We start from the raw sequence: 144,179 nt of genomic DNA on the forward strand, positions 1-144,179 counted from the left end.
TTCAGATTTCGCCGGTGATTCGGTGACCCTGGTGCATTCTGAATATTAGTTACACTAAAGAAGAAATTCCAGCCTGGCGCCAGCTTGCATGTAAACACTTAGCAAAACAAACTTCACACTCACTCATTCATTGCACAGGTGGAATTCACATGCCACATTTCTCAACAGTCGGTTTTTTGTATGAGCACGCATTAAACAACCTCTAGTGGGCGCATATGCATCTGCAACATTCTAAGGCTCAAGACCGCAATCTAACCTGCGTTTTGGATGTGGGTTTCACACCTGTGCAAGGTAGATGATTTTAAAACTATTTTATGCCATGTCTTTCCCATCTTTACAAATGCAGCTCGTCTCAGCACTCCTCTGGCTCTGCTGAGTGACAGTCACTGCGTCATAACAAAGCCATCATAATCAGGTACTTCGAGGATCTTCTGGAAAGCAGTGGAGTAGAGAAGTGTTTCAAACTCTTCATTCAGGAAATTTCTAGAAGCATCAGTCAATGGCATCCAAGATCTTCAGCGGGCTGGAGTGGATAAATGCTTCGCAAACAATGCCCAATACAAGGAACAAGCAATGCTTAATACAAGTATCCGAGGTGCTCAACACACAGTTCTTGAAGGGTATGTCCCCCCCGCCCCCCACGCAACCCAAAATATCCCAGAGGAAGTGAGGAAATGACGTCCTAGATCTGCAGCTCAACGAAGATATGTTTTCCAGCAACTCCTGAAAAGCATAGTGCATGATCTCTGGGATTTTCGGCATGTGTCGGCTGAGATCTCAGATGCCATGGCTAGCATAGTGGCGTCAGTTGAGGGACAGTGCTGCTTCCATTCTATGAGGATTGAGGAGGAGCATAAAGTCGAGGTGCATTTGTCAATATGGGCGTCTTTACCTACTGTTCGAACTGACAGCTTTCAAAAGGCATGTGCTGCTCTGACAGTGTCTGGTGTGAAGGCTACGACAGCATACGGATTCACACAATCTCATAGATGTGAAAAACTGTGGCATGAGCTTCTCGTAAATGAACCATATCATACTCGGCTTTCTAGATGCTAAATGTGTCCACCTTTGCTACAACTTACTTAGGGGCACCTCATCTTCAACCGAAGTCTACTTACCACAAGGATGGAACAGTTTGTTACAACACAGTCCACCAATGCGTCGCACGCTTGTGTTGTTCTCGTAGACAAAACACAATAAAGTGTCCAAAGTGGCGTGAAGTAAAATGAGGGCATGAGCTAATTTCAGACAAGCATGAAATATGAAAGTCATACCAATCAGAGCACAGCGAAGAAATACAGTATTACGCCTCTTCTGGCTCAGTACATTCTTTATTCTCAAGCAGCATCTGTCAGCTATTTTTTTCTGCAAATCATCACAGCAGTGGAATAGCTTGCCAAATCAGTTGGCTCTGTTATTGTTTTTGCTGAACTTGGGCAGCATGTGCCAACAGTTTATGGCATGACCTAAATGTAAGGGTACTTTGCCTAATACTGAAATATATTAATGCAGGCATTCTATGAGGACATTCACGAGACTTCAAGACAGAGCTATCTGCAAATAATCAACACTAAGGTCACATGCAGGACAACTCCTGGATTGTAACCAAAAGAGGGCTAAGGGGTTGGAACACGTCCAGAAATCATTTTCTGCACTAACTGTTCTGGCTTCAGGGACATTCGAGTAAGGCTTTCATATTATGATCTAAATTCTAAATAATTAGGACACATAATTAATTGTCAACATTGTCCCTAATCTACGCTTTAAATCCTTAAAGGGGCCCTGAAACACTTTTTGAACATAGTAAGAAAACATTGCTGATCTATCATAAAGGCTGCTACGAACATATGAGCCAAATATTATTTCACTGCATACAGCAGAAAATTTACAGTCTCGTGCCAAAAACACCAAGTCACTTGCTCTCACTTCCACATTGTTATGTGCTGTCATTGAAAGCAGCTGATAGACCAATGCTATTGGTTGATTTTCTGGTCGGATTGCAAGAACATTCTCAGAAACATATAATTGCTAATTTTGAGTTAAATAAATGAAGCATATGTCTGCAATATGAAAAACACAGAAAAATTTTTCCATCTTTGCAGTGCCAGCCGCACCTGCTGCGTAGCTTAGTCTACCGCCGCAGCCTAGGGGTGCGGAGACGAGCCCTTCCACTATATTTCGCTGTAGGGTGCCTGAACGATTTCCTCCTGGCCCCTGCTCCATTAAGGAGCAGGGGAGTGGGAGAACCCTCTTGGCTTCTCCCCTGTAGAGCTTCCATTGCGTAAGCAGAGACGAAAAGAAAGAGAGAAAGCCATGTATTGGTGCAATAATTCCACTAATACTCGAAGGATTCGAAAAATTTTCGTGGCATGAGGTTCATGATGCGACATACTTTAATACTGAGGTCATTCTATGATTGTTAAAAAAGTGTTTCAGGGCTTATTTAAATGCATATAGGACAACCTTCTAACACCCTTGTATGCATCAAGCCTAAAAAAAAAATTATGTCCACAGCCCCCAGCATGCGTTTAACTGTGGCCTCCAAAGACAGATGACCCCAACTTATATGCTGCATGTTTCCTGTACATGTTAAAGCCACTCAATTCAAATGCAGCTTCTGGTTACATAACATGCAGATTAGTATACATGTATATAATTTGGGTCCTGTCGCTAAAAGCAAATTAAACATACAAGAAATTAACAAGTTTATGAAGCAATTATTCAAACTGTGACTCAATATTTAAACATAATTTTCACAGACCGTGTAAACAGCTAAAGGCAAATTAATTAAGAAAAGCTGATTACTAGCTTTAGCAGAACTTCCATTACTCTTATCAGCACGAATCCAATTTACTCTGCATTTCACTGTTAAAACAGGCTATGTGTATGCATAATAGTTTGTGCAACAGTATCACAGTTTTGTCTTGGCTCATTTTATGTTCAATTTCATATATTCCCAAACCACAAAAACATAACAAAAGCACAAAAGTTAACATGAATCGGCTATATCTCGAGGCAAATACAGACTATTTTTCCTGCAATGTCAACATTTCTCTCTTCGACAAATAAGATGCATAATAACAGATTGCAAAGAAATGACTATGTTAGCACATGCAATGCAAGTACTTAATCATAGCAACCTAAGAACCTGTACTTTACTCTTCAACCTTACTGACTTTGCCTTTTGGAAAGCAGCTGGCGACTTGGCTTTAGTGTTCCTTGTAAAGCTTGCATGCACTTGTTGAAACATGCTTGAAAACATTGCTGTGATGTTAGCAAGTGAAGTCAAAGGGGAGTGCACTAGCTAAATGGGTGGGCGGGCGGATGTTGTTGACCGAATGGTTGGTTGTAGCCTTTGTAGGAATGCAGGCATTGCTCTGCCTTCGCACTAGTTTTTTTTTTTTTTTCTTGGACGCCTCACATTCACGTTCCCATCCATTGGCTCGGTGTTCGGAAAGGACCTCAACACCTGAGGTGACATGTTACAGGGAGTACGAACATTTGAATGTGTGTGTGTGGCAACAATGATGATATATGTGCTAAGTATGATAAAAAGAAGGATGTCTTCATTCTTTAATAAAAGTATTATTATCAACATTCATAGCAGTCAAATTTCTTTGCAACACATCCACGAACAAAGGTGTTTGTATTTTCTATTGAAGCCTAAGAATGCACCTACAATAGCATTGAGAAGACGCCAAGCATCTTTTACAAGCAAAATCTGCAGCACGGGAGTGAAAAACGGAAAAGAAGAAGGACCAGTGTATAGAGAGGACATTCATTACCACCTCTGCTGTGTTACAGCTATGGACCCGATGACACCCAAAGAAATTTCAAATAAAAGCTTGCAGCAGAAGCTTCTCAACAGAATAAATTGCCTGCCTGTCATTGTGAAGGTCATTGAAAATTTATTCACCTCCCACATTACAGATCGGGACAGATCACATTGACCACTGCACTGTTTGCAATGCCCATGTGTCAGCTTCTCCGTCAAAAAAAATTTCCGAGGTCATCCTAGTTCGGCTAAAAAGAAAAAAAAAAGAAAAGCATTGATAGTGATGCAACGTATTAGACAACTCCACGAAATAACGTTCCTAGTTTTATCGGTCACATAAACTGCAGCACAAATTCACTTTGTAATTAAATTAACAAGGATGGCATCCTGTGTGAACAGGCAAACATGAATAAATCTCACTTGATGAGCCCGAACATTCGCTGTAAGAATTCTGGCAAAATGAAGAGTGCCAGCCTCAGGGACCAGATGCTTCAGCCTGCCTCTTGCTTTATCGTGTGTACGACACTTGGGATTCTGTGACCTCCAACATTAATTACTTGGAAAGACCGTGCATGTGAAGTGACCAGCCATTTTGGCACGCCCGGCCTTTGCACACACTATAGATGACCTCCCAAATACGGCGCATGGCCCGCATATGCACTCAGCCACATGGACAACTGTGCGCAATCATGGCCGATGTAGGAGATGCGTGCTCACCTGCTGCCCCCTGCCCATTTGATCACGTGATCTCCAACACTGGACACGCAGGAGGATGGCGTGCATTAAGCCACCATCCTTCTTGGTAACTATTACATTGTGTTCTCAGCTCACCCTCGCTCACTTGCCCTCGCACCCACAGTAAAGGGCACATCATGTTATTGCAATTAAGCTTTTGTACCGAACTTTTCGCCGACGGCAAACATTGATTGCCTGGAGTGTCCATACAATTGCTACTGCAATAAAAGAATGGAGACAAAGGTTACATGCAGCACTGGCTTCTTAGTACGAAGGTTGGTCAGGGTGCATACTATGTTATCTCTAAATTTCCAGATTTTTCCTGGTCTTCCTTAATTACTTTTATGAACCGGCAGTACACCTTGGAAGTTCAGGTGCAAGGAAAAATTTGTAGTTTATAGCTTGCCAAGCTACCATTCCTGCCCATATTTTCCAACAAGTCCCACGAGTAAGGTATAAGTCAGCTCGAATGCACTATCAGATTTGACTCGTGTTTAACAATATTGCAAGCATCCAGCCGAGCTAACAATCACAAAACCAGTAAACAATACCATTATTTGCAGATTGCGTAGGTTCAGTTGAAAACTTTGCTTCCTCCTGGCATACCTCTAGCTTCACAATAAACAGTGTGATCCCAGTTTCCCCCGATTCAAAAAGCAACCAGGATGAAAACCAGAATGAAAATTTCTTGTTTACCCTCCAAGTTTTCTGTACTGACAAATCCCCTCAACATTCCAGGTTTTCCCTGATAGTAGATGCTCTGTAGGTGCACAGTGGGCTCCACATACATCTGGTGTGCACTGACATACCACCACTACAATGACTCCTTTCCCCTCCCCATGAAAGCTAGCAAGGCAGCCCCATACACTTCCACTATGATCAATCTCCCTAAATATCTCTAAATGCAGAGGAATAGAAAACATCTCCCTATGCCTATTTGTGCATTGGTATCACTTGGTGGCACTGTTTCAAGTGCTATATATATGTATATAAAGAGTATCTACTGCAGGCAAGAACTGCTTGCCTTTTGCAAACACTTTATTTTTCCCTGTCTATCCGCGATACAGTGCTCAGAGACAAGTGATGTACAGAGTACTGGACCAGTTGGACAATCGTCCACTTTCAGAACTAAAAGCTTTAGGCCAATGCTCCGAAAGAACATCCGCGTTGAAGGCCTTACTCGCGCCATTAAGGTTCTTGCGGTCTACGGGGCTTCACGACAGACTCTAAGAATGCCGCCCCCTACCGCTCTGTAGTTTACGCGCTTTGTTCGTACTTGTCTCCCTTTCTTTCATCTCCCCCTTCCACTCCGTTTCTCTTTTTATCCCCCTTAACCCCTCCCCCTGCGCAGGGGGAGGGGTTAGCAGTCTTAACACGTAAGCAGTCTTAAGTGCCTCTGCCGAATTTATGTATGTCCTGCACCAATAAACATTACTAAATATACACAGCAGCAGAATATACTGGTTCCAGAATGTTTCTTAAGAGCTTTGTTGCTTAAACAAGTGTGGACTCCACGTAGCAAACAACCGACGGGGATTAGACCAGGACGTCAGCCTCGTTCGTCATCATGGCAGCAACTACGCAAGCAGCACCCTCGGCCACTGCTCGTGCTCGGCGCACCTTCTTCTTCATTTGCAAAACACTCCAGCGGCCGACTGGACTCTTACAGTACAGGAACAAAATTAACTATCTTGAACCTAGTGTATTTGGAAAACGCCAAGGCATTTCAGAAAGTTGCTGGATATAAATCATTGCTGTCAAAAAAATCATTTAAAAAAAAACGTACTTGAACTTCTTAAAAAGGTACACATCTGAACCTTTTTCTCAAACACTAATTCAGACATATTCAGTCTGGCAGGAAAGCTGCTATCAGAAAAGTCTTGAGATCTATGCAACATGCCCGAGACAAGATTACTTTCATTAGTGATACGAATTTTCAAAGTGTTACTTCTGTGTATACAGTTGCACTTACATATGCAGCACCTGCAAGGGTTAGCAAGGGTTTCTATCTATTCTATTCCTGTATGACATATCATTCTTTTACAGGGTGCATTTAAATGACTGCTGTGAACAATTTAATTTGCTCACTTGGTCTTGGCAGATACCCCTTTTATGATCGTACAAAACTGACACACACTACTTTGTAGTGCACCTAAGATTAAGACATTTCCTGTCACTCAGCATCGAGCAAGTAGAGAAGAATTAGTCCACACAGTAATGGTGCTATGCACATCACTGCTTCATCAGCTACTCAAAGCTCGCCCAGCAATCACTACTACAAGCAGCTAAGTGAAAAATAGACAGCATCCCCTTGCACCCCAAGAGCGAGAAAGGGGCCAAGTTGTTTGTCAATATACAGCTGAACATTTATTTGATGCCAAGTGGAACATGATGTATGACACAAACTGACTGAGTTCCTTCTGGCACGCTAGAAGAAATCTGATGCACTGGGACGTTTTTTTGGGAACAATTGATTAGCATTAGACTGAAACACATCAGACATCCTGACACGCCTCTTTGCAGACAACGTGACAGGAGTGCTAGATGGGAGTGAGAGCCGGGCCTTGAGTACTCCCTGTGCTGGCTTCTTAGACGCATCAAATGGTATCTCAGGGCTGTTCTTCAATGTCTCAAAATACTCCCTTGGATCTGTGCAAAATAACAAGAATGCAGTGTCAGTGCAAAGAAAGAATTAGAAAGTTCCATGTTTAGCACAGAGGAAACTTAATTATGGATACATAGCTTCAGCGATGTGCTGCATTTTATCACTTAAAGGCCAACTGCAACAAAATTTTCAACTGCGTAGAAAGCTCAGTTTCAGGTAATTTAGACATGTGTTCGTCTCTGTACAAAATCTTACGCTTGAAATAAAGGTCAATGCGTCACAAAGAGCTCGTAAAAATAATCGTTTTTCATACTGAAACTGGAACAAAAAAAAGCCATTACTGCCCCCTGGAAGTGACGTACAGTGGAGAATGCCGTGGACCAGTGCCCACGCTGTCTGCTTTCCCAACGCCTTCTCGAGCGGAGGCTACGGCTTTTCTTGTATTACTCCATTCCGGTGTATCAGCGAAACAGGTCCCACACGTCTGCATGACCACAACATTCTTTTAATGAAAAATATTCTTCAAATCCAGCTGGTTTTCTCTATCTGGTTGTCTACATTCAACAGCACGGCCTTGATGCATTTTACCTCCGCCCAAAGAAGAGCGCATTGGGGTGGCCAAGCTAAAGGTGCGGTGTAGTATGGCTTAATGTGGACACAATCCATGCATGGCACAGTTATGCTAAATCTGCAAAAATTAGATGCTCTTCAGTCTAGTGTGGCTGGCGCGGTAATATAACTAGTCCCATTGCAGGCCAGAGCAGCTGGAACAGTGTGCATTGCGGGCTAGCTTGGTTGACCAGCAACATGCTGTTCGGGCTGCCTAAAACGAGCATGTTGTGTTTGCGCTTTCGACAAGCAACGAAACACTCGCTTGCCGCACACTTGTCCGCTAACGCTGCAGCAACAACTGACTGCCACATTGCTGTGGGTCACACTTAAAGTGCCGGGTAAAATTTCAGAGATCTTAGCCTCTCAGGCACGGCGTATCCAACTTCACCAGTCGCTGTCTGGCACGCTGGAAGAGCTGGACTCGTCGAATGATTAGATAACTACTGCCATCTGCAGTAAAGGATGATAAGTAGCTGCGGCTTGGCACGGCCCGGCTAGAGGGGCTCGGTGCTAAGTGCGCATAAACTCACGGCCAGACAGGCTGGACTGCTGACATGATAAAGCTTTGCCCATTTCGGTCTGGCAGCATTGCATTCCTGCCCGGCTTGCCGCCGCATTAACACCATGGCCGCCACGTCACATTCTCCTTCGTGACAAGTGCAGCATGTGGTTCCTACTCTTTTCTGATGCAGTGTCAGAAAAGATTTCGTTCGTCTACTTTGATGCATCTAATGTAGAGACGCACAAAATATCTTGAAGATGATACACTACCGGAAATGATCGCTCGATAATATCACCCTTGAATACAGCTTACCTTTGAACATTACCTCTGGTTTTCGTGTGCCATCGTGGCATATATATAGTACTTATAGTCAACGTGAGAAAGCGTTTGCCAAGCAGATCTTGATGGATAAGCAACTGGGCTGTTGAAATGTAGCTTGTACAGCTTTGCCAACTGCAGTTTACATGCTTTGTGCACATTGGTTGGTCCACATTGCACTTGCCTGCTCCGCAGTGGTGCAGGCTCTCACTCTGAAAGCTGGGACAGGAAAGATGTGTTCGGCCTTCCTCTACTCAGCGTTGCTTAGTGCGCAGCCATTGCTCATGTTCGAGTACGTATTCGAGCACCCGACGGCCATGCAACGCATCGGTATTCTTGCAACAGCTCAAATCACGAGTGCAACAGGGAGAATGCACACGACGCACGCCAAGAGATAAGCCCGTCAACTAACAAATGAGCGAGCCTTTGCCAAGGTTACTTTGAGAGTATACACTCGACATTTATAGTCAATTGAGCCCAAGTGAAATCTCGTTGCAGTTGGCCTTTAAGTGTGGGTATGAATTTTTATATATTGAAATAATGCATCACAGAGCCCATGACACCAAATTTTTGAAGTTGAATTACACATTGCATGTTCAACCATAGGCTTGTCACACCAAGCTGGTGAAAACTGAGCGCATTCAACGTCGTTAAAATTTGTATTTGAATATTTTTTTATACCACAGTTATAATGTACAGCAGTCTGGTAACACTAATGGATGATGAAATTAAATTGCACCACCTGCAAAGTAACAAACAAAGTAACCTCCAAGTATCGGAAACTGACTTCTCAAAGGTCATGCTTTTTTATCTGCCGGTGCCGGAAGCATATCAGGGTTGCCATGGATGGTTTTGTATTTGCATGTACATTTTGACTGTTAGCCCGAGATGGTTTTCAGGTATTCTTTGATGTGTGCCGTTTTTATCGCGCTCGCACGTTGCAGGCACGTCTTTGCAGTGTCACTGGGTGCCACAGCATGCAAAGCAAGTCGTTCAATGAGGTTTCAGACTGTTCGGAAGCACACTACACTGCAGCGGCCCTACAAATTCTGACGTCATACAATTTATGACAAAATGGCTGTCACTGTTGGTATGAGGGGCTTAGAAATGGAAATTTCAAAGCGAAATTCCTCTTGTCTGTGCTCGCTGCACAGCATGCAGGCACAAGTGGTACAAATGTGCCTTGGCTTGCCACGGTTCTTTATGTGTAACCTATTGTCCTTTGCACTCTCGGTTACAATGAGAAACTGAGAATAGTTGTACCACAGGTCCCTTTAAGGGAATCTGTGCAAAAGGGTGAGAACTCAGCAGTGTACTAAAGAGACATTAAAGAGAGAAACAGTACGCTAACCTAAAGTGGTAGATTACAGAATCAAAACTCTATTCATATCTCTTCAGTAGAAAAAGGTTGGTTATCAGAGAAGATGAAGTTTACATTTTCTAATGTTGCACCGATGCTTCAGCACCAGTGACACCAAGCCGACAGCACTGACATCAGTCTTTTCACATGTCTAGGCCAATTCTATAAATGAAAACTTTCCATAATTTGTCAGGTTAAACATCTGCTTGCTCTCGAATATCACATACAGTTGTCTTTTGTCACTAAACAATTAAAAGTGAGCAGATGCCCCCGAAACATCTGGCATCCTAAGAATTAAGCTGGTGCATTAATTGCAAAGGAGCATCATGCTCCACATTTTTGTTTTTCCATTATTCTTACCAAGTTCTTGCTCAGGCTAAGAACAGTCCATTCACAATTCCAGAAGTGTTACCCATCAATCTATGTCAGCTATTTCTTTTTGGCGCTCTTCTAAAAAATATTTACCTCATTTTACATGTACAGTGGGCTCTCTGAACCTCAAGGAACCAGAAAAACTTGTTTCGTTCAGCAGTTCCATTTACTGAGAGACAAAGCTGAATACAATTCCATGAATACAAAACCAGCCAACCATGAGGAGGGGGTTCTGTTCAAGAGGCAGTTCCGTTTAAGCGATTTCCATTTATTGAGGTTCCACAGTATGACCAGCACCAAAATTTGAGATATTTAAACATGAGCTAAAGATACAGGTTGCGACATCATACACACAGCCACATAACCAGAAAACCAGCTGCTGACGACATAGGCTGATGTTTTTGTTGCCGTTCCGATTCCAAAGCTCCACCCTGTCAGGAAACTCTCAAGCGCTGCCTATTCTCGTCTAGAGCCCCAGCATCATCCTTGCACTCCTCCAAGGACTCTTGTGCACTAGATACAAATCAACATTACAGAAATTACTTTCACTCAAAGAGAGTGAATCTTTAGTGGCACATATGTATCATTATTCATGTTGCAGGATAAGAATCGTCACAGTAATTTTTCACAGTTTATTTCACATTTCATTCGCACATTTCGCAGTTTATTGGCGATATTTGATAGATTACTACACCATACTGATTGGTTTCAGTCGAAACAAGGTTCAGTTGATCAAAACTGCAGCATCCTGTGCCGCTTGTTTGAACATTGCTTCGTCAAGCCTCCGGCACATTTTTCATTCTATGCTTGTGGCAGAGTCTACAACAGCTGTGTAAATGACGTGTAGTGTAAATACATCAACTTCACCTTGCGAAGCGGCTTTATCGAACCTTCGTTGCATTGTCATGACACTTTTAAGCCATAGCCAATGCTGGCAAAGCTGCACTACACCTTTATTATTGAGCAGCAGTGATAGCACCAACAAATGGAAAGGCAGAACAATACTGCTTACACAATTTTGCTTTGTATCGATGAAGCTTTGAACACTGCCTTTTGTGGTTATTTGCATGGATGTCTCATTTCCTTTTGCGAGAGTTGTAGTATGATAGGGGGGCACTTACTACAAGCAGGGCAGGTTATGGCAGGAAAAATATGGTAAAGAAAAGCAGACACCGACCATAGTATTCAAAATTAAAAGAAAACACACCTCTTGTTTGTTTTCTTTTGATGTTTTAATTCTATGGTTGGTGCCCCACTTTACTTTATTATGAACAACTTCGATCAGACAAGTTTTCGTCAAAACCTCAATTTCAGAAAAAATATGCTCACAAGAAGAAAAAAAATAAAAAATGAAGAAAAGCTAGCACAGTGAACATTTCAAAAGAGAGAGTCCTTGGTGTAGCTGAATTAGAACCATATTATTGTAACTTGAGCGAATGAAAAAGGATAATCAGGTATGTTTCCCACAATGACTGTAACTGCATGGTAAATTAATAAAATACTATCTCAAGAGACACTCACCTTGTGCTTTGTTTTTTGATAATGCGAAGATCACTTTCTTTTCTTCCTGAGGAATTGAAGACAGCTTTACAGGTGGTGTTGAAGAAAATTTTGTAAGCTGAAAGCAGTGTTTAGAGATCAGTGTCTAACAACAGCAGACATACAATCTCATTGTTTGGCATTGCTGCATGCTCAGTACCCTAGAAAACTTACCACAAATTTTGAAGTTTATAGCAGTTAGATTCGACATGGTGCACTGGACCAAGGGCTATGATAACACATACTTTTGCCACTTAATTTAAGACAAAACGAACTATGATCTGCTACATATCTATAACAAGCGTCTTGCTACTCCAAGCAAAGGACATACAAGAGAAAAAAATAAAGGAATAAAGAAATAGAACCATCAAAATACCTTGAATGTCTCAGGTTTTCTTGCAGTAAAGCACTTGCGAAGGGCAGGTATCACTGGATTGCTTGCTTTAGGGGTGCAGGGCAACATTGCGACTGGTGTGTTGTCACTTGATGCCTTCGCTTCTTCTATGCCATCTAGCGATGCTGACAGGGTTGACGTGAACATTCCTTTGCTAGATGCCTGCAGACCTTTCAGCAGCGCTACTGAACCACTATTATTCTGTACAGGTGTATGAGGCGACTTCACTGCTCTAAGGTGGTTCTTCAGTGGCGAATGAGGTGCCTTTGTTACTCCAGTACTCTTTTTTCCAGCTGAGTGAGGTCCCGTTGATGCTCCCTTGTTACCCTGTAATGGTGAGATTGTTTGCCTGATCGTTCCTCCACGGGCTTGTAGTGTTGTAGGAGTCGATATTGAACTGCCTGCTTTGACCTCACCTGCGACCACAATTTCGTGACTTTTGAATGATGTGTCAGGTGATTTTTCAGTTTTTGTGATGACACGTTCACTTGGTGCAGATGCTGAGCTGTTTTGTTGTAGCAGTGATGAATGAGGCAACTTTGTTGACTCTGTTGTCTTGTCAGCGCAGGTTGCCACACTCACAGGTGTAACTGGCACGTCTGACTGCTTAGCTTTGTTGGCACTTGAAGGGAGTGGTGTCACTTGCCAACCTCTAGTAGGCGCAGCAAGTCCACGCTCCTTCTTCCCCTTTCTTGCTTGCCGCTGCCGAAGCAGCTTCTTGACCGTCCTCTGTTGCTTTCCTTCCAGAGAAACAAGAGCAGGACCTTCAGTTGATGATTCTCTGTTCAAAATAGGCTTTGAAACCTGCTGCTGCACTATGACACCCATGCCGCCCGCCTTTTTCTTTGCACTTAGCAACTTTTTTTGTGGTGTTTTTCCCAGTATCGGCCGGTCGGCCTTCTTGGCAGTGAAGAGACCTTTCTTTTCTTCTACAATGGGAACTTTTTCAACAGAGTTTGAGCCTTTCTGAAATTCTCTTTCTGTCACACTTGTATCCTTATCGAAGCCATTCAATTTCCTTGTTTTCTGCATTATCCCAGCTGCATCGTCGACTGAACTGTCTTTGGGCTTTTTAGGCTTCCGTCTTCGTTGTTTCTTCTTTGGAGGCACACCATCTTCAGCTCCATCAAAAGCACCTTCAGCCTTTGGGACTTCTTCAGCTTTTTGAGACAGCACTGCACAACGCTTTTGTTTTTTGCTTGCAGCTTTTACATCAAAAACTTCATCTTCAGAATCTTCAAGATCACTTAATGTATCCGTTGCCTCCTCATCAGACAGGGCTTGCACTTTTTTTTTCAGTTGCTTTGCCTTCGATTGCTTTTTATTTCGAGCTGTTCCATTTTCTAACCCCTCATCCTCTTCGGAGTCACCATCGCCACTGACAATGTACTCATATGCACCACTGGTGGTGTCAAAGCCAAATTTAGGTTTTACCTTCTGCTTCTTCTCTTTGAGCTTAAGCACTTCATCACGGTCCTCCTCTAGCTCTTCCTCAAGCTCTTCCTCCAGCTTGTTGGCAGCAGCCTCGATTTCATCCTCTGTGATGGGCTCCTCAACACCAGGTTCCACCACTTTAGGCCTAACCAAACCTTCCTCGAGAACAGCACGGAACCTAATGTAGAACAGTGCATGTTAGGAGGGATGTACAGATGTGACACAACAGAGAATCAAGCAAGTACAGCATAGAGAAAGAAGTGAACACAAAGTAACAATGAAAGAAACAAACACTAATAAAAGACTCAGAGATATCAACACACGTTATAGCTAAAAGGCTATCTCTTATGCATTAGGCATAATCTTCTGCTACGTAATGAAAAACTTCCATAATCCTGTGAAATCAGGAATTGGGAGCTGAAGTGCCCTACTTCAGCATGCTACAACAATGCTATTGTTGCTATAGATTCTCACATACAATTGCAAAGTGTATTTCCCGATACTTATGATCAGCTTAAACTGTGCAAAATTCATTAAAGAATTCCGCTGGCAGCAAACATCCAAAATTTAATGTTCTTTCTAGGCTACACTTGCAGGCAGTGCAGCAGGCAACTGAAAACAGCGATATTTGTTATGGGCTAGTAGAGAACACACACACAAAAAGTTGCAGTTTTGCTTGAAAGGCGAAGCATCCATTGCGATAGTAAATTATCATACAGCTATAAGAAGTACGGCAGTAAGCAGTTTTATTGGATGCATGAACTTGTAAACATTCGCTTACTAACTAAATTAAGAAGCATGGTGTCAGACATGGACAGGCATACATAAACACCTCTCACTCGACATGCGCGGGCACTCGCTGCCAAAATTCTGGCGTGAGGAAGAGCAGCAGCAGCAGCGAGCTAATTTATGTTCATGCCGTCTCTCGTTTCAATGCAAACTAAGCGGTGAGAACACAGCGCACACGAAGCTATGAGCCCTCGGCGCACCTTGACTCTCTACTCGTCGCAGATTGCTTTCGAGATAAAGCCTGCGTGGCTGGGCACGGTCACGCCATATGCAGCCACCCCCAAGGTGAACCCCCCCTCTTCCTTCGACCACTTGCACGCAGTGGAAGATGGTACGCTCCCTCGCCACCTGCCTCCCTTGCATGAGAAATAACAAGCCACCAACCTCGGCTCACCCTCATTTGCTTTCATTCGCATCTACAGCATACAGAGCATGGCCCTGGTGTTACCATACATCATGGCAACGTCAATAGCGGAGATGCGACTGGAGTGTCCATAAAATTGAACAAAATATACAGCAGAATTAGAGAAAACGGCACAGTACTGATCTCAGATCTGATATCAGCATAATAAATTACATTCACACACCGAAGTTGATCAAGTTAGTTCCATAAATAACAAACATAGTTTTCTCTTCATCTCTTCAGGATGAAGGATGAAGAGTAATATTATTGCAGCCTACATGCTGGTATCAAACCTGCTGGCTATGTTGCAATGGTGTTGCCGACCAGTTTACAGTTGAAAAAACAATCAGAATGTGTGCATGGTAGTGAAAGGCACCTTTCAAATGAAGAAGCACGTCTTGGGCTACGGTCTCATTGTGGCCTTCGCCGCTGCGAGCGCTAATCAGCCACAAGATGACGAGCACTGCAGCTTCTACGCTCCTTTTGTGAATGACAGAAACAGGATTTGCCTATTCATTCAGTAAATGAACATGTTGATGCAGTAGCATATGTTTATTGTTATTTCGGCACCCTCTATAATTCGACATTTGCTTATACAAAACTTTTTTTTTTAAGTCCCGTGAAAGCTGAATGATTGAGGTTTCACTGTACAAACAGGTTTTGGAATTACCCTCTGCCAGAGTGCCACCACCAACTGAAGCTACATATGCCACAAAGAAAACGTGGTCTCTGAACCACAGTAAGATTTATCCCAGTGAAACTGTAGAATTAGGTTCCAGCAAATATGGTTGAGAATGGACAACAGTGAACCTGCACAGGCTTCTTTTTCAGGCTCAGAACCTTCTCTGTCACGAGCAAAGCCATAACTAGCTGGTAAAGTGGTGGCTATAGAGGTGAAATGACCAGCCTCCGAGTCTATCAAGCAAGAAACCGAGCACCCAGCAGCCACGCCAAACACCCCAGGAAAGTAGGCAAAAAAAAAAAAAAGATTAGCAGAGTACCATTTTTGGCTAGCTGGCCCATAGCTTTAAGAAGGATGTGTGGCACAAGGTCAAAATCAACAGTAGAAGTAAGAGGAGGAGATGGAAAAAGCGGCAATCTTTCTTCAGGCAAAGAAAGTCTCACCTAAAGAAATTGTTACAATATATTTTGTTGCCGTGAGCTTACAGCACAGTATGTGAGCAAAAAGAATACTGCAATGAATATTACGAAATCATAAATCAAGAATGTACTCACTTTTTCACCATTCTGGTGATCAGGGCACGGTTGAATGGCTTCAATGTGGTGGCTTTGAGCATGTCGAAAAGCCTGTCTGCAATAACGCTGTAATCAAACTGCAGAAAAATAAAAATAAAGCAGAGTTATAGCGAAGCTTTATTACATAAAAACAAAAAATCAAGACAAAAAGCTTCACCTTGCTGAGCTACTGAACTTCTCAGTTAGGCTTCCTATATCTGAGACGGCTTGAAAGGGACAATTAAGCCTGGTCGATGGTTGATACTGCTGTAATGTTGTTGATATAGTTTTATTAGTTAACATGAAGTGCAAGGCAGTGAGAAATAATGGCTTGGAGATGTGCAAAAATAAAACTGCAAGCAAATCCTCTGCATCAGCCAGGAGGAGTTGCTGGACCCAGTCCTCTGCTTATTTACCGTATTTACTTGAATATAATGCACACGTTTTTTCCAATAAAACGGGTCCAAAAATTGCATGCGTGTTAGAATCGAGTATGAACTTAAATCCACATTACCATATCGCCATCTGCATTTGAAAAATGACCGTCTTGTATGCACTTCTAGCCTAGCTACCGTAGCTTCATCCATGTGCATACCTCCATGTTGTACGTGTAACCAGGCGTTGGTCTAATCTAGTCTACCGCCTGTCTTCCCGTTTTCTGCATTTATTCAATCATCATGGAAGCGCCGACTGCAAAGACACGCCGAGTCCACCATGATGCCACATTTAAAAGGAAAGTTATCATGTGCACGGAGACAGACGGAAATCGGGTCGCATCACGGGCATTCGGAGTTCCCGAAACTTGCGTGCAGGACTGGCCCAAACAGAAGGAGAATATTTTCATCAGCAAAGCAAAACGAAGGGTTTCAGTGGACCGAAGCAAGGCTGCTTTGCCGAAATAGAAGAGCTGCTCGCGGAATACGTGCAAGAGCAGTGAATGGCACAGCGACCAGTGACGACCAATGTGCTCAAAGTACGGGCGATGCAGTTAGCCCTACAGAAAGGGATAATGCGGAGTGACTTCAAAGCAAGCAGCTGCTGGCTATCAAGTTTTATGAAAAGAAAAGGCTTTTCTCTTTGAAGGCGGACAGGGATATGCCAAAAATTGCCTGAAGAATATGAAAAATTGCACAGTTTTCAGCGGTACGTATTGAAGTTGTGCCATAGAAAAGGCTACCACTTCGGACAGATTGGAAATGCTAATCAGACGCTGCTCTACTTTGACATACCTGCCACCACAACCGTTGAAAAGAAGGAGGCGAAGCAAGGCACATTTTTTCTTGCGGCCACAAAAAAGCTAGAGACACCACAATGCTTTGTTGCACTGCAGATGGGCACAAGCTGCCCCCGTATCTTATCTCCAGATGGAAGATGCTCCCGAAAAGAATTGTGTTTCTGAGTGGCGTGATTGTGCGCACAAATGAAACAGTTTGGATGACCACGGATTTGGTTGCTGACTGGATTGATAACGTTGGGTGGAAGAGACCCAGCGCCAGTTTGGGTCTGTGGGGGATGCTTGTGCTCGACGCATTCAGGTGCCACCTTGACTAGCGCATCAAGGACAAGCTGGCTGCATGCGACGCCGACCATGTTGTGATACCCGGCGGCATGACATCACAGCTCCAGCCGCTCCACGTTTGAACAAGCCAGTGAAAGATAGAATTCGAGCACTCTACACCGAATGGCTTGTCAGTGGCTGCCATGAAATAACGCCTGCCAATGAAACGAAGCATGCTTTGCTGCAGGACTTTGCAGGATGGGTGAAAGGTGCATGGTGCATGATCCCGTCTGTCATGGTCAACAAGGCCTTTAAAAAGTGCAGTATTTTGAATGCCATGGACGGCACCGAGGATGAAATGCTTTGGTCTGTTGATAGCGATAAGGAGTTGTCTGATAGCGACGAGTGATATTTACTGCCCCACGCGACTCGTACCAGTGTAGCGAAACTCTTCGCGGCAAGGTACGCCGCTCCCATATATGTTTTTATTCATCGCAAATTTAGTGTATTGGAAATAAATCTGTTTTTTCCAAATGACAGAAAATAGTATTTCTATATGGAAGCGTGAGGTGTGCAGTATTGTACGCTTTCTTTGGGGGGGGGGGGGGGGACGGAAAACGGGCGCGCGTTACAATCGAGGGTGCGTTAGAATTTAGTAAACGCAGTAGTCACGACATCACCACACTGACTGCTAAGCCTAATCAGTGCTGCTTTTCCAAGTGTTGGCCACGGAAGTTACAGTTTTCTAACTTTTGTATCAAGCCAACGAAAACCTAACTGCAGCGGCTGTACAGCCTGCAAGGCTTCTGGAAAACCAGGAAACCATGACTCCAACAAAAGCAAGAATTATGGGAGAAAACAGGATGTTGCTATTTTCCGACTCACGGGAATGGCAGGAAGGTCTTGGCAGGACTCTCCTTTCTCAAGCACCCTTCCGTGCTCGTCATACATGTCCTCCTCCTCCGCCTCATCATCTCCTGCAGAGTCACCATCCCCGGTAGTCCCATTGCTGCCTTTGAGTTTCACAGTGCTGGGATCCACACCCAGCTCGGCAGCTTCCCGATCCAAGTCCAACAGCAGGAAAAAGATGTTCTTCCGCACTGCATCCAGGAGGGTTCGACTGCAGACATGACAGAAAGAAGAAAAAAAGGGTTACTTGACCACTCAATAAAATCAAAAATGCTGAACAAGGTTTTTTTAGCAGCTATGGGATCATACTGCTGAGCGAAGAGCGGCAGATAACATTTATGAAAGGAGCTGCAATGCAATGGCAGTGCTATGTAAAGATGTTTTTGTACAGTGGCGCTACGTGGCACTCAGTGAGCGGCGAGTGTCAGTATTGCAATCAGTATACCTTGCACCCCATCATGGCTATATAGTACCAAAACCACAAGCCAGTCACAGGCATACAGAGACTTCTAAGCCACACTTGAACCGAATCATTGTTGCTCTGTTTGAACACCTTCACTCTCACATAGCAACATGTGCAGCGTGTTCGTGATATTCTTTTACTTTTTCTTTCTTTGTTAAATTATGTAAGGAGGTCTAGGCACCTTGTGGCGGCACCAGAAACTCCTCTAGAAGCAGCTGAATGGAGACTAGCAGGGCACAAAGTCCAGCGAGCAGTTCCACAAGAGCAACTGTGCTTAGTCCATTGTTCAGCAATCGTGTTGTGGCTGAGCTGTTGCCCATTTTATCCCACTTTCTACAATTTTCCCTTTATGCAGGTAGTGTATGTGGCTATAATGTATTATAGTAAAACTTTGTTAAACCATACCCGTTTAAACAGTGGTTTCATTTCAAAAGTAGTAAAGTCAAATCCATGACTCAGCAGCCGCTTAACATAATGCATTTTGTATCCGCATAAATTGCACTAGCTTATTGCGTACGTATCGGCTAACATGTAGTGTTTCCACTTTTTGTTGGGCAATCATGGTGGTAGGTCGGCCCAGCAGAACAACTAACCTTAGATCATAACAGTTTCCAAGCACAAATGCAGAGGGCGCTTGGAAGGGTAAAGCCACATAAACATCAAAATCATTTCGGTGTTATGCCAGAAAAGGTTGTGGCCTGTGTTACAGCATCGTACAAGCTAGGACTTGCATCATGCCGAAGCTTGGAAAAAACCTGGGTGCTCTGCATAGAAGAAAACTTGAACACTGCTCGTGATACCGAACATGGCACAAAGAAGTTGGCGCTGGCATGTGAGACGGGATCAACTGTTGACTACGGTGCATGACATTTGGAATGCGAAGGAGAAGTTGCTCGGAAGTGCTGCTGTGACTGCAAAAAGTTGTCAGCTACGAGGTTCAACTTTTCACCATCGTCGCCTCTGTTATTGCGAAAGTGTCGCCTAACGGCAGTGATAAGGACAACACAGAAAGCGAAAGCACAGGCGATTCAAGTCCGACAGCGGCAGAGGCCCGACAGTGGCAGAAGCTGCGCGTTATGTCAGCCTCAACCGGGTGTTTGCTGAGAAAAGGGGGCTGGTGGAAGAGCTGGCTCTCAGCATGAGTTTGAGGTCACTGTCTTCGGTGCTACGCTGCCCGATCAAACAAAAATAACAGACTTTTGTCGCGCAAAGTGAATAAATACTGCATGTTTTTTGCCCTTTCATCGTACTCTCTCCAAGTTCCGTTTTGGCAGGTAAGTGGGTGATCTCAAGCTATTTCGGCTAGGCAGTACAGTTAAACCTCAATATAACGAAGTACCTAAAATCAGCAGTTTGCTTCGTTATATCAAAATTTCGTTGTATTGAAATTCAACCTTTTATGCAAATAAGTACAGTCGCCGATCGATTTTTCTTACATGGAAAGGGGCCGCAGAATTTTCCAAATCATCGAACAATCGAAAATAGCAAATCTGAATGAGAAAACAATTTATTTTGATAAATTTGGGAGTCAGGGATGAATGATACAGTTTCAAGCCACGTCGACGATACGTTCACATAGGCAGTACGAATTAAGCGAAGCCAGCCACTCTTTCACGTGCCCTCCGCCCCCGAGGCTGATAGCGCACCTGCACTGGGACGACGCTATCATGAAAAGCACCCGCAGCAAGGAGCAAATCCTTTGCCTCTCACTTTAGCAGGTTACCGAAATTCTAGATTACACAACCTCTAATACGAAACGTGCGGCAAGACAGGTCGCATGATGCCACGCCGTCTCAGTCCGCCCTCTCTTTGCACATGCGGCAGATTACCTCTAAAGCAGGGTGCGCAGTTGCGTATGAGCTCAGCCACGCTTACAGCCATCCGCAGCCACGGCCGATATGCGCACCAGGAATCGCGATGAGTGCTAGCTTACACACTTCCTTTGGGCTGTCCAGCACGCTCAAGAGGCGGCGACGAGGCAAGGCCTCGAAGTCCCCTCATAGGAGACCTGAGCCCAGGTCTTCAAATTTGCCGGATTCAAAATAAAGTTGTTTCCATCCATCCACACTTCCCCTTCCTCCGCCCTTTGCGTGCACTTGATTGCTTTATCACGAGCTCGCTCCCCTCCTCCTCTTTCCCTGAGCTCGTGCGGGGAGGAGGCACTTGTTCGTGAAGCCGCCGTCTTTCTTTCTCACCATCGCATACTTTCACTCGCACCTTATCGCACTTGGACTTTATACTCAACATGATGAGGTTGCGGTAGCTCTTGTTGCACTGCGCGCGATTTGAGAGCTGCATTTTCAAACAGCTGCTTGTAATTCAATCATTTGACCATCTGCGTCAGCGAAGTTTCCATTTATTGTCTCGGCATTCCTTTTCTGCGGAAGCGAAATTTTGTTATATTGAAATCGCGTACGAACACACCTCATTATATTGAGGCTCTAATTACATGGTTTTCTATGGACAAGAGGTCATGAAACACAATGAATGACCTTGAGAGACGTGGCGTAGTAGAGCTTTCACTCTAAAATTGTGTCTAAGGTACTGTCACCCCCCCTCCCCTCTTCCTCCCCCCCCCCCCAAAAATATGCTGCAAAGCAGTAGCAGCTTGAGCTTGACTTACTCATTTGAGTGCATCAGAATGTCGAAGAAAGGTTGCAGGAACAGTATGGCTTGTTCTGGTGTCAACTGTAAGCGGAAAAAAACTTTAAAATTTCACAAGGATCATAACATTACTTTGCGCAGAGAGAAGCTTCATGCATTGAAGTCAAAGCATTTCAGTACACTAAGGTGAGGCTAAATGGGATGAAACGACCGTTTTCATCAGAGCAGTCATAAAGCTTAAAGATTATTTGCACTGTTTGCAAATGTGCTTCTTTAGGCACACATCAAGAAATGTATTTTAATTTCTACACTTTGCCTACATTGTTGCAAACAAGTTGTCCCAGGACGTGAAGAAGGTGCTGCACCACTCAACATTTAAGATGTTCACCCTGATAATGATAAATGAGCATTACTGACAGAAGGATAATTAGTTTTGCAAGCAACGTGAACCTTTGACATGATAGCTGGCAAAATACTATAATGCGCAGCAAGCCTTAGACTGTTTCATGTGACTGATGATGTGCACACACCGTGGCTGATAAAACACGCTACATTTTTGCGCCCCCAAGACATATTTCCACTTAGTGTAGTTGCACCGATGCACTGAAAGGCTTCCCTGACAACCTTATATGAACGGACATGGCTTAAATTTCACAAAGTACAATCTAAAACATTCCTAAATTGTTCTGCAGCACAAGACAGCAATACTTTCAAGCAGCGCAGCGCCAGATCACTAAAGCCAGAGAGGAGGAAAAGCTCGCCACGCACGCTATTCTCCTTGCCCGATGAGAGGTCTACGCAGCAGTCAGAAGCTGAGAAATAATGCTGCCAATGAATGCTAGGGTATGGGCAACAACTCTAATGGCAGCAACTTTGTTCACCATGTTTGTGGCATTGCAAGACAGCTTCTGTCTCAAATCGATCAAGACATGGTATGGCACCCACTATTAGTTGTTGACACTGGTCCTAGGAAGTAGTTGCAAAGAACTGGTCTGCGATTAACTCAGTTTAATGTGGTAAGCAACTGCAATGAGCATAGATCACTGAATTTCCACTATCACGTTTGTTGGCTTCCTCAAAAATTAACCAGATTCCATGCATTGCTGGAATCGATGCTGTGCGAAGCATTTTGCAGGTAGCTGGCTGCGAAGCATTACTGAGGGTTCTGTGAAATGTTTCCAAATGGCCTGTATGACCATGTAGGGCAAGCAAATCTCATGTGTAATGACAACGGCAAGGTGATGGCATGATGACGAAGACAACGATGGCATGGCTGATTTATTGTATTTTGGCCAAGAAACATTACAACCTGTTCAATTACAACCTAGGCCCATCCTGAAGGCAGTGCAATGTCGCATAACATCTCAGTGCTAGTTGCCATGAGGGAAAAATGGGGCAACTGGCACTCTCTTGCTTGAGGGTACTAATTGTTGCTATGCTACACTTGAGTAGACCGTATCAAAGCGCTAGCTTGCCCATAGGAAGCAGTGTGGTAAGGTTATTAAGCTCTTGAGCTAAGAACAAACAAGGCTTACAGTAGCCTGCCTACGTGCCTGGTAAAAGGCTACGAATGCTTCATACTGAAAGACAAAACTGGCAAGACTTTCTCACCTCTCCACCATGCATTCTGGCAAGCTCCTGGAGGAACACATCAACCACATGCAACCTGAAGCCAAGGGGAATTGCTTCGCTGTTTGGGCACAGGGCTGTTATCTTAAGAGTGTTGCAGAAGGCAGTGATGTTCTCATCATTCCATGTGTCTCCGTAGGCAAAGGCAACGCCTTGGCGGAAGCATCGCCGCACCAGCTGGTCATAAATGAAAGCAAAAATACAACATGAAAACTTTGATCCTTCTAGGAGAGGGTGAACAGGGAGCACACTGATACACTAGTAAGCTAATTGAATATGTCCCAAGTAATGTGACTATTTAAAATAGGCAATCAATATAACTGGGCTAGTGGGTGCATTTTCTAAGGTTGAGACAAAATTAAGCATGCCACATTAAAAGGAAACAGACAAAGCAGACACAAAGTAGTACTCTGTCTTGTTTCAATTCATCTGTTGTCTGTTCTTGCACTGAATTTTGCTTCAGCTTTCTAAAAATTCCCAAAAATCCTACACCCACGTGCACACTCAGCAGTTTCAGTTGGAAAGGCATGAATGATTTGCATGCGGTGCATTAAAAACCAAATGGTCTTGGAATAGATATATTTAACAGAATATATCAAAGAAACTTCACAGAAATAATTATTCATGACTGTACCACAGCATCATTGTCTTTTTTCTGAAAAGACTTCAATTAAAATGACATTTACAGATGCACATGGATACACTGTGTTGACAGGCGAATACCTTGTAAGCATTAAAGTCAACCTGCAACAATTTTTACTGAAGTTTAGAAATGCATTTGATGTTAAAATACACTATTTCAGAATTACTTAGCAGTAAAAAGTACTTGAATGCATTCAGCAGAAGAGGAGTTTTGGCTACAACACTTTCAGTTTCATTCCTATGTGGTAGACATGAGCGTGAACAGACGACAGAGTCAGATTACGGAAATACGTAATTATTAGCACAACTCAAAACAGCGAATCTCGCTTAATTCAGCCTGCTTAATAAACTGCATCAAACCATATGCACAAAACGGTAGGAAGAAGCCCAACTTTATGATCTACTCTTCCTGGTTGGTGCCAGCCGTCCATAGTAATTTTGCATATGATGAGAAATGCAAGGTGCGGGCAGCTTCAAAATGGATAAGGAGAAAAAAGCTTTGTTTGAAAAGAGTGTGTTTGAGAAAAATGTGACTTCGGTCTCCACTTGTGAGCTCCATGCACCGTTCATGACTGCAAAATTTGGCTGAGATACTCACAGAAGTGTATGCTGGACGTGGACTGTATTTTTTTCACCAAGCTCGAGGGTTGGTTCGGGACGCCTTTAAGGGCAAAGTCTAACAGCTACATGTAGGCAACAGAATACACAAATTTAAAAGTGTCCATGTACCTTCTGATCACAGTGGCATCGCTTTATGTGTTTCAGCTGCCTCTGTCTATCTTACATTGAAATGGTGGGTTACACCATATGGCAGGTTGTTGCAACATCTTCAAATGTTTCAAGTAATTTGCTATACTTTTAACATGTCAATACGGTAAACATTTCTTTAATGGCAGTTGCATCAATTGTTTGCCTATCAAAAGGTTAGCCACAACTTGACACTTCATTTACTGATATCTAATACCCGTGTCACACGGGCGTTTGGAAGGCCTTCCAACCGATAGTCAGTTGACTCAAAGGTCAAGTTCGAGCTGCTACACGGGCGGTTTCGACGGCCGCCGAGTCAATTCTCTATCGAGTCAACGGAGCACCTTACAACTCTATCGAAATCTCGATGGCCTTTGAGCAACGGAAACGGAAACAGTGCGAACATGCCCTCTCGTTCAGAGTGGGCTCGTACTATCGGTTGGAAAGAACAAATCAAACCAAAATGCTCTAAAAATACTATATATGAGTGTTATTAATTATTCAATAAGTATTTTTGCTACTTGATATGCGCGATCTGCACATACTCTCGACAACAGCGACATGCAGCGATGCAAACGTTGCCGCAGTTTCGCTACTCAACAACTTAAAAGCTAAACATATATGTATGGCAATGTATAAACATTTCTTTAAATGCATAAATAAACATAAAAGAAATTATAGTGCTCTTAAGTGGTTTTAATGTTGCTTAACTTTTCGGTACATGAAAACTAAAGTAACGATCCGCAGCGCCACACAATTTTACGACAAACGCCTGAGCCACTCAAAGACATTTCGAAAGTGCCGTGTAGCAGCGCAACAACTCCTTTGATTCGATAGAGTTGTGGCATTTCGAAGGCCGTCGACTGGAAGGCCTTCCAAATGTGCCCGTGTGACACAGGTATAAATACCCTGGTCACGCGGGGTATTATACCTGTGTCACACGGGCGCATTTGGAAGGCCTTCCAGTCGACGGCCTTCGAAGTGCCACAACTCTATCGACTCAAAGGAGTTGTCGCGCTGCTACACGGCACTTTCGAAAGGCCGTTGAGTGGTTCAGGCGTTTCTCGTAAAATTGTGTGGCGCTGCGGATCCTTACTTTCATTTTCATGTCACGAAAAGTTAAGCAACATTAAAACCACTTAAAAGCACTATAATTTCTTTTATGTTTGTTTATACATTTAAAGAAATGTTTATACATTGCCATACATGTATTTTTAGTTTTTAAGTTGTTAAGTAACGAAACTGCGGCAACGTTTGCGCCACTGCATGTCGCTGTTGTCGAGAGTATGAGCAGTTCGCAATATCAAGTGGCAAAAATACTTTATGGAATAATTAATCACACTCATATATAGTATTTTTAGAGCATTTTGGTTTGATTTGTTATTTCTAAGCGTGAGTACGAGCACACTGTGAACGAGATGGCATGTTCGCGCTGTTTCCGTTTCCGTTGCTCAAAGGCCATCGAGATTTCGATAGAGTTGTAAGGTGCTCCGTTGACTCGATAGACTATTGACTCAGCGGCCTTCGAAACCGCCCGTGTAGCAGCTCGAACTTGACCTTTGAGTCAACTGACTATCGGTTGGAAGGCCTTCCAAACGCCCGTGTGACACGGGTATTAGATATTGCGATCGAGCTCGACCGGGATCTCAGTACTCAATCGCGATAGGATCCTTTGCACAAGCTGCGAAAGGGAGCCAATCGAAATCAAGAAATTCGATCCCAATCGGGCTCGGCTGCGATCGAAAAGGAAGTGTGACACCTGTATAAAATAGTTCTTGAGTCACGGAAGTTGAGAATTATTTCTATGTTGAAAGCCCTGCTGAAAACAACGGCTGCATCAGCCATCAATTGTGACAAGCAGTTGAAATCGCTTTATGCCTGTCATTTTACTTCTGACAGATAGCGAAGTCTGCCAGCACATCCGAGCAGATTTTCACATATTCAAGTCATAACCGACGATGCGAAAACGTATGTGTCATCACTACAGCCGCCACAGGGAAAAAAAACAAAACCTTCAATAACACGTCATTTTGATGTAGCTTACCATCATGAACTTCTCCAGGCGAAACCTGTCGATCGCAAACCATTCGCGGGCCATGGTCTTGAAGAACGCTTCCAGGAACAGCAACGACTGGTCCCGACGGGCGAAGCAATGCACCAGGCCAGCTATGCTGTTCGCCAGCTCTTGCTGTGAACACAACGCAGTGAGAACATAACGCAATAAACACCAAGACATGCACCTGTAGAAGAGTTCCTTTGGAGGCTGCAAGTAAAAAAGTAGTGCGTTAAATTTACCTGAACAAACGGCTTGTCGGACATCCACATGCAGAAGAACAAGCCCTTCCAAAGCTTCATTAATGCCTCCTCGGTGAATTCTAAAGAGGCGAGAAAAGACCTTTGTAGCGCAACTTACCGCTGGAGATGTGGCAAGTGGCAGAATTAACCGCAAACATTTTACACAGTATTCCAGCACTACGACTCCTTACCCATGCCTTGGCGGCCAGATTTTGCGCGTATCCATCTTGTCAACTTTCGTAGTGCCCGGTCTCTGGTAACTTTCTCGTTCGCTGCCAAGTGATGAGCGAAATGAACTTCCTGAGACACCGGCATTTCACGAAACTACATTAAGCATGTGCACGTCAACACCACACAAAAATTCACACGCACTGTGCGCTGCCATGTGCGTACAAACAAAACCGCAATAAAACAGAAAAGTGCTTAAGTCGATGTCACTTTGATTCCCCGTGAAGATCATTCTTTGAAAGAACAAGAAACGAACTCTTGTAATAATAAATAACTTCATTGTATGTGTTTTCATAACTTCCCTTTAAGTATTTTAGATTATCTTCAACACTAAATGAGTTGTTCAAAATTTACCTAGAAGGCGCAATGAAGGCGCTGGCTGCGGTAATGGAGGCCGGCGCTTATTCACTTTCGTAGAAACTACTTCGGCGGGTGTTCGTTGTGTAATGTAATCTTATACCAACATGTTCATCGTTTGGGGCTGCTTGTTTACAAAGTTACTAGCGCTTATTCTGTTGTGCTCGTTTCTCGATGTCGCCAGCTGTGACCCTGCCAATCCGGTGTTTTGCAACCAGAGCATCGTCTCTCTGCAAACGGATTGCTCATTCATGGTAAACATATTCATTATCAGTTGGTCTACCGTGGCAATCCGTATGACCCGTTTAAAGGCAACTACACGTGCACAGAAGCCATTTTCCATTTTGTGCTGTTACTTCGCCATCTTCCCGTTGATACTTGCTCTCGTGCTCGTGTTATCCGAAACGTACCAATGACAGTTGTTGCTTCCTGTCGAACTTGATAACTACGTTGATCTCATAGAAACTTTACCTTTACTAAACCTCTGCAAATAACTGTTTGCCATTCAATTTTATTTCCTCTCTTTTTCCAGCTACATGAGCCACTTGGATCATGCATCCTACATCATACAAACAGTGAGTGACGCAGTTAATCCTTGTCATATGTTATCAGTTTCTCGTGAAAACACTTGCTTAGAGGCGTTTGATCAAAACTTTCCTCTATCCTGCAAAACTGTATAGCCGATTGACTGATAGATGTCACTCGTTTTAAAATTGTGTGATGTCTCTGAAAACGAATATGTGCGATCGTGCTCTTCACGAGCTCCAAGGTTGGTAAAATAATTTGTGTTTATGTCTGAGGCACAAAAAATAATAATTTTCCCAAAAGTGCCCACAGATGTCAGAACTCATTCAACATGCGCATTCCCGCCTCCTTACGCTGGTAACTGCTGTCATACTTTCTGTTCTACGCCGTCGGCCTTGTTGACATCCATGTTTGCAGCTGTGTTCGCGGAAGAACAGGACTACGTACTATACATCCGTCGTCAGTTCAGAGCACACCTTTCTATTTGCTCTCATTTTGTATTCCTGTTCCTGCGCTTTGTTTTCTGAAAGTATAGTTATGAATGTTTGCTGCACAAGGTCGCTCGACTCCCGGCCGCGGTAACCGCATCCTAATTCAGCTGAAATATTGATTGACTTGAAAAAAAGTATATATATATATATATATATATATATATATATATATATATATATATATATATATATATATATATATGTGTGTGTGTGTGTGTGTGTGTGTGTGTGTGTGTGTGTGTGTGTGTGTGTGTGTGTGTGTGCTTTACACGGACACGCATATTACGCCATAACGCTTTTCATAACCTCAATCCAAGCTAAGTGGCCAGCCACATGCAAAATGCTTTGCACACACACACACATGTGTGTGTGTGTTTACGTGTGTCTGTGTGTGTTTGTATGTTTGTGACTAGAGATTGAACTGAAGCTGTGCTAATCTAATGAACAGTGAACAAATGTGCAGCAGCTTGTTTTGTGTCAAACAAACTCTTTTACATCAGGAAGAGGCATCAACAACAACAAAACAAAATGAAGGTAATTTAGTGCCCTGAAATGGGTGTGTACAACATTTTTCAATGAGTGCGCAAGCGTGCACTATCGCAATTCATCGTGCCAACTGAGTGAAAATAGGTGCGTTTTATAAACCAGTGGCACTTGTATACTAATGTTTTCTTTGAAATTTGCGTCAAGTGAGGAGGTGCAACTTATAGAACGGTTTGACTAATGGTCCAGAAAATATGGTAATCACTGCTCTTGACTTGGGCGGAACTGTGGGGCCAATACCTTGGAAGCCCAAGCTGAAAATTGCAACAAATACCTAAAGAATTCCACTACTCCTCCAGCAATAATGGCAAGCCTAGCTGAATTCAATACCATCAATAATTGGAAGTGGTCATGTGGGCAGCTGCACAAATAGAAAAATGTTGGCGCATATTAGGAAGACGTTCATAAGCCATCAATGGCAGTTTACTGATGTTGTTGTAAAGAACACCATATGATCACTGTTCCCTGCTCTGACAAAACATTGGGGCCAACACTTAGAGGCTAACAAGGAAGTACAAGAGGGAGTTAAGGGCTGTGCTACAAACGGTGATAGAAAGCAAGACAGTAGTCAGAAAATTGAGAGATAGATGGGTGGCAGTATGGATATGAGATCAGATGCACCTTGAAGTCATGTAAAGTGTAGAACAAATAACTGGTGATCTGTTAAAGTAACTGGAGGTGTAGCCAAGGGATTGAAAATAAAGTCAATTCGCAGAGAACTGAGATGAAAGATGAAATTAATTCATTTGCATGCGCAGGATGGGCTCGTCTGATAAAGGACCGGTGTAATGTGCATCTCAGGGAGAGGCCGCCAATTGGCAGAATTCTATATTCTTGAAGACAAGGTCTTCTTAGTTAACTTCATATGGGGTTGGCATATCTTGGATCTGGCTATTTTGTAACCACTTCCAGAAGAATATGGTCAGTTAGGTGACTTGTAGATGTATGAACTTGAAACGGGCATCAAATGACACCTCTTCATGTCAAGAACACAGCAATAGTCAGCAACTAAGGATGTAATCAAAAAAGGAGTATAATTAGCTGCATGCATGTTATCGATGGGGTGGGATATGGGGGTCTGTGTCGCGGCCGCCCTTCACCAGAGGCCACAAATGCCCGATTTCAGGACGGTGGCGAGTTGGGTGAAAGAATCAGGGCAAGCGGAGAGCCTCTGGCTGCACGACAGCATCACCCGAGCCTTAGGCATGTGTTTTGCAGATGCCGTAAACACTCGGGGCGAATAGACCCTGTACCTCACGGTTGCATTAAAGAGCAACACGAAAACCAAGGTGAGGGGCGTTGCAGAGTGTCAAATGCTGAAGAAAGAAATCGTCGACCAATTGTCGGCACTAAGCAAGACAAGGTCGACGTAATTGTGCATGAAATAATAAACATAAAAAAGATAAGAAAAGAGACGTTAAATGAACATTTAATCATTTGAATCGCCGTGTAGCTTGACCTTGTCTTCTTTAGTATCAAAACTTGGTTGACCCTTCTTTTCTTTAACTGCCAATGTAACCACTTACCAATTTATCATGGACAGCTTACAACATCCCGTAACATTACTCTTGGCTTGCCAAAAAGAAAAAAAAAAATAGAAAACACTCTGAAGATACTGGCCATCAACACAACTAGATGACTTGGTAACTTACTCTGAAAAGATTGGCGATCAACATAACTAGATGACTTAGTAACCTACTCTGAAGAGATTTGCCATCAGCACAACTAGCTGACTTAGTAACTTGCTATGAGCAAGGCAGTTGTTTTTAACTCTTTCCCTACCATGGGGAATATAGTTCTTTTTGGTAGGTTATGCCAGATCTTTCTTCTGAAGGAACTACTGCACTCAATATTTTATGTAATACATAAACAAAAAGCACAATGAATGCACTTTTCATGCATAAAAGTTTTATTAACGAGATATATGTCGTAAAAAAAAGATCTATATTGCAAGAATCAAGATTGTGGGATAAAATTTAGCAAAGTTTGTAAAGACCTGCTTGTATCTACTCAGAAAAAAATTTAACAAAATTATGAGGTATACAAAATGTACTGCGGTCTGATAGGCACTATCTCTGAAAAAATCAAAATTTTTTAATTGAGCAGGTATTTCACTACAAAAATTTAAGTGTAAACGCTACTGTTTTGCATGCAGGCGGCGACCACCGATGTTCCGGGCTGGCTTGCGTCATCATTGCTCTCAGAGTCAAACTCAGACGAAAAGAGGGCACCCTCAGACTTGCTGGGGCTCGATCCATCGATAAAATTAGCCGCAAACGCAGCGTAATCACGAGATATGCAGTCTTTTGAAGCGTGCGCGCCGCGTCACTCTCGGAGGCAGTCATTTTGCTTTCAACTTTGATGATCACGAAACTTTGGAGTGCATTACAAAAATTAATGCCTTGTGACGAAAAAGCGAACTGCATAGAAAACAAAAATATAGTTCTCCCCCCTCACTTCCTATGGCGCAGAGTGTCTGTGAGCGGCGTGGAAGGTCTCGAAAGCGGCGTTTCAAGCCATTGATAGCGGGCAGGCAGTTTTGCTTTCTACTTTGACAATTGTTAAAATTTCAGAGCGTGCTCAAACATCGCCACCTGGGGGGAGAAAGTGAACTGCTTAGGAAACATGAGAATATCTCTCCTCCTTTGTGTCTGATGGGCAGTGTCTCCGTGGGTGGTGTGGAAAGTCTTGAAACCAGCGTTTCAAACCATCGTTAGCAGTCTAACGATACCCAATGGGCGCAGTACAAAAAGATTTAAAGGGCTGTGGATTTCACGAATGCAGGAAATATCAACTGTAGTGTAGATTAGAATGTTCACTACCATTTTATTATTGGTAAGCTTACCTTCATTTTGTTTTGTTGTTGTTGGTGCCTCTTCCTGATGTAAAAGAGTTTGTTTGACACGAAACAAGCTGCTGCACATTTGTTCACTGCTCATTACATTAGCGCACCTTCAGTTGAGTCTCTATGTATAGTGTGCTAGCACCACTTATGGAACTGTTTTGCATATTTTTGCCGTTTCCAGGTTGTCGGACTTATGATTATTCTTCCTGGAACCTGAATGAAGATCAAGTAGTCACTTCATTAGAGGACCTGGACTACCACATTTACCTGTCAACATACTCCTATTCCAAAGAAGTTGCACTAAATGTTTCCTTTGAGACCACATCGAAAGGTATGCTCAATTCATTTGGCAAGCAGGGCTGCGGGATTTTGCAACTTTGTATACATTGTGGTGCCAAGCACAAAAGTTACAATTAAATATTGTATAACAGAGGTTATAAAGCTCATCAGTGGTTACAAAGTAGTGACCTCTGGCGCCATCTGGTTTGGCTAGAAAAAAATGTTTATTGACCTGTACTCATGCATATAGTAATGGCATCTATTAGGAAAATTACAGTGATTATGTTGTATTGCATACAATGCATCACACTCGACATGAACAAAGCTGCGGAAACCAACAGAACAAGAAATGATACTGCTTTGATAAGTCAACGCTGACAAGTGTTGGTTCAACAGCACTACCACAGTGTACATACGAAAAAGTTGCAGTCACCCTCGGATTCACACGACATTGAGAAAGGACCCAAATGCAGTCTTAACTGACGTAAATGAAAGTTGTTGCACAACACTTTAGTCACAGAAGGCACCCCATAGTTCTAGCGGTGAACGTCGCTTCACCCAATTGACGGGGGAAATGGGAATTGAGGCCTTCTTTAAAGCCGCTTTTACCAAATTTAATGAAACTGCACAACTTCATTATGTCTTTGTGCAGATTTTAAATGTGCAATCATTCTTATAGTTGGCCAATTAGTTCCAAGGATAACTAATATAAATTACAGTTACTGGGAACAATGGAGCAATGACTACTCACCAAAATGTTGGTTAAGGCACATAATTAAATACTAGGAAGCAAAAAGTTGACAAACAATGATAGGGATATTTTTTTTTGTATGACAGGTATTAAGAATTACACAGCACTTCAAAGTGTTGCACACACTGTGGTGGCGTAACAGCTATGCTGTTGTGCTGCTAAGCCCAAGGGTGCGGGACCAAATCCCCGCTGCAGCACCTGCGACCCACCACTGTAAACACAACACTTGTTTCTGTTTACAATGGCCGGCTGAAGTGGCAACATAGGGCAATTGGCCACACTGCTGGCTATGGCAGCGGAGGCTCAAGTGACCGTACCTGGTAATCTGGACCCAAGTAGAGCAACAGAGTGACTCATGCAAGCGGAACACCTACACCTGCCAAGCAGTACGCTTCATATATAGAGCTAAAGAAAGAGTCTACAAAAGACATAACAATGGCACAGAGGGCAGTCACATGGAGATGACATCAAGTGCTCCGTGTTGGTGCAGGCGGTTCAAATAGAGGAGCAGCAGTGCCTTTGATGGCGATTTCCTTGACAAAAAATTTATATATTGTCATTCAGAAAGCAATGGTACACTTCTAGGCAAATACTTTGTCAATCTAGCTTGACTTTCCTTTAGTGTCCCTCTAACAGCCCCTCACCAGGTCTGGCCATTTTGACCTGACAAGTGCAAAGCATACAATGCGCGATAACAATTGTGTCTGCAAAGTATTACATCGCTACGCGCCAAGGAAAGATCTGAAATTTCAAACAGAATGCCATTTGCTTTTTTCCTCGCGACCGCTGCCCTCCAAGCTGGAGGATGACCTACACGTGCTAGTGCACCTACGTACATGTGTTTGTGCTGTGATGTCGCCTGTGGTGACACATGACTTCGAGAATTATTCAAGGCAACATCTGTTGTTTGTGTAGTACAGGGTGACTCCGGAAAGTAACGCAATTATTTTTTTTTTCTGGCGCTGCTGTTGGACATACCACGATCAGATTGGTTGGGTTAGGTGGGGTAACTCTTAGCCTTTCATCATTGCCTAGAGCAGTCTGCTCCAAGCTCTGGGAGCATCAGGATCGCTGTTTTCGTGAACTTCCTGATAGTGCGCTGTCACTACGTGTGATGCCATCTGCACGCGAACAGGGGTACGCGATCAAGTTCTATGCTAAACTTGATAAGAGTCTTGCCGATACCTACCAAATGATTCAGCAAGCCTATGAGAATTCTGCTTTGTCATATTCTCAAGTTTCAAGGTGGTTGAAGGCATTTAAAGGAGGCCAAGAAGGCGTGGATGATGAATCCCGCTCTGGACAGCCATCAACGAGCAAAAGTGACGAAAATGTGTCTCGTGTTCATGATCTTTTAAACACCAACCGTTGAATGAGTGTGCGGATGATAGCACAGACTCTTAGTATTCCGAAAACCACCGTGCACAACATCGTAAGCGACAATTTGAACATGCAGAAAGTGTGCGCCAAGCTGGTCACCAAACTATTCACTGATGACCACAAGAACAACCGAGTAATGATCGTCAGCGAAGTTTTGGAATGCGTGCAAATTGAACCTTATTTTTTTAGTGTCATTACTGGCAACAAAACACGGGTATTTGAGTAAAATCCTGAGACGAAGTGCCAAAGTTCCGAATGGCACACCTCGGAGTCCCCTCTCCCCAAGAAGGCAAGAATGAGCAAGTTGAAACTGAAAACAATGCTAATTGTCTTTTTTTACACCAAGGGTGGGGTTCTCAAAGAATTTGTACCCCTAGGGCAGACAGTCAACGCTGCCTACTATGTGGATGTGCGCGAGAGATTGAGAAAAAGGGTCCTCCGAGCGCGAAAGGATATCTCTGATACCTGGCAGTTGCACCATGAGAACGCTCCCAGCCACACGTCTCTGCGCGTACGGTAGTTCCTGGCCAAGCACAACTTGGTGACACTGCCCCAGCCCCCTTATAACCCTGACCTGGCTCCGACGGACTTGTTTCTCTTCCCAAGAAATCAAGAGCGCCTTGAAAGGAGTCCGTTTTGGGACCATAAAAGCCATCCAAACCGCCGTGACAAAGGCTCTAAAAGAGGTTCCCATCTACGCCTTCCAGGATGCGTACAGTGCATGGCAGAGTTGCTGGCAAAAATGTGCAGATGCCAGAGGAGACTACTTCGAAGAATTCTGAATGTTTGTAATGATATCTTGAATAAATGTTTTTCTACGGTTAAAGTTACATTACTTTCCGGACACACCCTGTATGTTGCTTTAATAGACAAACTAAAGTTTAGAGAAATAATAAAACACACAAACCGACTGTTTGCGCGTTTTTTGTTTTTCTTCGCACCGCAACAAGAGAGATGTACTGCCGTTTCGTCTGCTTGTTCCTGCGTTGTGCAGTCGCACGCGCAGACACCAAAACTATCTCATTTTCTACCGTGTTTCAGCGCGGGATTGTGCTCTATGATCCGCTTGTGTCTGCCTCAGTGTTTGTGTAGCACTGACTTATACTATTAGTAAGGTACCCTCGTGCACAACGTGCAAAATCGTGCGCTGCGCGAAACAAGACAATCACGACAGCTCGCGTGCTATGCCGCCAGCAGAAGTGCACCACACTGCAAAAAAGCAAGGAGCAAGAAAAATAAAAATTAAGGCGGGGCCTGTGACATATGTGTTAACGCGATCCTCGAGCTCAGGAATGGGAGAACACAGGAAGGAAGGCTAGACGGGCCAAGTGGAGAGAGGGTCTATGTTTGCGGTGAAGCTGGCCTCTTGAAATCATGGGTTCACACTATGTAATATTTTTGTCTTGGCTATTAATGAGCCAATTTGAAAATATTTTGCAACAGAGCGCTCTCTAGAGGATACGTAACAACTTCCAGTATATAACCGAAATTTGCTATGTGGCTTAGTGAAGGGCCTTTTAAGGAAACCCAGTTAGTCAAAATTAATCTGGAGTCCTCCACTAGCATGGCTCATAATCGTCTTGTGGTTTTGGCATGTGAAACCCCAGAATTTAATTAGTTAAATTCAAAAAATTCAAAGTGTTGTGTTCAAAATGTGGTAAATTCATTATTTAATATACAGCTAAACAAAAAATTTGGACCGATATTTTAGAATCTCCTCCTACCATTGTTTGCATTATGCATTTAGCTTCATGCCATAACAAAAAGCATGATTCTGGGTGTCCTGATGGCTGACACATTGCTCCCAAGAGATTGCAAGGAGCCTAAAATTTGTGTTTTGAGGAAATGCAGAATGGAACAAGGAAATAACATTTTTAATTGAATGCAGCAAGAAATTTAGAGATGTTTGCATTGCTAGATGGTTAGTAGCCACCAGGGATATAATCAGTTTTCTTAGAGCTACCCAAATACCATTTTCAAAGAATCATTTTTTTTTTTTCAGTTGTTTGGTCCCGAAAACCCATGTCCTTCCCTTAAAGCAGCTGGCCCCCCATGCTATCACCTGCTCCCAGAAACCCGTTAAATTTAGCAGGCAAGAAACCGTGTGGGAGGCCCCATTAGCTGGCTGAACTACAATTCTCCAGCTGCAACTACTTTCGCACTGCAGCCTATCATAGTTGTACAAATCAATAACACTGCAGAGTGCACAAGAGAGGGTTTCATACATGAGCTTGAGGCATGAGGAATGTTGCTTATATTTGAGTGCACCGAAACCTTTCCCTATAACTGGGTATAGGTAGCAAATGCATTCGTTTATCAGCCAAATCAGTTGCATACAACATGTGACTGAAGTTTCCAGTGATTAACTGGCACACCACTGTCACAATCCAGATGGGAGCATACATATTCTTCGCGGAGGGACAAAACTTGAATTTTGGTTCTTTTGTAACGCTGCTTTTGTACTATAAAAATTACACTTTTTTTTAAGAAATAAAGTGTGACAGCGTCTGTTCTAAAATTCGTTGGACGGTAAGGAAAAGTGGGTGAATTAGGTGTGAAGAGCTTTAGCTGCACGTCATCTAAATAGGTTTTAGCAAATTCACTATGATAGTCTTGCACAGCCATTCTTGGGGGTGATGTCCTCTGCAAGCATTTTGTCTGGACAGTGGGATGGTGAGCAAGGGACTGTTGCCCATGACCTCAGCGTCCCATCGGCCAATCACTTCTGATGCCCCTTGCAAGCATGCGCACCCATGAATTTGAAAACGCTGCTGTTGCCACGTCAAATATTTCTCTGACCATTTTTATTGGATCACTGTTCACCTGAGTTTCTGTCACTGTTATTTGAGTGCACTTGGTTGTTTAACAGAAAACAAGGGCGAAAGCTGGACAGCATGCATTTAAGGTCAATGACACATGCACAGTCTTTGTCTTCCACCTTTCTTTTGCATTATTCCATTTTTGAGACCTTTGCTGCTATTTCAGGATAACAACTAGCCTTATTAAGGCTATTTTTCACTCATTTGCAGTGCTTAGCTAACAGGACATATAAATTTATTTAAGTTGAAAAAGCATGGAAATCCATTTTGACGAGAGTTTAACTTTAAAATGATACTCTGGCTATTTGAGGCAGGCTATCTACCTACCCTAATATGGCTAAAGGAGCAGGGCAGTGAGGTGTTATCCAATGTACAAGTGATAAAAACATCATTTCTTGTTTTTTTGAAAAGGGGAGATGTGCAAATAGTAACTTTTGCAACCAAATCAAATACAAATTGAATAGTGTAAAAAGCGAATCAAAAATAGAATATTTTTCTAATATTTTTCATATCATAAGTACCCATTTATTGAACTTATATATAACAATGTTCACATTCTAGTATTCATAACATCAGCAAGTTTCTGTCACCAGAATTGATATTACCTGCAACGCTTTTGAGTTGAGCATGTTCACTGGTGTGGCTACTAAGTGCATAGACTTTCTTTGAAGGGGGGTTGAGGGTGGGGGGAGAATGTCCATGTCAACACCCTTTGAATTAACACGTTGCTTCCTGTGTCGGCCATCTTCAAATAACCTTTCTTTTTAAATATTGGTGTTTCAGATGTGCATGGCTTCGACTTTTCATTGGTCGAGTACAGGTTTCCTGGCGCTGCAGGAAAGTATGAGACTTGCCGCTTGTTTGACTTGAGGAAGTCCCTGCAGCAGTCGGTGAGTGCACCTCTCTACTGCATTCACCAGCAACTCTCTTAGAGTTGTAATTTCCCCATCTTAACAGTCAAGATGATTAAGTTCTCAGTGACCATATAGTCACAAAGGAGCACAGAAGGTGTAAATTAAAGGGACACTAAAGCGAAACAATAAATCTGTTTAGACTAAGGAAGCGTTGTTTGAGAACCCTGCAGGCAGTCATTTCAAAAAAATGGTTTTATAAATAGATGAGAAAATGAAGGTCCAAGGATCAGTATTTTAATTTCGCGCCGAAACCCCAGTGCCGATACGTCAGCGTGACGTCAAGGATTCCAAAGTATGTTTTCGCATTTGGGCCGCATTGGCTCAATAAAGGTTCCCGAAACTTGCCATGTTTAATGTTCGGTTCTTTTAGAACACAATGTAGTCAATCTGTACCATTATATGTAATTAGTAGGCCCTAGAAGATGCCATCAAAATCCAAGAGGTCACAACCCCCAGGTGCAGGAACTTAAGTAGGCGTCGCCACCCGTATTTCGTTCTTGCGCTTTTTCTGGCGTACCAAACGGCTTATCATTGTAAGAGTGGTGTTTTTGGTGTTGTAGAATGGTAATTTACTGATGCAGAAGAAATAATTTTTCACTTTAGTGTCCCTTTAAGTTGGTTAATGAAGTTCAATCTAAAAACTTATTTAGCAAACTAATGCAATGTTCATTTCATCACATTGTTTATTGGTGGTTAAAAAGTTATGGTCTGGTTCACTGAGTGTTGCAAACTATACCCAGCAGGTATTACTTTTTTTTTCCATTTATGCATTTCAGTGCCTTAAGCCTCATAATGTTTATAGAGTGATGTTGACAATAACAGGTAACTTTAACAATTTGTCTGGTTGGGTCATAGTCTTGTTGTACTGATCGCATGCTTGATCTGCTGTGTCTCCCCATGGGTGCATGAAAGTTGCATTTGCATGCACAGCTCTGAAGATGCTGCGTATTCAATATTCGTAACATCTTCTGGCTTCTGCTTTGTGTTGGAAGATTCCATCAAAATGAAGCCATGGGACCAGTGGTGCATGCTGTAAGGATGAATAAGTTAATGTAGAAAAATAATCTTGACAGCTGATTGTGAAGGAATATACTTGACACATTCACTATCACTCGCCCTCCCCCTTCTATTCTAACCATGGTGTGTCTCATCACTTACCAGTGGGTCACAAGCAACATACCTCAAACACGTGGTGATAAACACGGCACTCACATACTTTAGGCCTTTCCCGCAGCCCTAACCCTTTGTATGCCAACTTTTCTTTTTTCAAAAACGTTAGAATTTCCAGAATTTTTTTATGACTGATTAATATTGAGTTGAGTACAACTTGTTGCTGGGCGGGTGGGTTGAGATGTTATAAATACATAGTTGCGCTAACAGGATAATAAAAACTTGGGAAGAAAAGTAGGAAACGAAAGTTCGAGCTCTGAACTTCAACTGGTTTTATTCTTACAGCAGAGCAGGGAGAATCAACAAATGTGCATGTGTACATCAGTATCATCTAGAGTGATTAAAGTGACGTTTTTAACAACAACATTTGTCGTCAAACAGGAAAACAAATTCAACTCGTGACTCTCCCTTTCGTGTGATATGCCTCCAAAAGTTCTCTTGCTAACAGATCACTACTACTGCCAATTACCTTTGTTCATTGTAGACAATTCATGTTCCTGTGCCCAGTCATTGCCACATCTCCCCGTTCGGCCCATGTACGACTTCCCACATTTCAGCAGTATCTCAAGACCCTCGTATAATAACGCCGTCGCTCATTGCACATATGGTCTGGTGTGATTTTTCTGGCATCCTGACTTTTTGTCAGTGCGGCTTATGCGTGGGCACATGCACACCAAACCTGTTTGCGACTTTCTTCAAATTGTGGGAAAGTTTCCGGATGTATGGTACGACTGCGGGTTTGCATTCTTTTTGTCAAGGCAAGGCATATGCTTTTTTCCCTTCACCTTCTGGAGCAATGTTTTTGAGACTGCCCCAACAACCGAGCTCAGGTAGCTGGCTGTGTGTAGCCTCAGCAATTGGTTGTCAAAGAGTTGTTATTGTTCTTTTAACCAACTTTGAATGTGCCGAATCATATAGCGGCAATTCCTTCTGGGCACCTGGGCTATACTGCCAACAGATGTGGTTGTTTCAAAAACTAAAGACAGATCTAGAAACTGAAGAGTACAATGGGAAGGGATGTGATGTGTAAATAGCATGCCCTTCCCATGTAGCCTCAAATTGTGTAAGACCTTGTTAATGCACTGGTCAACAGTAAAATCATGGCTACATTAAAAAAAAAATTAAATATCATCAACGTATCTAAAAGCCTTAAGGAAGACCCTATCATCAAAGGAACCATGCAGATCACGGTCAATTGACACCAAGAAAATGTCACAGAGTACAGGAGCAGAGTCCGGCAAGTCCAGAGATCCCACATGGATCGTCAAAACTTTTTTTAAAGAAAATTACCTTCAACTTCTTCAGTCTGGCAAGGAGGACGTTTTGCGGTTTTCTCAGGAGGTGTGTTTAACAACAAGGCACAATAAGCTCTAGCAAAGAACTGTTTCCCATTCAAAGAAAAGGCAACAAGAAATAATCAATAGCACTCTGCAGAGAGCTTAACCTTTTGAAGTTTGTCAAGGAACTAAGTGAACGTAAAGGTGTTTCATTAAAAGTGTTTTTAAGAGCAAAATTTCACAAGGAAGGAATTCCATTCCGTGCCATCATAAGCAAGAAAGGTTCTTGGCAGCAGTTAGTTAGCCAGTGTCTTTTAAAGAATTTGAAATTATTGCAAGTGGATGCTCTTTTTATGACTAAAAGTTCTAGAGATGTAATTCAGTTCTTGAAAGTAAATGCTCGATCACATATATTTTTTCTTTAGGCGTGATTGATTTGTTTTTCTCAGTGCCTCAACAGGAAATGTGTACCTCTGTTAGGGATTGCATAGACCGTAACAGCATAGACCGTAACAGCCCAGTAGATCTTCAGAATCTAGTGGGCATGTCCAATGACAATATTGTGGTTTTGTTGAAATTTATTATAAAATCTACTTTTCTGTCTTTTTAACAAGGACGATGTGTGTGTTCAACGGCAGGGGATATGCATTGGTTCCTGCATTGCTCCTGTGCTCTGCGACAGTTAGTTCACATCAGTTCACCGTGACCTGCACAGTTACTTTGACTATAGGCCCTTCCTTAAAGATTTTAGATACGTAAATGACTTTTAAATTTAAAAAAAAGTGATCATATATTTACCATTGGCCAGCGCATTAACAAAGTGATTTTAGTCTACATGGGAAGTGCATGCTATTTACACATGAAATCCCGTCCCATGGTACTCTTCAGTTTTCAGATTTTTCTTTAATTTTTGACAAAAACCATGTATCTTGGCAGTATAGCCCACGTGTCCAGAAGGAATTGCTGCCATACGATTTGGCACATCCAGATTTGGTTAAAAGAGCAATAGCAACTCTTTGCCTTGTGTCTGCTCTCATGAAGTCGTGCCCTCACGCGATGCAGGTCAGCTTTGACAACCAATTAGCGAGGCTACACACAGCCGGCTACCTGAACTTAGTCATAGGGGCGGTCTCAGAAACATTGCTCCAGAAGGTGAAGAGAAAAAAACACATGCCTTGCCCTGACCAAAAAGGATGCGAACCCGCAGTGGTGCCATATTTCCACAAACTTTCCCACAATTTGAAGTCACAAATAGGTTTGGTGTGCCTGTTGCTTTCTCAGCGCCACGGAAGTTGACTGGACTGTGTTAACGCATTAACAAAAAGTCAGAATGCCAGAAAATTCACACCAGACCATACGTGAAACGTGCAACGGACATTACAGACGAGATAACGCTGAAATGTGAGAAGTCGTACGTGGGCCAAACGGGGAGATGCAGCAATGACCGGGCACAGGAGCAAGAATTGTCTACAATGAACAAAGGTAATGCGCACTTACCTGCACATTGCATGGCTTGCTTGGCAGTAGTGGTGATCCGTTAGCAAGATAACTTTTGGAGGCATATCGCACAAAAGAGAGAGTCACGAGTTGCATTAGTGATACGTCTGTTTTCCAGTTTGACAACGAGATTCAGGTGTTAAAAACTTCACTGTAATTTCTCTAGACCATATTTATGTACGCATGCACATTTGTTGATTCTCCTTGCTCTGCTGTAAGAATAAAAACAGTTGAAGTTCAGTGCTCGAACTTTCATTTCCTACTTTTGTTCCTAAGTCTTTATTTTCCTACCAGTGCAACTATGTATTCATTTATATTGAATTGCTTTCATAATTTAGTCATCAGAAATTCATTTATTTTCTGTTGGCGGTTACTATAAATTTAAAAAATTCTTTAAGCTGCAGATAGGCACACAGCCTACGCAGCTTGACATTTCTTGGAAGTTGCGTCAAGCATGCTTTTCTTGTCATGCATACCACGCTTCATTTCTGGCATTGCAAGAGAGAAAATTGTGGAGGTGTCAATGGCAAAGCGTTATATTCGAACAGTATCAATGAAAGAGAGGCTTTTTCTCACAACCGTCCACACTAAGTTGAAGCTCTAAGCACAATTCGCTAGAACTTTCCATGTCTAATTGTTTGCTTGAGCATAAGAAATGTACAAAAAGACCACGCATCTGGCACTGAAAAATGTGGCTGTCATTGCTGCAGGCACCTAACTCCACACTGCTATCTTTAAAACCCAGCAGAGCCAGACATTGGCAGAGTTTTCACAGACTGCATCCCTAAAAAAAGTTTTCTGGCAAATTGGTGCCATTTAGTAGAGCAGCATTCACACCAAAATGATAAAACAACTGCCACTCGTCTGGGCCACTCAGTAAAGAAAAGAAATTCCTGGACGAGTGAGACTCATGATTTGCATGCTCTACTGGATGAAGCAGCCGGACGAGTAAGACTCGTACTTCGCACAGAAAGTGTTAATGAGGTGGCTTCACTGCCTTGGCTCCCAAGGAGGTTATTTGAAACATACTAGCTTACTAAGCTATGTTATTCTGTCATTAAACGAAGCTCTATTGGCCTACACTATACCGTGCTGTCACCCAATATATAGATGAAGATTTCCAGTGCTTCTTTTGGATCTTCAAGACATATTTTTCTTATGTGAGCAAATACGCATATGCTAGTTTTATCTTGCAAGTTGTGTGGGTTACGCCTTTCAGGTGTTTAGATAAGTTGCCCAGGTTTGACACCTAGGCAACATTAATCTACTCTGCACTAAATTTGTTTTGATTTCTTCGGCATTTTGTGCCATTAATGATCTTCATGCTAGTTGCAATCAAATGCAACATGAGCTTTCACGTGCAGTCATTTATCACAAAAATAGAGTGCGCTAGAACCTTCTTTGAGTGGTGCGACAGCACTTTTCCGCCTGATATGTTTTGTTTTTGCCAGTAGCTGAGGTGCTGCAATCGCTAACTATCAAACGTGCACATTGGGTGCTGGAGTGTGTGCCTGCTGTATGGCCAGAATCATGCTCCACCAGACCGGCCATGGGTAGAGGTACGGTTTGCTAGACGTGTTCACTAGCTAGCGATGACAACGGTGCCGCTACGAGCAGCACTTCGTGCGACACATGTGATAAGGTGAGGCCGTGCCGATCTGCATACTGCCCATATATTCTAGTTCATTCTAGTTCACTGTAACAAGGGTATTGTTTTTGTACTACAGGAAAGGTCTGTATTTTTGTTACCTTATAGCAGGAATACCTGTCGTGGCTCGCTGTTGACACAGATACCCGATGAACAGGTTCATGACAGTAAGAATGACAGCTGTACATGACAGTTGTCCGGGCCTCTGTCAAGCTACAGACCGCAGCTTTTAGCCCTGTCAACCACAAAACTTGTTTTGGGAAATAAAGAATTTGAATTTGAATGGTTTTTAGTTTTGGGCCCACCTCAGCAGTTAAGTTGGACATGATCACACAGCCCTGCACTAAAGGAGCAGTGAATAAATTTTTGTGAATTGGTTTTTCTTTCTAGGCTAGTGTCTTCTATGACTGCTACTTCAAGATCAGAGGAGATTACCTCAACAAGTACTTTTTCGTAACATCACGTGGATTACCTACAAATCGTGTGGCAAAGTTTTTTGTCACACTGTCGACGTCACCTGTGAAGCCTGGTGAGCATTTTACGAAAGCACCTTTTCAGATGTTTACAGCAGTGCCCAGACATAATAAATTCAGATGGAAACTTAGGATTGGTTGATGTATCGATAGTCTAATGTATGCATAAAAACATTGTCGACAATTTCTGAATAAATTCACTGATCGGATTATTTCTCCAGATAACTTACTTGCCATATTGCTTCACGTCATCATAGCTTCACGCGCATCTATGGCAAAACAGAGGCTTTTAACTGGTCCACGTGCCATTCGGCTCTGGAACAACCTTCCCGACAACATAGTTGCGGAAACTGACCGCAGAAAATTCAAGCACGGACTGAAGTCGCTTAACCCTTATTAACCATTAATATCACACTCACTGTCCTGTGTTATTTTTTCTACCTTTTTCTTGCACTGTTATACGTTTGTAACAAACTTGTAGAGTTCCTTTTTATTGTACTCATATGCAGCTTTATGTAGCTAATGTTTTTTTTTTTTGTTATTGTATGTACTTGATTGTTACTACTGTTATTGTATGCACTTGATTGTATGCCCCCCTTACTCATTCCCCATGTAGGGGCCTTGTAATGTATTTTACAAATAAAAAAAATAAAAAAATAATATTGCGCAATTCGCTGCATGTTCATGACCATGAGATAGTGGGACCACACTTGATCAGTGCAATCGAAATTCTATCGCGCATATTGGTTAAACACACTGCCTCGACATGTGGACGTCAGCGTTGTAATTGCATCTATACCTTCTGGTATTGTGGCATACTTGTGCGCTGGTATATACAGGCTATGCTAAAACTTTGTAATTATTAAAGATACCTAGATTCTACTAGATGTATATCAGTAGCCTTGAGTTTGCATACTCGATCCACAAGTTTGAAAGCTATATCTTGAGTCTCTTCCATTAAGATTACAGCACTTGTGTTCATAGTGGGTCAAAGCAGGGAACGCAATGGCATGTGCTCCTGTTCAGTTCTTTCTTTCAGCAATGAGGAGCCAGCTCAAGCGCGAGATCTGCTGATAGCGTAATACCTTAGTTATGCTAGTAGCCCACCTGCAATGTTTCTTTTTTTCCACATGATCTGTTGCCAGCTGAGAGGTGAAGTTGGAAGGTGAATTCTGTAATATGTGTCATGTGCAAATCTGTGGTGTTCCTTCGCCTTCCCTCCTTTTTCTATCCTTCACCATTTTCTCTGTATGCTGTTTGTCCCTTACTACTCCTCTCATCTTTCTTTTTTTTCTTTGCTTGTTTCTTTCTTTGTTTCTTTCTTCGGCTTCCTGCATCCCTGAAATCTTTCTAGAAGGTGCTGTTGGCCTGGACTTCTCATTGTGAGTGTGTGTCTTCTGTCCTTCGCATTGCGTTGTCTTCAGCTTCGTCCCAATTATGCCTAAAGATTAACCCTATGACAGCATTGCATGAAAAATCATGGTATGTGGTTTGCGATGTCTATTTCAGGGTGAAAACACACAAAAGGGCTGTAAATTCTGCTTATGTAGTGTAAAAGTTAATTAAAATTTAAGCTAAATAATTAATCCTGGGATTACCATCTGATTAAGAAGCATGCCATTGTGGGCAACTCCAGATTAATTTTGACCTTGCTTATATGCTTCAGGCAAAAGTAGTGTAAAATGCCAATGTGTTTTGTGTAGTCAACTGTGGTCGAACAAGGTATGTGTGAGGCTGGAGCCAACGTTTCAACAAGGGGACATGTGTTGATGATGAGTAGTTGCCATTTTTGAAGCATCAGCTACACCCTCGGACATCCCTTGCACGATTGCTTGATCACTTCAGATCAAGATCTTCCATTGAACCTCTGTCATGTATCTCATGGTTACTTTGGAAAACAAATATCTCATTCCTAAAATCTTGGGATTCTTACTGAGCGAACTTTAGAGCTGACTTGGTACTGACTGACTTTGCAATTCTGCAGTTGCAACATTAGGTCCAAAGTAACTAATGGAAAATGTAATTAGTCAACTTGGGGGAATAAATAGTTACTCAGTGCTTACTGCACAATATCTGATTTTTGCCGGCCATTTAAAGATCGCTGCTGTTGCTCATCTTCATTCTCTCTCTTACTCTCTCTTTTTCTTTGCAGTATTCTAGGTGATTCACAATAATACCAAACATTCTACTGTAGTGGATATTGAGTGCCATTTTATCTTAAAGTATGAACCCCATGCAAGCGACCTTGTGCGCGACAGCGACAAGCGACGCGATGGAGATGGCTGTCGCGTTCGCTCGTCACCTACAAGTCGCACCTCATGCGAGCGATGACTTCGAGCGACGTCTTCCCAGTGTTGCCGATATGAAGGCAGTAATATAGGCGCCGAAACTAGCGTGACGTGTGCTTTATTAACTTAAGTTGATGTGTTTTACTGTAAAAAGCAGCATAAAATATTCCTGAAAGTCTTGCAGTAGGTTCATATCCTTGCACGTATTAAAATTCAATCGTTTGCTCATTCCGTGCGAAAATCGGAAGTACTTGAGTTATGTACATCCAGTTCCGGCTTCATGCAATTGGCTAGTCGCTCATAGCACTTCCGGGTGATGAGGGACGAATTCTAGATTTGCAGAACCGAGCGATCGCGCGACAAGACTGAACAATCTGTTCACGCGACGGTCCGATCCGTCGCTCGTCACTGTCGCGCTCATGGGGTTTAGCCTTAAGTCCTGCAAGAAAAAATGGCAACACTGACCATTAGACCAAAATTAAGAATTAGTAACTAGTAAACACCTCTGGAGGATATTCTTTTCAAAAATAAGCAAAACTTGGTTTATCGGAGTGCCTTTTATGCATCAATCTGCAGAAAATTTGAAAACTGCACTGCTGCTCATTTACAACTTTGTCAGAACCAGCAAAAACTAAAGCTATCTGCAACAACTTCAAGTGGCTATCAAAGCGTACAGTGAATGCACTTCCCACTGTGATTAAGAAAACAACTGCTGCTAATGAGTTTGATTAAAGAGAGTCTAAGAATTGTTGGTAGTGTTGCAATCCCACCGATGGCACCGTCTGTTAGAATCTCAGCGCTGCCACCAGCTGTTGGAACCTCAGTGCTGACCCCCGTTATTGCAGTCGCACCGCTGGCACGAGTTGTTGCAAATGGGTCGCAAGCCCCAAGGGTAGCGTTGGCCTGGCGGCCTGGGGCACACTGGAAGCATCCGAAGGTCCCGGCAAAGCATGAGTCGACTGCTAACAGAACAACTTGTTTATTCTAGCATCGCAAAAGAGCGGCCGGTCGAATCGACCGAAGTGGAGAGACGGGAGAGCACGTTGCTCAACAGAAGAAATCGGAGCCTCTCTCTTGGCGTCCGGGAGCAGCTGCTTTTATACTCTTGGCGCCGCGGGCAAGAAGGAAGGTCACGGGATGACACCACGTGACAGCGAGGCACGGACGGACTGAGAGACATGTAGAGACGAGTGTAGTGACGCATCAGCCGGGCCGGCGCCGGTCAGACCTCCTCGCTTCACACTTGGGGAGCTCCTCTCCCCGGCTGCCGCCCTTTGACAAGCGTGGGCACACACACACACACGCACACACAAAGACACGTGGCACTGAACATGCCGGGACGCGCTCGGCGGGAATGCGTCGTGGCCGCTCCGAACGGGCCAAAATGTCCGGCGCTTTGAACGAAGCCCCGGCATCCGTTGCATCCGCGCCAGCTACACCGCGCGTCGTAGGCGAAACGTAACAGACCGCCCCGCCGGGGGAAGGAGATCCCGATGGTCAGGGGACTGCATCCGCTGTCCGGAGGGATGTCGCTCGGTGATGCTCATAACCGAAGTCGGTCGGACCTCGGCGTTTCTTGAGCGCAGCGCACCGAGAAGGCCTCGTTCTCACGTTCAGGTTCACATAGGACACTGCAAAGTGACTTCGGGAGAGTTGCCATTTTTGTTCTCGTTCCCAGCAAGCGTTAGAACTGCGCCGAAACTCAGCCGCTCAGTCAGCAAGCACGGCACAACCTTCACTAAGCCATGCCAGGCTCTTTCCCCTTTTATACTACTGCCTAGTTCCTTACAGTAGTCTAGCAGCACCCAGAATGCATCCACAAATCGGAAAATTGCACTAGAAAGCACATCATCACTTTGAAACACTACACAAAAGCAATATGTTAAAAATCCTGCCTCAGGAAGAAAAACATCAATAACAAACAATTTTGAGGCTGATTCCCACGTTAGGGGCTTCGACTTAAGCCATCGGCGTTACCGTTGAGACTCCCCTTTTTGTAACGCACCTCAAAGGAATATTGTTGCAAAGCGAAGCTCCAGCGCAGGAGGCGGCCATTTTTGGGAGAGATGGTCTGCAGCCATTGGAGAGGGCAGTGATCCGTCTCAATGATAAACCTCGAGCCAGCTAGGTAGCATGACAATTTCTGGACGGCCCACACGAGACACGCACACTCTTTCTCGGTGGCGCTGTACGCCTGCTCACGAGTGGTCAGCTTACGGCTAGCATACAGGACGGGGTGTTCTACTTCTCCATTTTCTCGTTGGCACAATACAACGCCCATGCCTCGCTCACTAGCATCGCACTGAACAACGAACCCTTTTGTGTAGTCGGGCGATCGTAGCACAGGCTGGCTTGTTAGGGCGCTCTTTAGGGCGCTAAAAGTTCTTTCCTTTGTCTCGTCCCAGACGACTGTTTGGGGCTCTGTCTTTCTTAGAGCATCCGTCAGGGGAGCCGCGATATCAGAGTACCTAGGGATGTACCTCTGATAGTAGCCGGCGACACCTAAGAACGACTGAATATCGGTCTTCGTGCGCGGTTGCGGGAAGTCTCGCACAGCGGCCACCTTTATTTCAGAGGGGCGGCGACGACTCCGTCCAATCACGTGACCGAGGTAGACAACCTCGGCCTGTGCTAACTGGCACTTGGGAGTCTTGACTGTCAAGCCCGCCTCGCGCAGGCGAGTTAGCACTGCCCGCAAGTGTGCCATATGCTCAGACCAGGATGCGGAGAATATCGCTATGTCGTCTAAATACGGTAAAGCGAATTCTTGCTGTCCCCGCAACACTTTATCTATGAGGCTTGAAAAACAGTATGGCGCGTTCTTCAAACCAAAACTCAACACTTTAGGACGGAATGTTCCCATTGGTGAAATGAACGCCGCATACCTACTAGCCTCTTCTGTAAGTGGAACCTGCCAATAACCCCTGACAAGATCTAGGGTGGAAATAAACTGAGCGCTACTAACTTTCTCAAGGCGCTCCTCGATGTTAGGGATCGGATAAATTTGATCCTTAGTTATGGAATTTAGCCTGCGGTAGTCGACACAAGGACGAGGTTCCTTGCCCGGTACCTCAACTAAAATCAAAGGGGAGGTATAATCACTCTCACCCGCCTCAATAACACCGAGCTGTAGCATCTTCTTTACCTCAGCCTCCATAATATCGTGTTGGCGGGGTGACACCCGGTACGCCTTGGATCGTACTGGCTCTGGGGAGGTAAGTTCTATATCATGAGTAAGGACAGAAGTCCTACCAGGCCTCTCAGAGAACTGACCTTGAAACTCTTGTAAGAGCTGGTGTACGGTTTTCTGCTCAGGCGACAGCGGTGCTTTACTGATTAAGTCACTAATGACTTGATCGGTGTCTTCCCTGTTCGTCACTGAGCCTTGTCCCGGAAGCTCGACCGGAAGCTCTTCGGGAGCGTTTACCATCATACACACTAGTGCTTCCCGTTGCTTATAGGGTTTGAGCAGATTACAGTGGCAAACTTGCTGTGCTTTCCGTTTTCCTGGCAGACTGACCACGTAGTTGACGTCCGACAGTTTTTGAACAATCCCTGCTGGGCCCTCCCACTGCATGTCGAGTTTGTTTTTTAGCGATGTGCGCAATATCATGACCTCATCGCCCACCTCAAAACGACGGGCCCTGGCTGTCTGATCATAATAAACCTTGGCCCTCTGCTGGGCCTTTGCCATTGCTTCACCTGACAACTCCTGTGCCCTTCTTAAGCGTTCGAGGAGCTTGAGCACATACTCCACCACGACTGGGTCGTCGCCCCTGCCTTCCCACGATTCTCGAAGCATGCGAAGCGGAGACCGCAGCGAGCGACCGTACACCAGCTCAGCTGGCGAAAACCCCGTAGCCGCATGCGGCGCGGTTCGTAATGCAAACATCACCCCAGGCAGACACAGCTCCCAGTCAGTTTGATGTTCAAAACACAATGCTCTCAACACGCGCTTCATGACGGAGTGGAGCTTCTCAACGGAATTCGACTGGGGGTGGTGCACTGAGCTGTGTAACAGCTTTACCCCGCACCTTTCGAGAAAGGCTGTCGTCAAAGCGCTAGTAAACACTGTGCCCTGATCTGATTGAATTTCCGCAGGAAAACCAACTTGCGCAAATATGGACAGTAGTGCATTGACTCTCTCAACTGAGCTGAGTTCTTTAAGCGGCACTGCTTCAGGGAACTTTGTCGCTGGGCAGATCACAGTCAAAATGTGTCTGTACCCCGTGGCTGTTACCGGCAGAGGTCCCACTGTATCAATAACGAGCCGTCTAAAAGGCTCCGTAATGATAGGTACCAACTTCAACGGCGCCCTCGATTTGTCCCCTGGTTTGCCCACCCGCTGACAGGTGTCGCATGTCTTCACAAAGTGGTCTGCGTCCCAAAAACACCCTGGCCAATAGTACTCTTGCAAGAGACGGTCCTTAGTTTTCTTAACTTCTAGGTGTCCGGACCACGAACCCCCATGCGACAAGCGCAACAGATCCTGACGGTAGCACTGAGGCACGATCAGCTGATCGAACTCCACTCCCCTGCGGTCTAGATACTTCCGGTACAGGACCCCACCTCTTTCCACAAAGCGAGCATTTTTCTTAGCGATACCTTCCTTGACAATGCAGCGTATGTTTTCTAGGCTGCCATCCTTCTTTTGCTCGGCTATCAAAGCCGACCGGCTGACTTTTAGCAACCTATTAAGTCCGTCTGACGTAGGCGCGATGAGCAAATCTGCAGATAGCTCTTCTAACTTTCCCGCATCGGGAATTTCTTCTCCAGTATCTGGTGCCTTTAACGCTACAGGCTCAATTTTATTCAGTTCGGGCGTGCTCTGAATATCAGCTTGCTGCGCCTCTGACCCTTTCTCATCGTTCGACAACGTCGGCCCCGCAACTACCGCCTTTGCAGCGAGCTCCCGAACCTTCGATCTGGTTAAGGCTTGAACGCTAGCCTCACCAAACAAAAGCCCCTTCTCGCGCAGGAGGTGATCGGACCTGTTCGAAAATAGGTACGGGTACTGGGGGGGCAGCATAGATGACACTGCCGCCTCCGTCTCAAGTGCTCCGAAAGGTCCTTCAATAAGCACTTTTGCTACGGGCAGACACACGCTATGAGCTTCCACGGCTTGCTTGATCCATGCGCACTCGCCCGTGAACATATCGGGTTCTACGTAAGAGGGGTGAACTACATCCATCGTAGCTGCGGAATCACGAAGCACTCGGCACTCTTTCCCGTTCACGAGGAGGTCTCGCATGTAAGGCTCGAGAAGCTTCATGTTCTCGTCAGTGCTGCATAATGACAAAAACACGACTTTTGTTTTTGTTTCTGGACACTGCGCCGAAAAGTGACCCGGCTTTTGACACGTATAACACACGCGCACTTGCCTCGCCTCGAACCGCTTTCTGCGTTCAGCTTCGGCTGCCGCCGTCTCCTTACGTTCGGTCGGGCTGCTTTCACTCGCACCCGCACTACGTGTGTCTCCCTTTGCTCTCATGGGCGTGAACTTCGGCCTCTCAAACTTGGAGCCAAATTCACCCTTTTGACCGTCCTTAGCTCCGCGAGCCCGACGCGTCACAAACTCTTCGGCTAGCTCAGCGGCTCTAGCCACCGTACTAACGTCTGGCCTATTCAAGACCCAGTACCGCACGTTCTCAGGTAACCGACTTTAGAACTGTTCTAGCCCGAAACACTGCAGAACTTTCTCGTGGTCACCAAACGCTTTCTCTTCTTTGAGCCACTCCTGCATGTTTGACATTAGCCTGTAGGCAAACTCTGTATATTACTCACTTTTACCTTTTTCATTTTCCCGAAACTCCCGACGGAACGCCTCCGCTGACAGCCTGTACTTTTTTAGCAGACTCGATTTCACTTTGTCGAAATCCTCTGCCTCCTCTCTCTCCAAGCGAGCGACTACGTCGGCCGCCTCGCCGGGTAACAAAGTGAGCAAGCGCTGTGGCCACGTTTCCCGAGAGAACCCCTGCTTCTCGCACGTTCGCTCAAAGTTAACCAGGAACAAACCAATGTCCTCTCCAAGCTTAAACGGCCGCATCAGGTCAGTCATTTTGAACGATACTCGTTCTCCTGCACCGTGTGCCTGACTTCCATTACGAGCGCGTTCCATCTCCGCCTCGAGACGCTTCATTTCCAAAGCGTGTTGACGGTCACGCTCTTTTTCTTTCTCTTGTTGCTCTCGCTCTTTCTCTTGTTGCTCTCGCTCTTTCTGTTCTTTAAGTTCGCGCTCCTGTCTTTTTGCCCTCTCCTCAATGGTTTCAAAACATTCCGACAGCTCGTCATCCTCAGCTTCTAACTCAAAAATAGCCCTTAGCAGTTCTGGTTTTCTGAGTTTGTCTGAGACATCCAGACCCAACTCTCTTGCAAGCTCCAGCAATTTCGGTTTGCGCGACGACTTCAAATCCATGGCTGCTCTGAATGCTGCTTTCTCTACTGCCTACTATTGTCTTGCCGCAAACTAACCCGGCAGCAACGACAACCACAATTACCAGCTCTGTTTCTGACTCTAACAAAAGCCTGGCAAAACTCAGAAGAAGAAAGTCCCGCACTCACCAAACCTCGCAGCCAAGAATTCAGCGCAGTCGTTCCGCTGCAGGCAACCAGTCATCACACAGGGCTCGTTGCACTGCTCCCGGATGGTCGTTGTGCTGCTCAGCATACAGTCAACCGCATATCTTCGCTGCTGGCCTCCGTTGTTGCGATCTCACCGCTGGCAACCAGCTGTTGGGATCCCACCGATGGCACCGGTTGTTGCAATCCCACCGATGGCACTGTCTGTTAGAATCTCAGTGCTGCCACCAGCTGTTGGAACCTCAGTGCTGACCCCCGTTATTGCAGTCGCACCGCTGGCACGAGTTGTTGCAAATGGGTCGCAAGCCCCAAGGGTAGCGTTGGCCTGGCGGCCTGGGGCACACTGGAAGCATCCGAAGGTCCCGGCAAAGCATGAGTCGACTGCTAACAGAACAACTTGTTTATTCTAGCATCGCAAAAGAGCGGCCAGTCGGATCGACCGAAGTGGAGAGATGGGAGAGCACGTTGCTCAACAGAAGAAATCGGAGCCTCTCTCTTGGCGTCCGGGAGCAGCTGCTTTTATACTCTTGGCATCGCGGGCAAGAAGGAAGGTCACGGGATGACACCATGTGACAGCGAGGCACGGACGGACTGAGAGACATGTAGAGACGAGTGTAGTGACGCATCAGCCGGGCCGGCGCCGGTCAGACCTCCTCGCTTCACACTTGGGGAGCTCCTCTCCCCGGCTGCCGCCCTTTGACAAGCGTGGGCACACACACACACACACGCACACACAAAGACACGTGGCACTGAACATGCCGGGACGCGCTCGGCGGGGATGCGTCGCGGCCGCTCCGAACGGGCCAAAATGTCCGCCGCTTTGAACGAAGCCCCGGCGTCCATTGCATCCGCGCCGGCTACACCGCGCGTCGTAGGCGAAACGTAACAGTAGCTATATCAGTCACACATGTGCGACACTTATTTGTCCAAGGTGTTGATTGTCACTTGACTTCTGTATGGCAGGAGGAGAGACTGTATGCAATTGGGAGAGCACAGTAATGGTCCTGGAACCAGCATTGCTGAAGAAGTCTGTGATTGCTCAATTTGGCCTCGCTGATGTGAAGTACAACATTACCAGGTAAGCATGATATCTTTAAGAGCAATGCTTGCTCAAGCTTCACACTCACTAAGATATCGATATGCAAGCAGTGAACGTGCTGTCAGCATGATTTGAAATGCAAATTGGCCAGTAATCATCAATATAAATGGGACCATTCGTGTGCATTCCAGTATACTGCACTGTTCACAATGTCATCATGACTCCATGCTTATTAATCTGAGACTCAAAGTGCAGGAACACAGAATTTGGAAATAGGTCCTGTGGAAATCCACAACCTACGCCACCTCGTTTATTTCTACAGGAGTCATGTAGTTATTCATGTTCCAGTGCTATGACATGCCAATTAGTTTGCCATTGCCGTACTGTCTCTGAACTTATTGTATAGCTTGTTCAGCATCAATCTAGTTGTCACCGTTTCTTGTTGTAGCTGCAAAGACTGAATCTTTGTAGTGTGCTATAAACCAAACAAATGTTTGTGGTGGCCATTATGATAGCCAGTGGTTTTGAAGATTCCACATAATGCTTGTATGTATTGCTGTATGTATGTAATGCTGGAGTGCTGGGGTACAAGTTCCCTTTTCTCTGTTCTTGGCACTAAACAGATACAACATCAGTCTCTGGAATCAGGATTCTGTGACTGGTGATTCTGTGGCTCAGGAGCAGGTCATTGAGGTCAAGCCTGGAGACATGGCAATGGGCACTGTGTCCTTTACGAGAGTAGCCGCAGGCACATACTACCTGCGTGTGCGTCCTGAGCACGCTCAATGGGTTGAGCATTCATGCGTCTTCACCGTGACAGACGTTTTTACAGTCCCAGAAGGTTTGTATTTTACTAAGCCTCATGTCTTTGGTGCATTGTCCTTAAAACTTTTTGCATTTACCATGTTTTTAGACTTATTGTGTTCTTACTGTGGTCTATGTATTTGCTGCCGGCCTTCAAGGCTGCATACAGTAGGAGCATGTATGTGAAAACGCCCTCTATGGTATTATCCTGCAGGCCTCCAGTGCAGGATCGTACACAGTTTATATAGACCAGATTTTTGATAGCCTCGTAAGGCGAGTGTCAGCTTCTGGGGAGGGCTGCGGGTTCTGCGGGAGGCGGGCGAAAATGACTGCACCTGTAGTGCTTGTTCGGACATTGTTGTGTTTTTAGATGTGTTCTTACCACATCTCCTGTGGTGGATGTACAAAGGTTATTCATCCGGACAGCGCTGTGCTCTCATTGTGGCTGCATTAAAAACTAGCGAAAGAGGAAGCTGCTCATGGAAGAGCCCTGTGATCAACGTCCACGGAGACATAAGAAGCTTTGTGTTTGTGTGGAGGGTATTTCCTGCATGAAGTTTTTGTTGCACCTGACAAACAACACCTTAAGATAACAGTTCTAAATAAAAAATAGTTTATGCCCAGCAAGCTTGTTTGGGTGTATATTCATTTTGTTGTCATAATATATGCGATAGTGTGCCTTCTTGGCAATTTTTCTTTTCCCCGCTAGGCTTGCCTGCGATAGAAGCATAACAGCACCATTTATGGCCTTATGGCATCATTACTTTGGGTCTGCTCGGTTCTCCTTCCTGATGAAAGGCCCACAGAGGTCAACCCCTACCAAAAACTGTGTTTTGGATATGAAAGATAAGCAGAAAGTGTTCGTGTACATGCGTCTACTTTGTAACTTGCTTAGCAATTGTTCCGTTCCGGCAAATGAACAAAACTGCACGGCACTTGACGATTTTCGTATCCCGTGTTTTTCACACACTTGAATGAGCTTCATTCGAGTACTCGTGGCTGTGAAAATAGAGAGCAGTTGGTGCATTTGTCAGTGCCTTACTTGATATTTTCTTGCTATCATATAATGCGTGAGTGCTTGAACTGCTATAACTGTGCTGCATTTGATGCTCACAATCGGCTACACAAGAGGCATGTTCACTCGTTCCTAATGAAGCTGGTTCCCCCTTCAGTGATATACATGGATATGTGAGTTATTGGGTGTTCTCTATTGACTACGAAGGAGAAAATAATAAAGTGCCTGTAACTGGCTGCACATGTGATATCAAATATAATGCTTCTATCTCGTGCACTCTGCACTGGCCCATTAAATGGTTATGTTGCTCAGTGTGTTCTTTCTTAGTGTGAAATGCTGCTCATACTTGCTTCCTGTCGAAGTCTTTTGCAAACACGTATAAGCTATAACTTTCCCTGCCACTGCGTTGAGCATGCAAAACATAGAAAAAAAGCTTTGTTGTAGTCATATCGATCGTTGTATGCTAAGAGCATACGACAATCAAGATGACAAACTAGGGTAAAAATGCAGCACACTCTATGGCCTTAGCGCATGGCGCGAATATGAGACTCGTCTTTAATAAGAAAGAAAGAAAGCATAACGTACTAGATATCATCTAGTATCTTTCATAAGGTGCCTTAATCCCCAGAAAATATGTGGATAGTTATGCGGATCTTGCAGAAAGCAGCTTGGCCTACTGCATGGCGTTGCAACTGCAGTGAAGCAGACAAAACCACAGCTCCGTTCAAGCAGACAGTGCTGCCGGGTGCCCTCGCTAAATTATCTCCGTGGTATATTTCTGTCATCTGAAATGTGATTACATTAAAGAAGACACACTTACTGGCTTTCAGAGATGACGAGATGCCCGCAGCACTTTAGGAATCAGCCATCACAACTGAATGACAATCGCAAATGTGCTGTCGCTATGCCATTCTCGCGGTCCCCTCACCACCACCATCATCATAACAATAACATGGCGGCCGCCTGCAAGTGCTGAAAATAGTGGCCTATATACTGTCTTTTTGTTATGTGTTGTTATGTTTGACATGTTAAGTGTCTTGTATTTGTGTTTTCTTGTGCATAGCCAGCATACCGATTTATATTCTTCAAGGTACAAAAAAAGAAAAGCTATATCACCTGCAATTGCAGTTGAGGATAACTTCTTATTGGGTGAGTTGGTGTTTACTTAACATGATGCTTTTTTTAGTGCAAAAAAAACTGAAAGAAAAAAGAAAACAGTGAGAGGCGAAAGGAAAGGAAAGACGAGCGCTACACTTACAACTGCTTATTCCAACCGTTTTTCCACTAAAAAAGCATCATGTTATGCAGTTGCAGGCCACAATGTTCAAACCATCATTCAAGCAACCTGGTGTGATTGTTGGCAAAAAGCAACCTTTTGGAAACAAGTCGTGTTACTTGCCACTGCTTTCAACACTATTCGCTGTTGAAGCTCAATGTGGCTTCACAGCAATACAGGACAGCACCGTTGTGAAGCCATACCTGATAGTAAAATTTGATTTGGGATTGAAGCTACTAATAACACCAGTCCATTGTATCAGGTTGTATGTTCGTTGTAAAGCCTTTGGCAGCTCCTTGAATTGTGGCATTCAGCAGTTTGGTTGGAGTGCCCAAAGCTTTGATATTATGTACACACTGGGAAGAGATGATCAACTAGGAGAAATAGAGAGGAAGAGAACATAGAAGGGAATACAGAGGCAGGTAAATAAAATGTAGAATTAGATCATACATCTTTTTCTACAATGTAGTGTGTCTGCTGCTACCTAAATATCGACTGAATTAGTGTCACTTTTCGGTCCAGTAGCCACTGACATTTATGTTCTTGTTTTATTTTGTTCTAGATAATAGATTGAAGCTTGCCCTTTCCATTTCTCTGATCTGTGCACTGGGCCTTGTTGTTGCCTTAGTAACGGCATCAATCATCTACTTCTACATTAAAAGTGAGTCATTGTGAGTTCTTGGTCCTTGTAGTGTTTTCCTTTATATTTGCTCTTGTCGTGATGTGGCCAGAAAGACTGAACAGGCAGCTTATACCTGCCTCACACATCTTGAAAGTTTTCAACTCTTTATTCTGCTGACTCAATGTCAGTGTACTGTTGCATGTGTGCATCTTCAACAGCTGTCAGTCAGTAGAGTCTAAACTTGACTGAGGAGTGCAGAAATCTTTCAAAATCTTAAAAGTCTTTTAAGTTGTAGGAATGCCTGCAGTATGTTTGCAAAAAGTGTGAAGAAAGCAAAATCAATAAGCTATTATGAAATACGATTGAACCTTGTTCCTACGTTTTCGAAAAAGCCACAAGGAAAAACCTACTAACAGGGAAAACATACAATCCGAAGTTACTAAAAAAAATTGGCAGACTCGACTATTGTTCACATCCATGTAAGGGAAAGCATCGCGCGGGTCGTTGCGCCACGAGACGCTGAACGCGTATCGAGCTGCTGGTGCTCCAGCAGTGGTCGGAGATGCGTTTTATTGTTTTCCTATTGTGTGGTGTTTTAAGAGGGCGAAGGGAAACTGAAGCGAAATTGAGCTGGTGGGCAAGGCCAGATGCCACTAAAGCGAAACATGATGCCCGCATCGCGCCACCTGCGGCAAGAAACTGCGGCGCGTTTTGCCTACTAAAAATGTGCGTACGCTTCCAACAGCACCAAGAGCTGTAAAACAGATAAGCAAAGATGCTTACTTATCGTAATAGGTGATGATAGCTGTGAATTCCGCGTGCGACGACCCCGGAGAAGATTTCCTGGTACTGAAATGATAAATTGAGTGTGCGCCGGCGTTTTCACATGGTATGGGTGGGCAAGTATTGCCGTGAAGGTGCTGCGGTGTGCAGCTTTATACTGTTCTCAATCATGCGTACCTTGCACATTTTCTTGTTTACATCGCATCTAGCAGCCAGAAAATGTATCATACGATTGCTGTTTGGTGACATACTGAATGTTGCTGCCGAAAAATCATGTTTTCTGGGAATGTATGAACCGATGAAATTGAGTGTAACTCTATTGGGTCATTTTTTGTCTTCTTGATTGCAAATGTTGGTGCCGGAAAACGTACGTAGCAGGAATGCATCAATAAGGTTCTAGTTGGTCCGGGACTCGAACCCGGGACCACTGCCTTTCCGGGGCAGCTGCTCTGCCATCTGGAAAATAAGACATCCACCCATTCGTAGCAATTGCTACAAAGGACACCCATACGGGTTCCTCGAAAGAAAAGCCTTATTTTCCCTTATTAATTACTTCTCTCCCCCTTGCGAGTTTCCACAAAACTATTACGTCAAACTATTGCCTTTGCCTCGAGTTGTTGACCATTTCGACTTTGCCGTACCATCTGTTAGTTGCCTGGTTAGCTCAGATGGTAGAGCGGCTGCCCCAGAAAGGTGGTGGTCCTGGGCTCCAGTCCAAGACCAGGACGAATTTTTCTTCAACTGCGAGGCTTTTCTTCGAGGAACCCATATGGGTTTCCTTTGTAGCTATTGCTATGAACGGGTGGATGTCTCATTTTCCCTTCATTAATTAGTTCTCTCCACCTTGCGGGTTTCCACAGAACTATTACATCGAGGTTCTACTGTATTTGCTGTCTTAACATCACTTGTTCTCTTGAATCAAGAGAGACGGTGGCTGCTTGTTGGGACGAAAAAAAAATTCATTGGGAATTTAGCGGTAAATGTGAGAGAAATGTGCTAGGGTATTACGATGCACTTCTTTGAGCTCCTGGATTCCTGATTTAAACCACGTTCACCACATTGCAATTTATTGTTCAGGCACTCTCTTAACACTTGTCCTGTCTCTTCAAGGAGCGAAGTGCAACTGACGGTAGTCCTGAGCAAACCACCATCAGTTGCAAGATACTTATATATGTAGTCATATCATAAGAAGCCAACGAACACTGACACCAAGGACAACATAGGAGAAATTACTTGTGCCTAATAAATGAAATAAAGGAACAATAAATTAATGGAAATGAAAGGTGATGAAAGAAAATTGGCAGTGGCTTAGCTCGGCTATGCCAGGATATACGTAGTGAAAGCTAAGGCACAGCATGGTTAGCCTTGGTTAATCTTGATTGCAAGTCCAGGTTAGTCTGGTTGTCTAGCTATGTTGCGGCGTTTAGCCAGTCGTTCGGCACGCTGTTCGTCTGTTTCCTGGGCGATTCGTTTCCTCTTCATCTCTTTCCGATGTCGATTCCAGGCCTCCTCCTGCTTATCAGAATTGTCGCCGTCCATACGCTTCAACTTTGGTTGTGGCGCACGCGAGCTCTCCTTTTCAATCCTCCGACATGTTATCAGACATGCGACGCAGCTGGCGAAGTGAGCGGAGGCGAGCGCAATGACGAGGAACACGGTGTGGCGAGGAACGTGGTGTAACAGCATACCAAGCGGCGGCGGTGGCGGAAAGGTGCGGTGCTGCGCAGTCGTAGAACACCTGTGGCTCGGTGCTACTAGTGGCGCATGCACAGTAGTGACTAGGGAGTGAGAGAGAGAGAGAGAAATTTCCGCGGCTAGGCATGCGTTGTGACATCATGTGCCTCCTCGAAGCACCGCCACAGCGAAATCGCAAGTTCCCGGCCAGTAAAGCTTTCGCTTTAAAGAAACTTGCCACAGGTGGGGAATGATCCCACAACCTTCGCATTTCGGGCCCCTCGGTTAGCCCCCTTTCTCCTTGTTTATTACATAACAAGGGTCTCGTATCCAGCAACATTGATGCCTTCAGGTAGCATGTGCGAGTTTATTGACCAGTTGCCTTCACCCAAAAAAGATCACATTCTCGTGACGCCTGCGGCAGAAAGGGTGTTCCACATTCGCCGCCAAGGTCTGCGAGTGGTGGTGCTGGCTAACACTCCCAGGGTTCTACTAGTAAACATAAATACCCAAGGAAGTGGATGGGGCAATGGTGCCGCGGTAGCTCAATTGGCAGAGCATCGCACGCGAAATGTGAAGGTTGTGGGATCATTCCCTACCTGCGGCAAGTTGTTTTTTATACACTTTCATTTCCTTTTATTTATTGCTTCTTTATTTCATTTATTAACCCTTTCGCTGTCGGACCTCTCTGGCCGTGACGCACCCCCAGTGTCGGCTTGGTTTCAGGGAACGAGCATAACAGGGAATGAATGTAGCAATTTATTTTTTATTGTGATTGGTATACAAATAACATAGTCAATGCAATATACACATTTCAGTGTTCTGCAGCTGTTGTTAGTAAACATCATCATCATCATCAGCCTGACTATAAAATCCGTTCAACATCCGAATCTGACGATGCGGAACCCTCTTCCTCGCATGCGACTCTGTCCGAGTCCGAATCCGAGCTCGGCTCGTATTCTGAATCGGAATTGAGCCACCGCTCCAATGAGCAGACCAAGGTCCCACGCGCTGAGCCATCCGAAAGTAAGCGCGCGCAGGGAGGATGCGCTTTCAGTCGCCCGCACAACGGAGATAAATGGGACGTTGCGTGATCAAGATGATAGAGGGAGATGGAAAAAGGCTAAACAAAGTTCGAAGGGCTTTACGTTTACTGCTGCAAGTCGGAAGCGAAGGTGCGGCGAGAGAGCGAAAGCAGCAACGAGTCACTCTTTTCGGAGAGGCAACGGCACGTGCGCCTGAACTTGACGCGCCGTAGTAGGCACACCAACAGAAGAAAAATAAAAACCTTCAAACCGGCGGAGATGGCAGAACAACCCTTAAACCCATAATCACACGCGCGCGACGCATGATACAGCGAACACGGAGCCACCGCGCCGCTCAGCAAAGAGAAAGTGGGGAGTGGCAGTCGCGCCGTACTCTTCAATACATGGAGTAACACAGGTCGGGGCGAATATACGACCTTGCAGAAAGAGTCAATAGATAGCGTGGCCAATCCAGGAGCGCCAGCTTTGCGCTCAGGCGCGAAATTTTGAACGCACGATAGAGAACGTACCGGTACGTCAGTGACACTGAGGGGGGGAAGCGCGATCACGTACCGGTACGTCCGTGACAGCGAAAGGGTTAAGCACAAGTAATTTCCCCTATGTTGTCCTTGGTGTCAGTGTTTGTTGGCTTCTCATGATATGACTAATAAAAATCGGGCCCCTCAGTTAATCCCCTTTATTCTTGTTTGTGTGTGTGTGCGTGTGTGTGTGTGTGTGTGTGTATGTATGTATATATATATATATATATATATATATATATATATATATATATATATATATATATATATATATTGTTATGTATGTTATATATGGTATTGTTATATGTATGTTATATTGTTATATATATATATATTGCAAATATATATATATTTGCATATTGCACAATTGGTAGTGCAACACACGCAAAATGCTGAGGGTCAAGGTTCAGCTCCCACCGCCAGCAAGTCATCTTTTCATCCTCTTTCATTTCCGTTTTCTTTATTATTTTCTGCATTTCATTTTCAACCACAGTTAATTTCCCCTATGCTTTCCTTGGCTTCATTGCCTGTTGGCTTTATATGGTCATGATTAACAAAATAGAGCCCCTCCATTTCCCTCCTCTCGTTCATTCATAGCAAGGGTCTCGGATGTGGCAGCCTTGATGTCATAAGGTAGCATATGAGAGTCCTTGAGCCCCATGCCTGCTCTTTGAAGTTCACATGTTACAGATGCCAGCGGACAAAAAGAGGATGTTGCACATTTGTCCATGATGGCTGTCAGCGGTGCTGGCTAATGCTTCTAGAGCTAGATCTAGTAAACATAAATACCCATGTTAGTCGACAGATTGATAGCCGTTGCTGTAGCATGCACAATTGGTAGTCCAACACAGGCCCGCATAATGCTGACGTTGTGGGTTCAGCTCCCACCGGCGACAAGTTATCTTTTCATACACTTTCATTTTCCCCTTTATTATATTCCGCGCTGCAATTTAACCCGAGTGGACCAGACCAGCGAAAAGAACTCTAAAAGCAAAACGACAATTATATAAACATTAAAACCATTCTCCACAAGCAATAACTGTATTTTTTACATTCTAATTTTGTTCTGAAGGCTGGTTGCTTTTTGGCGACTGTTGCATATTTCAGTGGCTACCCTCTTTCCAGTGTAATGGTGGCACGATACTTTGGTGATCAATGCAGGTTAGGAACTGCAAAAAACATGAGATTGAAAGGCATTGAAATTGCTCACATGACACATGGTGTTTTGTGGGGGCAGGGTAAATGATATTGCAAATCTGAAGCTCATAATTTTGCTGATGTTTATATAAAAAGCATAGTTCTTTACTACTTCTTTTTGCTGGCTTTTTTTCATTGTTTACTTTTTGTCAGTATACAGGTTGTCTGTCAGGCTAAAATACCATAGTTTTCTTTGAAGTCTCAGTGGATTACCAAGTCATTAGAGTGTGCGGCGTAAAAATAATGTGACCTCTGTGGGTGCCGAAGTAACATTACTCATTGCATATGTGTACTGAAAGACACCTGCAAACGAAGACTGAGTCGGAGTGTTTTTTTCTTGTAACAAAGGCTTTGTGTGTCCATGTGGCACACATTGAATTGAAACTACGACATACAAGTGCTTAGTTGAATCGCAGTAGGAAAACTTGAAAAGCTGCATTGCATATTAAGTTTCGTTGCATCAAAACTTGCACATATGTGTAACTGTATTTTCATAAAGGTTTTAGTTTCTCATTATGTTGCCTTAATCGGCTATTGAACTCAATGAAAATGACATTGGAAGATGGTAAAGTTTAGATATTTGAAGCAGCTGCATAATATAGCAAACGCTTCTCATTGCAATTAATTACTTATTTAGTGGAAGTGCCTCCATGAGTTGCGCTACTTTCTTACGACTAATACTAGAGCTTGTCACCCATATATTCATTGCGTTTGATGAGTATTGGAAGGGTTCTCTGCAATATGTGAAAAATGGTTTAATCTAATAGCTTTCAAGCTTTCTTAGGATGAGAAACGTTGATGTTTGGTAATTGTCATTACAAAAACTAATTGATGCATGTGGGTGATAGTCTACCTACACTGTTGACTTCTGTTAGTTCAATGCTGACGGGACTGATGAAATTGACAAAATTATTTGGCCAGTTGAATTAAACAAGATGCAGAAAAAAAAACGCCGAAACACCACTGATTCATTTGCTAGTATTTTCCCAATTCTAAAGTGCTCTCCTATCAAATGGGCAACCACTTTCTATTTGTTTAAAGTAGAAAACTACCGTATTTACTCGATTCTAAGCACCCCCTTTTTTTCACGATCGCGATGCCCAAAGTGAGGGGGGGGTGCTTACATTCGAAAAATCTAGGATGACCCCCCCCCCCCTCCCTCTTTTCGCTGCGACATCACGGCGAGAGAGGTGCGAGAAATAACATTTTATTTTGCAAACATTCAAAAGAAAAATCGGTGCACACGATGAACCCACCGCTTGTGTCGGATGCTCATTTACTATCACTGCCACTCGATTTCGTCGCACCGCTTGAACCGCCGCTCTCGGTATCCCATAGCAGGTCGTCTTCCGTTCCGTCGAAGTGGTTTGTGATTGAGTAGTTCTTAAATGATTTGACTCCAACGTCCACTTGAACCTGCTTCCAAGCGTCCGAAATCCACTTTGCGATGGTTGATGGGTACGTTTTCTCTAGCTTTCCCCGTAGAGCCGTACAGTCCGGCTATACGGCGTACTCGCGTCGCGGACACCGTGCCACCTCAGGACACCAACGGCTCCGGCTCGATGACAAGAGTGAGCAAGCGCGCTTGTCGGCCTTGGCTACGCGCGCTTCCTAACAAATAGGGGGGTGCTTAGATTCGCATGCAAACTTTTTCCCCAATTTTTTCACTAAAATTGAGGGGGGTTGCTTAGAATCAGGGGGTGCTTAGAATCGCGAAAATACGGTAACATAAAAATCACGTTAAGCCTCCCAAACAAAGTAGAAATCTAATAGGCCCTCGAATTTTAACTGGAAAAATATGCATTGCAGAATGGCAGCCGGTTTTTTTAATGTCAGATTCGCTGCAATGCTCACATGTTGCAGTAGAGCTTACAAATGCTGTGAAGGCGGTTTGGGTTTCACATCCAGTTGCACTGCAAAGGCAATTTTCTGCCCATAATTTGTGGGAAAAAAAAGAAAAAATACAATGGCTCACATTGGCTTAATCAGACATTGAGGGCTACGGTTATTGCTAGAAAATATTTCTATGGCAAGACAAAAATAGGAATTTTTGACAGGAGATGACAGGTGTTTTGTGCATTCACTGTCCCCTAAGCTCCGCTGAGACAGACGCTGTCACTAAAGGGCTGGCGATTGTGTTCACCATAGAGGTCAGGTGCATGTGTACTGATTCGCCAAGTTTGAATTATCTGGCAAAAGCCCATTTTAGGATTGAAATAATGAAGCTATGGGTCCATAGAAAGCCATGGGGGCCAGCCAAGACCTTTGGTTGGCACCGAATTTAACCGGAATGAAATTAATAGGAGTTGTGGGCTCACTCTACGTGTGCTCGCGCCGTGTGAGTAAATCACCCATAAAGGGGACTTCACAACACAACACAACGGCGGGCGATGAGAGACCCGCCGCAGGTTCAAGCACTGGGCTGAAAGGCCTGGCTGTTTCTTGCCATACTTATGGAGCTCTCTTTCTCTCAGGAACACGAGACGTCCAGGACAGTTAATGCGTTTATTGCCTAGAACAGTACACCATAAAATACAGCACTGCACTTAGGTAAGTGCGCGGAGCATACTCAGCGTCTGCTGCCCCCGATGGCAGAGGAAGGCAGGTGTAGCACCTCATTTAATAATTATTCATACACATGGACTGAGATGTGTTTGCACACACTACCTAGCACGTTCTGCCACCAACTCTGGTCAGCTAAAATTTGGACTCGAAGAATGTGACGCACTGAGCACCTGCGACTACTGCAAGGGCAGAATGCAGAGCCACTCAGCAGGCCATGCTGATGCAAGCTGGCAAAGCACATGTATGTCCCAAGACCGGAGCATTGAGGACACAAAGAAAAGGTCACTCATGTACTTTGTCACTTACTTCTCATAACCGGCGCTTGTCCTTTCCACTGCTCGGTTCCCCGCGTGCCGCAACCATGCTCCCCAGTCAGGGCGTCTTCCCTACATCACGACCCACGACCCATTCGAAGGGCCGCGTAGCATGATGCCTCGGGACCTTGCCATGCTGCTCTGGAAAATGGCATGGGGCTGAGGGACAGGCATTTGAGGGGTTTCTTCACACTGGTGAATGAGGCTGGAGCCGGAGGGACAGAAGCAACTGTGCCCAGGGGACCGAAGAAGCTCCCACCATGTCTAGTGTATAGGGATTCAAATGTGTGCAGTTAACCATTCGTAAGCATTTATAAGGTGATGGTAACTTTGTCATACAGCAGTATCAAGCTTTTCCATTGTAATGATAACATGTCAAGGAGGCACCATCTGTGACTCCGGACAATGGACATGAGCTTTTCATGTTGAAGCTTGGAACTTACCAAGGATGAAATTTGACAGAGCGAGCTGTGCCAGCGCGAAGGTCAGCCACGGTGTTCCTGCTCTACTCATATGACTCGGCCACACACTTCGAGGCAGTGCAAGCCTTGTACCAGTTCCTGTCGAAAGTTCCTGGCCTGCGTGTGGTGTTCGACGTGACTGATGCCAATGACATGGGAGCCCCGCATCAATGGCTGCCTACGTGGCTGCATCGTGCCGATCACATCCTCCTTGTCATATCAGCCGGTGTCTACGAAAAGGTGTGTGCAATGAAAGATTCTCTAGTAGTGTGTTAGCATACACTTCGTGCATTTTAAAGTGACACTAAGGAGAAAAATGATTTAAGCTGTATTAGTAAAGTGCCCTTCTGTAATATACCAAAAAAGCCACTCACTGTGAGAAAAGGTATAGTAAGCCAGAAGAGACGTAAAAACGAGACAAATGGCAGCACCATCTCGAAGTTCCTGTACTGGCCTACTGTGACATCATGGCTTTCGACGGTGGCTGTTTACGCCCAATTTTTTATCAGTGAAGGTCGAAGGCATTGCATTTTAAAGAACCAAAAACTGAAATTAGCAAGTTCACCTGTGAACACTGAGCCCCAGGCCTAGGTTGTGAGGGTATTTTCACAGTGTAGTAGCAGGGAAGAAGCAAAACTGGCATGCCGCGAGTTAACTCTTTAAAATCGAGACATATAAATACTCCGAAAAAATGTTTATTTTCTATCTAAATGTGCCAAACACATCAAGACTAAGCATAATCTGCAAAAAAAATATGTTGTAGAAATTTTTTTAAGCAATAGGGGGAAAAAAAACCCCAGGCAGCAAACTGGAAGTGGGCTTCACCCTGAATCACGTAAGGCTTCATTTGAAATTTGTAGAGGCAGCTCTCGTCATATGGGAACCATAATTGTGCATTTCATTCGCTTTACATCACGTGTATGTCACCACTGCAGCGGGAGACCTTGCATTCGCCTGTTTCCTCCGACCTTGCTTTCAAAAGGCAGCGAGTCGCGTGCCAAACTTCTTTTTCTTCACCCTGTGTGTCTGCTCCAAATGAACAAGTGATGCTTGCTGCCTGTCATTCAATGTTGGTCGACGACATTTACCCAGAAACTTCGTACTCAATGCTGAAACTCAGTGAGAAAACAATTTTTTTTTCTCTCATACATTGCCTGTAGAATTGTCAATAAAGGATAAGAACATCACTTAATAATAAGTCCAGAAAAACAAACAACATTCAAAACGTAACTATAGCAACGAGTACAGTCATTGATATTTGAAGGGATGGTCATGTCCGTTTGCTATTGTACTACAAGTGTCACCATGCATTCCAGAGTAACTATTAGTGCTTCGAATTTGAACTTCTGTAACACTATTCACGTTGTGTGCACAATCTGATGAGCAAAGATTCTTTCATTATAGAATCGGCGACAACACTCAGGAAATTTTGGATGCAGTAGGCACATATTGTGTTGAGTGATAACCTGATAACAGTAGTAATCTGTTGAAATATGGTTATTGAAAAAAATGGACCAATGTATGGGTGAGAATATTTAGATACACTGAGGGCTATGGCCCACAATCTGTTGTCCCTGACAGACAGTGCGTCAGCTAATTCTTCATCACTGAGCTCCATACAGGTACAGCAATCAAAAAGAGGTTATCCTCCTCAATCGTTGGATTCCAAATAGGATTTACTGGTGACTGTCAACCAAGGGAAGCAATGAATTTTATTGATTGGCTGACTGATAGAGCCAGCAGCAACAGGTGGAGGAGCAACACGTATCATCACCCTCTGCAATCTTACTAACAGTGAGCAGATTGCTGCTATCCTGCAGCAGACTTGCTCCAAGTGGGGGTGCCACTGGCCTTTAGTTTTTGTAACATGCCACACTTGGGAAACCTTCAGATGTGGGGAAGTGCTTGCAGTTGTTCCTTGTACTATCCCCTGGGCTGATTCCAGTGGTCTGGATAGTACTTGTTGTGGAGGAACAGAGAATCCAAAAACAGCGTAGTGAAACCTTATCAGGGGCTTTTAGTTGTAGTGCACATAGCCTGTACCAGGTGCTTCTTAGCTGAAATGTAGGAGTCAAATTCCATTTGTTTTGATGCACCGCCAGTGAATTGAATTAACACGGCTAGCTGGCCGAGTTGGGTGTTGAACATATTCCTAGGGGTAAGCAGCGTAACCCGGAAGAAGAACAAAAGGAAGCAGCACTCGTATCATTTACTTCCTTTTGCCCTTCGTCTGGGTTGCGCTGCCCACCCCTAGAAGCAGTGACTTGAGCAGGGCATAATGTAACTGACTGCTTGCATCTGCAATTGCTTTGTTACAGGTAGAGAAGCATATCAGGCCTGCACATGAGCATCACCCTTGGGGTGACCTTGTCACGCCTGCTATCTATGACATTGTGAGACTCCCTGACCTCCAGCAAAAGCTGGTCAAGGTAAAAACCTCCCAGCACTGTCATTGGCCATACTGCTGACTGCTTTTATTTGCAGTAATACAGCATGGCTACAGCTTTTCTAACAAAGAAACCTGAGAGCAAGCTAAGGACTGTGTGATGAGCGATAGCATAAACAGTTGTGGACATAAAATTAAAGAGGCACTGCAACACATTTTGAAAATGGTAAGAAAACCTTTGTAATCTCTAGTCAGTGCTGCCATCAACATGCGAGCCAAATATTATTTTTATGCACACAGCAGGGAGCCTTTGTTCTCTCCTGTGGCTTTCAAGGCCACGTCTTTTTTGCCACCATCAGTGACATCATAGCCAGCATGACAGCTTGTAGATGTCAGCCGTTGGGCCATTATTTATCACTGTGAGTTACTATCAAGTAAAAAGCTTGCACATGCAAGAAGAGAGGGAGAAAAGTCTAATGGAACACAGAATTTCGCTGGCATGTGTAAAGTTGCCTACATGCTACTACTCATGGCGGAGGGGATGAGGGATTGAAGTGTTCTATGAGAAAGAGAGGGCAAAAGAAAAGAAAAAGGTTTGGAAAAGATGTGCTTGGTATTTAAATGTGGAATTATGTTCACTATGTTACATTGAAAATGAAGGCTCTGTGGAAAGAGAGTTTGGTCAATCTAATGTGTACAGTGGACTCTCTTTAAACAGAACCTCAAGGGACCAGGGAAATTGGTTCTGTTTATCAGGAGTTCCGTTTACTGAGAGACAAAGCTGAATACAATTGCATGAATACAAAACCAACCAACCATAAGCATGGCGTTTCATTTAAGTGGCAGTTCCATTTAACTCTTTCGTTACTGCAAGAAAGTGGTCATCTTTTATAGGTCTCAGAAAAAAATTATTTACCACTACAAATAACATCCCAGCACACATTGCAGCATAGCATATTATACGTAATGAAATAATCTTTCTAAAAACATACGTTGCCAGCAAAAAAGTTTATTCAGTAAGACATAAAAATTCTAGAAAGTGCCATTTTTGCTGCCAGTTCATAAAAACAACAATAAAGAAATGCGGTGATATCTACAAGAACATTAATGTCAAAGGAAATTCAGAATATACACACTTCAAAAATATAACCCAGGAATAGTGTCTGAAAAAATAAATGCTCAGTACACTGCGGTTCTTCAGATACAAAAAAGAAACTAAGACCAGTTCATATCTCATGCCATGAGGTAAAGCAGTTCCTGGATTTTGTAAAGCATAGGTGCACTCCGCACTTTTCCCACAAATCGTTTGCTTTTTGTTGTACTTTGCAGTCCTCGTAACGCATTTTGCAGTTCCTCCTTTTCGGCACTTTCTGCTGGCTCGCAAAAGATCCTTCACGTCATTTGGCACGATTGAGCCTTCGTTTGCAAGAATTTGACGTCACCATCATTCACAAGTCCAGACACAAGCACACTGATGCTGATTGTCTTTCACGTGATCCTGTTGACAGTGGCACCACCGACATTAAGGAGAAGGATGCTTTTCTTTCTACTGTGTTAGCATCTGATAAGGCCTAGCAACAGTGGAACAGCATGGTGATGGGCCTTCCCATTGACTACCTCAAAGAACACCCATCCAGCCGTCCTTGAGGTTTCGCACATTCACTATCCTTGTTTTGTTTTTGGAATGGAGTCCTTTATAAGAAAAACTTCAACCCTTACCAAACAGCTTACCTGCTCGTCACACCGACCGCACTTCTTGACAACATTTTACACGCTTGTCATGGTGAACTATCGTCCAGGCACCTGGGATTCATGCATACACATTGGAAATAATTTTTCGTGCTTACTACTGGCCACGGCTTGTAAAGACTGTAAACCAATACATTCACAGGTGTTGCAACTGGCAATGACTTAAGACTCTTCCTATACACCGAGCGGGACTATTACAACCCATAACCATTCTGCAAACACTTCAGCAGATTGGTAGTATAGACCTGCTGGGATCATTCCCCACATCTTCGTCTGGCAATTGCTGTATTTTAGTTGCTGCCAATTACCTCACTTGGTACTGCAGAAGAAAGGCATGGCTACCACAGCAGAACTTGTGCATTTTTTCATCCACCACATCCTACGCCGCAGAGCCTCAGCGGTAGTCATCACCGATCGTGATGCAATATTCAATGCAGAGATGCTACAAGAGGTTTTGAAGCTGAGCAGCACTGTGCACTGTAAAGCAACTGCTTGTCATCCCCAAACGAATGGGTTGACGAAGTGATTAAACAAGACTGTCGCAGATATGCTGTCGAAAGTATGTTGTCACAGACCACAAAAGCTGAGGTGATGTGCTGCATTTTGTAACTTTCGCGTACAACACTGCCATTCAAGAAAGTACGGGCTTGACCCCTTTCCACTTAATCCATGGTGACGAGGTTATGACAATGCACGACGCCATGCTGTTTCCCGACATGTCCGGAACGTTCCATTCTGATGCTGCAATTTTCATTCAGCATGCTGACAAGGCCCTTCAAATTGCATGATATTGTCTTCATTGTTTCCAAAGGTCTGATGCTTGCTGCTACAATCTTCGCCATAGAGAGGTTACTTTCAATCCTGGTGACGAGGTGTGGGTATTGTTGGAACCTCTGTGCTGACACCCGTTATTGCAGTCGCACCGCTGGCACGAGTTGTTGCAAATGGGTCGCAAGCCCCAAGGGTAGCGTTGGCCTGGTGGCCTGGGGCACAACTGGAAGCATCCGAAGGTCCTGGCAAAGCATGAGTCGACTGCTAACAGAACAACTTGTTTATTCTAGCATCGCAAAAGAGCGGCCGGTCAGGTCGACCGAAGTGGAGAGACGGGAGAGCACGCTTCTCGACGGAAGAATTCGGAGCCTCTCTCCTGGCGTGCGGGGGCAGCTGCTCTTATACTCTCGGAGTTGAGGGCAAGAGGGAACGTCACGGGACGAGGCCACGTGACAGCGAGGCACGGACGAGCTGAGAGACATGTTGAGACGAGTGTAGTGACGCATCAGCCGAGCCGGCACCGGTCAGACATCCTCGCTTCACATTTGGGGAGCCCCTCTCCCCGGCTGCCGCGCTTTGACAAGCGTGGGCACACACACACACACTCACACACGAAGACACGTGGCACTGAAACAGGCCTGGACGCGCTTGGCGGGGATGCGTTGCGGCAGCTCCGAACGGGCCAAAATGTCCGCCGCTTTTAACGAAGCCCCGGCGTCCGTTGCATCAGCGCCGGCTATACCGCGCGTCGTAGGCAAAATGTAACAGTATGGACACCTATCCGACAGCATGGTCATTCGGAAAAGCTATTATGTCGATATGTCAGTCCTTACAACTTTGTGCAGCGGCTCAACGACGTTACCGGTGAGGTTCTTCCAGAAGGCATATTAAGACGTTTGTCATCACCCTCAACCTGAAGCCGTTCGCATCGCCAGATAACAACAGTGCATGTGTTTTTTTTCTCTGGGGTGCATGTGGCCTATTGCACTAGTTTCATTTATTTAGTCACTACTTTCTTCTGTTTGCTTTACTTAAGAACATTAAAAAGTGCTAACGAGACATGGACGAAAAAGGCACATATACACGTGCACGCACAGGCAGTACTTCCAGCAATTTATTCTTATAATCATCCGCCGTGGTTGCTTAGTGGCTATGGTGTTGGGCTGCTAAGCACGAGGTCGCAATATCGAGTCCCGGCCACGGCAGCCATGTTTCGATGGGGGCGAAATGCGAAAACACCCGTATACTTAGACTTAGGTGCTCGTTAAAGAACGCAAGGTGGTCCAAATTTCTATTAACTATGGTGTGCCTCATAATCAGATCATGTTTCTGGCACGTAAAACCCCAAAGTTTTAATTAATTTAATTTATTCTTGTAATCCTGTTGCTACTTTATACACAACTGATCTCAAAATAATCTGAGCAAATCAGCGTGCAGAACTGAAGGATATACACAAGGGCTTGACAGCCTATCAGCCCTAAGTAATCCATGTTGGCACACCCAGAAAATCAAATTCTTCCACTGTTAGTGTGATAGATGGCATGCTTATGCACATTTCACCCATCTTTTCGATCTCTTCTGCTTTGATAATCTCTCTTGTAAGGTAATTCTTGCTTCGGCCTGTTCGCGCTTTTTAGCATCCTTACTGGATTATCACCATACCCATACTGCTACTCCTGTTTTATTTCTTAGCATCGAGAGGATGCTTCTTTGGGAGAGGGAGTAATGCCACATGCTATCTGTGAGCCTCTGTGCTAGGAAATTGCATGCTTGGAGAGAAGAGGAGGACACTTTTGAGCTGGTGTTAGTAAAAAAGTTAGTTCTCGGCTGTGTTCATGTGCTTTATCTATGACAATATTCATTCTAGGGCATTTTACTCATTACAGTGTGTCCCCAGGTTTGATGAGTACTTGTTGTAGCGCATTCTTAAGAGACAGGAATAAGGCAATATGAATTAGTGAACATGGTTAGCTAATATTCTAGCAAAAGATAATAGGAAGAAGTAAAATTGGGCAGGTGATCAATGTGTAAAATGGGTGACTGGTTATCTATTAGAGTAAGAAAGTGGTTGCCAAGGGAAGAAAAACACAGTCGAGAATGGCAACAGGTTAGATGATGTGATAAGGTTAGAGTAAATTTGTAGGCACAGAAAGGGGGTCTTTTGATGCAGGACAAGGGTAGCAGATCTTACTAAATGCCCTTCATTCTGTAGTGGACGTTAAATAGGCTGAAAATGATCACCCTCACTGCAGGTATTGATGACTGGTACCCCCGAGACCAACGTGCCAACATCCTTGTTCACCCGAGGGGTGACCTTCAAGCTTCCAAAGCACACAAGCCGAATGCTGCACCACCTGTTTGGTGAAAACCAGTGCCGCTCGACCCTGCAGTGCATGGCTCGGCACCCACTGTGGCCCGACCCCGATTGTGAGCGGGCTTTCCGTAAGAAGCTGGAAGGGCTTGAGCTGCCGAAGAGTGTCTGAGTGTCTCTGGCCCTACGTGTACTTGGAAAATTTGCAGATACAAGTTAGAATTAGTTGGCGCAGGACCGGGGTAATTAGAGATGGCTGAGAAAGGCCTTCGTCCTGCAGTGGACATAAAGACATACTGATGATGATGATACTTGGCAGGCAAGCAGAAACCTTGCAGCAAAATTGCGAGATGGCCGAGTTTGTTGAAGAACTTGTTCTTTGCCACACTGGTGTGTAAATGAGATCAAGCTCATAGAGAGCTCCTTGTCTTGTTTTGAAGGCAACACATTTAGACTCCTGATTGTAGTCCAAACATTCTGACCACTAATGCAGTTCAATTCTGGGGGTCTGGATGTGATCAAGCTCACAGAACCCATCTGCCTCTTCTTTCTCCTTGTGGGAGGGAGGCAACACCTTTAGACTTCCAAGTGTGCTCTAATACATTCTGACTATTGATGCCATTTACATTTGTGCACATTTGTGGACCAACTGTCACACGTCGACTGTCACATTGTTGTGTATGACACAGATGTATGTCTCATTCATGGGCTGTTCTAGAATCTGTCCATATTCATTTATTCTCTTTCCTCTCCTGCACTTACTCTTCTGCAACCCCCTGCCTGTATATTTAATATTAATGCAAAAGCATTAAATGCCCCATTACACAAAAATCCAGTGGTGGCAGCAGCGCCACCAAGCGATGGTACCAAAATTGGCCCATGGCGCAATGAGTAAAAACACGTCTAAAATCCTCAGATTGACGTCAAAATTTTCAGGCAGGTTCCTGTAGAGAAAGTAAATGAATGGCTTTGAAAAGAAAATTTTTGGTAAATTTCAATCTGGGTGGGAACCGAACCCGGACCTGCAGCGTGTGAGACAAGCACACTTCCCTGATGCCGTGACGGCTCCACAGTTCTGGCTGACTAAAGTTGGGCCTAGTGCTTGTGTCATTGCACACGTCACGTTGCAGCCATCTGGCAGACTAAAGATGTGTCCTAGGGCATGCATCATTGAGCACGTGATGGCGCAGCCAATGGCGGGGGAGGTGGTGCCACGTCATGTGTATGTAAAGTGAGTGTGTAAAATAAAAAGTGTTAATGTCCGATTGAATGCTACTGAGTGGTCCTTCGAGTTATGAACTCCTCACGGGCAAGCGAGTGCATTGAGATGCCTGGCGCTTTGATCTGGCCTTCCTGAGGCGCACTCAACACACAGGTGAGAGCTTGCACAGGCAAGGAATGTGCGAAAAAAAAAATTTCACCAAAGGGACTATAATGCTTTTGCATTCCCACAGAGCACTCGTAAGTGTCTCTGCTGAACTTCTTTTTTGATCTCTGTTTCCTATTCAGTCATTCAGGCAAGCTTAATGCCCCTTGGGCAATTGTCTGCCAGCTTTTCTTTCTTCACTCCATGATCATTTAAATGTGCAACCCTAATAATAACAATGTTTGTTAAAGGACACTTTTTCTGCCTGACAAGATTGAGCACGAAGGCTTAAACACAAAATGTGGGGCAGTACAACTTTCAGTACTTGCGCATGATAGCTTCACTTAGCTTCGCTGAACTCGTTACTGGTTTACAGTTGCCTCGTGCACTTGTGTGTGGTATGGCAAAGACTATGTGCACTGCACTTTTTTTTCACCTTCATTAAAGAAGGTAAGGCATTTTTAGTGAAAAAAAATAAGGGAGCGTCACGTGAGTTGTGAGGCCCTTGTAAGTTGTAAGATGTGATGGTTGAGACATGGACGAAATAAGGTGGGCAGTTTTGCCTACAGGGTAAAGCATTGAAAGCAATAGCAAAGTTTAGCATTGTATTGAAGCTTCTCGGGCGACATTCTAAGAATACATGGGTGCGACATGCGACAACTTCTGCGACATGCGACAACTTCTGCTTCACATCAAAAGCAGCATCCTGTCAGCTACGTCTCGCAGTGCTGGCATGATGAGGAATGCTGCCACTGGCATTACAGGCATCGCACCTCAGTGGTGTACGAGATGAGACAGAAGGAAAACAGTCAGCATTTGTAGCTTGAGTTGTTCGCTCAGACCATTGTACTCGCCACAGGTGTGGTATGCACACCGCTGCACAGCAGGAACTGCTGCACCAGGAACATTCCTGTGTAACAGTGCACTTTGTCTTAGGGCATTGAAGAAACTGCCGAGTCATGCATGTTGACGTGTATTATAGTTCAGTGCCTTGTAAACATTTTCTTCTTTACATTATGTGTAAAATATTAGTTTAAGACTTCATGCAAGTTTCTTAAGCATTGAAATCATTGAGGTGCTAATCCTGTACACTAGTTCATTGCCTTGGGAATCCATATTTCTATAACATTATTCTTACTTTTCCTATATCATAAAATTGTCTACTTAGCAAGAAGCAGCGCATCAGAATTTTTTAATTACTTACTGCAGCAACCTAAACATAGTTTGTGTCACAAAATCGGTCCGAAGGCTAGGTAAAAGCTAAGGACTCATCTGTGTAAACTGAAGTGGTAAGTGATTCTAAAATTATCAGCTGCTGTAGAAGCTAATCGATTTGTTTTGTCACTGCGCAGCCAACTGCAAAAGTTTCTTGAGCGTGGAATTAATGAGAAAGCAAAAATTACCTTGTGACTTCTACATGCAGCTGGAAGTATATGTAAGAAATGTGGTCGCCGTACAGAAAATTAGGCACTGATCTTTTTGATTCCAGAGCAGGCATGTTGGGTTGTTTCTTTTTTTCAGATTTCATGCTTTGAAAGCTATTGCTGCTAGCTGTTTAGCTAATGAATATGCAGTGTTGTTCTCTCTTGTTCTTTTTTTCTTTCTTTGGCATTGTATATTTGACGTATTGTATCTTGCAGTACATCTTGCGTTCCTGTTGCAAATGAATTCATTCTGCAGGTTACATAGTGATAAGAAATCTGCCGATAATTGTGTATATTAGAAGGCTGAATGACTGAGTGTGTTACGTGATGTTGACTCCTGTTATGAACCGGACTGAATGTTGTGTAAATTATTGAACTATGTCTGCATGATTTTTTTCAGCTAAACTTCTGGCTAGCTAGCACTCAAATTTCGTACAGAGATGCCATTTGAAGGCAAATGCAGTATAACAATAGTAGTACCTCATTTGCATGCATCAGTTGCCTGCCTTGTCCAATATTAATCGGAGGTATGCGGTCGCCTGCGGTGACATTAGATGCAAAAAAATGTAGGGTTTGCAATAACTAAACAGTAGCACCATTTTTCACTGTAACATCAAAACAGGGTGCACACAGTTTTCTGCCTTAACAACAACAGTGTGGCACAATTGTTACAACGCAGCAATGTCATAATCGTTTTTGTCTTCCACCACTTCAAACCAAAGTGTGTTTCTGATTTACTCTACATGAAACTAGCCAATAATGGACCTGGGCGTGGTATCAAAACTGCATGAGCATCACGGAGTTCTACTTGTGCGGAAAATTTGAGCCGAACAAGCCAGCAGTTTAGCAAAAGCAACCAGGGATACGTGACGATCATGCTTACACAACATTTGGTGTGTGTGTATTTAATTTCAAGGTTTTCCTCTTCACCCAGTGTCGGGAGCTCCAGTGCCACTAGTGTACTAGGAGCAGATGCTTATGCATCGAGTTTTTCATGTGCATTCTGTACACTGTCATGCTTCAAGTGAATCGACAAGCCAGTTAACATTTCTACATTGAGTGCCTTATTTTATTTGTTTATTATCTCGCGACGTCTTCAGTTGTTTCATAGCTCTCAGGTGACCCTACAATGACTGCATAAGACTGCAGTCAAGCCACAGCACGAGGATAAGAGGCATCCGGTAGCAGCAAGCATCAGGACCTAATTATTGCTATTGGCTGCCGCTTGTGCTTGAAATAAAGTTGCTGTAGTTGCCATCTTTTACGTCTTGTTGCATTCCATCTAGTGCCCTAGTGTACTGTTGTTGTTTTTCAAACCAGTGTACCCACTCCACTCAGGGCCCCCTGAGGGGAGGGACGGTATTGGAATTAATAAACAAGTCTTAGTACTGGTACTAAAGTGCTCTAAAAGCAAAAAAAGATGGAAACGCTGTATGTGTTGAAAGACTATAACTATTGTGTTCCAACTCTCTTGCATTTGTTTAGTTTTCATCACTGTTGCCCCTACTTCATTATTATCATTATTTACGATGTAAATAATTAGCTTTTTTCAAATGTTCATACCTTATGAATTTCACTTGCTTGTACACATAGACAACGCAGTATATTTGTAATCATTGCCTGTTATGCTTTCAATAAAATTGGCTGGTTAGTTGTCATAATGAATTAAGGATTTTTTCCTTATATACATTGCACAGTGTTACAGCTTATGTGGTGTAATTGCTTGGATGACAATTGTATTATCATTCTTACACACATCTGCTTGCCTTGGAGCCTTGGATGACTTTCTTGTCAATGTCAGGCTAGGTGATTGATCAGTTAATCTTATGAACAGTTGATTAATGTTTTTCAAAGCAAATCTCCCCTTTTACGAGGAGATTGAGTTTAAGTAACATGAGTGAAATTAGCTGACAGTTTGTTCCTTAACTTCTACTTCAGCTTGCCTGTGTATAGCCTCCACGTTTTAGTAAGCACTGCCTAGGGCAGCAGGATATCGAGTACATCTGGCTTATTCCCTTGCATAGTAGACCCGGAGGCTGCAGTCTGCAAACCTCAACACGCGCAAGCTGTGGCCTTCGAGAACTGCAAGCCAGAAGCACTTTACTTGCAGTAGTGAGCAATATACTTAGCACTGATTCGTGAAGCCTTGTCTGAAGCCTGGTGTTCGTCATGTGTGCCTCTGAGACATCTAGTCATGAAAAAATTTAATGTTTGCTTAGTGTTTACACTGTTTTGTCTCTTTTACAGAAAAAAAAATTGTCGCAGTACAGACAAGGCAGGAGAAAATTCCCTCCCCCTAGGCCGAAACTGAACAGGGCTCAAACCATTACTTTCAGGCTCTTACAGACGAGATCTTACCTCAACCCCAGAGCGCTTAGTTGTTAGTTGCATAGACCCCAGCTTCCCTCAGTCGTGCTCCAAATGGGGTCACGCATGCTGCTCCTTCGACCACATGCTCTGGCTGTGCCTGTACGACGTGAGCAATACAAGTCCAAGTGGGACGCCTTGCTGAAGAGCTCGGAATTCATGCACCATCTGCAGGCCGTCCAGAGGGCCCGCAACATCACAGAGAGTCGCCACTTCTCAGTCCCATCGTGAGCGGAACCACCAACTTGATCGGGGAGTAATTAAGTTCCTCAGGACACTTCAATAAAGTTCTTGTCAACTGTCATCTGGAAAGGTGGGAAAAAAATGCAAAGTTACGCTGCATGTAAGTCTCTAAGAGTCTAAGGCACCAGCCATCATTTGCTAAGTGCACGCTAAAGATGATGCCACAACGCTGCACCACAGCAGTAGATGCAGATGCTTCAGCAAGTGTGGCAGTATGTACAGCATGATCTCGCAAATTTGCCAATGTACACCTGCAGTGGCGATTGATGAAAATGTGCATACGTTGTAGTGCCATATGTATCAGAGACCTAAACTTGCCATAGCAAGTCTTTTCACTTGCAATTTTCTTCAGAGAACCTTTACGTTTTGTTAGAACCATGTTCTTAACAATATTGATTTCACGGCTATATAATTGTCTAATGTGAAGTTTTCAGTACTATCCTTTGTTTAAATGGCATGTGTGTAAGTTAACGACCAATTGGTAACTAAACTGATTGAAGACTAGCAGACATTGACTTCAAAATTTTTATTGATGGTTAGCACCAGTGCATGACACTGCTGAAAGGATGCCCGCTCTAATATGCTCAAGTATTTCAACAGAATCGCTAGATGCTGCAATGCGAGTTGAGATATGCACATGCCAGGGGAGCTGCGCTTGCACATTGGTTTTGAATAGACGCCGATCACTGAAACGGCTTGGGTCACTGACCCTGTAGATCCCTATATAAAGCTTCTTACTGTAATATTTGTGCCTTTTTGGGCCATTTACCCCATTCACCTTCATTGCACTCTCGTTATTCACGGACCTATCGCTTCTACCATCGAGAGATCAGCTTTTAGCTTTTCTGCAAAGCTAAGTAGCCAGATCATGTATACAAAGCTAAAACAAATCACAGTGATTTTAACAAGCAAATCACAGAGCAATAAAACATAATTGCAAACTTAAACACACCTGAAACAAAAATTTGGACGAAGTTCCATCTGGCTGAAGTGAGTACTCAATGTCGGAAAGTGCATAGTAGTACTGGTCTGAGGAAAGGCGTTGCAGTTCCCGTGAGCTCAGTGTAAATCTGCCCCTTAGCAAATGTGAATTTTCTACCCTTATCCTCCTATGCTTGGCATAAGAGTTTTAGTTTTGACCTTCAATATCTATGAAGTGTTTCCAGAAGTTCGTTTGGCATTCATTTGAGACAGAAAAGCAAAATCAAGCCACCAAAAGAAATTCATGCAAGCTCTTACTTTGCCCTATTTGGACCAAAAGTTTTGGTTGTTGTATCCAAGCCATCATGTTGCACTTGAAAACTTAAGAAAGCGCTGGACTTCTGCTATTGACCAGCCTTCTTCGGTAATATATTTCCAACAATACAATTGTCTGGCACTTGCTCTTGTAAACAGTTCTGGGCTAAGAATATTTTATGAATACAGGCACTGGACTGTGAATGCTCACATGTGTTTGTCTGCATGCATTATCACACTGTTGTCTTTCCTCTATTTCAGCCATTGGCAGCAACAGCATATTCATGTTCACTGTAGAAAGAATGTGTCTCACAATAGTCTCCAGTTACCTCACCTTTGTGTCAACAGACTTGGTCCTATGCCTGCAGATTTCCTTACTTCATCTGCACCATTTAATTATGTTCTGTCTTCAACTGTGTTTTCTATTCTTGGCACCCCCTGTGTAACTATAATAGACCACCAATATCGTTTCAATGCATTACTTGGAAGTGCTAGTATCAACTAGAATACAGCTACCTGCATATTTGATGATTCATACTACTGTCTTTCTGGCCTGCCAATATTATGCATAGCAAATTTCAGCCCTATAGCTTAGTATTGGCTCAAAGCAACAGGTGAATCATTCGCCAGATGATGTAACAAAGCACCATAACAAATATACTTTTTTTCTTTTTCAATTTACTGATTATGTTCTTTTCTTGTCGAGGATATCGGTAAACCACTGTTTATTACATTTCTCAGTACAGGGTGGCTGAATGCAGCGATTATGTACTGTTCTTTTCAAGGATATCAATAAGCTGCTGTTCCCGACATGCCCCAGTGCAGGGTAACACACAAGATTCAATCCTTGTTAATGTCCTTCTTTTTTTTTTTTTGCTCTTTCTTGGCTGACAAACAAGAAGCATGTTACCAGTGATAATGCTCAGCGCAAGAGGTGTGCCAGTCTTGCAGGATCCCATGGTCACTGCTTGCACAGTTGGCACGCATAAACTTTGCACGTGCCGAACGGATCAGCTGCACTGTAAAGTAATAAGGTGTATTGTAATAATGTAATGTATCTATTCCAGTGCTATTCCTTTTCACACTTTCAGTGGTTTGACACTTCGTCTACATAACCACCAAGATCGGCCAGTTATGAATGCTGGATAATAAAAAAAGGAACAAAACCAATTTAAATGAATCTTTACATTATAACGACCCTGCTATCTGGCAAGATATTTTGTTGCCATACTGGCATTGCGACAAATATATTTACACGAGCAAGCTCAGCTGACATGAGCAGGGCATGCTTCAGCATCTGGACAGACCAAAGCTTCTTCTAACATTAGGAAAGAAACTGCTGGGAACCAAGGCATAGGAAAACATTTTATTGCACACTTCTATTGCTGGGCCAATTGGTAAACATTACTGTAGGTAAATAATGAGGTGTTGGAATGCTCGCATGCAACATACCTGCAAAGTAAACTTCGAGCTTGAGCAGAACGAAAACATGCAAGCGTGACTGTCCCTCTAGACACATGCAACCTTGGTTGCAGTGCTAGACTTTACAAACTTTGAATTTATGTTCATGAACTTGCCAAGGTAGACATTCATGTGATGCTTTTCTGAATTATGAACATTTTATTCTGTACAGGGCAAGAAAAACAGTCCACCAAAGAAGTGAACTAACTGATATAGAGCTTGCCGTAGGGTAAAAAAAATGTTACATTTCACATTTACCTCCTTTCACAAACACAACTAGAATTATCAATTCCACCACTTAATGTTTGCTATTCACAAGACAAAGTGCCACATTAATAAGTTATTAGACCTATACCAATGCTCAGAATACATAAAATGTGAGACCTCCACCAGTAAATGCAAGCTTAACTATGCTTTCATGTGAGCACTTTGGCTAATAGCACTCGTTTGCCCCATTCGTTCTTCTGCAGTGTTGATTAGTTAACCGAAACAAAGCACAGCTGCACCAAGAACATAACGAGTGCATTTGTGAACTAACACTGAACAAAATACAAATGGCCCCAGGATATTAGGTCATGCCTGGTTCACGTGAGTGCTACACATGCCTGGTGTCAATCAAGCATCAGATAAGCACAGGTTACACTTAAAGACATTTCCATTTTTTATCACAAGCATTGATTCGAACAATGCAAATAACCACAAAACTCAGTAATCCTCACTTGTTCCTGCAATGGCATTACTTAACTACATGAACAAAGCAGTAGAACACATGCTGCTGCACAAATGCACTGTAAAAACCACTTTATGTAAGAGACATCATAGACCTGAATATCTTTTTTTTTAATGGTGAATGAGAACAATAGCTACAGGGTGTTCTTTTGTTTAGCTGCACCAAATTTTTAAAATAAGAATATAAATCACGGTTTCGTTATGTCTATCATTTGAGTGTACCGATTGCCAGCCTCTAGATACAGAGCAATTTCCACAGTTAATTGCGTAATTGGAAAAATTATGGCAATTGATTTTCTAATTATTAACAATGGGTGGCTACAGCAAATGAGTACTTTGGGGGCCGTCCTCGACACATGTCCCAATGATCAAATTTTGAATAGAGGAGGTCATGCGGGAGATAATAAACAGTTAGTTCCCCTTGGAAGGCTCCTTGAAACTGAAACTGGCTGGAAAAACAGCATCTGTGCCATCAATGTCGCCAAATTTACTTCGTAATTCCGTTGGGTACCACATTGCCACAATAGCGCCGATCTCGCTCTTTGGGTGTTAAATATCAGTCTGTAGCGTCAATCATATGGTATACCTTTTTTTTTTTTCCCCCTTCAATCGGTGAGTTTTGTTCCTGTAGTTTACACGTTTTTATTTACACAACTTGCACGCATGTTTGAGACAGCTCTCCCAGAGAAAGTGAATTTTGACTTGATGACGTTCTCATCAAAAAGCCTGAAACGTCATTTTGTCGGTTAAGTGGACACGTGGCGCCCAATGGAATGACGAAGTAAATTTGGCAGCCCGCCAGCATTGAAGAGCTAGGCCAACGCCACAGACAGCAAGAAGACAATGCAAGCTGCTCACAGGGACGGAGCGCCGGTGACCTCGGAGACTCGACAAAAGGAGGGGGGTGGCAACATCGACGACACAGATGCTCTTTTTCCAGCCAGTTTCAATTTCAAGGAGCCTGTCAAGGGGGACTAATTGTTCGCGTAATTTCCATAAGAACTCCACCATTCAAAACTTGAGATCGTTGGGATAGGTAGTGTCGAGGACAGGCCCCAAAGTACTCATTTGCTGTAGCCACCTATTTTTAATAATTAGAAAGCTGATTACCATAACTTCACTAATTATGCATGTAATTGCGGAAATTATATATAGAGGCTGCCAATCCAGACACTCAAATGGTAAAAATAATGTTGCCGTGATTTACACTTTCCTCATTTTAAAAATTTGGTGCAGCTAGAAAAAAGCACCCTGTATAAAATGCAGCCAGTGAGTGTGCCAAGGGAAATGAAAGGATAAAATGCAGCGAAGATGGAACATGTTAGTGAGCTTTCGACAATGGTAATTTCTGTAGTTCACCACATTTTCTCACACTCGTGGCAAGTGACATTCCACTAAGATTCACAAGTACGTACACTGAAAAGTCCATGTCTCGAAGTTATGAAAAGGCAGTCAGTTTCAGTATCTTTGAACATTTTTAACAAGGGGAAGTATGTGATAACTGACAAGCACACCGAAATGACAATGTCACACACGTGTTTGGAATGGCATGATGCGGGACACCAAGTGCGCAACATGTTTGGTATGTTGTTTGTAGGACCGACTGACTGCACCACAAACTACGAACCGAGTACTCACAAACGCTTACACGTGTCCGTCATCATGCTATCAATCATCCCCAGCATGAAATTTATGCCGCCATCTGACAATCATGACAATGGTGTCAGGTTGTGGTTAATCCTGTCCGCGTCCTCTGTCTGGCAGAAGGCCTCGTACACGTTGGCGAGCATACTACGAAGTAGCTCTGCCTGAAGCACGATTTTGAGGAAGCCTTCCTGCCTGCCGGCTACGAGGCTGTTCCTAAGCACGGGCAAAAGTTTTGCCATAGGAAAGCCCGTTGACACCGCCGACGACGAGGCGGCAGAACATTCAGCTCGGTCACCACTGGCATTTTCTTGTGCTGCGGCTCGCATATTTTTTAAGCACACCTCGACATCGTTCGTGAGGCTATTGATCCCCAGGTCGATGCACATTCCCAGAACCTTGGCGAAGTCGTCGGTCTCGAGGATGTCCCTTGTCTCGAGGATCATCACGTTGAGCACCCTGACGTCGTCCGTATCGCCTTCGACCTCGAGAGGTGGCAGGAGCAAGCGAAGAAAGCCTGGAAGTGGCTTCTTGGAGTCCCGCGAGATGTGCTTCTTGACGAAATCGAAACCCACAGCGAAGTCTGCGGGGCCGACGCGCTCCTTCAGGCTGATGTGACCGAAGGCGGCCACGACCGCGTCCCTGACAACACGCACGAGCTCGTGCAGGCCGTTCTCGAAGAAGTGCTGGACCTGTGACAGGTAGCGCTGATGGATGTCTTGGTTGGTGAGTGCCGGCAAGACGCCTCCAGAGTTTTGCTGCGCGCGCTGCGAGTTCACGAAGACGTATCCACCGACAACGCCGAGCTGCACGCGAACCAGCGAGGCGAGCAGACTTTCCGCGTACACGCTTGCCACCGCGAAAGTGAGAATGCGCACCTTGAGTTCCTCCCAAAGTTCGACCCTGTTGGCAGGTCGCGTCTTGAGCTTCTCGAGCAGGCTGTCAGTCTCGAGTATGGCGAGTAGCGGCTCTCTGACCTTTTCCAGGAGAGTCAGGATCGTGTTGTCAGACGTTTGAAGAATATTTTCGAAGTGGTGCTGGTGTTTGATTTGATCGATGTAGCTCTGAGTCTGTTTTGTTTCCCAGTCACGGAGTTTTCCATGTAGATACCGGTTCAAAAGGTAGGCGCCTCCGACTAGGCCGACGCTGAAGAATATCTTCTTCTTGTGCTGCCGCACAGCGTTGTACAGCCGGCTGAACATGGCCGGACGATCGGGAACGTTGTTACTTCCTCAAACTCCTGCTGTCCGTGAGGTTTTCCGTGCTGACGCAGGCTCCGCGCTGCTACCATAGAGAAAGAAACTTTTTTTCTTTCTCTATGCTGCTACCTTGACTGCGCCATTTTACATGCCGTTGCCAGACGAGGAGGCGTTGGGCTACCGATTTGGCCGTGACTACATGTGACTATTTCGACGTCTATATGGTGAGAGCGGTGAGAGAACGTCGTGGGTGAGAGTACGTTCTGCTACGTTCTGCTGCGCCTCCTTTTTTATTTTATGCGCTCTTGTAGAGGAGGCTTGTGAGGAGGCGTTGTTGTGTTCTGCCGATGCCTCGCCAATGGTTCAGCGGTGCGAGACTGGCTGTTAGAACTTGTTGGTTGCCCTTTGCCCTGGTGTCGCCTTATCGGCCGGTTCATTCGTCGCGGCAGTGCACAGGATCATAACGGCAGTTCGTGGACCCCGGAATAAGAAGAGAGTACGTGATTTTTTTTTTTTTTTAAGGTGAGCCGTATTCGCAATCCGAAACTATGTGAGATGGAGCTGTAATGACAAGAAAAACTAGACAACTTTCCTCTAGAAAAAGTATCACGACGAAATGGGTCAGATAAGGTAAACGAACGATCGTAATATTGATGAATGATACAGATCTTGCTGGTGTACGGGTCAAAATGAGTCCTACCAGACAGTGATCGAGGCACAATGGCAGTCTCTTTGCAAGTTGTGTTCTCGATTTCGTTACGACCTTCAGTGCTGCCCAAGAAAAAGATCGTGTGAGAAAACAAGTTGAGGCTCCCTATGCACTCAAGTAGACGAATTTGCTCTCTCCAAATAATGTTGCCTGTGTTCATGAAGCATATAGCAGTGCTCTGTTGTAGTTTTTCTACTCGGAAAACATCAGACCGCTAAGACAGTCTCTTCAACAATGCTTTCTGACCGGAACCGCATCAGATCGAGTGTTTCAAATCAAAAAGAGACAAATCCCAACTTTACATCCTAATATTGGTAAAAAGCGCAGCATAATTTTACATTACTTAATGCTGTAAGGTTGCTCTAGCGGACATGTGAATCATATAATTGCTTTTATAGCATTGAATTTCGGTCCAGCATCAAATTGTCCTTTTTTTCTCAAATTCTTTTCATGTGAATTTGACTCGTCTCGCAAAAAAAAGAACCAAATGCAAAATGCAATAATTAAGAGCTGGCCAGCCGGGTGATTAAGTACGTAATGCGAAAATACATGGTTACAATAAAAGCAGAAAATAACGCAGTCAGCGAAACACCTGTTTATCAAAGGTTGTTTACTGTTTTCTTTTTTTATGACATTGCTTAGATTTAATAAAACACAAAGATTTCATGATCTCTGGTCATACAACGATCCTGGCTTGTGTCACACATGGCAGGCATGGCTTCCACTCTGCTGGACAATTCTGGACATGAGGAGCCTCGGATAACTAAAGACCAGGACTCAAATACCAAATCAATGGTCTTGGGTTCAACGCCTGAAAATTTTGGAGGACACGATTCACTGGCTTCACACCTGTCAAGTGTTGCCAATAAGGTTAGTTTAGGTGACAATTCATTTTTGTGCTCTCAAAGTTATCATTTATGACACTTTCAAATGACTGTAAAAATGTATACAATGTTGTCATTGAGAAATGTGCCCTTTGTTACTGTAACCTGAGCCAGGACAGTGCAAAAGTGCAGGCATGGATAGGGACGAACTTGTAGCGCGTATGTTGTACTTAGCTTGTATTTATTGAATGCACATACTTCTTCTCGTGCTTCCGGCAGCCTCTATTTCCCAGGTAAAATGTGTATCCTTTGGTGACCTGGGCTTCATCAGCTTGCTCAGGGCACCTCCTCCTTGTCAAAAAAAGCTGATATACCTTAGTACTTAGTAGGTGAAGCTACATAAATCTGCTGCATTACATAGAAACTGTTTGGGCATCACAGCAGTTAAGCAGTTGTCAAAGCTTCTTCATTTTAGCTGTAGCGAAACACCTGTTTATCAAAGGTTGTTTACTGTTTTCTTTTTTTATGACATTGCTTAGATTTAATAAGACAATGATTTCTTCATGAATGTGATTTCATTTTTATGAGCAGCCTGCTACTGTCTGCCAAATTTTTTATTTCAGTAACAATTATACAAACACTCAAGGCACTTTTTCATCATTGTCATCGCTGTGGCATGACAATATTGATATTGTGTGCAGAGTCAAAAGTTCTTCAGAGGCGCAAGCAATGTGTAGTATGTTTAGCTGTAAAATGACCTATTCACATGGACACACCTTCCCGCTCAGCTTAATCAGCTCATGCAGGGAAGACGGGGCAGTGTTCTGCTTTCCGTTGCTGGAATTAACATTGTGCAGACACACATTGGCATTCCTGCTGATCAGCTGTGTGCATACCACACCGTGGTGCTTACACTAGTCCGAGCTGAACAAACAGCAAATGTCAGTTTCTGCTGGTCTTATCTTGTGCACCATTGAGGTGGGATGCCTGGAATGCCACTGGCACTGCTGTTCATCTCACCAGCATTGTGAGATGCCTGGTGGCTGTCAGGATCTTGTTTCTGCTGCATAACAGCAGTTGCCTCATGTTGTCTTGCCAAGATGTCACCCCCCATGTGTTAGAGCACCATCCAAGGAGCTCAAGCATGATGCTGAACCTTGCTCTCACTTTCTGTGCTTTGCCCTTCTAGTTAAACTGCCTATATTAAAAAAAAAGAAACAATGCACTTTACTCGACTATCTGTCTAGATGTGCAACTAGCTTTGGATGAATATTTTGTACGCATGTATCTGTTTTTGTAAATAATGAACCCTTTGCCAGTGATTAGTAGTGATACATGATCACCTTATTTTTCTTTATTTACTGTTACTTTGATATTTTCCTTTTTAAAATTTTTTCTCCACTACTAGCATACTTAGAGTTGCTTCTGGACCTTTGTTAAGTGGCTGACAGCAGCTTTATTTGCTTAGGAGCCTGTATACATGGCATCCAGGATAATGGAGCTCATTTGATTTCTGGAAAATTTTGACAAGAAAGTTTCTGTGACTTGAGCAGCAGAAGTGGTGGTCGCACCAAGCTGTAATTTTCTGAAGGATTTATTATTGGTTGTAGATTTGGCATCCAGTGTAGGGGTAGTGAACACAGGTATACCACTGATGATGATGCTGATGCTAATGTGGCTGTGACATTGAATCGGTCAAGTTACAAAGTCTGTAGGCAAGCCAAGTGATTGAAGAAAAAAAGAAAAACAAACACATTGCACATAAAAAAAAACTCACAGATGATTACAATACTCCCTAATGAAAAATTTGAGCATTGCCATTTGTTGGGCGTGTTGGTAAATTGAAAGCATATTTAGCGCCAGCAAACAAGGACGTAAGGGAGACGACAACACAAGCGCATTGTGTTGTCGTCTCCCTTACGTCCTTGTTTGCTGGCGCTAAATATGCTTTCAAAAATTTGAGCGCAGCTGTATACATATTTTCATTTAGCGATATATTGAGACATTGCACTGATCACCGCACCAACTGGCAGAGCGACAACATGCAGCGCTATATATAGATCGGCCACACAGTTGCCGCGTACTGGCAAATGCAGCTAATGCAACTGTAATCTTTACTGGGAAATGCTTGCAGCAAGAGCTAGGCGGAAAGGCGACCATTCCGGTTCTTTTTCTTTTCTGTCCCCAGCACAGCCAGTGCCGTGGATGTGCGGACGCCAGCGCCATCCAGTGTTGCTTCAAGGTGGCTTCCTCTGCTTTCCTCCTCATGTGCACTCTCCTCCTCCACTTTCCTCCTCACACTCACCGTATTTCATCCCCCGCTGCACTCCATGTCCACTCTTTTCACTCCGCTCGTTCACTTGGTTAAGTCGCCGAGGCACGCTGATGCTCAGCTCAGGAATGGGCGCCTAGGAGCTGTGCTCTAAAATGAACATAGAATTTCACATAGGAAGTTATAGCAGGAGAGACACTGCACGAAAGGGAGAATCATTTCTTGAAGGCATTGCCTCAGTCACCCCCAATCGCAGTCCATGTCTTTACTGCGGTATTGCCTGCTGCCAGAAGTGTAGCCACCAAAACCATCCTGATACTGCAGTATCAGGATGGTGCCATCTAGCGACTCTTAGTGGCACATGGCCAGAGTGTTAGCCAGGTACTACTGCCGCATATTTTTTTGTGCCTAAGTGTAACTTTTGTCACATTGCTTGTTGTCAGAATACATTTGGATCAATTCTTCTTTATTTTTAACATACAGAATGCTTGACTGCACTTACAAGCAAGTTCAAAAGCTTACAGGATGCGGGTTCTACAAAAAAAAAACAATATCAGCTCATGATTTAGCTTGCACAAACAGTACAACACTGTGTTGTTTGTGTATACTAGTACACATAGCAGACTTGATATCCAGGCTCCATGCCCAGGCTTAGGAAATATCTTACTTTTTTCTTAGCTGCTGCATGCTGTAAACTTTTTACTCCGACTGCTGTTACGGTTGGCATGTAACACCCCGGGCAAAAAGGCGTTTGGTGTGGTGCGACACCACGTACCCAAGCACACGAGGGTGGGACCCTCCCGCGTGTAGCGGTGCGCAGCTTAGCCGTGTCCTGGGAAAGGGGGATCCTGGGGGTTGAGCCGATGCTGGGTGTTCGGACCTTTAAGGCCCCCCGGCGGAGGCAACACACCTCTTTGGCCTCTGCTTCGCGTAGACGGCACCCTCGAACTGACCCACCCGGGGGAAATCAGCAGTCGCCTTTTCCTGTCCTCCTCTCCCATCTTCGTCTTTCTCTCTCGCCTTTTTCATCTTTCCTGTCTTCTCATCACTTCTCCTCACTTCCGTATTCCTGGCGGCAAGGGTTAACCTGGTGTAATTATCCAACCTTGGGTATTTTATATTAGGTTATAGTGGCGATGCATGGCTGGCGTCTGCAGGCTTCCAATCTTGTAGCGTCCCCTTGTTGGGCTCGGTGGTGGGTGGCCACCATCGCCGCCAAATTTTCCAAATTTTTATGGCTGAAGGTTTTCCCCTATTACCTGATCGCTCCCTGAAGAGGGGGCGCACCGATGAACAGTTCAACTTTTTCATGCAACCGAAAGTGTCCTTTCCTAAATACCACGTTGTCCACAGTCAGCACAAAACCAAGACAGTCTGAATGATATCACCATTTCTCGTAGCTAAATCTATCACTGAAGCGATAGGCCCAGGTTATAAGGTTACGAAGATGGTAAGTGGCGATCTTCTACTAGAAGTTCGCGACAAGCCACAATATGACAAACTATCGAAACTTGTAGCGTTTGGGGACATTCCTGTTTCTGTAGGACCACACAGGTCGATGAACACAGTGCGCGGTGTCATCTCAGAAGATGACGTTATCGAACTTACCGAAAGTGAATTACTAGAAGGATGGCAAGAACAGAACGTCGTCAAGATACAAAGGATAAAAATAAGGCGAGATGACAAAGAAATACCAACCAGGCATATAATCGTCACTTTTGGAACTAGTAACTTACCAGATTCAATAGAAACAGGATACTGCAAACTGCGGGTAAGGCCATACATTCCTAACCCACGCCGATGCTTCAAGTGTCAGCGGTTCGGGCATGGTTAGCAAAGTTGCCGAGAGTGCACTACTTGTGCAAAATGTGCATCAAACGAGCACTCGTCCGACACTTGCACTTCTGCCATACGTTGCGCTAACTACTTAGCCAGTGTCATTATTTTATCAAGTATATATTTTACGCCACCCACTAGCGACCGATTTTAGGCTTTTTTACAGCCATGTCGCATATACCATAAGAAATTCTTTGTCTAATTCATTGCCTGCATCATTCACAATGCACCGTTAACATTACCTTTGTCATGGCGCTCTTTGACCATACCTGGCCCTTGCGCCATAAAACACCACACATCATCACTTGCAAGCAAATTCAAATGCTTACGGGATGCGGGTTCTACAAAAAAAAAGGAAAGAAAGAAACAGAATATCAGCTCATGATTTAGCTTGCACAAACAGTATAACACTGTGTTGTTTGTGTATACTAGTACACATAGCAGACTTGATATCCAGGCTCTATGCCTAGGCTTAGGCAATATCTTGCTTTTTTCTTAGCTGCTGCATGCTGTAACCTTTTTACTCCGACTGCTGTTACGGTTGGCGTGTAACACCCCGGGCAAAAAGGATGCTCTACCACCATGCCTCGTCGAAACGAAGAGTGGATTCCTAATTTGTTATGGTTGTCTCGAGTGGATGCCAGTCTGGCAGACGCCCCACAGTGTTCACAGCTAGGCCCCTTTGTGTGTGTACGTAAAAACCCTTTCGACGATTCCCAGAACCCGTGAACTGCCGCCAGCGGAGGCACGCTCGTGAAGATTCAACTAGGAAAATGAGTCAATCGCCCATCCACAACCAGACGCCCTTTCCCCGAACCAACGATGCGCGAAAGAGAAGGGATCCGCCGCCTATACCCGATCAAGACTCTGTGGGTTGCCACCTATGGAGGTGGGCTCGTGAAAGGTCGCCGGGTGAGTGGGTGCCGTTGCCAAGCACCGTGAGACTCTGTGCATGTCACGTGACGTTGACGGGAACAAGATCTCGCCTACAATTTTAGTGGGCCTATTTAAGGGGCCCTGCAATGTACTTTTTCAATTCATTTCACTTCTTCTCATCTTTCACCAACCATTGAATAAACCGTGCAAGTTTCGCGTTAGAAGTAATCTCGTCCTTGCCTGGTCGCCATGGTCTACCGGACGCCTGCAGCCCGCCGACAACACTACACTACCCAATAGTAACGTCGTTCGAGCTTCGAGAAACAGGCGTCACAACAACTCAGCAGCGGTGGGGTATGCTACCATGGAGAATGCAACACTGCACCATGCTTATACTATTGCTGCAAAGCTTCTCCACTTTTATCAAACTGCTGCTAATTAAAAGTGAAGCCAGTAATAATGAAACTCTACTAATTATGAAGCATGATCATTACAATATGCATATACTTTAAACTCCCGTTAACTTAAATTTAGAGATAAGCCGAGTTTCAAAATAAGCAAAATCGCGCAAATAGAAAGCGTTTTGGCCGCTCATAGACCACAAAGAGCCTTTTCAAAATGCTGCCAGGGGTAATATCCTCGGTCACTTAATCGTGTGCATCGGCGCCAGAAACATCACTGTCTACAGGTAAGGGTGTTACAGCGTGCGTATCTCCGAGTCGATGATTGATCCTAATGCTACTTCAAGCCGGTCATCCGAGCATGACTAGTTCTAGGCATCGAAAACGCTAATGCCGCTCATTTCTGCATCATAATGAATTCCGGGCAATTTCACTGTGAAAACCAAAACTGAACTGAGGAAGAGCGCAACTGTTGCGTTTTCAGCAGACGCGCACAAGTGATGCAGCATTTATGCCTCACCATTGTGTGAGCATAAAATGAGCGTCCCGAAATCACTCTGCAACACTCTGGGCTCGCATACTGGCTTCTATTGGGTGCAATGTGTATGCTGATTGCGTCTGCTCAAAAGTATGAATCATCTTGCTGAAGGTCACAGTTAGTAGGCTGTGACCACATCGATGCATCACTGACAGGTCCTGAATAAGGAGAAAAAAAAATCAGTGAGGATTTAGCAGTAAATTCAGGAGAAATGCGTTAGCATTATGTTGCACCTCCTTGAAGTCCCGGATCCATGATTTCGACCGCGTTTACCACGTTGCAAAGTCTTGTTCAGGAGCTCACTTGACACACGTCCTGCCTCTTCAAAGAGCAAAGTGCAATTGACAGTGACGTGCACATACATACACACTGTTCTAAGCTCCCCGATCCCCTCTCTACCTCTATCACGTTTCTGGCTTCTCACAATTCATGCACATACAGTTTTTTTCACTTTGGCACTACTATTTCTAATGCATTAAGAAAGGTCATCACTGCATGTGTTAGGCCACAAGGAAGTGGCATCGAGCAGCCAATCAAGTGCACACGAATGGTGATAGACAGAGAGAAGGGGGAAAAATAAGCGGGGAGCGTGGCCCAGCACTGCGTTTGGCACAGCTAGCGAGCTGCTGCTGGCTGAAAAGCAAGTGCAAGTGACGTTGCCCCATTGCCTTTTTGCTGTTAGATTTGAAATCAAGGTTTCCACATATCTGGACTCCAGCGCAAGAACTTTTTGAGATAAAAGGTGAAAACACATACATAGGCTGACACCACAGGTGGAAAAACATTTTTACGTAACCAATATTTCGAGACATCAGACTTCGAGTTAACAAGGGTTTCCTGTATACAGTACAATATGCATTTCCAGGAAATATAAATTTTGTATCCTTTCTTTTTAACATTCACCGCTACTACATATCTCCCTGTGATGATTTTTGGGATCATTTTAAGTAACTATGTGATGAGGCTTGGCCTAACATATGTCATTTTGGGCTGCATGGGAAATTCTTTTTTATGTCAGTGCGTTATGAATAACACTGTGCTCCTTTCCTACATTTTTTCTGAGTTGAGCAGTCTTGCCGACTACTGACAGCTACAACTGTTCTGAAAGTATGGCTGTATGATGTTGCATATTCTTCCACTATTCAGGAGGTTTCATGGGAAAAGTAAACAGTATATATACTGGCTGTCCAAAGTAAATGTTGCCAAGAGTATAAAAAATTATAGAGTACTCTACGTGAATTGCAGTCACTTTATATTGATGGCCATTCATGCTAGTCATGAGTACTTTGTTGAGTAAGCAAAAAAATAGTGGCAGTTTTGCCCGAAGGGCGAAGCATTGACAGTGATAGTAAGGTTTAGTTTTGGGCTTGGACTCCTCTGATGGTATTGAAAGTATACGCAGGTGTGACATCTCGTCACAACGCAGTGCTTAAGAGAACTTCTGCTGAATAGATGTAACAGTGCCATGTCAGTTACGAAACACCTGACAACAGTGGCTGGATGAAGAATGCTGCCAATGGTGTTGCAGGCATCGCATATCAACGGTGCATGAGGCAAAACTGCCAGGAAGCTGTGGGCTTACAAAAAATGTGCCTAGCGTCTGCATAATTTTTCTTGCCTGCGTAAAATTTTAAAGGTTGTTCTGTTGTGCCTCTTGAGGCCGGTGTGTGTGGTGTAATAGTTAGAGTACCGGGCTTTTTTTTCTGGTGGCACCTTGATTGAATCCCGCCCACGGACATTTTTATTTATTTATTTACATGTTTGTACATGTACATGTTTGGAACATCACGGCAGTGGCAGTGCCGATGACAAATATTTGCCGGGATTGTCCATATAATTTCTGTCACAATAAAAATGATTAGCTCATTCCCGTAAAAACCGGAATATAGGTCAAACTTTTTTTTTCACAGGAATCCTGCATAAGGTGACCCCCCCCCCCCTTCTTATATACTGATCATTTTTTACCAGTTTATATCAGTTTAGTTTTTTCATTTTTTTTAGAAATAAAATTTGGGGGCTCGACATTATTGTGGTCTGACCTATACTCTCGTTATTATGGTAAGCTTAATTAACTTTTAGTTATCTTACCTATCGAAGTATTAATGTTGTGGAGGATATGAAGAAATCACTGGTAGCAATGTTTAGAGCAGCCTAGGTCTTGTGTGGGTCTTTTTCTTCCCCGATGAAAAAAAAAAAATCAGCCTGCAAAATTTTAAAAAGTTTGAAGTTGTGTCGACCTCTAGATGAAGCCAATGAAGGAGAGCATGTTCCTAGGTAAGTTATGGGTGAGAATGGTGTGTATGAACTGCATAGCTTTATTGTGAGAGCCATGCTGGAATGATAACAATTGATCGACGTCAAGTAAAAGTTTAACTGTCGTACAATTTTTGATCATCAGTTGCCATCATTGTCGTGAGTATAATAAGAATTTTGCAGAACCCATCTCAGGATGAGTCAATGGTAATGCGCTTAGCATTGAAGCAATGTAGCAACACAGGATGTTGCCACTTTCAAAAATGTGTACTGCAGCGGAATTCCTCTCTCTAGCTTTCCTTTGAACACTGTGCACTGTCTAGCAGCGCTGCCGTGAATCCTGCGCATGGGCTTCGAAAAGCATGGCCCGCTGGGCTCCTTGGTGCTGTTTTTTCAGACATGCTGTGCCATCTGGTGGCACTGCCGGGAAGCCCAGGCATTGTCTCCGAGACGAGATGCCTGGTGCGCCGTTGCATGCAAACACTGAGAATTGTTTCCTCTCTGGCCCCCCACCCAGTGGCATGCACTCAGTGACCCCAGTTGGCGAGAGGTTCATTGAAAAGTTGCACACACCCAGCGCATCTGTGGCACATCTAGCTAAAGCATCAGGCTTCTTGTGAAGTGGGAGAAAAGTACCGGAGAAATTTCAGTTTTTTTTAATGGTACATTTGGCTGGTCGAAATGCAGCTGTGCTCCTCTTCTGCAGCACTGCCGCTACTGCACGCTGTTTCCCACTGCACACGTTTCACCATCTGTCGATGTGGCCGTGAAGTCGGTGCTCGGCACAGTTTCCATTTCACCAAGCACCGGAGAAATTCAAAGAATCTTTTTTGTCATTATGGAGCAGCGCATTCCCAATGGCAATTGCCTAGTTAGAAATTTGATGTCAAAGACATTCATTGAAGAGCGGTGCACACCTACTGGCTAATTTGTACCCAGCGACCCAAATTGGTATAAAAGAGGTTAATTGAAAACAAAAAAGAGCAGTGCAAACGAGGTGATTCATGTACAGTGCTCCAAATCAGCGTAAAATATTAATTGAAGAGCAGTACATACCCATGCCACACACCCAGCCCCGTATCCCCAGTGACCCATGTCAGTGTCGCATAAATTTCGTTGAAGAGCGGCATATAGGCATACAGTGCGACATACCCGCTGACCTAAGTTGGTTCATTGGTTGGTTTCAAACCCTGTTCCCACAGTACATCAGCCCGATGCGCTACCCATTCAACCATGGACTATCCAGAGACCCACGTTTGCAGGCAAACGGTTAGCGACATAGTTCGATAGACAGTAAGCCTTAGAAACTGCATGAAGTACCCTCTGAATGCTAATTGCATTAAATTTTTATACTCATTGTCATAATCACGATCATGATGACAATAATCGTCGTCAGCTTTTCCACATTTTTAGACTGCACTTCTGGATTGCCCCATGAAAGAGGTTAGAAAAATATGTTGCAAACAGACATACCCAATATGGAAAAGTGGCCAAGAAAGACATTGCCAAGAAAAACTCGCCAAGAAAAACAGTAATCCAAATTGCTACATAACAAAACATCTGCATGCCAGGGATTGCAGTGCTCTCAAACATAAACCTCGACAAATACAGGCCTAGCCTAGCTTATCACACTGGGAATGAGCAGCCACATTCCATTGCATCAGCAACTTTTGGCAAATGTTATAAGTCTTTATAAAATGTGAAGCTCTGGCTTTGAACATGTTAACTTACGTTTGAGACCTCTGCTTTCGCTGGCATGTCGACACATTGTCACATGCTCCATCTTGCATTGTGGGTCTTAATGCCGAAATGTAACATTAGTAGTAGTTTAAGCAGTAAGATGCACATATGTTCATGTTCATATTGACTGGTGTACTTATCTTTTTCCCGGGAACTGCATTTCACCTGCTGACAACTTAATTATCGCTCAGCACAAAACGTGCTTGCATGGTTTGGAACTTACTCGAAGGTTATCACTGATTCTATTTGTTGTGTCTTTTATCACTGAACCTTGTGTAATCTGATTGTATGCACAATGCGAATTGTGTAGTACTTTCTTGAAGGCACGCAGGTACTAGAAATTATACTGGAACCTTTGACGAGTCATGGATAAAAGCCGACGCGGTTCACCCGCAGATCATGCTTTTGCCGACGTTGCTCACTGCTACCGTTGTGCCTGAGTTTTACTAGTTTTGCTAGGGACAAGTTCACCCAATAAAGAGTTAGTTATGTGATTTACAGTTGTCGCTACTGTGTTCTTCACCATCGCTACAATGTGACAATACGTACGTCAAGGTACATAGCTTTATAGTGTCTTTTCTTCTGTAGACACTTCTGTTGAAGGCCTCAAGTGTAGGCTGGCAGTATATGAAAATAAAGAAAATATTGATCACATTGCAGTTCAAACACTCTGTGATTAACACAACACAAAACAAATTGCTGCAGCTAAGTGTTGTGGCAGGATATTAAACAAGACCTTTTTCAGTTTTGATTCATTTACTTACTGCACATTTGTACAGTTCTTCCTTCTGGCATTTATTCTTACATAGTGTGTTCATTTGCTTCTGTAGGTGGGGAACGTGGTGAATCGGAAGACTCTTGTCACTGCAGCTGCTGCAACAGGTGCGCTCACCTTGCATTTTTTTTTTTTTTTTTGTAGCGCGTATTCTATTGTAAAGGGAGTCGGATGTACGCAGTGCACCATGTAAGTTTTGCCACCATACATTTTCAAATAAAGCCCCTGAACTACGTGAAAAGGAGGTTAAAATTAATTTTTGTCTTTGTTAAACCACGGCTTATGCTTAGACTTTCTAATCACTCCTTGTTGGCCTACCCCTATATGGATTAGCTGGATTAGCTCAAGCAGGCTAGGTGACCAATTGTCACCTCCCTGTTTCACTGGATATTATGACCATAACCAGGAAGGGCTTCTGCTGCAGGGAGAGTATCTTGCAGCCTTACATTATAACCTTGCAACATTTCACTTGCTTCTGTCTGTGCTCTTGCTAAGCTCTTTTAAAAAATTGCTGCTGCAGAATACTCCCTGGACGGTACTTTACAACTGCGTGTATACCGAAAATTTCGACCTGAACCTCTTGAAGAGTCTTTGAAGTGTGCATTTACTTGACGTAACAGTTTAACATGGTAAACTGGATGGTGAAAATTCATTCACGGTTCATTTAGCTTGACTGCTGGCCCTCTAAGAAAGAGAAGAAAGGAAACCATAGGTCTTAGCAACATTTGTGTGGTGCAACACAGAGCTGCACTGGATATAGTGAGGTCCGAACCTCATCGCTAGTTTGAAACAGCTTACCGGCAGTGTCGCCATTTTAGTATGGTTGTGCAAATATCAAAATTTTCGTATACGAATAGAACACGAATACTTATCATCGAATATTGAATCGAATGTTGAATAATGATATGCACGTGCACTTATTAGTGAGTTGATTTATTTTAGCATGTTGGAACATTGCAATTACATTGTCATTGTTAAAAAAATTGAACTAGCAACCCGTTATACTAAAATATTGTGTATATTGCTCATGTTAGCTTTGGAAAATTGAGTAATTTCCGCTAGTTGTCTGTTTTCGCCAACATGTGCCTTATTATACTGCATCAATTCTCCATAAACTCAGAGGCATTTGACCCTATACCATCAGTCACTCATCGCATTTGCTGTCAAGGAATAAGCACAGGATTACACCCTATACCAGCAGTCGCTTATCGCATTTGTTGTCAAGCAATAAGCTCAGTATTGAAGGTGGAACCCACAAACCCGTGCCCCTTGCAAGTCACAGGCAGGCTTTTCTGCAAAACTCAGACGTCCAGTTGCTAAGCGTGTCTTACAGGCGAAATTTTGCCAGCAGTGTGAAATTATCGCAAAATTCAGCACAAAATCAGACACACTTTTGATATAAATGCTAACAACTGTGTTTTCTCTCGAAGAGCCAGCAATGTATTCGATTTGTTTCATATATTCGTATTCAATCGACGAAAATTTTCAAATACCTCATTTTCGAATCGATATGAATGTTAGGAATACATTAGCTGATAACATTTGAAATTTTCGAATATTCGTGCACCCCTCCATTTTAGTGATCTTGTTGCTAGGTTTAGCAACCAGGTACTTTGTTTAGTGACATGACGTAACAATTTGCAAAATTTCAACAACTTCAAAGTTAGGGAAGTTCCATAGCAAGTGGCTTCCAGGAAGACACTTTATTATTCAAAAGCTACATTTAAATGGCCGAAATTGGCTGTACTACAGACGGACTCTGTGACCATGATAAAGGAAGGGTATGTTAACACTCCAGGCTCTGTAGCTCCACTTGATAGATTTTTTAGTGAACACTTGGAAGAATTACAGTAAATAAATTTACCAGGACCTATTGCACTAAATTTTATGGTGAGATGTAGAATGCAGCAGATGAATAATAAGGTCGACTGACTCTATAAATGTGCAGATATTGGAGTGTTCAGGCTCGTTCACGCTATTCTCATGTCTTTTTGACAAATAAATACTGCGTAGAGCTTTCGAGTAGATCAAGGGGCTGAAGCGTAGCATTTGGCCTGCATAAAGGTTAAATAATTGTCATCACTGTGTTAACACATGACCATGTGCTTGTCAAAATACAAAAAAAAATTGCTTTCTTTTTGACAGTGCTGAGAACTAAAAGATTTGCAGGTACTAGAATGTGGGACCATGTGCCTTGTCGGCATGCTAGGAAGATAATATTGTGTTCTTTTGAGTTGTGTTGCATTTGTAACCTCGTAATTTTAATATAAATGCTGAACTTTAGTGACAAATGTTCAGAAAGTTGTGCAGGAACAGGTAGCTGCTTACAGGTAGCTGTTGTCATGTGCCTTTCAGGCAGTATGCACAAAGACAGTGTTGTTTTAAATCTCTTAAGACTTCAATAATTATGCATGTAGTCAAGTAGGAGAAACATTATAATGGTTGAGAAGATACAGGAATCCTTCTTTTATTGGGAGAAACTCCAGACAGCAGCAGCTAGTAACGCTGCTTAATGCAGATGGCAAACCCCCCCTCAAAATGGCATGAGAATGTATGTTGCGCATGAAATGGGGGCTCGGATTGCTTGCAGTAAATCCTAGTTTGCTGCAAAATGGTTTTCTCATGTGATGGCTGGTAAACAGAAATGCTGTTCAAATATATACAGCGTGCCCTAAGTCGACTGGAGATGTGAACCAAATTTTCTCGTTTGCATTCCGTTAGTGCTTCTGTAGTTATCTACTGATACGTTGCCTAGTCATGTGGGTTTCTTTGAGACCTGCATAAATTTTTGAACATTTTCTATCTTTGCAATGTAAAGCACTGGTTCCACAAATACTGGCTTATTATTTCGTAAAATGTTTGCCATTTAAAATAGGTGCTTTCGTTTGGACCCTGTGTAGTTACTTACATTGTGGTAATCTTAATCCACTTCTCCTTGCCTACATTCTTGAGGAAATGTCTATTATAAATAGTAGCTTGCCTAAACTATGCCGAGTGTATCATGCTAATAGCTATACAATCAATGTGTGTTGCATCAATGAAGTGATTGCTTATTTGCTAACTATGCAGAATTCCTTTTTCCAAGGGGGCTATGGGGACTAGTTTTATAACTGGCACTGAGGGGAAAAAATGAATTCTGAGGTTTTCTGTGCCAAAACATCATGATTGTGAGGCACACCATAGTGGAATATTCCAGATTAATTTTCATCATCTGGGGTTCTTTAACATGCACCTATATATAAATACACAAGTGTTCTTGCATTTTGTCATTATCAAAACGTGGCCACCGAGGCCAGTATCAAACCCATGGTCTTGAGCTCAGCAGTGTAAAGCCATGGCCACTGTTACCACTGCTGCCACTGAATAGGCATCAGTGGTAGCAGTGGCCTTTGCAGAATCTAAGTGCGAAATCATGAAGCAAGAATACAACTGTAAACTGTATAGCTTATAGCTCTCTGCATAGGTGACGACCATCATGCATCGTTTATGCACAGTGCTGTGAGAGTGCAGTGACGGTTCTTAAATGCAACTGGACTTTTTGACTGCCTTCAGTAGGGTCATGAGCACTCAGGTGTGTGCGTGCATTCAAACTCTGTTGTTTTTCCTTGTCATCCTCGTGTCCCCTCTTCCTCCTCCCCTGGAACAGGGTAGCAAATTGGGAGCAAACCTGTGTAACTGCGCTGCCTCTACAAATTTTTTTCTTCTCTTTCTCTCCACCTCCACCCTAATGTGTAACACAGTTGGAGCAGCAGCTGCTGTGGCCGCAGTGCCTGTTGTACTTTCTGCAGTCGGATTTGGCACGGTTGGTGTATCGGCAGGCTCGACAGCTGCTGGTATTCAGTCGACAATGGGCGGCTTTATTGCCAAGGGCAGCCTGTTCTCACTCTGCCAGAGCTGGGGCGCCGTGGGCCTGCCAGCCGCTACTCAAGCCGCAACCGCAGTGGCCGGAGCTGGCCTTGGTGGCGGCGCTGCTGCTGTAGGTACATCAGCTGCGGTGCATTCTGGGGCCACCAAGATGGGGGCATGCCTCAAGACAGCTGCCAGCACCACTGCAGCAGTGGTGCCGGCAGCAGTGTGGTCCGTGGCCTCCAAAACGGGCACATGTTTGGGCAGCGCCACGGCAGCAGTGAAGGCAGGGGCAGTAGCAGCTGGGATGCATCTGGGCATTGGAGGCACTGATGCAGCTGCTGACACCCTTGATAAGTTGCCGGCTGCACGGCTATAGAGAATGCGTGCGTCGTCAAAGCACGCATGCTTTGGAGACATACTATTAGAGCAAGAAACAAGACACAGTACGCAAAGCCTGTGTGTCATATTTTGTCATGTTTCGTTGTGCTCATAGTATATGTCCAAGCCAGCTCACCCAGCTTATGAATCAAAATTTGTTGTCAGAAATGGTCAACACTGTATGTGTTTTGCACTCTTGAGATGCTGCATATGTATGGTGGGAGATTAGACAATTAAATATTTTATTTGTTTTAATGGGGCGTTGATTACTTTGTGTAGATGCCTTCGTGAATGTTTGCACGACTATAAAACTAGATTATCAGTTGGCACAATTTGCACAGAGGCTCATTGCAATAGCAATACACTGTGTGTGGTTGCTGTTTTGTGTTACAGTCACATAGAAATCTGTTCAACCATAATTACAGAGTGGGCATCCTACTATAGGAAACAGGCACAGAACACTTGGCCATACTGAAAATGTACCAGCAAAAGTTCTCATTGTTGCTGCTTGTAGCTTGTACCAGTGTGCTGTTGGCGTACTTTTTAGAGGTGGGCAAATTTAATATTACACATTAACTATTCATATTCGAAAATGAGCTAGTATATGTGTATTTTTGAATACCTATAATTGGCCAAATATTTTGCTACAGCTGACAGTTAAAATCTTGTTACTGTTCCCCATCTGTTAAACAAAGTAATCGCAAATTATCAGATGTGAAACAATGGGAATAGCTTTTGAAGCATTTCAGAAAGAAAATTAAAATTCAAGCTTTGTTTCCAGTTTCACAGCGGAAGCGTGCATGACAACTCGTGATTTTTGCTTGTAGTCTGTCATTTATTGCTTATGGCAATCTAGTCATGTGGCAGTTTTACAACCAGTGAGTTTTTTGAGGCGACGCCTTTATTATGGCACACAAGTCCATCAGCAGCTTTTCTTTTTCCACAATTTCACATTTATTTTTGGCAACCATTTAATTAACGTTTTCGGAAATGTTTGCTCTAAAGATATTAAGAGCCTATTCATGCAGTTTTTTAAGTGACAATTAGTCTCTTATAGGAAACGAGTGCACTTGCAGCATAAAAGGCTGAATTTCAGTGTATTGAAATTAAACCTTTTATGCAATAAGTACAGTCGCCGATGGATTTTTCTACGTGAGGAGCAACAAAATTTTATTAATTATCGAGAAATCGTAAAAACAAATCTAAATAAAAAAGAAAAATAATTTTGTTACACTTGGGAGTCTGCAACGAAAGGTAGTTCGATGCTGTGTCAACAATATCTTACATCGGCAGTACGAAGTGAAGCCAGCCACATTTTCACGTCCACTCTGCCCTCACAGCTCATAGTGTCGGCCGCAGTGAAACGATGCTATTATGAACATTGCCGGCAGCAGGGAGCAAATGCTTTGTCTGGCTCTTGCTTCAACGCGTCTCCTTAAGTCGGGATTACGCAGTCTCGACTACTAAATGCGCAGGAATACAGCGCATGTAATGCTACACCCGCTCTTTGTGCACACAGCAGGTTACTTTAAAAAAAAGGGCACACGGGTTTCGTTGGTGCTCAGCCGCATTGACAGCGATGTGCAGCCACGGATGCTTTAGAAAAGCAATATTAAAAATTAAATTATGGGGTTTTACGTGCCAAAACCACTTTCTGATATTGAGGCACACTGTAGTGGAGGACCCCGGAAATTTCAACCACCTGGGGTTCTTTAACGTGCACCTAAATCTAAGTACACGGGTGTTCTCACATTCTGAGGTTCTGAGGTATGCGCTTGTCCCTAGGCGCGCTGGCAGAAGTCGCAGGGCGCGGTAGGCGTTAGTGCTGAACCTAGTATCGTAAATTGGTGGCTCGATGCAATTATGTTAATTCAATCGTGTTGTTTGCAAATAAAACAACGTGTCACTATTTCGCATTATTGGCGGCGCCTCCAGGAAACCAAAGCGGCAGCGGGGACATCAAAGCTAGAAGCCGGACTGGTCCGTGGGGTGGTGCTCGCAGAGGCCTGAGCGTGCCAGGGGAGTATAAGATCGGCTGTCCGTATGCGGACGCCCCGTGGCACGCTTCGCCCTTCGCGGCCCCAACCCACGGGCCGCCCTGCTTCCAGCTTTGATCCCCCCGCTACCGCTTGCGTGCCCCGGAGATCCTGCGCCGCCTGCTTTAATATAACCTCAGGTGCTCTCCTGAGGCCTCGGTTTGCCGGTTACATGTGCCCTCCTGGAGCAGTGCTTCTAAAAAATGCAATCTATCGTCGCGACTAACAGTGACCCGCGACTTATACAACACCAGTCAGAACCTTGCCCCTTCAGAAACAGTGATCACCAAATGGGGCGTCCGTGCCCACTGCCTCACCGCCCGGGCAGTCAGCGGCGGAGCGTAAACTCGGCCCCCTCCGCAATGCCGGCACGCCTATAGGGACTAACGCACGCTACACGTACAAAGAAACTGCTCCACCGTAGTGCCTAGGCAGAGTCACATATTCAAGGAGCAAAGGCCCGCAGCTTTTCTCTTTCGCAGCCGCTCTTACTCGCACCTGCGCAGAAACGTCGAGCGCCGGCAAAAGCGCCACGCCCCGCTGTACCTACTAACAATTGTAAAAACGCAGCCCGGCATTGCACCATCTTCGGGATCGGCCCACGTATGGGGAGTGCTCAACGCCAGCTTCACTTCCGCCGCGGGTCGAGCTGGCATTGCACCATCTTCGGGATTGGCCCATGTATGGGAGTGCTCATTGCCAGCTTCACCTCCGCCGCGGGTCGGCCCGGCATTGCACTATCTTCGGTATCGGCCCACGTATGGGAGTGCTCATCGCCAGCTTCACCTCCGCCGCCGGTCGGCCCGGTATTGTACTATCTTCGGGATCGGCCCACGCATGAAAAATTGTTGGTGTATGTCCACGGAGACGAGCTCTGCCAGAACATAGCCATAACAGCTTCGCTGTAAAAACACGAAGCTGCGTCGGCGGTGTGCAGTTGTTGGCTGCAAATACGCCAGAGTTGTAAAAAAAAAAAAAAACTATACTGGAGGTACATACATAGAGGTCTTTTTTCTTTCTCTATGGTACATACCTGAATATGTAAAACGAAATTTAAACGGCGCGCCACCACAGTACAGGGGCGCGCAGTTCCTAGAGACGCAGTATTGTGTTAAGCTAAATATTAGCATTGCTGCGGGGTTTCTGGAATGGTATTTGAATAGTCCATGTTGACCTAATATTTGTATTTAGTGTCCCTTTAAACCTGCGCATAAATCAAAGTCGTGCACATAAATCGAACCCGTGACCTCGTGCTTAGCAGGGCAACGCGCCATCTTCCTTTCCCGTCGCTGAAGCCCTCGCTTCAAGTCTCCTGGGTAGTGGCTGTGGGGACGCTTGACTTTCTTGTGGCCCTTATGTTCTTTTTCCCGCGTGGCACTCAGATCTCCTGTAAATACGCGTAATTACGCGTCGCCGGCAGTTGGTGTAGTTGCAGATAGAGTGTACTAGACAACGGTCCAGCGGGCCGTACGGCGCTTTCCCGCTGAGGCGCCGCGTGTGGAAAAATTGTGCGAGGGCGCTGCGAGCGAACTGAATTGGGCCGTAGACGCGCTTCGCGGCGGTTTCAACGTAATTTCGCTGCCGCCGCTGAGACCGATTGCACGCGTGCGCTCTTATAATGGGGCTTTATTTCAACTGCTAATTTGTACTGACACCTTTTAGCTACGTATACATATTTAAGACATGGCTTATACAACATGACGTCTTCAATTTTGCTGTCGTTGTCAAGTGCGTCGTCTGCTAGTGAGCCCACGTTCGTTGCGCGGATGCTGGCGGACTCGCCAGTTTTTCTCGCAGAAAGTTTGTGAAGTAAAATTATTTTTATGGTTTCAGTTGCTTTGATGCGCCTGCGACGCTTGTCGGCCGATATCAATTGTAGCTTTAGCCAGGTGAACAGTTATTTTTAACATTGTTTTCTAAAAGTAACACGTAATTTTTGCGACAGATGTCTCCTATATGTGCAACATGAAGCTACGTAAAAAAAATAAAGATAAACATATTGTTATCGCGTTATTTTACTCGCGCTTCTTGTTCGAGGAACATGATCAGGGGCAATTATCAAAGAAAGCAATATTATAGTGAAATAAACCAGGTTTAGTGGCGCGAGGAGATGAAGATGACCAATGCACTTCTATGAACGAGAAGAAATGGGGTTAACCGAGGGGCCCGATTTTTATTAGTCATATAAGAAGCCAACAAACACTGACACCAAGGAGTTAGTCTCCTAACTCCCGCCACACCCGGACCCTGTCAAGGACACAATAAAGTTTTAGTTTTAGCTAAGGACGTAGGGGGGCCGGAACTTTTTGTGCGAGCAGTGACGGCACTTGGCGGTCTAGCTACGTCACATAATGCTGTGGTGTACAATTTAAGCACAAGCGCGTTGCACGCTAAATTATTGTGCCTAAAGTTCCTGTGCAAGGTTCAGTCTGCAAAAAATGCTGAAATAAAGTTAGAAGAGGAGCCTTATTTCCTGGTGAAAAGTTGGCGTTTCGCGCAGACCCGGTCATCCCAGCGTGACGGATTGATGTCCCGCGATGTTTACTGGCATTCCTTTTGAAACGGGGCGGGGACAAATATAGTCGCCTAATCTGCTCGAGTTGATCAGGTTTTACATCATCTACCGCTATCTAGCCGTTTGCCACGATCTTAACTTTCGTTTTCAAAATCTCTTATATCGCCCTTTTATTTACACCAGCGCCTCTCGTGGCACCTTTTGTCACTTCCTAGTATTTCGCGAATCCTTTATTATAGTACTATAGAGAGCAACCCTACGCTAGCGTCCGCCAAAGTCGTCACAATGTCACCGCGTCCCTTTGAAGCGCAGCGCTGACGTAATGTTGCATATAGCATGTACGCTCCTCGTCAAGGCACGCCAACGCGTGCTTGCTTTGAAACAGCGAGGAAAGATTAGACGAGAGAGACACGCCGTCATCATTGCGAATGAAAGGGTGTATTGCAGTGAATATGGCTTTTGAGTTAAGGCAGCGCGATAGCTACTAAGGCCCGCCACCGCCCTATGCTGTGAAGGGGTCAAGCATTCCAAAGACGTTTGGATTCAGGATGTGCGTCCTCTGGTGGGGAACTTTCCTTAGCGGCAAGCTTTCCTCATCATCACGAACCGATCCCCCTAACTGTGCCACCTTCATTCCAGCGGTTCGCGTCCTTTTCTGTCGAAGGACAAAAAGCCCATATACAGACGCGTTCGCTAGGAAAAGCAAAATAAATTTTCAATCAATCAATCAGAGAGAGAGAGAGAGAAACAAGCTTTAATGGTAATCAGTTAATCAATCATTTGTCTTGATGATAACGATGACGATGTTGACTATGAGTATAAATACAGGCTTCGTGCCTAGGGACATTTCGGGGGCAAATGAGACGACGGCGCGGCGGCGAATACAATGAACGACCAAGCTACGGCGCTCCGCTAAGCTGCTTAGGCCTGATGAGCAAGCAGGCAATTTCCTATACGTCGCTCGTCGCGCTACCCGCGACACACGGTCCTCTGCGTGTATGTGCGTATCAGCCGCATAGGCTGTCGAAAGGTCAGCGTGGCGCTTCTGCACTGATTGCAGCAGCGACACCAGTGGCTCCAGCGTCGTCTCCGCTCTGCAAACAAGATCGCGCGGGGGCTGTCACTCACAGCGCTTAGTGCCGAGCTGCGCGACAGCGCTGCGGGATTTGCGAGGAACAGGGCGAGCAAATAGAGAGATAGAGAGAGAGAGAACAAAGCGGGCGCGCTCGTTTGTCTCTCTGTTTGCGACAAGCCTATTACTATTAACTAAACAATGAAAAAAAAAGTATCTCATAGAAGACACGCACGCATATGTAGGTCAGGGCAAGACAGGAAGAGAAACGCGTAGATTTTTTTTTTTTTAGACTACGGAGGGAAGTTTAAAAAGGTTATCCTGTGACAGCTTAATTCTAGTTCTTGAGCTGGATTACTCGAAGAGGCGGACATTAGGAGAAATCGAAATGCGTAATGGAGTAATTAACAAAATGTTGCTATATACTTAAGTTTATAATTAGATTTAATTCCTTTAAGGGATACGTTTAAAAATTGGAGCTGGTAAGTTTTCAAGGCGTGTCCACTTGATATTAATTTTTCAGAATGGCACCAGTTTCGAGATATTCATCCTGAATATGTGCGACGAAATGAATGGGCGACCCATTCATTCTTATCTTTCAAATTTCAATGCATAAAGCGGCGTGTTGTTTAAAAAGTGAGTCGAGCAACAGTGTTTTTTTACAACAAGCTTGATGGCGCATACATCGAAACTGGGCTACCCTCAAAATTCGTTTCAAGTTGAGAGAGAAGACGCATAGAAAGCTTAACCACTTCCGATTGCCTACAAGTATATGTGCCATGCAAACTCACCGGTTACAATTTGTAAACTGCAGTATGCGCCGTAAAGTAATAAAACATAATCAGTGAAGTCAAATATGCACACAAATTTCTGGAGCAAGTAATGTCCGCCTCCTCAAATAATCCAACTCCAAGACTAGTTATTTTTCCAGTTATTTGCCACAGGCGACCTAAAAAATCCTGCATAAAGAACAACCCATAGATAGATAGATAGATAGATAGATAGATAGATAGATAGATAGATAGATAGATAGATAGATAGATAGATAGATAGATAGATAGATAGATAGATAGATAGACAGACAGACAGACAGACAGACAGATAGATAGATAGATAGATAGATAGATAGATAGATAGATAGATAGATAGATAGATAGATAGATAGATAGATAGATAGATAGATAGATAGATAGATAGACATTTGTGTAGCACGTATTGAGCAACAAAGATCAATCGGGAAAATTTCATGCTAGTCTACAATTTTCTGATTGACAATCTTGCTCAGATTATAATACTTGGGAAGTTAATCAATAAATACGTAATCAGGCATAATGCAAAACGATAGTTTGACCCGCTACGTTATCTTAAAATATTGGCAAATTTGGTAAATTTTGGTGCCAGAACCATTGTGCTGCAACATCTGCGTATAGAAATAACATGAGGAAGCACATGAAAATTTGTGACATTGAAACATAGTTTCCGCGATAAACATATGGAATTTTCATCACAATTTCATATAGCAGCACGGCTCCTACATATTAAGTGTACAAACAGGCACTTGTATATGGGTTGCCTTGATAACAGTCTATGCAGCCAGACACCCTAATGAAAGAGTATAGCTGCCGCGGCGGTGAAGCGAGCTGTGGAGGGACCAGCAAGAAAAACGGCGCAGACTTGGAAAACACATTTAACGGAGCGTCCGTAGTGATGAAAGTGTCGGAAGACAAAGGTCTCCAAGGTCGAATCACAGAGTTTTCACGGGAAAGGACGTGTGGTCCTGATCGTATGCTCTGCAGAGTGTGCGGGAAGAACCGCGAGCACAAATTTCTCCTTTCTTCTCCTTTGGAAAATCCTAATATGAACTGGTTCTTGGGCATGTTGGTGATGGTTTTTGGGGCTCTGGATGGGACATACAAAAGGAAAGACACACGCACGCACGGGCACACGTGGGCGGCGCCAAGTATATGTTCGGTTATACTCGCCGTTTGCACAGCTTTTTTTTTTACGCGGGAACGTTAAGGGCCCCATGTCGCAGAAAACCAGGCGTCGGCGTCCCGCGTACGGCGTCCAGCGTATGGCGTCGCTCTGGCAAAAAAAAAAAAATCGGTCCAAATTTTGAATCACGCATACCCAACCACTCTTATATCACCAAAGGTGCTCGTACCTTGTCATTCATTCTTTACAGTTATTCCTCGGAAATTTGGGAATGGCGACCCTCAAACAAATGTAATGAGAAAAAAAGCAACACCGACAGCGCATATCTTTTATGTTAGCTTTTCTCGGACTGAAATATTAAAAGTGCGAAACAATAAGAGGAGATCGAGCCGCGCAAGAGGCCGCGTTTCTACCAGAAAAGTTGCCTTCGTGCATAGCGTTGGCCGCCAGCGTTTCCGGGTAAACCTTACGGTTACATAAGCTGCAGCTGCCGGGAAGCATGAAAAGCAGTCAGGGATCTTTGAAAGCTACCTCGTGCCACTCTTAAAGGCGAAGCTTAAGCGTCCTCCAAATTTTACAGCGAAAGCTGTATATGACGAACTTCCGTATATTACAGTTTATTTTTTCGACGTCCGGCAACAGAAAAAAGTCACCATGTGGGCCGATCCTGGTGATTGTGCAGAAAGGGTCCAAGCTCAGTGGAACATGCCCCTGTGGAAAGGACTTAAAAATTCACGGCGCCAACCGCGCAAACGCGCTAGTGCCACTGTTCGCGCGTTCATCGTCGTCTTCCACAGCTGGCTCCGTTGTGCAAAAAACTTTCATCATCAGCAATGACGCGAGCGTCGTCGTTTTGCACAGCTGGCTTCGACGCCGATCATCATTCCAGCGTAGAATTCACTTCTCTTCTGTCGTCGTAATTGGGAAGCCGCGTTTGCGGGGGTATGAGCCATTGCTTAAGGGGGTGTGAACCGTTCAACAGCTGCGTTATCGATGGGGCGGACACGTATATAGTTCGTACACCCGAAGAACAACATGCGTACGAGGAGCGCCGGAAGGAACAGCAACCAGAATGTAAACGGGGCCGGCGCGAAACGACAATCGAGGAAGAACGTTCCCGCGATGCTGAGCAAAAACCACAAGCGTGAGTCCGGGCACCTCCGAACGAGCAACGACGCCAGACGCGCAACGCAATACGGTGGCAGAGGTACCGGATGGAGCAAGTGAACGCATCACCGGACGTGCATTGCTTTGATTCTAGCCAAGAACCACTCTAGGGTGGCAGTCGAACCTGTGAGTGTATATCACAGTGACCATAAAGCAATTGTGACTACCCTGACAAAGAGTCTCAATTGAACATCAATCACTGTCTTTACGAAATCATCCATTCAAACACATCAACTCCCATCATCAGACACTTCAAACAAATGACAACCATGCCACTCTGTGAAGATGGAATGGCAGCGAAACCCGACGAAGGTCAAAGCTCTCAAACGAAAAGCAAAATGCTTTCGCTGTCATTGCATCTTCACCGAGTGGAATGGTTGTCAATTTTTTTTTTCAAGCCTCTTGTCTGTAGCCTCTTCTGTTTCATATGTGCCTCAAAGATGTATAGACGGACAAAATTTTATCGTTTGTTGTTTACCTTATGGTGATTTATAGTTTTTAATGGCGCACTTGTTTACCTTATACCTGGCAGCTTATACCTATATTTGACTATTTGCATTGCTTCGTGTAGTATATTGTCGGGAGCCTCCTGTATGTCATATCTCTAACCACGCCAGAAAAACACAAGAGCGGCGGGAAAAGACAGACAGAAGTACACCGAAATCTCGGAGGCAACAGTCGTCATTCGCCAGATGCATACTAGATGGCACCACAGGGACACGCCGCAGCGAGCACAGAGGCCTCAATAGGGCGAATAATAGGCGCGCCTTGCTAAGGCAAGTTTATCAACGCACTCCTGAATCGGTGATTGATGAGCAAGCGCACATGTACGCTAGTGGCACTGTGTACCAAAGAAAAAAGCTTTCTAGCGCAAGTTTTTTTAGGAGTAGGTTTACGCAAAGAACGTTTGTTTTTTTTCCCTTTTTCTCCTTTTTCTTCCACCGTTCGATTTCCTCCAGCGCTGAAACGAGAAATATACGGTGACCCCGGCCGGGCTCTGTCGAAGGAAGGAGATCTCCAAGAGTACGAAATATGAGACAAGGCCGCCGCGACCGCATTTGTGGCGCGTATTTCACGAGCTTTCGGCGGAGCCATGGAAGTTCGCCGCGGACCTCTGACGCGTGGCTCAGTTGCTCTGTGAGCTAGAGGCTGTGTGCTCGTGCGAAAAGCTATGTGTGCTGCCGTTTGCGTAAACATAAATTTCCTGTTGCGTGCAAAGGAGGCGGTCGCTTCGCTGCGCGCTCGCGCCGTCTTGTGTTTATTGGAAGCGGCGAAGAAACTCGTCGAAACGCAGACAATGACTCTGAGCTTTATGTTTGCTGGTTTCATTATTATCGTGATGGATTCTCGCACCGCTTTAATTGTATTAACTACGAGAAAAGCATTATTCTGCGTATATTTTTTGTCAGTTTCTTTCTGTTTTCTTGTTTCAAAAGAGCCTTAAAACAGAGTGTATAAATATTTGGAAAATGTATGTGAAATAGAAAATAGAAACATTCTTCAAATGGTTGAAGATAATATTTTAAGCACATAATTGTAACGATAGAAATGCTATGGACAATTCCGCTGTGGACCCAGTGCGAGGGATGCCATCTCGATGACGACAGATGCGCTGTGACGATATGTTACGGTATAATAATAATAATAATAATAATAATAATAATAATAATAATAATAATAATAATAATAATAATCTTTCCCGTTCGAGCAGTCGTACTAGGAATTGCAAATGGATGTAAATAAAACACACGCTTAAATATATGACCCGCATGACTCGCCCTTCTCATACGTTGCTGGCATATAGTACTTTCGAGCACTTCGTAAATAAATATTTAGCGAAGCCCGTCGTCACCCTCACGTCACCCCTTATAACTACATAAATTCTGCGCCGTTTTTAATGTACAGTAAGGTGTTTTACACCGAGATCTGTGCCTCAACAGCCCATTTAGCCTCGTTTGCTGCGGGAAGTTCTATTCTCGGCATGCATTTGGTCGCATTTGGTCAACATGTGTTTGGTCGCATTTTCCTACAGCGCTTCGACATATCTTTAAACTTTGGCTAAAGTCAGCTGGGACATTCTATGTATCCTCCGCGCTTGCGGAGGCCCATGAGTTTGCGGAGGGTGGTGTCTTCCTTGGCGCCATCTATCATGCGCTCGGAACATCACAGCTATAGCCTCCGCGATTTCGGCACAGAGCTGTAGGTCTTCTACCTTGTTTTAGTTTTGTGTTATCAGGCACGCGCAAAGAGGCTTGAGAGAAAGTGAAGCGAGCCAGTGCGGACGCCAACAATAACTTGCTGTTGACAATCAAGTTTTGCGTGATTACGCATTTCGGAGGCACATATGACACACAAGAGGCTTCATACAAGAGGCTCGATAAACGAGTGCGAACACCAAGTCGCTATTATAAGAACAACACGTACTGGCGATTGCGCTCGCGTTAAACTAATTATGAAGCTAGTTGAGCTGTTCTTCAACCAGTACCTAAAGCGTCGCTCGAAGTATAGCGTCATCTGGAGCGACGACGCATGACGATGATGATATCGGCAGTGTTCGATGCCACAGTTGGCCGGTGGATGGCCTTGCAAATCACTTTTTAGCGTACACAAATTTGTGAATGTGTGCCCAGAAGAACACCTTCTTTGTGACTGTCCTCGATATACTTTACAGAGACAATCACTTGCAACCGCGATAGCGCGCTTTGACCAAAGACCTCTCACAGAGGAACTCATTTTCAGATACCGCCATCATAAGCCATCGCAGCAGAGGGCGACGAGGGCACTGTTGCGGTTCTTGACAACAGAACAGTCGCCTGCGGTTCTTGACAGAACTGGACAGGCGACTGTAGCCTGAACAGATGTTGATAGTGCACCAAGTGTCAGTGTGCTGTGCGATGACAGTGTTCGGTGACAGTGACCGATTGTGATTGTGTGTCTATGCTCCTTCCTTTCCTTTCCTTATCTCTACTTTGTTTTCACTTCACCTCCCCCTCCCCTCTCTCCCCAGCGTAGGGTAGCCAACCGGATTTTTTTTCTCTGGTTAACCTCCCTGCCTTCCCCTTTCCTCTCTCTCTCTCTCTCTGTGCCCAGAAGAGGTTAGCTTTGTTTACCGTTTACTACCTATGCAGTTGCATGCACACTGACGCTTGTCCTTAGTTTCGGACGCATTCAGGGCCATCGCGACACAACCAGCCATTCCATAAAAGCCCGAGATAAACATTCTTTAAGATTATAGGTATAGCTACAATATTCGCAGCGCTGCTGTCGGCAATGTTCCTAAAACCGTGGTAATTCGATTTGGCTTTTGTGACGGAAGAGCTTTAAAATATTGACAATACGGTGCATGTCCCACCTTGTCTGTCGTTTCATTGCCTTACGTTTTTATACCGTTTGGCAGGTGAAACACTAGTGCCACTACAATCGAGTTAAGGACAAAATGGCGGCACATGTCGTTACACAGTAAAAGCGAGGCATGCAGACATACTTGACTGGTCCATGATTACTGCCTCCACGTGGGTCTCACATACCAGCTCGAGGTCGCAGCTGAGCCAGTAGGCGAGCAAGGGAACACAGCCCGAGGGCACTACCGCGACGTCTGTTTCGCTTTTTTCTCGTGACGCTTTTTTTTTTTTAATGCGACGCGGCGTTTGGGATCTGAACCCCTGCGGTGACGACGCCTCAGCTCTTCTTCCGGAGCGCGCACAGGCATATTGATGACCTCCGGCGTGGCGGCATGCGCCAGCTCCTGGTTACGCGCTTCGTATGGCGGCGACACGGTAGTGAAAAATTGATCGAGAAAGACTCGCCATAGCGCGTATACATTGTGCCCGTGATCGCGTGTGCCCGCTTGCATCTGTGTCCGCTCCACACGAGTCCATTATTCAAGACTGCCATCGGGGCGGATACTTCGCCCCGTGTTCGCCGTGCACCACTTCCGGCCCGGAAGAAAAAGAGGACGGAAGTCGAGACCGCTCAAAGTGCGCCGCTGTGGCGTGGTTTCAGTCTCTCGCGGGGCTGTGGCATCTTGGGGCTCCTGTACCCGACGCGGAAACGATAGCTCAACATCGGCGATTTATTGCACTAGTTACTCGCTTACCTAAATGAGTGACGAATGATTGGTTGATTGACGTACTGAATGATAGATGCCCGCTGCGTAAAGAGAGAGGATAAGTTCATTCTGGGCAAAAGCGCGGCAGAAGACACCGAAAAAAAAAAGGGGGGGGGGGAGGTGATTCTGCCACAAACCTTGCACGTCTTGTAACATTTCTTGCTTTTCCTCTTGTCTTTTTCTCTTCTTGGGAAAAGTGATAATAAAACACAGAAAAAAAACACAATTAATACAGCAATTTGAAAGCAAGGCGATGATACTAAATTGTCAACAAGAACACGATTCGTTATATATATACACGCACATATGCACAGATTTAACCCGTCCTATAATACACAAATTCTAAGAATGCACATTGTCTCAAATGCATGAAGCATATAGCATACAAACATCCATGTTAGAGTAAGATTATACCGCTTTTTACATCCACCGGGCGCGAAAGCACCTGAAAGCATAACGGCTGTCGAAGTTGTAACATGTTTCGTGTTGCGCTCACATCTAAGGCAATTAACTGAGCCATGTTTGACCAACAAGACTTCGCCGACGGTGTACTAACTTGAGAGTCATACTGCGAATAGAGGTGTCTCAGGCATGCTTTGGTGTTCTTGAATCGATGAATTCAGCTCTTTTCCCGTTTTCCTGGTCGAGGCATCTGTCCTCTCTATAATTTCCCCTTCGACACGCTGTTGCATTTGGAGGCGATCCCACCGCTGGCATCCAGTTGTAAGAGTTGAGGAGGACGTCGGGATGAAAAACTTGGGAGGTTTATTTACATTATCCACAGGGAGAGTCAATTAACAGTCTTAGAGTCATTACGGGCCGGCCGCAACTCGGACGCTGCGCCCCGTGGCAAGAAGCTCGAAAGAGATGAATCAAGGAATGCTCTAGGAATGCTCTTGGTCTGTGTGTTTTTAAGCCCTTCGTTGTCTCGAAGACACGTCACGTTCGGCCAATGGGAGAACCCGCTCAGGTGACGCCATTTTCGGCCAATCGGCGAGCCCGCTCAGGTGTCACACCCGGCGAAGAGAATTGCTGCTCGGTCCCCAATTGTCCGAGGGCTTATTTCTCCCTGCGGTCTTGCCTTGCTGACTTGCAATGCACCGTGACAATAGGCGGATGGGGGCGACGCTGCCAGGTTTTCACGGTGCATTACAGCCGTCTTGCTTCGGGACCCACTTTACCCGCAACAGTGCCAGGCTCTCGCTTCACTTTCGGGAAGAGTCAAGCAGTGAATAGCTCCACCTGCGGCACGGGAAGTGGGGCCCGCCAACTTGTTTGCACGTGCCGCGCCTCGGGAATGTGGTATCCGTGCTTCTGCGCTCCTTAATTAGCTCTGGTGCGATTCGATGTGGTCTGGTGAACTCGAAGGAGGCTCAGGAAACGGTCCCCTATCTAACAACGCGTCCAGCGAAGGCATTTTGCTGTCGTCATGTTGCGTTCGTCTCACCTCCGTAATCACCCCATCGTCGTAGCGCCGAGTGGTCATTCGTTGGTCGTCTCGATGTGGTCATTTCGTTGTCGTCACACCGTGTTCATCATGCTGCAGTCGTCACGCCATTGTACGTCGCGCCGTCATGTCTGTCGTCTTCCATCGTAATCACACCATCGTTCTCATCAAGCTGTCGCCATTCCGTTGTCCTCATGCCGACTTCGTCCCGCCATCGTCATCTTCTTAATTCAGCCGTCGTCAAACCGTTGTAGCCGTAGTGCCGTATTCGTCATGCCGTTCTCGTCACATCGCCGTGTTGTCGTTGCCGTTACACACCTGCTCGCATCACACCGTGTGCGATGCGATCAACTGTCTGGTGCACCAAGCAACTGTCTGGTCGCACCAGACACTAGCCACCAACGACACATTTGTGAGAGAATCACTCACAACTGCATATCTCTGCAGTATTACACCACGAAGCTATGATCGGTTGACTTGAAACATAATTTCCCCATGGTTTGTGCCGAATTTTAATGCGTAAGCATTCTTAGGCCACTCACCCAGGACACCTGTTTGTCCGTAGTGCCTAACACGACATGCTCCATAAAAAAAGCAATAATATGTAAAGCAAAAATTTGAAAGGAAAGAAGTTGGCCGGGATGAGTTTCGAACCTATGACACCACGCTCAGAAGCCGAGTGTTTTACCCACTGGGCTAATTTTTTTTATTTAGTGTACTATCTGCTCTTATCAGTCTTATGCCGACTGGGCTAAACACACACGCTTGCAGAAGGTGAATATATTTGAACCATGAGAATGTGTTGTACCTGCGGTATAAAACAAACGTGAAAGGAGAACAGTTTCTATGAAGTCTTTGTTGAAATATTTTGTGGTGGTGCAATAAAAGCCACCTCAAGGACAACTAGAGCTCCCTTAGAGCCTTGTGGACTGCCGGGAAATTCTGGTTTCACAAAAATTTAATGTCAGGCACGCCACATCCACGATGCGTTTCGATGGTCGCGGATGCGTCTTTCGTGGGGTCGTTCCTTCCCCGACCGAAATGCCACCGATATGTGAGGGCTCATGCGCTTCACGTCGTGCAACACAGACGGATAAGCAGTCAATGAGTTGATAAGGATGATAAGGAGTGATGAGGGATTATATGGGTCACAGTTCGTAATGGTTCGACGCGGATGGAAAAGGTGCTAAAGAGCTACAAGGACTTATAATGATCGGAGCAATTCTGATAAGGTTGATAAGGACCGATAAGCGTTGATTGGGGTCGGATAAGCCGATAAAGTTGATAAGGACTGATAACGGTCGGATCATATCCGATAATGTTGATAAGGACAGATAAAGGTTCAGAAGGATCCGATTGATTGCGATAAAGTTTATAACGACCGATGAGGATTAAAATGAGACAGGTCGAGTCCGATAAGGTTGATAACAGCCGGTAGGGGTAGACAAAGGTCGCATTGAGTCCGATAAAGTTGATAGTGACCGATGACGGTTGGTAAGGGTTTATACTGGTCGGATCGATTGATTATAAAATTAATAATGACACTGGGCTGCGTGGAGATGAGCAAGTGACACAATGCTTACGCATAGACAACTCCAGTGGAGTTTCTGTATATTTTTTCCCAGCTCCATAATGGCTCCAAAGTATTGCAGAGAGAGAGGCAGAAATGAGATGGGAGAGGCACGGTGATTAACCGAGATAGAGGCTTCTGGTTTGCTACTCTACACTGACGGAAAGAAAGATGGAAAGAATAGCAGAGAAAGAAAGTGAACATGCAAAAAAAAAGAAAAATAAGGAGGGGGTGGGGAACGTTCGGGGGGGGATATATTGAAGGATCTCTAATAGTCCACTTGAACGTAGAAAGTTCAACAGCGCATTGATCGACTTCCGGTATGACGACCGTAAGTGTCGTCACTTCAGCATTTTCTGCTCCAAAAACAGCCGTTAGTCGATACGCCCCAAAGTGGTCGCGACCGCCTTTGTGCATTGTAGCGAGGACATGCATTGCCAAATTATATGTTCGATAGTTTTCTCGATGCAGCATTTGTCACAAGCAGCACTGTCGCAATTCCGATGAAGACAGCAAATAATTTTGAAAAAGCTACGCGCAGGATTACAAATTATCACTTTAGGTTGCGGCTTGCGCTTCCTCATTTTAGGAGGGCCCAAAATGCGGAACATCAATAAAAAAATACGCCAGCTCTTGGTAGAAGTCCGCTCAGTGCTTCGTAACTGAATGGTCATCGGAGATCATAAAAAATGCCGAATCATCCTATTAAACGTAGTTTAAATCAGTATTCAATTGACATGTATTCAAAAGACCCATTTGGGAACATCTTCGAGAAGTTCCAACTCTGTAGTTTAAAACTGCAGGTTGCTAGGGTGTCTGTTAATCGGATTAAGAGGCTGACTCCCCTCTTCTATCTTTACCGAAGTTCTGCGCGCGTCAAACACAATTCCCAAGCTGACTTTCAGTTACCATTCGCAGACCAACGGCTTGACGGAGTGTTTTCATTGTACCCTCTCCGACATGATTGTAATGTACATCCGCCCCGACCACATGAACTAGGATGCAATCCTGCCGTTCGTGACATTCGCCTATAACACGGCTCCTGTGCGCGTTTCCGGCTTATGCGAAAAATTTCTCGCGCGTTTTATTAGACCTTACACTGAGCAGACATCACCTGTCATATACGGTGTCTCGCCCCTTAGAACGCCGTCCCATCACCGTTGCCGTGGGACAGAGATAGTGCATGTCTCTCGTTTAAAACCATATATTAGACGCATTTCATAATACTTCCGCAGGCCAGCTGGCCGCTTCCACAGCGAGAAGGTATTAGTATGAGCGCAGCACATGCCTGACTTTCAACTTCATTATCTATAAATGTCACCATCCACTGTACATCTTCATCTGTATATATCATCACCAGCTGCACAGCTTGATGCTCGTGCTGACAGCACGAGCTCGGCTGGAATAAAGCGGTTCCTTACAAGAGAAGAAGGAAAGGCAGCGAAGTTAACCAGGCGCATGTCCGGTTTGCTACCCTGCACTGGGGTAAGAAGGTATAGAGATCACAAGGACACTGGGAAGAGAAAGAGTACTAGTTACGCGCATACGCGAAGATGTGCACCGAGACAAGATATATCACAACGACCTGCCGATATCACGTGTTGCAGCAGGGCTCTCGTTGCTTTCTGCGCCAGCGACGCGCACAGCCGGTGGTCAAAGGATCTTCGTTTGCGTAGAGCCATGATGTGTCTACTGAAGGCATGAAAGCACTGGATCCAGAACATCCACTACTCGTAAGGCGCTTCGAGCTTACGGTGCCTGGAACTCAGTAATACGCATGCGAGAAGCCTCATCCGGGAATTGCAGCGTGAAGACGACCTGCTGGTCTGGCTCTGGCAATTTCTCGGGAGCTGATGGGAAGATGTGTGCACACGCTGTGCCTCGCAAGTCGGAGGATGGATGGTGCCGTGGAAATGTATGCCCCGAATAACCTCAGAACTTTATTACCACATATGTGAGATTCCTTAAAGATGTTTGCAGATGGGTTGTTTTTATAGTTCAAGAATCAAATCATAACTGATAACCACGTTTATCATGGTGATCCTGTTTTCTGATCCACGTTGCCCATTCATTTACGTCGCGCCGAGTCAACGCGCATCGCAATGACGGCTCCAGGCATCTAGCATGCCTCGTGCCCTTCATTTCTTGGGATGAAAATGTAGTATTCGCAAAAAAAAATAAAAATAAAAAAAATAAAGGGTACTTGTTCTTCATTGAACCGGTAAGCTGGCATTCCGTGCTTATTATTTATCTTTTCGTAGCCGTAAAAGAGAACTGCACGTGATTGTGGTCGCAATTTAATCGGCATACATGCTGCTTGCGTGTGTACTTGCGCGAACAGCTCGCCAAAAGGGCCTGTTGGAACTGGCTTCTCCGCATAAAGAGTCTTTGTGTGGGGAAGCCCTCTTATGGTACCATTCCCATTATAATTAGTGTGCTCGGATGTTTTGAGCTTCGAATGCCAATCGAACGGTACTCCTTATTAGAGTCGTATTCAATCACAGAATTTGATATTTAGAAAAAAAGAAGCAGATACAATGAGTTGGACTCTACATACAGCGAGGCTTTGTGTGAGTGCATAATGAATCGAAACACGAGGTTGTGTTTATTGAATGTCCGCACATAGTGACACGGAAGGCTTTATTCTGGCGTTGTATAGAGGCCAATGCAATGTGTTGTTAACGAAGCACACACGCTCAATAGATTGCGGGACGTAGTGCCCTTTTTCAGTTGTTTTTTTTCGCATTGCCGCCACCGCCGCGAATGGATGGATGGAATGAGCGTCCCCTTTGAAACGAGGGTGTTTGTTGCGCTGCCAAGTTGTTGTTATAATTTTGCCTAACGTTCTACCTGTCTCTAAAGAAACACACAAATGCAAAGAATTCCCAGCATCAAACTTTCTGAACCTCTGTTGGGACCATTGTATTTTTGTAAGCCTTCGTTGTTTGTGGTCACCCTGCTTTTCTGCCACCAAACTTCCGATCGCCTTTCGATAATCTCTATTGTGGACCTGTTTACTTTCCCCCTGCTATCGCTGAACCCAAGGGTTTCAAGGAGGACAAAGGAGCCTCAACCAATAGCTGGGCAGATATCGTCACATTCTTATAAAGCATGTTCGGTCGTTTCCCTAGCTTTACCGCAGAAAGCACATGCTTCTTCTTCCTTGGTGTACGTCACTTTATAAGTACGCGTTCTAAGGCCTCCTGATCTCGCTTCGAAAAGTAAAGAGCTTCCCTTTGAGTTATAAATTGTTTCTTTCCTGATTTCGTCTCTTCTTCTTAGGTAGTTACTCATAGCAGGTTTCTTTTCCTTTGCGGCCACCCAGGAGATTGTCTCAGCTTCTCTAAATTTACGTTTGACGTTTTTTGTTGCCATTTTACTTACTATACCGGTCACATACTTGCTGGTAAGCTTCCTAGTTATTTTCCTCCAGTGTAAGTCAATGTTTTTTCCTGGAAAAATATGTAAATTCTCTCGCAGTACATTTACTTTCTTCGATATTCCCTTGTCGTTCTTCAAAATCAATTTTACTCTGAGTTTCCCTCACTCCAAAATCTAGCCCTGCACAGCTTCGTTTTTAGACTTTCCGTGAGCGCCTAATGCGAGGCGGGCCACTGAGCTTTGGTTGCCATCGAGTCCTGATTGCACCCCTGGCTACAAGCAAACAACCACCTTTCCAAATGTATGTCCTGGAACCATTACGCCTTTCCACGTACCCTGGAGCAACTCATACTTATTGTGTCACCATAGCGCTCTATGTTTCATTATGGCCGCATTTCTCTTCCCCTTTACTTTTATTGTTTTTTCCTGTGTTTCCATATATATAGTGCCTCCGTTTACGCGATGTATTAGGTTGCCCTGTATTGACACTGTCTGTTCACTGTTTGTATTGGATTCTATAAAACCTTAATTTTTAATGATAAATCTAAATCCTAAATTCTCACCTTCTTGTCTTCATATATTAACCAGACGTTGCATATCACTTTGCTTGTTACATGGCTGGCAGCACAATGTCGTCCGCATTAAACAAACCTAGAAGCTGCTGTTTTTATATTGTGCCCACCTGTTTGTATGAGAGATTACACCCGATATTGATTTCCTCAACAAAAACAACAACAACAGCGGTGGCGTAGAGGTAGAACACCCGCCTCGCGTGCAAGAGGTCCGTGGTTCGAATCCCGGTGCCGGCAATTTTCCACCGGATTAAAAAAAAAAATCCGCGTGTTGATAAAATTGCACAAACAGGCCTGGAGTGTGGCCTGATCCCGGTGACCAGAACCGGTAACGCACTCCCTCACCAGAGCAGGATTGGCCACCCTGGTGCAGTAATTGGCCACAACCTCCTGTATTACCACAACAATCAAACCCCGGCCCTCAGTCCCCAGCAGCTGCGAAGCAACTGACCACGGCGGCGGTCAGACCTGCAACGCAGCAGAGGGTGCTAAGAATCACTGACTCCGGACAGGCCGCCAATGGAATATGAACCTGGCAAAGTTTAACGCTAGAACGTTATCTAGTGAGGCGAGTCTAGCAGTGCTATTGGAGGAATTAGAGGGCACTAAATGGGATATAATAGGGCTCAGTGAAGTTAGGAGGCCAAAAGAAGCATATACAGTGCTAAAAAGCGGGCACGTCCTGTGCTACAGGGGCTTAGCGGAGAGAAGAGAACTAGGAGTCGGATTCCTGATTAATAAGAATATAGCTGGTAACATACAGGAATTCTATAGCATTAACGAGAGGGTGGCAGGTCTTGTTGTGAAACTTAATAAGAGGTACAAAATGAAGATTGTACAAGTCTACGCCCCTACATCCAGCCATGATGACCAGGAAGTCGAAAGCTTCTATGAAGACGTGGAATCGGCGATGGGTAGAGTGAAGACTAAATACACTATACTAATGGGCGACTTTAATGCCAAGGTAGGCAAGAAGCAGGCTGGAGACAAGGCAGTGGGGGAATATGGCATAGGCGCTAGGAATAGCAGGGGAGAGCTATTAGTAGAGTTTGCGGAACAGAATAATATGAGGATCATGAATACCTTCTTCCGCAAGCGGGATAGCCGAAAGTGGACGTGGAGGAGCCCGAACGGCGAGACTAGAAATGAAATAGACTTCATACTCTGCGCTAACCCTGGCATCATACAAGATGTGGACGTGCTCGGCAAGGTGCGCTGCAGTGACCACAGGATGGTAAGAACTCGAATTAGCCTAGACCTGAGGAGGGAATGGAAGAAACTAGTACATAAGAAGCCGATTAATGAGTTAGCGGTAAGAGGGAAAATAGAAGAATTCCAGATCAAGCTACAGAACAGGTATTCAGCTTTAACTCAGGAAGAGGACCTTAGTGTTGAAACAATGAACGGAAATCTTGTGGGCATCATTAAGGAGTGTGCAATGGAAGTCGGTGGTAACTCCATTAGGCAGGATACCAGCAAACTATCGCAGGAGAGGAAAGATCTGATCAAGAAACGCCAATGTATGAAAGCCTCTAACCCTACAGCTAGAATAGAACTGGCAGAACTTTCGAAGTTAATCAACAAGCGTAAGACAGCTGACATAAGGAAGTACAATATGGATAGAATTGAACATGCTCTCAGGAACGGAGGAAGCCTAAAAGCAGTGAAGAAGAAACTAGGAATCGGCAAGAATCAGATGTATGCGTTAAGAGACAAAGCCGGCAATATCATTACTAATATGGATGAGATAGTTCAAGTGGCTGAGGAGTTCTATAGAGATTTATACAGTACCAGTAGCACCCACGACGATAATGGAAGGGAAAATAGTCTAGAGGAATTCGAAATCCCAAAGGTAACGCCGGAAGAAGTAAAGAAAGCCTTGGGAGATATGCAAAGGGGGAAGGCAGCTGGGGAGGATCAGGTAACAGCAGATTTGTTGAAGGATGGTGGACAGATTGTTCTAGAGAAACTGGCCACCCTGTATACGCAATGTCTCATGACCTCGAGCGTACCGGAATCTTGGAAGAACGCTGACATAATCCTAATTCATAAGAAAGGAGACGCCAAAGACTTGAAAAATTATAGACCGATCAGCTTACTGTCCGTTGCCTACAAACTATTTACTAAGGTAATCGCAAATAGAATCAGGAACACCTTAGACTTCTGTCAAGCAAAGGACCAGGCAGGATTCCGTAAAGGCTACTCAACAGTAGATCATATTCACACTATCAATCAGGTGATAGAGAAATCTGCGGAATATAACCAACCCTTATATATAGCTTTCATTGATTACGAGAAAGCGTTTGATTCTGTCGAAACCTCAGCAGTCATGGAGGCATTACAGAATCAGGGTGTAGACGAGCCGTACGTAAAAATACTGAAAGATATCTATAGCGGCTCCACAGCCACCGTAGTCCTCCATAAAGCAAGCAACAAAATCCCAATAAAGAAAGGCGTTAGGCAGGGAGATACGATCTCTCCAATGCTATTCACAGCATGTTTACAGGAGGTATTCAGAGACCAGGATTGGGGAGAATTGGGGATAAAAGTTAACGGAGAGTACCTTAGTAACTTGCGATTCGCTGATGATATTGCCTTGCTTAGTAACTCAGGGGACCAATTGCAATGCATGCTCACTGACCTGGAGAGGCAAAGCAGAAGAGTGGGTCTAAAAATTAATCTGCAGAAAACTTAAGTAATGTTTAACAGTCTCGGAAGAGAACAGCAATTTACAATAGGCAGCGAGGTACTGGAAGTCGTAAGGGAATACACCTACTTGGGGCAGGTAGTGACGGCGGATCCGGATCATGAGACGGAAATAATCAGGAGGATAAGAATGGGCTGGGGTGCGTTTGGCAGGCATTCTCAGATCATGAACAGCAGGTTACCATTATCCCTCAAGAGAAAAGTATATAATAGTTGTGTCTTACCAGTATTCACCTACGGGGCAGAAACATGGAGGCTAACGAAAAGAGTTCTACTCAAATTGAGGACGACGCAACGAGCTATGGAAAGAAGAATGATAGGTGTAACGTTAAGAGATAAGAAAAGAGCAGATTGGGTCAGGGAACAAACGCGAGTTAATGACATCTTAGTTGAAATCAAGAAAAAGAAATGGGCATGGGCAGGGCATGTAATGAGGAGGGAAGACAACCGATGGTCATTAAGGGTTACGGACTGGATCCCAAGGGAAGGGAAGCATAGCAGGGGGCGGCAGAAAGTTAGGTGGGCGGATGAGATTAAGAAGTTTGCAGGGACGGCGTGGCCCCAATTAGTACATGACCGGGGTTGTTGGAGAAATGTGGGAGAGGCCTTTGCCCTGCAGTGGGCGTAACCAGGCTGATGATGATGATGATTGATTTCCTCTAGCGCGTTTTCCATCCTTGCCATGTACATCATACACAGCAGCGGGGATAAAGGGAACCCGTGTCTCGGTCTCTTGGGGATATGAGCTTTCTCCTCGCTCCTCATCCCTTCTCATTCAATGCGAACGGCATTTTCTAGGTAAATGTCACTACAATTGCCAACACGGATGCATTGAGGCGCGCGCCATCTGGTGGTGGTGCAAGAAACCCAGCGGCTATGACATTGCGCGCGTCGTCCGCTGTGATTAGTTGGCATATTTGGCCACACCGCAGCACCCACGGTCACTAAAATCGGGAAAGGCTCGCAAAAAAAAAAAACAAGTTCGCTTTTCAAAACAGAAAGGCCTACTTTCGCTGATGCCGAATATACAAAATAACTGGTCATTTGAGCCTGCAAATAAAAATATCCGGAACTGGTTTCAGGTATTCCCCTTGTACCCGGCTCTGGTGGATTTGCTTGGCAGTGCATTCCTGTGAACTCGGTTCTGGATGATTTTGTTACTGTGTACATCACTGATTCAAAGACGCGTCACTTATTTAACAACTAATATTTGGCTATGAGTTCACCTAAAGGTAACCTAATTGAGCGTACCTCCATGAGAAAAACCGTAGGCTCGAGGCGAACTTCGATTTCCTTGTTCAAATACACGTAATATGCAGAAATGCTCTCTTGGAGGAACCAGTGGACCTATTTGAATGAAATGTGTTGCATTTGAGAGCGAATAGTTAGATTCTAGCAAGTGCAGCAAGCATAATTTTCATTTAGAACCTCGCATTTGTACAACATATGTGTCAAAATTTGGGGAGGTAAAGGAAATTGAATCACGAAGTTTACAAATCAGTTATTATGCAAGAATAACAGATATAGTAGTTTTGGTAACTCCATCTGTTAGAGAGAGAGAGAAAGAGGTAAGGAGGAAGAGAGGCAGAGACAAGAGGGCATGGTCCTTAATGAGCTTAATGAGCCGTCACAGATGCACACCATACACAAAACACACCGCGACACTCCACAAACTAAAGCTATCTCGTTGAGACCAGTGTCTTTGACGAAGTGTAAATGTGCCTTTGTTGCGCGAAAGCACAGACCTCTCTAGTCCATGGGCCGAGAAAGTGTCTTAGCTCAAGAGATGAGTGTTTGATGAATGTTCCAACGCAGAGATTAGGGCTCTTCTTTCTAGAGTAAACAGTCTGCAAAGCAGATTAAGTGGGCTATGTCTTCCCGTATACGTTGCAAGCAGGGCACAGTGACGACGTTATCCGTTTCATTTTAAATAGTAGGAAGGTTTAACGTTGTCGATATTTAGCCGATTGCGATGGAGACATGCCGGATCGCATGCCCAATTCGTATTGAAGCCACGTGCCATCTGTTTGAGCACCCAAAGCGGGCAAACACGATATACATGTTGCCTGAAGGCGAATGTTAAAGAGCATTGAAAACAATTACCGCTGCTGTGTGGCTCAGGGGCTATGGCGCTATGCGGCTGCGCTGGAGGCCGCGGTTTCGGTTTCTGACCTCGGCGGCAGCATTTCACTGGGGACAGAACGCTCAGTCGCGTGTGCGCCGACCGTCGGATCAATCAATCAATCAATCAATCAATCAATCAATCAATCAATCAATCAATCAATCAATCAATCAATCAATCAATCAAACTTGTAATGTTCGCAGTGGAACATTGAATACGTAAAACGGAGCCACTGTGGCGCGTCCCGTTTACTTAAGACAAGCTGCCTTGCTCTTACTCGTGAAATGTATCACGTGAAGGTGCGAAGAGGCCACAGATTGCTTCGTGTAATAAGATTTGTCCGGCATGTGCGGTGTGGACTTTTTTAAGCCGCCTCTCTCCTTCTCACTGGGTTCGTAATGGGTTTTGCAGCACCGCCATCCGGCCGCTGTTTCGCGGCCCTTATAGATCTGCCCGGCGTCGTTTGCAAACTGCGGTGTCGAGCGCGTACCATGTATAGGCGCGTCACCGTGCCGCTGGCAGAGGGATGCCGAGGCTAACGACGTCTCCACACTGACGCACAATAACACACGAGAAGCAGCGGGGCACTCAAAAGAATTCGCGCAGTTGCGAACGCGGTCGGGTGCTTCTTCCTGCGTGCGAATTCGAAACTCGTTAAGCTTTACGAAGCGAGCAAACAAACGAGCAAATAGGGCGCCATCGAAAGTGATGACGAGCAAGCGATGACTGAAGCGTTTTCTTTTTTTTTTTTTCGTCGCTGCAAATGTGTTCGGACGCATCAAATGTATATTCCTCCCAACGCGCAGACGCGAAAACGCGACTACATTTAACGACACACTTGGACGAAAAGCTGACCCGGGCAGCGTTTTTCCTGGCGTTAAGTTTATCTGCACTAGCCACTGGCGAATGTCCGCGCTGTCATTTGTTCAAGCGAAGCTTTCCAGGGAGACCCTCCCGGACTTTGCCAACTGTGGCTGCTGCTCGGTGCTGCTGCTGCTGCTGCTGCTTTCTTTCATAGCTTACACACAGGACAGCGCTTGCATAACCCATCGACTTGTATGTAGCCCCGTCTATACTACCCGTAAAGATGCGCCGCTGGATCTTTTCTCTACGGAATTACGCGATGAACCATCAAACGGCACATAAGTATCTTCAAGGCAACAAATACACGGCTTGCTTCAAGCGCATAATTCTATTGGTAAAGCGAAGCTCTCTACGTCTTCCTGGGGCTTGGCGCACCTGCTCCGTTTGTTTCTTGGCAAGGCGGGCCGATCCCGGAAACAGTGTAATCCATGGTGCTAACGTGGGTCGCGTGGTGGACGTTTGCATTTCTACACTCCGCTTAGACAGTTTTTTTTTTTTTGTCAGAGGCAAGCTGGTTCCGGCTCCAGGACGTTTTCTCAACTACATTCCCGTGTTGTCCCAGCGCACCAGTATTTATAGTAGTTTGTCTCCGCTGTATTTAGTCGCCATAATCTCAATGCCATCTTTAGGGTTCGTCAGAAACTCGTTACAACACCGGTGGTTGGCTGCATATGTTCGATGAGTGCTTGTGAAGTCGTGAATATCGGCAACCGCTGAGGGTGGCTCGACATACGAAATGGGGTATGACGATACCGCTTACTATAACGGATGGCGCAGCAAAGCTGTGCCTCTTACTCGATGACCCTCGAGCGTCGACGCCACTAAAGGTGGTTCCTGTATTTCAGCCGTATTGATTGTATTGTGATCATAAAGCAAAAAAAAGAAAGAAAGAAAGGTTGCTGACTATGCCTGCTAAGTATTCTGCCTGGCTAAGTATCTGATGCGTCGTTTAACACCATTTTACAGAGTCGACGTCGGGTAACGTAGCGTTTACGCCACTTCGCATTGCGTCAACACGTATTTCTTCGTTGTAACTCTCTGTCAGGCCCAGTGTATCATTTTCTTATATACCCCGAGTATGATATCTAGAAATTCTTAGTTAAGCTCGGGAGATGAAAGTCTATATAGTACCATTTTTCATATTATGGAGCGGTTTTTCAGTTGTAGTTGCTTCAACAAACAAATTATAGTTAATTATTATACTTATACAGCGGCTTGTCTGTCTATTCCTTGTCCTTTGTATTGCGCTGTTTTCATTTCTGAGTATTATACACCAACTAGCCTAGAATAAAACTCTGCTTAAGTAATATTTCACCGTTCTTTGCACATTCTTTCCAGAGGGGCCAGTAATAAAGGCGAACAATGTTGTTATAGTTTTCCTTGGTGTGAAATAAGTTTAATAATTACGGGGTTAAAGCCGTTTTTCGTTGCTCTATTTGTGAGCGTCAGTGTTATCGTGCATTTGCTGCAATATTGAATGTGTGCACTCTCGACATTTATTTTCTTCATACTTTCAACGTAAAGCAGGTTCTTATTCATTTTTTTTTTGTTTTCAAGAATGTTGCTATTTTCACTGTCCCACTTTGCGCATCGCTTCTGTCTTAGCCTCGGTATAGTCGTGCGCATCAACTACAATTGTTCTTTAACGCTTTGTACATCCGTGTCGTTGTCTGCAGACAATAATCGCTTCGTGACTGATTGGTGCGCAATCTTAGTGAATCAGCGCTCAATTCGTCACCGTCATACGTAGCGCACAAGAGGGAAATTGTGGCCGATAGCTACTGGTGCACTGGCGCGGAAAATGCGAAAGCTAGCCTCTATATGCATCAGTTTTTATCCAGTAAACTAGAAGAGAGGAAAAACGCCGTATCGAGGAACACAATTCTTTTATTTCTGTATATATAAGCCGTTCGCTCCTGGCTTTCCCTTTCCCTTTGTCTGAACAAACGGAGAAGAGCCCGGCAGCGGAGAAAGGGGGGTGGGGGGCACGTGCAGGTGTGCGTATAGTACCTCTGCAATTGTGGAATCTATGTGTGGGCGTTTGCTGATTGTTTGCGAACGGAGAAAACTTCATGCGCTACGCGCGTGGTTTGCTAGCTGCTCCTGGTCTACACCTATGGGCGCGCTGAAATTATCACCCAATCGCGTAACTCGGCGGCGAGATCTAAGTCTCTCGCTACTTTTCGAAGTTTCATGGGTTTTATTGTGTACGAGCTCTGTAACACGTCGCAAAGGTCGTTTAATGAGCTCGGTGCTGGACCTCCTTTGAAAAGCGAGTCGGCTGCTGGTATAAATGAGGGTGCTCCGCAGGATGAACGATGCGTTCGGAAGGGAACCGGAAAGTTCGACAGAAAAGAAGGCCGCTCGAACGGCCAACATCTTTCGCCGCCTACGCCAGTGTAGATCCGGATGACATGGGCCAATGCTGTGTAAGAGGCGCTGAGCATGGAAACGGTTTTTCATATAGGCGAGGGAAAGTTCAGAGGGGAGTGAAAGGGACATCGAGCGGCAGCGAGAGCACCACCGGCGCCGTCTTGTTCTGCGGCTGCATTTAGGGCAACCTCGTTGGTGTGCGCCCCGGAAAACGTCGAGCGACCGCTTGTTCCCGAAGATAGGAACTGAGACGAGAAAGAAAAGGTCAACCAACGTTCAGGCACTGGACGGGTTTGGAGTGCGAAGGGGAGTGGGCGGGGGGGGGGGGGGGAGGGCGGGGGGATCGGTGGGAGAGGGGGGGGGGTTAGAGTACGCGCCTGTCTCCACGTTATAGAAATGCGCGTGTGACGCGAGCAGATCGCCTCTGGGTTGGACGCTGGGCGGCGGGAGTCCAGAAATAGAAGCGATCAATGACCCAGTTTGCTTCTGCTTTCTCGTCTCTTTTGCGTTTCCTCCCTTATCTTCCCTTTTTTTTTCTTTTCGAACCAGCCTCGGTCGTTCGGTGAAGGCTCTGCAGGCGCGGGCCGTCAAAGCCCGAGACGACGGCAGGCAGCCAGCCTATATGCAGCGCTCACGTATTCGAAAGGCTGCGTACGTTGGCCAAACTTCAGCGTCTTTTCTTGTGCCTATATGCTCTCCTTCCTGGCGTCCATCTTATTTTGTTCGTTCCCCTCGTTTCGCCGCAGGGGAGCTTGGCAGGAAGGAACAAAGGAACGCCTATGCCGATCCGAGCTCGAGGCACGAACCTCGCACACGACGCTTCCCGAGCGACGTCGACCGTGCGGCGACGTGACGCAAGGGGCCCGCGACTTGAGTGCTGCACTTTGCCGCGGGGCCATGGCGACGAGCAAACGTAGCGTAACGCGTTACAGAAAGGACAAGAGAAAGAAGTGGGGCCAAGAACGAAAGGCAGTGAAAACGCCGGGCTGTGTGAAACGCGCCGAGGCCGCTTATGAGGCCTGAAGGAGCGGCGCGTGTAAGCGCGAACCGCAATCTCGAGTGAGGGCCCTCGCTGCGCCGTCGATCCCGAAAAAGGCCTCGCCTGCCGGCCCTTTGGAACCGCCGCGTTTCTCGAGGAGATTGGTCCCTAATGGGTCGCCGGCACGGATCGCCGCTTGCCTGGTTTTCCGGCTAGCTACCTCCGGACCTCTTCCTCACTGTGCCTTCAGTTCTTGGCAGGAGCTGTTTATGAGGAACGAGCGGGGAGCCTTTTCGTGCCGGAGCCCCTATCCATTTCCCAAGTGTTGCTCTTTCCTGTTCGGTTTTTTTCTTCGTTCGGTGTCGCGCGGAAGCGCGCGGGCTTAGCACGAAAAGTGCTCCGAAGCGAGCTGCAGTGCGCTTAGTTCGACGGTTCTCTCGGTGTTCCTCGGCACGGGAAGAGGCGGTCGCGCGGTATCGTGGGGGGGCTGGCGCCGCTCAATTTATCTTGCGCGATCGCAGCGCCGATGAGAGGGCTTCGGGAACTCTCGCCTCGAGCTGCTTAAGGCGTGGCCGCTGCACCCGCAGTTCCAGTTTCATTCATTCATTCATTCATTCATTCATTCATTCATTCATTCATTCATTTGCTCGTTAATTCGTTCATTCTAGTATGTACTTCGCTCGCGGCTTCGTCTATTTCGATACACAATCCCGCTCTTAGAGCACTGGAATGTCGGAGTGCCTTTGAGGAAACATCTCGCCAACCGCAGGGTGGGATTTATTCTCCTCGTATTGGTGCAAGTGTCAAGTAACAAAGAAATTTAGATAATAGCCGTCGGCGTAGTTCATTTGGTGAAGCAGCCGTACGCGCATTGCAGGAAGATGGGGACTCGGCTCCCACCGCCGCCAAGTTGTTTTTTTTTTCGTCCACTTTTATTTTCCTTTGCCTTATAATTCCTACACGTCAGTTAAATAAAACCACGGGTAATTTTTTCCTATTGTCTCCTTGGATTCAGTGTCTGTGGGCTTTATGAGCTCCGCAGTTCCACTTCTGCAGGCTGTTACTCTTTAAAAAAAGAATGTAGTTCAAGGCGCATGATTAACGACGAAAAACTGCACGTACCTGGTGCACTGTTGTGGGTGGTTAACCGCTCGTAACGTGAGCACACAACACTGTGTTCACGTTACGTTCGCGCCGGCTAAATGTCATTTTATTCATGTCACATCATTCACGCCCGGCTAAATGATATGTTCGTTTGTGCACGGAATGCTTGGGAGCAGTGCAATCACGACGCGCAAGCGGGCATGTCACGTGGTGTTCTTTTCTTTTGTATTTCGCGGGCATCCGCGAAATACAAATACTTATACAAATACAAATACAAGTACAAATACAAGTACAAGTACAAGTACTTCATATAGATAGAAAGACAGAAACTGTTTATTCGGACGTTTTGCAAACCGCTCTGCAACTTTCTATTTGGAATTTCTTTCCTTGCTTCGTTGCTTCAGAAGTTGGTTAATTAATTTTGACTAATTATCTAGTTAAGCAAAATAAAAAAATTGGCGTGGCACACTACATACAAAAGTGAGCAACATGCATTTGAGCGCGCCGTCTTCGAGTGCATCGGCGTATTTTTGATCTCTGGCTAAGTTAGCTGAAACACCCTGTATATCAGTGAAATCGTGTGAGGGTGAGCAGACGATCGCGGCTAAATCTCGCCAACGCAAGGGAGGGAAGCGGGGAAGAAGCGCGCCGTCTTCCGTTGCACGCAAGGCTCCGGGGAGAGGAGGTGAGGAGGCGCATTTTACTCCGGGCCGCCTGATCTACGGCGCGCGCCTGCCCGGGCCGCTGCATCTTGAAAGCCAACAGCGACAGGTACAGAGTCCGCCGTGAGCTGTTTTTTTTTTTCGTGGCATAGTTCGCGTTGAGGCGAGAGGCAGCACGAAGGTCAATTCGCTCGCTGCTGCTGCCTCGCTTCCTCGGTCCAGCGTTTTGAGAGCGAGTTTCCGCGGTCAGGGAGTTCTTTGACCTGATTCTTTGACGGCTGTGTGATGACCATGTCATAAAGATGATGACATGACGACGTGGTCGTGGAAATGGGATGCCGACACCGGAATAGCTACAACATAATGTCGACGATGGAACGACCACGTCTGTATGACGACATTGACATGAAGACGGCTTTGCCACGATAACAACAATGGAATGACGGCGCTGTAATGACGACTATTCTTGTCATGAATCATGACGGCATAAATCACGACAATGGAACGCACATGATGGCATTACGAGGACTGCATGGCGACGACGCAATAGTAAATCACGGCATGATGATGACTGCATGATTACGTCGGCGTGATGGCGACTTTATGACAATGGTGCATTTGCTGTGACAATTGCTGACAACGTCGTAATGGCGATGAAACCACGACTGCAGAACGGTGATGGTTGCGTGACGACGTAGGTGCAACGTAGGCGTGATCGCGAAGAAGGGACAACGCAGTGACGACGACCCAGTGAAGACGGCGGAACGATAACGACGGCCCGAAACGAAGGAATGTTCACAGCGGAATGTAGGGGATGAAATCACGACCACTAATGGCGAAGACGGGCCGACGGCGTGCTTGTGTCGGGGTTAACGTTTACACATCGCATGTCGCCCCGGGTCACTTAGGTCACTCTACATCTAGTGCCGGTTTCCACTATGTGCGGTACAGTCAGTTGCACAACACCTTCGTACACAAATGCACAAATGTATCCTTCGATATAGTGCCCGATCAAGCAGACAGTCGACCAGCCACGCCAAACCAAACTTAGGGTAGGCGAAGAAAGCTCCGCTTTAATAATAATAATAATAATAATAATAATAATAATAATGCACGGCCTTTTCTTTGATAACCCGCACGACAAAGCTGGCACAGGCGGGGGTGTTGCACAAACGAGTCTCCGAGACAGCACCATCAATTGGGAGGCGCGCGCGGGGCTTGGGTTTCCGCGCGGATCGGGACCCGAAGGAAGGACTCGCTGCTGGGTCTCGGAAGGCCGGGCCCGATGCGCGCACCGCAGGCAGCGCGCTTGCAGAGTATCACATTGTTGTCCCTCGGCTGTTTTGGGACCTGAGTTATTGCCTCTCGCGCCCGCGCCGGTCCGCGATGTACTCGCGCATGAGTGTCGCGCCCCGTATATAGGAAGAACAGACCGCGGCCCAAAAGACGGGGCCAACGTGTTATGCGCAGGCGACGGAGCGCAGTGGAGACAAAGCCCGGAAACTTCGCTAATATATATATATATATATATATATATTAGTCATATAATGAGAAGCCAACAAACACTGACACCAAGTACAACATAGGGTAAATTGCATGTGCTTAATAAATGAAATAAAGTAATGATAAATTAATGGAAATTAAAGTGGATGAAAAAACAACAAAAAACAACAACGGTTCCCACCTGCGGCAAGTTGTTTTTTCATCCACTTTAATTTCCATTAATTTATCATTACTTTATTTCATTTATTAAGCACATGCCATTTCCCCTATGTTGTACTTGGTGTCAGTGTTTGTTGGCTTCTCATTATATGACTAATAATTATCGGGTCCCTCGGTTAACCCCCTTTCTTCTCGTTTATATATATATATATATATATATATATATATATATATATATATATATATATATATATATATATATATATATATATGGCAGGAGAGAAAGTCGGCGCGTATCAAAATGTAAGGAAAGGGGGAAAACCACATGGGTTTCTCAGGCAGAAAGCTTCGCAGTTCAAGAAAAATTTCGTCCTGGTTCGAGGATTTTTCAAATCGCAGCTTTCTTTCTGATAGATCCGTATGGGTTTTCCTTATGCATAGATAGCTTAGTACTATGCTGGTGGGGTGGATGCAGATTTTCTCTTCCATGAACCTTCCTTCACCTCGCGGGATGTCGCAGTACTGACGTGCCGTATAAAAAAAATTCCCCCACTCCCACACACAATATATACAGATATAAGAGGATTGAGGAAAGCAAAAAACTGTAGCAGAGCGGGATCTACTAAAAGAACAGTGTCACGCCAAGACGCCGAGGAAATATCCGCTGCGTTCTTCCGCTCTGCTTCGCAGCGTCTTACGCATACTATACACGCGCACCATCCGCCACCAGGCGCCCAGCCCACTCTTGCTGCTTAGCTAGCGCGAGCACTCGGTCAATACTGTTGGACCCTCGTTGTTCGCATAGAGAAGCGAAACTATTTCTTTCTTTCTTTCTTTCTTTCTTTCTTTCTTTCTTTCTTTCTTTCTTTCTTTCTTTCTTTCTTTCTTTCTTTCTTTCTTTCTCCTGTGGCCCGCTATTTTCTTCGCAGCTCTCAGACGTCGTTTGCCGGCAGCACCGTCTCCGAAACAACTTTGCGGTCGCCTGTGTAATGCGGCGGAGAGCGCATTTGTATGGCCCCAGTTGCGCGTATTCTGTTGCGTCTTATCTTTATTAAGTATGCTGCTGGGAAATGATGCTCACGCGCTATGCAAAAGCGAAAGGTACACTTCACTGCGAAGCTGTTATGTTACTAGAAGCGCTTAGAAACGGTACGTGCCAATTATCACAATTTTTCTGAAAAGAAAGTTCAGAACTATAGTGAAGTTTATATTTCGAGAAAATGCGGGGCAATCTGCGGCAACGTTTAAAGCGTGTGTGTCAATTAGAGAATAATTGAAAATTGCTATATCCTCGTTTATTGCCCTTAGAGATTTTATCTCTCGCAACATCGTTTCAAATAAATTTAATTCAATTCAATTCAATACGCCCATAATCCATCCCTCGCTAAGCACTGGGTCGCGAGATCAAATCGAGGTTGATCAAATCAAAACACACGCACACACACGCACGCACACACGCACGCACACACGCACGCACACTCTAAGAGATATTTACAAAATTTAGTTAGGGCTCGTGGCCCGCAAGAACGTCAGCAGTGCCTTCGTGGTGCGTAACGCACATGTGGCGCTTTGCCATGGTCCGAGAATGTGCCGTAGTGCCAAACTCGAAAAGCGACGGGTCGCGTCAGCCAACCATTGAGGTCTCCTGCATTGTCCGGCTTTCGCCGCTCTCAGCGTGAAACCTACTAAAAGGAAGCTTCATGGAGTGATTAGTAGCGGACAACGGGGCGAGCCCTCCTCCCTTCTCTGGAACGCGCAGCCAGCGTTACTTATTCCCCTAAACGTGCCCTAAACTTCGCTGCAGTACATGGTGTTATTGAGGCGGAGACTCGAAAACGTGTGTAGTGCGTTCTCTTCAAAATCTCAACTGGCGCTCAATTTTTGCCCCCAGTGGTGCTGCTCGTTTCATGGCCTTTGCTAGGAAAGTACAGAAATAATAACGATCACAACAAAAGAAGAATGAAGACAGCGTGCCGATGCCTCCTCGCAATATATATATATATATATATATATATATATATATATATATATATATATATATATATATATATATATATATATATATATATATATGCTTCGATCCCGCTCGTTGTATCACTATTATTTCTTCTGACAGGGCGCAGGCAACGTAACTGGCGCGAAGAACATCGCCATAGAGTAGACCCGAAGCTCCAACCACCATGTCCATGCGAAGAAAGTGTCTGCCTCAGTTGAGCTGGCAAACCGATGGATATTGTCAACTCGATTTGAACCGCTCAATTCGCAAGCTTTGCTTTGTTTTTTTTTTCTAGAACGGTCCAGCAGGGGCTTTGTCACTTAAGCTTCTGTTATCCGGAGATCAGCCAAGCTTTAAAACGAGGTTGGAGAGAGGAAAATCGGAGCTTCAGTTCTGTGCTGTGCTGGTATGCTTTCTGTTCACTTGTTATGCTGGCTTTCGCTCAGCGTCCAGTTGACCCAAAAAGATTTCACGTAAATCCGTTTTAAACTAAACGCGCCCAAGGCGCTGCCGAACGTAAACCGGTGAACCTTTCTAAGTAGTCATTAGAGTTACAGTTCCTAAAGTTAATTTGTTTCGTTGCGTTTTCTTTTGTTAGTTAGAGAAGCCTATTCTATTATGTGTAATTGAATAGGCTTCACTCGTTCTTATTGACGGTTTGATGATCTTGTCCTTTCTTGTAACACTTATTCTGAGAAACACGTATTCGTTTCCGTCGGTTTCATTTAAATGGCGGTACTAGCTTTACGTCATGTAGCTTCGAAGGTGAACGCTTTAACACACTCGGCTTACCTAATTAGAATGACGTCACGTGCTTTAAAGGGCAACTCCGGTGATTTTTCGACCATGTCAAGGTAGTGGAATATTAGGTTCCCGAGACCCCCCTGTCACGCGTCTGGTAGTAGATTTGTTCCACAAATGTGAAAATAGTTTTAAATAACAAAAAAAAAGAAAAAAAAAACACAAGAACGACACCGAAACCTGACGAAGCAGCGAAGCGAACCTCTTCGTGTGACTTCACGAGCATCCCCAGTGGGGAAGGCGCACAAGGCATGCCGGTATTGCCCGCTGGGTGAACGGAACCAGCGAATAGCAGACGCACAGCTGATTCGTGACCGCGCCGGACCTTCGAGTGACAACGTCAGCTGCACCAGCGCCTCGGGTGTGTCAAATATTGACAGTTATGATCCTGACGAATTCAACAGCCACCAATCGCCGTTCGCATTCGACCCGCCACCACGTGAGCCAGCACCCATGCGCTACATATCGTGCTGCAACGTTAAGACCAAGGGTAGCCCTATCTGATTTTATACGTGCTGCGTGCTGTTTTAGGTGTTTTTACCCTTCTCAGGGGAGCGCTTCGCATCCTCACTGTTAGATGTGGAGCACGAGTTTCCGCATTCGTATCCCGCAAGAACGCCGCTGACAACCTAAAACACCGATCGGTGCATTTGCTTACATCGGCAGGTACAGCGACCACTCGTCGTTCACTTGAGATATAATGATAGCTGCTGACTGGTAGCATCAGGTAATATCAGAACATATTAAAACAAGCAGATTTTGTGCATGAAAGCACTGTTGCATCACTCTGAATGGCGCTGTTATGAGCGACCACACACCTGCGAAAACAGCGAGCGGGGAACCGTAGTACGGGATCATTGTTATGCTGAGAGCTTGCCATTCTTCCTATTTTTTACATGCACACAATATGTTTCGTGAAGCAGACACAGATGAGGACTTCGCGCATATGAATGTTCATTTATAGAACGCGTAGTTTTCTCGCGGGAACGGCGACGCCAGTAGTGACACCGTTGGCAGTTGAACGAGGTGGTTGTTTGCGCTGCTGCATTTAATTTAGGCAAATGCCGGCGATTGTGGCTGGCAGCTTTCTTGACGAAAACGGCAACGCACCGATGTCGATACTACTCCGTGTCGTGGCCTCTCGCTTTTTGTTAGGAAACGTTTATTTCAAATCCGTATGATCAAAACTGAACTGCAGAAGCAGTTTTCTATAGTGGCCTAATTAGCTTCAGGTCAGTCGGTCAGGTCCGGCAGCAGCAGATGCGCGATCGAACTCCGTGACTGTGACATAGGTTTAACCTCGGCTGAACGCGATCGGAATCGGCTCAAACTGTGTGTGCGGATGGCGAGGGCTGAAATTCGTGCAGCCAACAGTGCAACGCCGCTTTATGAAACATTGTTCCAGCGCACATTTGGACACGGACGAGGAGAGAAAGACAACACGAACGCCGGACTGCTAAAAGGTTGACAAGGGTCGAGGAAGGGTTTGCACATAAAGGAGGAGGGGAGAAAGGGCCCACTGTACTAGAAAGTATATCGCTAAGTATGGACAGTATGGACATTATGTGGAAACCCTTCCTCGACCCTTGTCAACCTTTTAGCAGTCCGGCGTTCGTGTTGTCTTTCTCTCCTCGTCCATGTTCAAATGTGCGCTGGAACAATGTTTCATAATGCTAATCATAACCAACTAGCCCAGCTGTCCATACTTAGCGATATACTTTCTAGTACATTGGGCCCTTTCTCCCCTCCTCCTTTATGTGCAAACCCTTCCTCGACCCTTGTCAAGCTTTTAGCAGTCCGGCGTTCGTGTTGTCTTTCTCTCCTTGTCCGTGTCCAAATGTGCGCTGGAACAATGTTTCATAATGCTAATCATAATCAACTAGCCCAGCTGTCCATACTTAACGCCGCTTCACCCCCACCCCCCCTCCCCCCACTGCCCGTCCACAGGGAACGCAAGTTCTCGCGACAGCAACTTCTCACGTCGTGCACCAGCTCACGATCGTAGACTCCTCGACGCTCTCGTCGCTGTCGTCTGCATGATTCCGGCTTTCTTCGCATGGAACTCTCCTGACGTCATACACAATGTGGCCTATAACTGAGGATGAAGTAAAGCGTTCTAGGCAATTAATTAAATTTATTTGTAAAAATCCGTGTGACTCTCAAACCTTCTTTTTTGAGGACATGACGGAAGTGTTCAGAGGAACGTACCCAGCGAATTTCATCGACATCCATCGACATCAAGAAATCGCCGGAGTTGCCCTTCAAGCCCCTCCTTCTCTTATATGAAGCAGTTCTCGCTGGGATACCGCTAAAGAAAAAGTCGCCGATCATGTGGACGAATGTTGAGTGCCATGAGATGGACACGCACATCCCGTGCGAAATGCTTATATCATGCGAATATGACGAGACAGTTATATATGTTGTGAATATTGCATATTAGATGCGTTTGAGGACCCAATAGACGCACTTTACAAAATTGTGATATAGCTTTTTATTGCCGAGTTAGAGATTCGCGAACGTGATGGCTCAGTTTATTTAATATTTGTTTAGATTTCTTTAGATTCTGTCACAATGACTAATTTTCTACTAAACCACCGCGTAAAAAGCTGTTTTAGCCTTATTATTACGCAAAGACATGTTTTGATTAACTATGGCAACTTGTTATTGTATGTACAAATATATGAAAAGTAAACGGTATCCGCGGATGACAGACGACAAGATTCGTGCTCGCTTTGGAACAGTCTGCCGTCTGTTCTTGCTTTTCTTCGCTTGGCTGTGCATTGTAGGTGAGTAAACTTCACTGGAATGTGTAGTATGCGTGAATGGAAACATTATATAAAGATTTTACTTTAAGAACGCGTTATTTGTGTAGCCATTTCCACGCTTCAGGCGAAGCCTCTTACAACACCAGCCAACGCAAGCCTCGCAGACACATGTACCGTCATTTCCATGACGGCACAGCGCCCCTTAGGAAACTCCCATAGACGGTGGCGCCAGATTTCCCTCTAGGTGTTATAGTGAGAAACTCTATGGCGGCAACGTAGCCAGCTATGGAAGAAAACGACAACAAACGCACGAGCAGTGGCACGAGCCATTGCTGATGATGATTTTTTGCTCGCGCACATGAAAATTTCGTGGAACCCTAGTCATAAAAAGCTTCACTGTAAAAAGAAAACAAAAACATCTTGAAGGATTTAAGATGTTTATTATGGAGTAAATTTTGCTTTACAGTACGTTCTTTCATGTTGTTCTGGTTCCCAAGTGTGCAGCGAGATGAAAGTTCGACACCATAATTTCTTGCCCCTAGCCAGCCAAGAGAGAGAGCGTGCATGTGGAGAGGAAGGGGCGACATTTTCTGCGACCTTTTAGGGAGCAGGGCTCAGCGCCTTAACCAGCCGCTCGGCATATTTTCCTCGGGGATTAATTTAAGCAAGTTTAACTTCTTCAAAGCCATGGCATTGCGTTCACGTTTTCTTTCCCGTTTCTCCATGCTTCAAATGAACAGGGCCACATGGCTGTTTTCCTGTTTTTCTTTCCCCGTCTTAATATATTTCCCTTGATAGAATGAGAGCAGTCCGCCTCCAATTAAAGAATAAAAATAATTCTTTTTAATACATGGGCGTCTTTTTTTTTTTTTCATTTTCTGCACTGGAACGGCCTTCATCGAAAGAAGCAAATAAGTCTAAGAATGATACGACCAAAACCGCGCCGATGCTACGATGCAGAGATGAAAAATAAATCCACACTCACCGAGACCACGTCCGCCGTGTGAGGAGAAAGCTATCTTGGAGCTGTCCCAAAGAAATTCCGCCTTACGGAAATATTGTGCTGTCGTTTTTCGCAATTTTCTCGGCTGCTAATAGCATTCGCCTCAACGACACGCGATTGAGCTCCGACGCGGGCTGCAGCTTGCGTGGTGCAATAATAATTGAAACATGGGTTATCTTCGCTTCGCTAGCCGTTAAATTTTGTACTGTGATCGACAGCCGGAAAGCCCGCGAAAACAAACGTAAAATAAAAAGAATTGATAGCATTATTATGTTTTGTTTGTTTAAGTTACGGCAGGCCCAGATGGGTCGTCCGCCGGTGTGAGGTAAAAATGGCGCGCAGTCTCTGGTAAGCGTCCCTTTTTGCTTTGCTTTCGCGGTAAAGCTCGTAATGAGATAGGTCACATTATTATGACTCCCACAGCTTGCCTTTTCTTTATACAGTCGAACCTGGATAAAGGTAATTATTCTCTATATCGAACACACAAGACTTACTGAGCGATACTCGTGTAAAATAGTGAACTGAACATTCGGTATATCGAATACCGGGCGTCCGTTGTCAGTTCCGTTCAAACCCTTGAACGTGAGGTGCGGCTTCGCCCGAATCTTCAGAATACGCTTTCTGCAGTGGATGCACTGCGCTAGTACTGCGCTAACTGTGATGAAAGTGTATAGGAACAGGTCTGCGCAATCTCGCGCATCAAGAACGCCGTTCTTAATGACTCTGGAAAATAGTTCAATGCACAGGCAAGAAACTACTGCCTACTTAGTATACGCGTAGTTGTGATTTCAATAAATGGGTCCCTTCCTTGCTTGTTTCCTTCCCTGGAGATGACAAATCTGTAGACAATGAACGTATCACAAAAGCCCGTTTGTTATAGGCGAGCTTGGGTATGTGGAATTACTTCATCTGTCGAACCATTCTTAGCATATAAGCGTGATCGTTATAACCGCGTTTGACTTTACAAGAATACTATGAAGCGCCAATAACAGAGGGACTAAGATCGCTGCACAGCAGACGATGATGGGGTGAATGGTAAAAAGAAGAGGAGGCAAAAGAGGGAGAAGTAGAACATGGCGGAATAGTCATGAACCTATGTTTATTTTTACAACTGCTTATTTACGCTACTAGATATACTCGTACGGGGGGGGGGGGGGGGCTAACTTCTTAACTATTTGTGCATCTGCGTTTTGAGACGATTTCTTCCAACATTTCAGGTTTTCTTTTCCTTTTTGTTCCAGTTTCGCTTTTATTGTTTGGTGAAACTTCTATCTTTACAAGGAAAGAAAAGAGATGTACAGAAAAAGGGAGAGAGCAGTGAGACACAGAGAGTTCGCCATGATTCTCCTTTTCCGATACCCTCACTGATAGAAAGAAAAGAAAGCGACCAAGAAAAAGCCGCAGTTTCGCCCCCAAAAAACGAAGAATTGATAGCGATAGCAAAGTATTAGACAACTAAGCGAAGTTCGTCGTGGTATAATCATCGGCCGTATCGACCGTACAAATTCCAGTGAGCCTTCGCTTTCTATTTAAAGTAACAAATACGGTGCGACGCGCCTATAGACACACTTGAACAGACGTCACTCAATGAACTCGAACATTCTCTGCGACAACGCCGGCGCGATCAAGAGCGCAGGCATACGGGAGCGAACGCTTCGTGCTGCTGCTCGCTACAACACGTCTCCCAGACTTGAGACTACGCGATCTCCAGGCGCCAGGCAAGCGCGAAGACGGAGCACATGCAGTTACCAAGCGTTTCCGCTCGCTCCACGTTTGCCCACGCCGGATATTAGTTTGGAGAGAGAGAGAGAGATTGTGGCGGCGCATGGTGTGTCCAGGAGAGGAGACGCTTGCTCACCTGCCGTCAGCCGTCGCACCTCCTCCTAGCGCGCGCTTGATCACGGCAGCGCGCGCTCACGTCCACCCATCCCCACCCACCCCCACTTTGCGCGCGCGCTTTATCACGTGGTCTCTAACATTGTGCGCGCATAAGCCACCTTCCTTCTCGGCTCACATTCGCCTGCTTCCATTCGCACCCACGGCATACGGCGTCGGTGACGTGGTTGGATGTTATACTTTACATGGAACTTTGTGGCGACGCCGCCGACGCCGACGGCGAAAATTCGCCGGAAGTGGCCATACCTATCGCAATAAAAAAACAAAAGAACTTAAAGAGAAATTGCACGGGACATGAAGAAAAAGTAGAAAACACAAGCGTTCTTTCCATTTCTCGCCAAGTGGTTCTCCAGTTGAGCACGAGGTTGCAGGTTCGGTGCCGGACCCCGGTGGCCACGTTGCGATGGGGCTGAATGCAAAAACGATCGTGTGTCCTGCTTGCGGTTGGCTATTAGCCCTGTGTAGTACCCAACGAATCATTTATAATGAGCTGTGTATGTGCACTCGTGTCCTCCTTGTCCTTTGCGCTGTTGAAAAAGAATGTCCACTTAACAGCAGACGATAAAAGGGCTGCGCAGCACGGACCGTATCCTGCCGTCGACTGCGCGCTGCGCGTGCCTCCACCACTCGCCTATAGAACGGCTGTGTGCGAGCGGACGCTGAATGCTGGAGTCGGCGGGGTTGCCGGGTCTGTACAGCTACCGCCTCGTCAGCGGTCAATATGACTGCGTACAGAATAAAATAAAGCGCCGCACGGAGGGAAGTGACTCATCTCGTCCATAATAATACCTCGGCTAGCCACTGCTCGCGGCGCGATCGAAGAGGGCCTTCCGATTACTCGTTGCAACTTTAAGCCTAAACGACCGAGCAAACGGGCGACGTCGCGCTTGGCCACTGAGCACGAGAGAGCTGAGGAAAAGTGGGTGTTGCAGGAAGCGGCGTTGCGCGTATCTGACTTGGTGCGGCGGCTCGCTGGGCCATGGCGTTCTGATGGTGGGTTGCATTCCCGGTCCCGGTGGCCGCATTGAGCTGGGCTCAGAACGTGAAAAATGTCTCGACAATGCATGTTAAAGATCCGCAGGTGGTCGGAATCGACCCGGAGCATGGATTTCTCTCCCTCTCTCTAACTCTCATAACCGCGGTGTTGCTTTGGCACGTTACTCCCCATCAACCATCATTCGTGGCAAAAATAAAGTTTGTTGCGTCGTTCGTTGCTAATTTTCGACAAAGCTTGAAATAGGAAGGCTGGTGATTTGGGCTAGTTGGTCTTCCATTTTAGATTGTGTGGTACAGCGCAAAGCAGGGACAAGGGACGCGAGAAAAACGAGGACAAGAGTTCGTCCTCGTTTTTTTTTTCTCGCGCGTCCCTTGTCCCTGCTTCGCGCTGTACCACACAATCTAAAGCTTGAAATTGGGCTAGTTGTTAAAACTTCGTCTGCCTCGTGTTAACTTGTATTTCTGTCCGTATCAACGTGTAGTAAGTCGACCTCACCACGTTAAGAGCGCCTGCCCGGCGAGTGTCGTGATGCTGAGAGTACCCGTCGCTCTTCTACTACCACGGGGTTTTAGTCGACTTTGAGCAGAATGTCGAGACGAGCTGCACTGTGTATCTTTGCCAGGTAATCTATTAACATCATCATCCGCCTACGTCCACTGCAGGGCGAAGGCATCTCCCTGCAATCTCCAATTACCCTTGTCTCGCGCTGACTGATTATAACTTGCACCTGCAAATTTCCTAATTTCAGCACCCCGCCTAGTCTTCTGCCGTCCTCCACTTTGCTTCCCTTCTTTTGGCACCCATTCTGTAACTCAAATGGTGCACCGGTTATCTACCCTACGCATTACATGGCCTGTCCAGCTCCGTTAT

The 144,179-nt window shown here is 44.9% G+C and overlaps 5 protein-coding genes across 9 annotated transcripts in view; 3 read left to right on the forward strand and 2 right to left on the reverse strand.

Annotated features, from left to right (window-relative positions):
• Positions 1 to 3,797, forward strand: part of igl (igloo) — a 246,681-nt gene extending 242,884 nt beyond the window's left edge. The window contains exon 5 of one of the 2 annotated variants that reach the window (XM_065449210.1): positions 1 to 3,797. This exon is cut by the window's left edge and continues 218 nt beyond it. The gene's annotated coding sequence lies outside the window, so the exon portion shown is untranslated. The other variant, XM_065449211.1, reaches the window with a different exon arrangement.
• A 3,054-nt stretch (positions 3,798 to 6,851) lies between these two features.
• Nnp-1 (Ribosomal RNA processing protein 1 homolog Nnp-1) lies at positions 6,852 to 27,278 on the reverse strand. Its single transcript, XM_065449213.1, has 10 exons — positions 27,053 to 27,278; positions 26,862 to 26,941; positions 26,611 to 26,754; positions 23,160 to 23,354; positions 21,568 to 21,632; positions 18,458 to 18,692; positions 16,075 to 16,172; positions 12,195 to 13,824; positions 11,801 to 11,897; positions 6,852 to 7,159 (listed from the first exon to the last, which is right to left on the reverse strand). Exons 1-10 carry the CDS (start codon positions 27,174 to 27,176, stop codon positions 6,939 to 6,941), a joined length of 2,889 nt encoding a protein of 962 aa, XP_065305285.1. The 5' UTR covers positions 27,177 to 27,278; the 3' UTR covers positions 6,852 to 6,938.
• Positions 27,279 to 27,449: 171 nt separating this feature from the next.
• On the forward strand, positions 27,450 to 77,510 carry LOC135916016 (uncharacterized). 2 transcript variants are annotated; one of them, XM_065449214.1, is made up of 11 exons: positions 27,450 to 27,700; positions 27,979 to 28,021; positions 32,032 to 32,181; positions 37,863 to 37,969; positions 43,976 to 44,114; positions 53,889 to 54,003; positions 54,588 to 54,805; positions 57,622 to 57,720; positions 66,241 to 66,479; positions 68,558 to 68,668; positions 73,398 to 77,510. In XM_065449214.1, the coding sequence occupies exons 1-11, from the start codon at positions 27,554 to 27,556 to the stop codon at positions 73,626 to 73,628; spliced, it is 1,599 nt and encodes a 532-aa protein (XP_065305286.1). In that variant the 5' UTR covers positions 27,450 to 27,553; the 3' UTR covers positions 73,629 to 77,510. The 2 variants fall into 2 exon arrangements, with proteins under 2 accessions (XP_065305286.1, XP_065305287.1); XM_065449215.1 differs by lacking the exons at positions 27,450 to 27,700; positions 27,979 to 28,021 and adding an exon at positions 28,880 to 28,996.
• Positions 77,511 to 81,432: 3,922 nt separating this feature from the next.
• Positions 81,433 to 85,278, reverse strand: Pex3 (peroxin 3). The gene has a single exon (XM_065449216.1). It carries the CDS (start codon positions 85,126 to 85,128, stop codon positions 83,992 to 83,994), a length of 1,137 nt encoding a protein of 378 aa, XP_065305288.1. The 5' UTR covers positions 85,129 to 85,278; the 3' UTR covers positions 81,433 to 83,991.
• Positions 85,279 to 85,425: 147 nt separating this feature from the next.
• Positions 85,426 to 101,831, forward strand: LOC135916018 (interferon alpha-inducible protein 27-like protein 2B). Of its 3 annotated transcripts, none has more exons than XM_065449218.2 (4): positions 85,426 to 85,647; positions 86,547 to 86,704; positions 97,405 to 97,456; positions 101,090 to 101,831. In XM_065449218.2, exons 2-4 carry the CDS (start codon positions 86,549 to 86,551, stop codon positions 101,572 to 101,574), a joined length of 693 nt encoding a protein of 230 aa, XP_065305290.1. In that variant the 5' UTR covers positions 85,426 to 85,647; positions 86,547 to 86,548; the 3' UTR covers positions 101,575 to 101,831. The 3 variants fall into 3 exon arrangements, with proteins under 3 accessions (XP_065305290.1, XP_065305289.1, XP_065305291.1); XM_065449217.1 differs by having other exon boundaries at positions 85,428 to 85,621; XM_065449219.1 differs by lacking the exon at positions 85,426 to 85,647 and adding an exon at positions 91,487 to 91,678 and having other exon boundaries at positions 86,566 to 86,704.
• The last annotated feature ends 42,348 nt before the right edge of the window (positions 101,832 to 144,179 follow it).

The sequence above is a fragment of the Dermacentor albipictus genome, chromosome 4, assembly GCF_038994185.2.
Source record: "Dermacentor albipictus isolate Rhodes 1998 colony chromosome 4, USDA_Dalb.pri_finalv2, whole genome shotgun sequence".
Classification (NCBI taxonomy): Eukaryota; Metazoa; Arthropoda; class Arachnida; order Ixodida; family Ixodidae; genus Dermacentor; species Dermacentor albipictus.

Bases quoted from the DNA above. Each gene is read 5' to 3' on its own strand.
- Nnp-1 (XM_065449213.1), bottom strand. From the start codon at position 27,176: ATGCCGGTGTCTCAGGAAGTTCATTTCGCTCATCACTTGGCAGCGAAC. The intron at 13,825-16,074 runs GTGAGTACATTC...GTTCTACATTAG, and splicing joins ATCACCAGAATGGTGAAAAA to GTTCCGTGCTGTTCTCGAGG. The intron at 11,898-12,194 runs GTATTTTGATGG...CACTGCTTTCAG, and splicing joins GAAAACCTGAGACATTCAAG to CTTACAAAATTTTCTTCAAC.
- LOC135916016 (XM_065449214.1), top strand. From the start codon at position 27,554: ATGTTCATCGTTTGGGGCTGCTTGTTTACAAAGTTACTAGCGCTTATT. The intron at 44,115-53,888 runs GTGAGCATTTTA...TCTGTATGGCAG, and splicing joins GACGTCACCTGTGAAGCCTG to GAGGAGAGACTGTATGCAAT. The intron at 57,721-66,240 runs GTGAGTCATTGT...GAAATTTGACAG, and splicing joins CATCTACTTCTACATTAAAA to AGCGAGCTGTGCCAGCGCGA.
- Pex3 (XM_065449216.1), bottom strand. From the start codon at position 85,128: ATGTTCAGCCGGCTGTACAACGCTGTGCGGCAGCACAAGAAGAAGATA.
- LOC135916018 (XM_065449218.2), top strand. From the start codon at position 86,549: ATGGCTTCCACTCTGCTGGACAATTCTGGACATGAGGAGCCTCGGATA. The intron at 86,705-97,404 runs GTTAGTTTAGGT...TTGCTTCTGTAG, and splicing joins TGTCAAGTGTTGCCAATAAG to GTGGGGAACGTGGTGAATCG. The intron at 97,457-101,089 runs GTGCGCTCACCT...TGTGTAACACAG, and splicing joins CACTGCAGCTGCTGCAACAG to TTGGAGCAGCAGCTGCTGTG.